The following is a 144,179-nucleotide window of genomic DNA, read 5'->3' as shown; positions in this document are numbered from 1 at the left end:
AAGGAGGACAAATCACAACAAATGGTCAAGGTGAGCAAATGAGAGAGTAGAGGGGTAGAAGGGTGGGGGAAAGATCAAGAATTAGATTAAGCTAAGTATGCAAATCTCACTACCAAATCTCCATCCTAGGGGTATGGAGGGGGAAGGCTTCTTGTTAATCCATGTGGTGAGACAGAAGTTGCTTTTGTTGCTGACTGTTGTATCTTATGGAAGAATAACCACCGGTTTGGGATGCATCTGCTCCATATCTCTGGTACTGCAGGTTAATGATCTTTCTTTCAAATTTCAAAAATTTAATAAGAATGTTCTCCAAATTATGAAGGTTAAGGGAAAAGGGATGATATTATTACTACAGTGTCATAAAAATTGTCCTCACATTTCTACTGGTTTCTGGAAAAAGGGTGAATGGAGGAGAGAGGAAAGTTGTTTTTTCAGGAAAATGATTTTCTTAGTTTTACCAGCTGCCCTTTCTGGTTTAACCATTGTATGTCTGTCTTTACCCATCTGCATCATGGATATACTTTTATTGTGAAGCTAAAGTGGATACGCTTGTGGCTTGCTTTGATCTCCTTGTGTGATACCAAGATGAAGTGAGGTGGCTGTCTCAGTCACATACCTGGTGGCTTGGTATCAAAGCAAAAGAGAAGATAGTTGGAGCTTCCTGATGGCAATGAAGTCACAGACTGAAATGAGCTTGAAAAAAGAGAACGTTGTACCTGTCCTGTGGATTAAATGAAGGCTACTGACGTCAGAGCTGCTCTTCTGGCCCCTTGCACTAGTACTAAATCCAGTTTTTATAAGGTAATAAATGCTGCTTCAAGTCAGTGGTCATTGAATCATGCCTCATATAATTTAGTCTCTCTGCCAACGCCAGTGGTCAGTGCATTAAGTTCATATGTGATTAGATTATTAATGCTGTACTCTGTGAAGTGGACAAAATGCTTCAGTCAGTTTTGGATGAAACAATTATGCGAGAAAAGATCCAATGCAATCTTTATTAACTCTAAGAAAAAATTAAACAAAAACAGTGTTTTTTTCACTTGTTGAAAGAACACTATTTAAATTACATGCCATAAATAAGTGTAAAATTTCAGTGTAAATATAACAAAACCTTCAACTCATTAACTGCTCAAATGGCTAAACTAGTCAACTAGAAAATGCTGAGTAATAGATCACGGGATGCCTCAAGGGAAAGGAGAGGACCTGTGGCACACTGTAAGTAGAGAAGGAGGTGGAGGGAGGAAAGAAGGGAGCTTGGCTTGCTCATGAGATTGGCAATAAAATATTGTTTGTCCTTACAAGCTGGCTGTTCAAATCTGACTCAGATTAATGTTGATATAAATTGTTACCATCTGGAGTCTTTGTTGGCTAGGTAATGGATTTAGTGCCCTCAGTGAAGTTCCTCATAGAGAAGTTGGTCATTTTTTTGGAGGGAGGTGAGAAAGACATCACTATAGTGGACAATATTGTTGATGTTTCAGCAGTGAAACTAATAACTGAACATGGAAACTTTCCATTTCACCCCTACAGCCCTTCTTTTCCAAATGAAGACTCGATTACAAAGACATTGATCATCTGAAATAGTTTGTTTGTATTGCTTTCCCTTGCAATGTAGTGCTAGGTTCAGCCTTATTTCATTAGCCTCTTAATGATCTGCAAGGTGGACTAATTCACTGAAACTGTCAAGGAGATTACTTATACAAGGAGAGAGATTAGAGATGTGGACAGATAGTTAAAGAAAAATGCATACTGGAAAATGCAAACAAACAACTGTGGTGGGTCCTTTTGAGATGATTATACTTAATGGAAGTGCAGAAGTGAGAAATAATAACTAGTTGTATTGATTTAACACAAAAGTGGCTCATACAAAAGCTCTGAGTGCCCTAACAACACATAACATTTCAGGTGATGGAGGGTTAGAGATGGAGACAAAATTATCCTTGAAATTGCAAAGTGAAAGAGGTACAAAAGAAAGGTTAAATAATTTTGGTCTGCATTGCTGAGAACAGGGTCATTAAAAGGCTTGAACCCAAGAACTCTGAAGTAACTGGAAGTTTTTCCATGGCTTCGGCCAGGGCTCACAGTTATTCTCTGTGTTTATGGAATTATGTTCAATTCTTAGCAGCACGTTCCCTAAAAGGCATTTACAGAATGCATGTGTTTGGAGAAGAGCAATAAAATGACCAATGGCTTGAAAACTGATTTCTGAGAAAAGATAGTAAATGATTATTCATGCATCAACACATAGGCATGATGACAGATGTGTAAGGGAGCAACCGACAGTGCTGGAAAGGAATTAATATCTGACTCTATTTTAAAACTATAAAATGTGTATAATAACACAGCTTTTGCTTGTCTTATTTATAGGTTGTAAGCTTTTTAGTTTTTTGAAGGCCAGCATCAGTCACAAAAGAGAATTCTCCATTGTCTTCATTGTCTGTTCACTCAATTGGCGGATTCATCAGAAAGAGGCTTCCCATCCTTTCCATTAGCAGTGTTCAAAGAAGAGTTTCCTGCTCTCCCTCCCCTCACAGAAGAAAACAGTTCTGGAGCCTCTTGATGTACATTTTACAATTTATCTATCTATCCAGCTTCTGCTTCTGTGCCCATTACCATGGTGTCTGAACACCTTACTTGATACCTTGTTTCGTGATTTCCCAGAACAACTGGGAATTCCAATAGCCAATGTAATTTGGGGTTTACAGGATATGCTCTGCATGTTTAAACCCAACTCTCTGAGAAGCTCCATATGAGAAAGTATACGCAGTCAGACCAAGCATAGAGGCTCTTCTCTACTGAGGAGGAAATGTAGTCAGCTGGCTCACAAACCCTTATAAGTGTTCCAATTCGGTCTGGTTCAAGGAATGGACAAGTTTGGGAAAGTTCTTAGTGGCTACGTCTACACGTGCACCCAACTTCGAAATAGCTTATTTCGATGTTGCGACATCGAAATAGGCTATTTCGATGAATAACGTCTACACGTCCTCCAGGGCTGGCAACGTCGATGTTCAACTTCGACGTTGCTCAGCCCAACATCGAAATAGGCACAGCGAGGGAACGTCTACACGCCAAAGTAGCACACATCGAAATAAGGGAGCCAGGCACAGCTGCAGACAGGGTCACGGGGCGGACTCAACAGCAAGTCGCTCCCTTAAAGGGCCCCTCCCAGACACACTTTCATTAAACAGTGCAAGATACACAGAGCCAACAACTAGTTGCAGACCCTGTATATGCAGCACGGACCCCCAGCTGCAGCAGCAGCAGCCAGAAGCCCTGGGCTAAGGGCTGCTGCCCACGGTGACCACAGAGCCCCGCAAGGGCTGGTGAGAGAGTATCTCTCAACCCCCCAGCTGATGGCCGCCATGGAGGACCCCGCTATTTCGATGTTGCGGGACGCGGATCGTCTACACGTCCCTACTTCGATGTTGAACGTCGAAGTAGGGCGCTATTCCCATCCGCTCATGGGGTTAGCGACTTCGACGTCTCGCCGCCTAACGTCGATTTCAACTTCGAAATAGCGCCCAACACGTGTAGACGTGACGGGCGCTATTTCGAAGTTACTGCCGCTACTTCGAAGTAGCGTGCACGTGTAGACGCAGCCAGTCTGACCAGGGTGACTCATGGATCCTAATTATCTGCCTCAAAGCAGCTAATATTTGAGAACTTTGTGGTAGAAAAATTTTAAATTTAACTCAACTTTATTTTGAAAAGTTAACTTTCAGCAAATGTGCTACAAACGATGTTTTATATAGGATAACAGACAGTCCAAAGAGCAGTTTGCATTTTGTCCATCAGACTGTATATCGATTTTGAAATGTCAACATTAATGGCAATTCTATTATGAAATAATTTGCAGGTGAAATGAAGGTCATTGAGACTGAAGGGGTAAAAGTAGAACAAACAGCAAGGGAGACCTAATTGTTCTATGAATCAAAGATGTGGAAGGAGAATAATTGAGGCAAACACAACATGATGGGTTCACCCAGGGTGCTTCCTCTTTTGTGCTAAAAAGACATGTTTAATCATCTGCTTACAGATATTGTGAGAGAGAGCATTTGACTCATCAAGGTAAACCTAGACAGCCAGCTAAATTATTATCACACCTGCTTTGCTGTCCAAGAGCCAAAGCTACATGTGGTGCTTATCTTCTTGGATTTTTTAAAGTGTCAGAAATCTGCATATTTTTTAGACCCGTGAGTTAAGTTCAAGCACAATGAAGACACCCACTTTTTACTTCTTTCAGCATAAACTCAAACTACCCAAATAATTATGCATCAATGTTTATAGGAATGGACTGGTGCTCAGTAGATCTGAGTTCAGTTCCTAGGTCTATCACAGACCTCTTGTGTTCCTTAGACAACTCACTCAATCTCTGTGCCTCAGATCAACGTTGGTAAAATGGGGGTAATGGTAGTTTTTTCTGACCCTTTGTCATGATTGAAACTGGGATTTCCAAAGGAGCTTTTGGGAGTTGGGCACAAAAATTCCTTTGATAGTCAATACATATAAGCCCATGGCAGTGGGCCAGCTTTCTACTTATCTGGTCTTCTAAGGCTCACCTGGAGCCACCTGCAGAATTTGGACTGGGATCCAGAATCATGTTTTGATCAGCCCCCCCAAATCTGCACATAGCAAAACTCTCTCTTATCTCAAACTGTGTGCTGTCTGAATAGAAGGAATACACATGTAAGTAAAATACACTAGACAGGAGCCTGGGAGAGCAAAGGGGATATATCGGATTACTGAGCTTCCTGAACATCAGAACCTAGGAGTATGGATGCATGGGGCAAGTGAGAAAACATCACGTTGTGTGCAGCCTATAGAAGAACATTGACACAGATAAGTTGCTTTGTACATAACATTTCCTCTGGTCTTATATGCATAAGGAAAGTGAAATAGTATGAATTGGGTAACACAAACAAAAGCATCTCCTATCACATAGTGGAAGTATTTATATTTTCAACCTAAGTGACAGTGACAAGGATCTGTTCCTATTTGAGGTAATATTGACAAACTGTATTCCCCAGCTTTCAGCTTGTGCTATGGCTCCTTCCTGAAAAATATTTAAAGCTACTGTGTTTGAGATCCGCATTCTTGGGAACAAGACACACTGGAGAAATAAATTATTGTCAGTATCATCTGCACTGTGAACAGATTTTTGTCACTGCCACCTTAGATGACAATACATAATTCTGCAGCATAAAAAGGGATAATTTTCACGGGAGTTGTCTTCACTTGCATCATCATTTCCAGTAGAACTGAAGATAACTAGACAACAGTTTTGAAACCGAGACTTGGCTAGGTCTGATACAAAAGCTAGTCTTACAGACTTAATTCATATGCCTAAAGGGCATGCTTTATTCAGGACCCCATTTTCAAACAGGGTTATTAAAGGTTCAGTTCAAACATCTATTCTGGACTGCCTGAATATACACTTAGGCACTAAATAAAGGTGCCCAAGTATTGAATTTAGGATTAGGGGATGAGACTTCAAGGAGTTTAAGGAATTAAGTGCCCACTTCTCAACGAATTTCAATGGGATTTAAGTGCCCAACTCTATTAGGCACAACGATTTTCAAATTCCAGCATAGGAACCAAGTGTTAAGCACTAACAGTTGAAAATTGGGCTCTCCAGGTTCAAACAAGAAAGTAGGGCTTCCTTTAGCTAAGTGCCATCAGGAGCTACTGGCAAATCAGCACAAATCTAAAATAGTTTTCTGCAGCCCAGAGTCAAAGCCATGAAAACAATCAATCATGTAGTTCATATTTCTATAGTTATGCACATAAGTATGTGTTAGGAGGACATTATTAAGGCTTCATACTCCAGCACTCAAAAGTTATAAAATGCCAGAATTAAGGTTGCTTAAGTGTTATTACAAGTCAATATCTAAGCTACTTTTGAAAATACGACTTAGCTGTCTTAATCACTTGGGCCTTGCAGTGATGAACAGAGCAAAATTTAAATGCCTTTACAATCTGGGGCTTTACCCCTCTGATTTGGCTGGAGAAGAGAAAGCACAGAGACTAATGATCTTGTCCAAGGGCATTTAAGATATCTATAGCAGAGTCTAAATAAATTCATTCTCAATCCTGTGCATTAATCAAAAGCTAACCTTCCTATAGATTCTGGTATGGTCATGATAAAGATCTGGATTATCGCTCCCAATATAATATCTTCAGTCTTCCAGTGGTAACTGCCTCCTATACTCAATTTGTGCTTCTATCTTCTCACTGAATCAGGAGAAAGTGAGGTCAGAGTCTTGAGTGCTTTCCGTTTGTGGAAATAACTTTCTAGTGTGTTGCTGAACTCTGTGAAAAGCAGGTGTTCTGAGACAGTCTATTATGATGGCACTGCGTTCATTTTGGCCTTGTAACAAGACAATTCACATTCTCTTTGGGCCATCTAAAATGGGAAAAGCATTGCTGCTTCTGCTTCATGCCAGTGGAAAAGATGACTTCAGGCTTTAAACAGAGCACAAAAGATGGGTGAATCAGATTTAATATAATTTACTCTGTGAGTCACTTCTCACTTGTAAACCATTTGGTATAAAGAACAACTAAGAAATGTATAAATTATGCCCTGGAGTGCTTTTAAAATCAAAATCTGCTGCTAATGAAATATTGTGGAAAGCAAAAGAATCATAAGACCCAAAGTTTGAGTAGTACATGTAAGGGAAGGTGGGAGTTCTTAGTCCTTTGTGAGGTTTGCATAGACGTAGTCTAACCCTAAGAGGGATAGCTGTAATAATTTGTAGCTTCACATATAACAAGCAGTCCTGTAGCACCTCAAAGACAAAAAAAAATTATTAAGTAATGAAAGCTCAAAATGTGTTCGTCTTTAAGGTGCTAGAGGACTGCTTGTTATTTGTGAAACTACAGACTAATACAGCTACCCCCTCACTTGTCTACACTTGCCTCCCCCCTTATGGATGGGGCATGGTAATGAGCGTTACAGAAAATGCAAGTAAGACATGGATTAAAATATCTCACACCTCATTTGTATATTCCCTTGAGATCTCACTTCCAGAAGATCCCCTTCTGGAAGCAAAAGCTGCCATGTAGACAGGGTTCCTATGGAAGGAAACCAGGGTCCTTCTGAAGGAAAACCCTCTTCCAGAACAGTCTTCTTCCGAAGAAGGGTCTTCTAGAAGGGGAGTTTCCTTTGGAAGGATCCCCCATTTCCTTCTAAAGGAGCCCCACCTACATGGAAGTTTTTGCTTCTGGAAGCAGATCTTCCAGAAGCAAGATCTCATGGGAATATTCAAATGAGGTGCAAGATATTTTTAAGTGCACCTCATCTTCCACTCCGTTCATTATCATGCCCCTTCCTGATAGTGCAGGTATAAGTGTAGACATGGCCCTAGACTAGTTCTGTGCAACCCTTACAAAGGAGTAAGAAGTTCCACCTTCCCTTTGGGTCCTAGCACTGCATTTTTGCGGGAAAAAAAGGAAAAAAAAAAGGAGGAGTTGGTATTCAACCAGCTCCCTGCCCCAACCCCCAGCCCAGCCAATCCTGAAACTAGGGCTGTTGAGGTGCTTGTACGCAGTACTGGCAAGTACCAGCACAAAAAAAAGCCCTGGGTAAATGGGGTTATGCAGATGCCAGCTCCTTCCACAGAACAGGTCTGTGAGGAGTGTCAGAGGTAGGGCAGACAATAAGTAGCTTTGGGTGGCCATTGTGGAATGGGGTAAGAATTTACTCTGTCTACAAATCTTGCATTTTTCTCATTCTGTTGTTAACCAGGGTTTTCAGAACCCAAAAGAGTGGTAACTTTATTTTTCTTCAGCTGGTGTCAGGAATAAATCAGTGGGGGGGCATGGCTCATCCCCTGATATATAATTGACAAAAACCAAAGTGCTTTCACCTAAAACTATTTTTTGTATTAGGTCTTAAGTATACATACATACATATGCTGTCACAATAAGTTTTGAGCATTTCAAAACAGTTATATTTACTGATGGTGGAGATAGGAGAAAGATGTCTTCAGGAATGGAGGCCAAAGAATATACAAATATTTAGCATAGTTGGCATATTAATACTTTGCAACACTGACTACTACATTGTCATGTAAATACCCGTTCTATCTGTTGACATAGTAAGTAACAAGTGGGTGGCCTTATAGCCTGTAAATATAAACACATTTTTTTGTCTTAACAATTGGCTTGTCAAAAAGTTGGACTGAGTGGACTTGTGCAAGCTAAAACTTTACATTACTTTGGTTTTGATTGCAGTTATGTTACTAAAAACATCTAAATTTGTAAGTTGCACTTTCACTAAAGAGATCGCACTGCAGTACTGGTATGAGATGAATTGAGAAATACTCTTTTGTTTTTTACAGTGCAAATATCTGTAATAAATATAATCTAAAGTAAGTACTGTATATTTTGTATTCAGTATTGTATTTGCTATCAATTAACAGGCTGAACCTCTCTAATCCAGCACCCTTGAGACCTGACCAGTGGCAAACGGGAGAATTTGCAAGACTACGGGAGGTCAATATTGTCTAGCAGCTTTACCCACACTAGCACTGTTTACTGAGCTCTCAGGAGACATATAGGGATAAATCAGAGATAAATAACAGCACAGAACACTGGTGGCATTAAACAAACTTTATGGGACCCTGGGAAACTTGGCCACACCCCTGATAAGTGGTTGTCCAGCTAACTAAAATCATGTCAGACTGTGGATGTTGTCAGACAAGAGAGTGCTGGTTTAGAGGGGTTCAGCCAGTATTTGAAAATGTAGAAAAAATCATCCAAAATATTTCTACCTTTCATATGTTATTTAATATTGTTTAACCATGATTAAAACTGCGATCAATCATGATTAGTTTTTAAAATTGAATTAATTTGAGTTAATCGCTTGACTTAACAGTGGTTAAGTGACAGTTGCTAAAGGGTATGTGAAACTAAACAGATTATAAGATGTTACTCTAAAGGGGACTCATTGTACTAATATAGATAGATAAGATTCTTCCTGAGATTTGGATCTGAATTGAATGTGAGCTGGAGGATATGCAGCTACAGGCTGTGATGGGGCAAGTTTCTCTCCGTGTCTTGTTTTAGACAGAAAAAGTCAGCTTATTTTTTTAAAAAATTCTACCCAGCTCTATCAAGGAGGAGAACCTGCTTTTCGCTCTTGTTGCCTTGCTTAATGTGATGATTTTAACATTCAGATATTTTCACCGAAAGAATGGATTTACTCAGCATGTTCCATCTGAAATATTGTGAATCATATTACCGTGACAGAATATCAGGTTTATAGTGTTTGTGTGTGTCTCTGTATATGTATGCTTATATAGTTTCTCATTGGCTCTCATGGCATGAGTTAATTTCCTGATCTAATTTTATTGCACTGGGTGAGAGAGAAAGAGAGCACCTCCAGTGCTCTGCGACACTGTTAGCAGATGGCTAATTACTGTTATTTACAAACTGTCCAAATTACCTTGCCACAAGGAGAGGAGGGATCTACATTTTATCAATGATTAAAACAGCATCCAATTAAAAAACGTAATTATATCGTCTTTTCAGAGGTGATTCAGAGGTTTGTTTGTTGTAATGCAGCTATTTTTACCTCTTCCTGCTGTAGAGGCCTAGAACCTGCGTTTACATTAGAATTATCATTTTATATCGTGTCAATAGTTAGACAGTTTTCTCATTTTTCTGTGGCAGAGGAGATCTCTGGGCATTGAAAGGTATGGGTCTACGTTCATTTTTGACTAGTAAGCATATCTTCCCCTCCCGAAGGCAGATACTGACATTTTGCTGTTGTTTCAATTTGGTAGGCATATTCTTAAGGCACAGAAGAGTTTGAACTGAACATAATTTGATCTGGAATCATATATCAAGAGTGACCTATGTCTCTGTAATGAGCTGAGCCAAACCAAACCACAGTCCCATTCTCCTCAGAAACTTGGGACCACTTCTGCCCATGTAGAATAACAGAATCACAGAACACTAGATTGGAAGGGACCTCAACAAGTCATCAAGTCTAGTCCTCTGCCCTCACAGCAGGAGTCAGCACCATCTAGACCATCCCTGATAGGTGTCTGTCTAACCTGCTCATAAATATCTCCAGTGACAGAGATTCCACAACCTCCCTAGGCAATTTATTCCAGACTGACAGTTAGGAAATTTTTCCTTATTTCCAACCTAAACCTCCTTTGCTGCAGTTTAAGCCCACTGCTCCTTGTCCTATCCTCAGGGGCCAAGGAGAACAATTGTTCTCCCTCCGCCTTATAACGCTCTTTTAGGTACTTGTAAACTGCTATCATGCCCCCTCTAAGTCTTCTCTTTTTGAAACTGACCAAGCTCAGCCCTTTCATTCTTCCCTTATAGCTCATGTTCTCTAGACCTTTAATCATTCTTGTTGCTCTTCTCTGGACTTTCTCAATTTCGCCATATCTTTGCTAAACCGTGGTGTCCATAACTGGACACAATACTCCAAATGACGCCTAATCAGTGCAGAATAGAGCAGAAGAATGACTTCTTGTGTCTTGCTCACAACACTTTATAGCTGGGACCCTCGTAATATCAACACTTCTGTCCAACCCTTTCCTTTGCAAAGCATGATGTCCCAAGAAAGTAAAACCAGGCACATTTGGTACAGGGTGAATGGACTATTGTTTTACCGCATAATCCCATCAGTCTGCTGTCCATTCTCAGAGCTCATCTCTTAACCTAAATTAGTGTGTTCTTTATATTGCAGCAACATTTAAATGCCAGTGGCAGGGCATTTGTTTAAACATATTGGCAGGCTCTGTTTCTGCCCCATGAGATCCAGAATTACAATTGCTGTCAAGGGACACCTCAGGGTAATGTCTGTTCTTTATACTTCTCCATCCTTCTTGTGACAGTGACCATGGTTGTTAAATGCTTGTTGTGGTGGTAGTTCTTTCTGAACAACTGCTTTTTGTTCCAGGTCTAGCAGCAGTTCAGACTGCCAAAACACAATGCACAACATGCCATTGGTTTGTTACTAGAAGCACCCTTTAGTAAGGAGAGTCTTCCATAGTTGCTCCCAAACCTACGTAATACTAGTGTCCTTGCCAGAGAGGAACAGATCCAGACCACCTTTGCAGAATACTAAGTTATGGTTTAGTTTGTCTTAATATTTATTGTTTGAGAAATTGCCACCCCAGCCTTTGAAACCCTTCCTCACACTGACTTGTCAATGTGTGTCATTGCTTAACTGGGAGCATCTCTAGGTGTGGTGGGGTAGTTACGTCTCCATAGATCTTCAGCCTCTCTGCTGCAAATGTCAGTACAATATTGTTTCATGTTAAGTACAGTTGCAGGACACATGATTAGGTCAGTCACGGGGGCCGGGAGGAGGATGAACAACATAAAATGCTACAGTGTAATCTATAAACTCATTTTTTTAAAAGGCCATTCCCAACCATGCTCATCCTGAGTAGTACTGAGCACTTGTAAGTCACACTAACATCAATAGCAATTGCAAATTCTGATCAATCAAGTCCATTCAATACCTTTTCCCGCTGTATGATTTGGGATGTCTCTTTTAACGGGGTACCTTGTGTAATCTGCACTTGAAAGACACAGCTTGTTTTTTTTTAAGGATGGAAAGACATGTGCATTTTGAAATCCCTGGAAAAAAAGGCAGTCTTAAACCAGGATGAACTAGATTTTTATCATGTATGCCTACCAATTTTGGAACTTGAAAAAAACAAACCCTCAGATAATGATAAAAGATTGACCAAACCCAAATGGACCTTTTGAAAAGGGTATGCTAATGAGCCACTTTGGCAGATGTTAATGGAATTTAGAAAGCAGCACTTTCAAAACACCCACAGCCACCATTATGCTAATGAGGCACTGCATATTTATGGCAGTCCCTCTTTAGCATCTGCCAAAGTGGCTTATTAGCATACCTCTTTCAAATGGCAGGAGCAAGTGTAGCCACGGCCAAAGTGTGGGAAATCCCTTCCATGGAAAAAAAGGCAGTATTCAACCAGGATGAACTCGATTTTTATAATGTATGCCTACCAATTTTGGAATCTGAAAAAAAACAAACCCTCAGATAATGATAAAAGATTGACCAAACCCAAAAGGACCTTAAAAAGCAACAAGCACAGATTACAAATAAAACTTCCATGGAAAGTTCATGTATGTTAATAAAATAAGCATTAATTTCTTTTTAACTTGGTAGTAGTTGTAAGTTGTCCCATTTAGAGAAAAATGCTTTCTTAGTAGCTCTGTCTTGTTTCACTGTACACATTCAAGAAAACAAAATACACTACTGAATCATCAAAACAAAAAAGCAGTCAAGTAGCACTTTAAAGACTAACAAATTAATTTATTAGGTGAGCTTTTGTGGGACAGACCCACTTCTTCAGACCATAGCCAGACCAGAACAGACTCAATATTTAAGGCACAGAGAACCAAAAATAGTAATCAAGGTGGACAAATCAGAAAAAAAATTAACAAGGTGAGCAAATCATAGAGTAGAGGGGCAGAAGGGAGTGGGGGGAGTCAAGAATTAGATTAAGCCAAGTATGCAGACGAGCCCCTATAATGACCCAGAAAATTCCCATCACTGTTCAAACCAAGTATTAATGTGTCAAATTTGAATATAAAAGAGAGTTTTGTGCCCATTAACTCTTTGTCTAAGAGAATTTGAAGTCTGTCCAATATACAAAGCATCTTTGCTAGTCTTTAAAGTGCTACTTGACTGCTTTTTTGTTTTCATAATATACAGACTAGCATGGCTTTCTCTCTGTTATTACTGAATCATTTTTGTCTACAACCTGAGAAGTTCAACAGTTATCATCCTGCTCTGTTTGCTCATTAAATATAATATAAAAAACATAGCATGCAGCTCCTTGCTCATTAAAAGAAATTATATACTGTAAATGTTTTCCAAGATACACTTAAGAGGACTATATTTTGAAAATGATATATTCGATGGGACTGCTTTTAGGCACAAAAGTCAATTTATTAGACTCCTGAAAGGTGAAAATGGTTTTGAAAACACTGTCCATTTATTGACACGGTATTTGAATAAATGTAATAAAACTGGATTCCAAACTGATATATCTACATAAAAACCACAGTTTAGCATGAAAAATTTTGCAGGTAATTTTGACTTTGTTAAAAACAAATAACCATAACTGCGGTGATTTCTTAGTAAACCAAAGATGTTAGCCAAGTGGCCATCATTGTGCTGATTATATGAACTGTTCTAACTCTATGAAAAGCCATATATGAACTATGTCACACCTACATTGCTTTCTAGATGTCCTGAAAAAAAATCAGCCTGTGAGATACTAAATTTCAAATATGTAAGTGTGGAACTTTTTGATGACTGACTCACTTTCGTCTTTTGAAACCCATATTAAACCCCTTAAAAAAAACCCAACAACCCTCCTTCCCGATAAGCCCCACAATAAAGTATTTTGCTTTCAGAGAATATAACAATGTGTAAAAGTGTAAATGACAAAAATGTAGATAATTGCAAATGTTCCTAGTAGTGACTAGAAATGAGACAAGTATTTGGATCCAGCTTAAAATTAGGTTTACACCCAATGCTTTTTCTATGCCGGTACTTGCCAGTACTGGGTTTTGTCACTTCTGCAAATGCAGGATTGGCTAGGGAGGGCAGGGGCAGGGAGCTGGCTGAATACCAGCTCCTCTTTTTTTTTTCAAACATAAAAAGCACTTTACGCCACAAGCAAGTTGGAAACCTCTTGGAACCTGAGCCAGAGCAGGGTTATGAGCTAAGTAAAAACTGCAGGACTCCATAACCATGTGATTGTTATATGTCAACACATGTTGCCAGGAATCTTGCACTATCCGGTGACAGGACAAGAAATTATGGGCATAAATTGCAGCCAGGGAGATTTAGATATTAGGAAGAACAAACAACCAGACAAACAAACAAACACACTGTTGAAGTAGTTACGCATAGGAACAAATGACCTAAGGAAATTTTGGAATCTCTTTCACTGTAGATTTTTCAGAGCAGGTTAAACAAATTGCTGTCCTGGGAGGGCTGGATTATTATTTAGGCCTGGTCTAAACTGCCCCTTATATTAGTGTAAGTGATGTTGCTTAAGGGTGTGAAAAAAGTCACACACTGCTCCTTTCCTCCCGCCCTGCAAATGACATAGCTTACATCGACCTCGTGCTGTGTCTGCACTGTGCTACGTCAAGGGCCGCGCATTTGCTGACTCACCGGCCACCTCTTAGGGACCTGATGAACTGCAATTGACAAGGCAGTCCTCTCCTGTCGACTTATCACATCTTCACCAGAAGTAGCACCTCGATGCTACTGCACTGCAGGGGCAATGATTTAGCAGACCAGTGTACACAAGCCCCTCGTCCTGCCTCAGTGCAGAGGAGTGGATTAGATGACCTACGAAGGTCCTGCATTTCTATAATTCTGTGCTGCTGGAATTGCTGCTAGTTCTTGCCTGAACATATTAGGCCCATCCTTCAGTGCTGTCTAGGGTCAGGAATCCTCTCTGCGTGTGCTATATGCCAAAAAGCAGCTTCAATCACCAGCACTACCGCGACACAACTTAGGAGGGTGAGAACAAACCCTTTTAAAACTACAATCAGTATTTGGAGAAGGCAACTCCTTCCTGTTGTGCACAGAGGATTACGCCCACAACTATCAAAGACAATTAAGAATTGACTTAAATACTCTTAGTGCTTGCGGAGTGGTTTACAGATTCAAAGCCCATTAACTAACATATTAATTAATTCTCACAAGACCCCTGGGAGGCAGGAAGGGAAGAATGATGATCTGTGTTACGGAGGGAGAAAACGTAGACAAGAGGGGTTAGAACGGTGGTGTACAAAGCAAAATTTAGCAATCACCACGGCACCCCCCAACCCCCCCAGACAAACACCCTCCCCTCCCCTGCCAGGTGCAGCCCCCCGATCCAGGCACCTTACCTCCACACCTCTCCCCCAGCCAGGCACCGCCCCCCACGTGCAAACTGCCAGTGACTCACTGGAGTCGCTGCATGAGCCGCCCCACCACCGTGAGCTGCAGGAAGAGCCACCTCAGCCACTGCTGCCATGTGCTTGTCCCACGAAGAGGTGGGGCGTGTGCATGGAGGGGTGGAGGGTGTGCCATGTGTGCGGCCCTAACGAGCTGCTTTGCCACACCGTGCTGTCCCATTCGCCACATACGGCAAACGGACAGTGTACTGGACACTGCAGGGTTAGACGTTGCATTTAAATGACAGGCCTGAGCAAAAGGCCACTGTCTCATACACACTCCCCCAGCACTGGGAACTGGGCTGGAGTTGCTCTTCCTCTGGCAGCACTCTGCTCACAGCAGGGAGAGAAGCAACTGACTGTGGCCTTGAACAGGTGCTGCTTTCTCACCTAATTGTACCTGGCCTGTTTTCCCAACTGTCTCAGGACTCCTATCTACTTCTCTGCCTTGGCCACACTTGTACTGGCTTTTGGGCACACGTGGCTATGCATGCAGGGAAAGGCAGGCTGCATGCATGCTCACTGTGGTGTGTAGTTGCATTTGGGCAGTGTTTTTTTTTTATGCAAGTACTTGCTAGTACTGAGTACCAGCACCTCAGTACCAGCCCTTGAGTACCAGCCCCAACCAGCGGATTGGCTGGCGTGAAGGGTGGGGAGCTGGCCAAGGACCGGCACCTCTTTTTTTAAAACAAAGGCACTGCATGTGCCAATAAAGGGCTCTGGCAGGCAGGAGACAGTGGGGAAAGGCTCAGCCACTGCAAAAAATACTTGTATAGAAATGGGAGAGGTGTCGCTATTCACCTTAGCAGCACTTCCCCATCTGCAGTGCTTATGCCTTTGCTAGCTGGGATTGCAGTTCCGATATATCACAAACTATTGAAACTGTAGACTTTCCATTGGGATCTGGCCGCACTAGGAGTATGGCTAGGTGTACCTATGCTAGCTTTACTCTAGCTAACAACAGTAATACAGATGTGGCAGCATGCACCAGCAGTCGGAACCAAGTTGCTAGCCCTGCGTCTCAAAGCCAAACTTCCTGGTGGAATACTTCATTCCAGAATTAGATGAAACCTATCTGCATATGGGGCTGAATGCAAAAGATTAACAGTCTATTGCTGTGCCCCAGAGCCTGGGAGGAATGATTAATTTGTGAGATGAATAATTCAAAGACAGTTGCAGGCAGAGGTGCGCTGACCCTGGCTGAGAGCAGTAACCTCGCCGACTGCAGTGCAAGAAGCAATGACAAACTTACAAGATTTTCACTTTGACTGTTGGACAAATCAAACCTGTTACTGTACACTGGACGCCACCCCAGGGTTATACTCAGAGGTGTTTTATTAAATGCCATTATTGGATTATTATAGGAAAAAGGGGGACTAACTTTCAAGCACTCACCCACACCCACTCATACCCACCTGCACTCATATCCTTACGCAGGCGAACTCATGCAGGTGAAGAGCTGCGCAGGGGCAGCAGAGGCAGCCAAGGAGTAGTGTGTCCAGTGTGTCTGGCTTCAATAGTGAATCCGAGGCAGCGAGCTGATTGCAGAACTCACTTGCCAGCTTGCTCTTTTGTCAGCTTAGTACTCAGGAGCAGTCAGTACCATCCATCCTGGGGAGAGAGGGAAGAATGCTGATGGCAAACAGCACTCCCCTATAGCTTTGCACCCATCTTTTTATATGTTTCAGGCTATAACTCTTGTCCTGTCCCACTGCCCCAGGACTTGGTATGACCGTGTGTCATCAGCTAACAGCAGATGGGACTTTGATCTTCTCTTGATGGAACCTCTTTCTCTTTCTTGAGTGGGTTCTTTTGCAGGGCTCAGCTCCTATTATTCTCTGGCCATTAGGGTGCCATTAGCAGCTGGTCATCCAGAGAGGCCGACTCCAGGGACTGATTCCATTGCGCACACATTCACTCTTTCCCCACTCATACAAAGGAAAACTCCCTTCAGAGAAAGCAATTTCTTTTACAAGGGAACAGCCAGGATTTCTTACAGACTTATGGTATCTATAAACAGTTTCTTACCAACTTATAATACTTAATATAGATCTTGCAGCTGCTGCAAAACAAACCTTACCGAACGTTACAGGACTTACATCTGCATCATACTGGACTGAGCAGAGGCTTTAAGCGACAAAACTGATTCAGTCAAACCAAATACAAAGCCAGCTGCAAGAGACCTCAGTCTCAGAAATGCCTCAAGAAGGGAGATTTAGCTGGACAATGCAAGAGTGACTAACAAATGGCATTTCAAGCCCTGGAGGTAGAGCCCAAAACACAAAAGGAAGAAAAAAGGAAGTTTTTTACCATACCAGTGAGGAAGATTAAAGGAGAGAAAATGGGGCCGTACAAAGTAGGGTAGAGTTAAAGAGTCAGTCCATACAAATGAAATGGATGCTGGCAGTTCAGCTATTGTGATCAGTGAATATACATGCCGACTGGGTGTCATCTCCCCTCAGCTGAGATTACTGCATCTATTACTTGAGTTGCCTGACATGTCTAAAATATAAAATGTTGGAGAAGTGCTAAGTATTGCTAGCTAAGTCATACAAGCAACTATGGTACACAGTGGTTTGCTCTCCTATAGTCTGTATTACTTTATTTAATTCTCATCCTTCTGGACATGGCTTGGGCGTGGGTGAGGAGTGATTAGAGGCCTATGATATGCAAGAGGTCATATAATCAAGATGGTCCCTTCCAGCCTTAAACTCAGCAGCTCTGTTTTGTTGTACATTCAGGAAACTGTAAGTACAAATTAACAATAAAGGTAATTGTTATTACAGTAGTACCTAACGTTGCCAACAAAATCAGAATCCCATCGTGCTAGGCATTGTATACACACACAGTAAGAAAGAGCCCTTTGAAATGTTTCTAACCCGAAAAGACAAGCCAGGCAAAGAGAAGGGAGGAGACCAGAAGCACAAAGTGAAGGGATTTGGTTTTCTCTCACAAACTGCTACATTTAGTTTTCAGCTTCAGTGCTTTTGAAGGTAGGGGCCACAGGCATACGTCTAAAATTGAAAGGAAGAAAATAGGTCTGCACATGAGTACACTGAAGGTATTGTTCCACTGCACACCTGAAGCTATGCCCTGGGAGCTGTTGTGGGCAATGGACAATACATTGTATTTACTTACTATGAGGTGCTGAAGGCAAGTGGGCCAGGATTACATAAAATCCAGTGAGTGCTGATGCTTCTATCCCTGCAAATGCAACCTGGCAACAGCTGCCCTGAGCATATTGCTCTTCCAGAGAGTAGCAGCCAAAAGCATTCTCTCGCACACTGAGCCAACCTATCGCCTGGCAACATGCCCTGAAATTTCAGGATTTCTTGTTTACTGGCTTTAACTCCTGACTCTGGTGCTTACACTTCACTGGCTTTTGGGTCAGCTGCCAGGGTTTGACCCATAATGATTAGTTCTCTGAAGCATTTTGATTTCTCAGATTAGTTGTAAACAATTCCAATCAGCTCTTTTTTACTTCCATTATCCATCACAGGAAACAAAGTGCTTACACATAGCTCCTTTTTAAAGAAAAGTGTTAGATTCCCTTCAGCAGTAGCTGAGATGTGTCAGCTAAGACAAATTTAGCATTTCTCTTAAGTGAGAGAAACTCCTCAGATCTGGAAAGCAGCTAAAATAATTCAAAATCTGGAGGAGAGAGGGAGAAACAGTGAAAAACATGTTCATAAACATTCAGCCAATCCTGTAGAGCAGTTTGATCAAGCACATTTGAACTCTCTCTTAGCTGCCATTCGAGCAAGCAGATGTTCTTTATATTATGGTTCATGGGATATGACTATCTGAACTGTACCTGAAACTCATTTCATGATTAAATAAAACTTGGTGGTCAGACTGTAAGTAGTTTATTGGCCATCTGAGCATTTCATGTTGGGGCTTTGCTAATCATGAAAATAAAAAAGGATCCTGCCACGGGGAAGAAAAGGGCATTAGGGTTAACCAAAATGTCTCCACTAAAACTTGCCTGATATGTCCAAGGAACATAAAACTAAGATGTAGACACTCCTAGATACTCAGTAAAAGGAAAAGGTGCAAACCACATGAAGGTGAACTAAAATTAGTTTAGAAGCTCTGTAATGGCTTTTATTAGAGCTGGCTAGGTGCTGTTAACAATAACATATACCTCAAACAGTCTGAAAAATCTCTGCCCCAGCAGGAGGCTGTTTTTTCTGAATTCATACATTCACCTAGTCCTGTATTTCTTCCTTCTGTAAACACTCTATTTAAGAAGCTGGCCATCCCCATGTTTATCAATTTTGTGTTGCATTTTCTTGTAATGAAATGAGGTTCATTCTATGGTTACTTGAAGTCTAACTAAAGCCTCTGTTTTCATAGCAGAAAAGAGCTGTAATTAAAGTACAGTAGCTTAATTATATATTTTCACATCACTAATTCTTTTCAGAGTAGTAGACCTTGCTGTTGGAAGCATTATAATTACTCATGTATATCAAAAGGATGAGGGAGACCCCCTGCAGTTCTTCCAGTCACAGACCTCTGTTCTCTCTGTCTCAAATTACGGAACTTGCTTTTCTGTTGAAAAATCAGGTTGCACTTGTCTTTGGAGAGATCATAATTGATATTCAGCGCTTCTATTATTATTGTTTCATCTTAGGGTCATTATTTCTGTTGAAAAGTTTGCCACTATTACTTTATAGGCGTACTGTTAAGCCTTGCAGGACAATCTTTGATACAGTATAGGAAATGCATGCTCACATTACATGATTTTTTTTCAACGGAGCATATAACTTCATTCATTACAGGAAGGTTGTGAACACTTATGCATAGTACATTTTCCATACTCCAGTGGTATGCTTTGTTCATGTCAACAAAGTACTGAAGCATACAAGAATCTCCCTGAAATTCTGCAAAGTGAAACCCAGATGTCTCTCCTCCAGTACTCCAGCTTTATTTTCTTTATAGACAGGAAAACCATTTCTTCCTAATTTCAACCACACTTAAATATTATGGATTCAGAAATTCAATCCTACCTTGATAGGAGTTAGGTTTGTGCATTATGTTTTAGGAGTGTGCAAACAGGTGGTGATGTAGAAATAATAAAAGAAAGGAAAGAGAAGTTGAATCAGTAGCATTAAAAACAATCCCACTCCCCACCCTGAAATATTGTGATAAAAAAGCAGAGTGGCAGAGATAACGTGTGGCCGTGGGGCAGATGTCTGGAATCAAGATATACAAGTTACACAACCCCCACCCCACCCCATCTGAACTTAACTTTGTGAGATGGTCTTTTATCCTTAGTACATATCCGAACCTTTAGCCTTAGCTGAAGCAAAGCAGTGTCACCTCGTTCACACCAGCCTTGAGTAACTGGAATTTATTGTTTGCATTGCAGCAGGAGACCAAATTCCCATTTTTCTGTGTACTGTACATATGCTTGGTAAGAGACAGGCCAGGCCCCAAAGAGCTGGAACGAGGCAAAAGACATTATTATTCCCATTTTACAAACAAACTTGAATAATTTAAGTAAAGAGTGAGTGACTTGCCGAAGGAAACACACAAAGTCTGTAGCAGAGCAGATATTTGATCCCAGTTTTCTTGGGTCATAGACTAGAACCTTGAGCACAAGACCCTTTTTCCTTTTTGAGTTTACTTTAATGGCTTATACCAACTGAGGGTCTAGCTTTAAAACATGCTCTCAGATCATCTGCCACACCACAACAGAATGTTAAGAGGTTACCTTTAGCACCCTTAAATGGGCTTTCTACTCTGTGTTGATATATAAACACATTGGAAGAAATTTAAGGGATAGAGATATGCTTTCTTACATTAAAAACCAAATATCTGCCATCTTTTCAATTGGGTACCTCAATTCCAACATTTTATTCCTTTTAGGCTGTGTCTACTCTACAAAAATAACTTCGAAGTTGATTACTCAGACGTACAACTTCAAAGTAACAGACTTCAAAGCTGAGCGTTTACGCACACCCTACTTCAAAGTTAAACGTTTAAGTACAGCAGTACTCCATTTCTGGGAACGGAGTAAGGACTTCAAAACTGGGCTCTCTTATTTTGAAGTTAACTTCGAAGTAAGGGAAAATGTACGTAGATGCTCTGCTGGCTACGTCGAAGTAGTGCCTAAGTTCAAAGTTAATTTCAAAGTTAGTTCGTAGTGTAGATGCACCCTTGGTTTAACAGAGGAGTAACTTTGAGAGAAAAGCATATAGGAGGCAACAACTGGCATTTATGATTTTGTGGTTGGTTATATGCCAAGATTCTGTCAAAACTAATCACATCACACTTTAAACCAGCTTACTATCAATCAAAGTGCTTTAGTCCAGGCATAAAGTATATTTTAAACAGCTTTTAAGAAGTTATAAATAATTTGGAGACAGTGGAAAAAATGCAGAGAATGAAAACAGGAAGCAGAACAGGTACATTGTCTTCCAAATATCACTATGCAAGAGTGAAACAGAAGTTCTGTTCATTCTCAGACTAAATTCAGATAAAACAAACCAGCAGTTATGTAGCACTTTAAAGACTAACAAAATGATTTATTAGCGGATGAGCTTTCGTGGGGCAGACCCACTTCTTCAGATCTGGAAATAGCTATTGACTGTTTCCAGATCTGAAGAAGTGGGTTTGCCCCACAAAAGCTCATCCCCTAATAAATTATTTTGTTAGTCTTTAAAGTGCTACGGGACTGTTGTTTTTGTGAAGATACACACTAACATGGTTACCTTGTTATAACTAAACTGAGATAAAACCTTCAATTGTCTATTGATCATTCTCATCATGCTAGAAGTTGTAAGTCATGTTAGTTCTTTTGATTAAACAAGGTGAAATAAATCAACAGATTTTATTCTTATCTTCTATATTTTATCATCAATTTAACACCACAAGCAAAGCTTGCAAATGCCATTTTTTTGTTCCTGCTAGTCAGAGCTTTGTCAAGCCTGACCATAAAATCTCTGAGATTCGAGAGTGCTAGAAACTCTAAGTTACACATTCCAGTGCTTTACCACTCTCCTTGTGAAACAGTTTTTCCTAATATCCAACCCAGACCTCTCACACTGCAACTTGGTACCATTGCTCCTTGTTCTGTCATCTCCTACTGAGAACAGCCTAGCTTCAGCCTCTTTTCAACCTCCCTTCAGGTAGTTTAAAGCTGCTATCAAATCTGTGCTCAACCTTCCTTCTCTTCTGTGGACTAAGTAATCCCAGTTTCCAGAGCCTCGCCTCATAAATTATTTTCTCTGCCCTCTGATGAACTCACTCCAAATTGTCCACATACGTTCTGTACTGTGGGCCCCAAAACTGGGTGCAATGCTCCAGATGTGCCATCAACAGTGCTGAATAGAGGAAAATAATCATTTCTGTCCATCTGCTGGCAATGCTCTTACTAATGCAGCCCAATAAGCCGATAACATTCTTGGCAACATATATTGACTCATAACCACCTTCTTATCTACTGTAATCCACAGGTCCTTTTTTGAAGAACTGCCACTTAGCTATTTGGTCCCTATCCTGTAGGAATGGATGGGATTATTCTGTGTCATGCTGGTTTACACCACAGTTAATTCATTGACCCATGAAGCTACATTGATTTTCACAGTTAAAAGAAGAACATTCTTTAACTCTAAAATAAGACTGTCCCTGCTACTTAAAACAGCAAACTGCAAGTTAGGACCCAATCCTGAAAATGTCTTTCATCCCAACCTTGAAAATCTTCTGGTGGGCTGCTCATGACTGGGTTTACTGCTTCCTGGGAAGCATCACTGAAACATCAAGTGGTCGCTCTTCAGTCTCTGCCTCCATCTTGCAGTTAACGGGCAGCAGTGGTTCCTGGTTCTTTGATGAGAAAGAGTTAAGAACTGCTACCTAAGACTGCCTGAGATAAAAAAAAATAAAAACTCATTACACTTAAATATGTTTCACAGAGAAGAAAAATTAAACAGCATTTCTTTCTGGTATAAGACTGAGAATCTCCAGAACACTTTTCAGTAGTTCAAAATGGCTTCCTCCCAACTTTAGAACATTATCTGCTTTTTGTAGTCATCATCTTATATTCATTTGCAAACACACACTTCATTGCATTTGTTATTTGACTCCAGCTAACTCAAAAAGACTCTGGACAGCATAGCGTTCAGCACAGTTGAGATCGTGTTTCATTTAGTGTTGTTTGTGGATAATGTCCCTTCACATGGATCATCACCTTGTTGTGGTTGGGGGACTTGTGTGTCTCAATGACCTGGAGAGCTATGCTGGCTGGAGCTTTACGCTCCTGGTAGGGTCATCCTTGTCAGACAGGTCAATCGGTAGAGACCAGACAAAGAGTGATCCAACCTCTCCTCAAGGATAAGGGGTTGGCGTAGGGCTAACAACCCTGCCCATAAAAAGAAAACTGTTACAGAAACATCCACAAGGAAAACCTTAACTTATCATGTCTGGGGAAGAGCAGGAAATCCAGCCGGAATGATTATGAAGCGGGGCAGCGAAAGCCGAGAGGAGGCTGCATCGCAGATGACCCTTCTCTCACCCAGAACTACAACTCAGATTGGAACATGGAATGTCAGAACAATGTATGAGGCTGGCAAGACAGCACAAATAGCAGCAGAAATGCAACAATACAAGCTGGCAGTTTTGGGGCTGTGCGAAACAAGATGGATACAATCAGGACAACTGCGTCTAGCAACTGGGGAAACCCTTATTTATTCAGGGCATGAGGAGGAGGATGTGCCACACATGGAAGGAGTAGGTATGCTGTTGTCCAAGGATGCAATTGGATCCCTAATTGAGTCAACAGCAGTGTCAGCATGGATCATTACAGCCAGGTTTTACACCAAGATAAACAAGATTCTGATTATACAGTGCTATGCCCCCACAAATGATGCTGATGAAAATATTAAAACAGGGTTCTATGAGACTCTCCAAATTATTATTAACAAGAAAGGTAAGAAAGATATATTGATTTTGATGGGTGACTTCAATGCCAAAATCAGAAGTGAAAACACAGGAAAGAAGCAGTACATGGGTACAGAAGGTTTAGGAAAAGCCAATAAGAATGGCAGCCTCTTCAGTGACTTCTGCGTATTTAATGGATTGGTGGGAGAATCTTCCCACACAAAAGAATCCATAAAGCAACATGGGTTTCACCAGACCACCGGATGGAAAATCAAATTGACCATATCTGTATCAGCAGCACCTTCAGATGTTCTGTGCAAGGTGGACATGCAAGAAGAGGGGCGGATGTGGGATCCGACCACCACCTTGTCTTAGCAAAGTTCAGGCTTAAACTGAAAAAGCACCACATGCAAGTAAACAGGCCAGGGCCGAGATATAACACAGAACTCCTGAGAGATCAGATAACAAAATCACAATTCCAGTTAGAACTGTTAAACAGATATACAGTCCTTAGAGATCTAAGATTAGAAGATGTAGCAGTAGAGCAAGTATGGGAAAGCTCTAAATCAGCACGGAAAGAAGCTTGTGAGAAAATCCTGGGCAAAAGAACAAGACAACACAAAGAGTGGATATCACCAGAGACTCTAAGGAAGATAAAGGATAGAAAAGACGAGAAGACAGTTGTCAACAGCAGCAAGACCAGAGCTATGAAGGCAGAAGCGCTGCGATTGTATGCAGAAGCTAACAAGGAAGTGAAGAAAAGTATAAAGAGGGATAAAAAGAACTTTGTGGAAGCACTAGCAGAACAAGCCAAGCAAGCTGTAGGCCAGAAGAATCTAAAAGAACTGTATAATATCACAAGGAAGTTAGCAGGTACAAGACAGACAGTAGATCGTCCTGTGAAAGACAAGGATGGGAGTCTTGTCAAATCTAGCTGAACAACTTACTCGATGGAAAGAACATTTCGAGGATCTCTTAAACCTCCCAGCACCAATAGATCCACCAGACTTACCCTCAGCTCCAATACCACTACCAATAAATACAGACAGACCAACTAAGGAGGAGATAAGGAAGGCCATTTCTCTACTGAAAAGTGGAAAAGCTCCAGGGCCAGACTGCATCCCCTCAGAAGCAGTGAAGGTGGACCTTGGAACCTCCACAGACATGCTGTACGAACTCTTTGGCAGAATATGGGACACCGAGGAAACTCCATGAGACTGGAAACATGGACATATAATTAAAATACCCAAGAAAGGAAGTTTGAATGAATGCAGAAACGGGAGAGGTATCACTCTGCTGTCTGTTCCTGGGAAAGTCTTTAACAGGACCCTGTTGGAGAGAATGAAAGCAGAGATTGACAAGCTGTTGAGGGATGAACAAGCTGGTTTTCGGAGCGAGATCATGTGTAGACCAGATAACGACCTTGAGGATCATCATAGAACAGTCATTGGAATGGAACTCCCCACTGTATATAACTTTCCTAGACCTTGAACAGGCCTTCGATAGTGTAGACAGAAATACATTGTGGAGACTGTTGCAGTATCATGGCATTTCCCAGAAGATCATTAATCTCATTCGAGCCAATTATGAACCCTCCACTTGCCAGGTTGTACATAATGGCACTCTGACGGAATCTTTCACTGTCCAAACAGGTGTGAGGCAGGGATGTCTACTCTCACCATTCCTTGACACCACCAAACACTTCGCCAAAGGATGAATGGACACAGAGCAGATATTAGGAATCTCTATACACATAAGCCTATCAGTGAGCTTTTCAGTGGAGTGGGCCATTCTGTTAAAGGCCTGAGAATATGCGTCCTACAACAAAGACACTTTAAAAGCAGATTGCATCAGGAGATCTGTGAACTGTGGTTCATACTCAAATTTGACAAATTAACACTTGGTATGAACAAAGAGCAATTATCTCATGCATTACAAGGACTGCTTCCTTTCCTTAGATGTTCTTCACGATCTCAGGCAAGACACTTAACACCCCCACTCCACCCGACCCTGCTTCATTCCTATGTATTTGATTTGTCAGATTTACCGCAATTTTTTTTTTGGACCTCTGTGCTATATAACTGGGTCTGGATTGGTATTTCTACAGATCTGAAGAAGTGGGTCTGTCCTATACAAGCTCATCCCCTAATGAACCGTTTTTTGAGTCTTTAAAGTGCTACATGACTGCTGGGGTTTTTTTCAAGAAAATAGGCAAATTGTCCTGTGTTTTGGGGACTTTTGTTCCCTGGAACCCTATGTCTTGGGGTGGCAGCTGCTCCTGCCAGGGAGCTCTTCCAGAGGGTGGCTGCCCTGTTCCCTGGAGCTCTGCACCTTGTGGCAGCAGCTCCTGCTTCAGGGGAGCTCCTTGGTGGGGCAGCTGCCCCGTTTCCCGGTACCCTACTGTGACAGCCTCTGCTGCTAGCAAGCTTCACAACAGGGTGGCTGCTTCGTTTCCTGAGCTGCGTCTACACGTGCACGCTACTTCGAAGTAGCGGCACCAACTTCGAAATAGCGCCCGTCGCGTCTACACGCGTCGGGTGCTATTTCGAAGTTAACTTCGACGTTAGGTGGCGAGACGTCGAAGTCGCTAACCTCATGAGGAGATAGGAATAGCGCCCTACTTCGACGTTCAATGTTGAAGTAGGGACCGTGTAGACGATCCGCGTCCCGCAACATCGAAATTGCTGGGTCCTCCATGGCAGCCATCAGCTGGGGGGTTGAGAGATGCTCTCTCTCCAGCCCCTGTGGGGCTCTATGGTCACCGTGGGCAGCAGCCCTTAGCCCAGGGCTTCTGGCTGCTTCTGCGGCAGCTGGGGATCTATGCTGCAGGCACAGGGTCTGCAACCAGTTGTCAGCTCTGTGTATCTTGTGTTGTTTAGTGCAACTGTGTCTGGGAGGGGGGCCTTTAAGGGAGCGGCTTGCTGTTGAGTCCGCCCTGTGACCCTGTCTGCAGCTGTGCCTGGCATCCCTATTTCGATGTGTGCTACTTTGACGTGTAGATGTTCCCTCGCTGCGCCTATTTCGATGTTGGGCTGAGCAACGTCGAAGTTGAACATCGACGTTGCCGGCCCTGGAGGACGTGTAGACGTTATTCATCGAAATTGACTATTTTGATGTCGCAACATCGAAATAAGCTATTTCAATGTTGGCTGCACGTGTAGACGTAGCCCTGGTGTCCTATACTTACAGGAGGCAGCTCCTGCAGCCAGGGAGCCCCTCCACGGGTTGGCTGCCTTGTTCCCCGGCCTCCCATGTCTCCGGGAAGCCGCTCCTCCTTCATTCCCTGGCATGCTCCTGCCATGAGGGTTTGGAATACCCTCCCCTATGAGGGGGTTCTGGAGGCCCAATCCTCCACTTTCCTTCATCCCTTGTGCCTCCCCATTGGAGGCTGCATAGCCCCTATCCTTGGTGTCTCACCCTGGAGCAGCAGCCCCCGTCACCAAGGAGCCCTGATATGGGACAGCAGCCCCGCCCCCATCCCCGGAGGCCAGTGTCAAGTATTTGCCATAGAGCAACGTGGTCACCCTACAATAAGCTCTAAACCTATTACTGGGATGACAGACTCATCTATCCTGTGACCCTGGGTGATTCTCTATTAGAAATCTGAACTAAAACCATGGCTCCTACCTCCAGGCTTTCAGCTTAGTCAAAAAGCTAATTTGCAGACACAACAGACCCTTTCTTTTTAACGAAATACGGAAGTTAGTTAATGAAGAAATGCAAGCTTACAGTTTCCTTAAATAAGCGCTACAGGGGGAAAGACTATAATCAGGGTGCTTTGCAGGTGGGGTTGGTGCCTGTGAAGTCTGAATCTCAGATGCAGCGTAGCAAAGTTGGGCTGAACTCTGAGCGGGCTGTCTGCTTCATTTAGGGTATGTTCATCAATTTTACCTTTCTGCTGTAAACCGTATCCCTGGAGGAAAAGATCTTGCTACTTTCCACTCCTCTCCCCTTGCTGACACTGCTAAATAATACATTGCCATTAGTTGTGGCGTGCCATCAAATGAAAAGAAATCTGAAACCAACCGTAAGAAGAAAATGTACAAACAGTAGCAAATATATATGCTCTAATTCAAACAGGAACTATTTTAGGGAAGTTATATGGTCCAGGTCAGACTACATGATCACAACAATCCCTGCCGCCCTTTGAATTTATTAATACACATCTGCTTCTTACGTAAATTCTACATACATCTGAAATACTCCTGGCTGGGAGGAAACAGTTTTATGTGCACATGCTGGGGACAGAACCATGATAAGAATTGTTAAAAAAACAAATCACACTCAGCTTGGACAATAACAGAGAGGAAGCCGTGCTCGTCTATACACTATCAAAACAAAAAGCTGTCAAGTAGCACTTTAAAGACTAGCAAAATAGTTTATTAGGTGAGCTTTCGTGGGACAGACCCACTTCTTCAGACCATAGCCAGACCAGATCAGCTCGAACAACTTAGTTTGCAACTTTCCTCCTAAGAACCCCTCAGGCTCATATCTAGCAGAAATACTCCTACTACTGGGTGCTCAAAATTCTGCTGTGCTTCTGCTGCTCCAACAGTCAAGCTGTTACTTTCTTTGTAAGGGAGCAGAAGTCAAATCAGATAACAATAAGAGAAAATGTTGAAAAGGCAGAGGTGCTTAAGGACTTCTTTGTTTTGGTTTTCACCAAGGAGGTTGGTGGTGATTGTATGCCCAATATAGTAAATGTCACTGAAAATGGGATAGGTTCAGAATCTGAAACAGGGAAACTGACAGAAAGGTAGCCATGTTAGTCTGTATTCCATCAAAAAAAAAAAGCAGTCATATAGCACTTTAAAGACTAAAAAAATAATTTATTAGGTGATGAGCTTTCATGGGACAGACCCACTTATTCAGATCATAGCCCTACCAGCACAGACTCAATATATAAAGCACAGAGCTCCAAAAATTGTTATCAAGGTTGGCAAATCAGAAGAGCAGGTGGATGGAAGGAGATTGTGGGGTGGGGAAGTTAAGAGTTAGATAAAACATCAAAGTATGTAAAAGAGTCCTTATAATGGGTCTGGTAATTGCTGTCCCTGTTCAAACCACGTGTTAATGTGTCAAATTTGAATGTGAATGTTAGTTCTGAGCATTCCCTCTGTAGAAGGTTGTTAAAGTCCCTTTCTAGCAGAACACAAACTTTCAGATCTTTAACAGAATGGCCCACTCCATTAAAGTGCTGGCTGACAGGTTTGCATTTGCTTGTTTCAGTAATCAGCTGATAGGCATAAGGGTATTTTGACGTTTGCAGGGTCCTTTCAAAAAGGACCCCCAGGTAGACGAGCCATACGTGAGCGAAACTTGGCACTTTTGAAGTGCCACAGCTGGCAGCATGCTAATGAGGCACTCAATATTCATTTCAGTGCCTCATTAGTATTCTCTGATTTGACCATTAGTGTGGCCATTTTAAAAATTTTCCCAGGTGTAGACGTAGCCAAAGAAAAGTTATCAATGGTTCATAATCATAACAGAACAGCATACTGAGTGGGTTTCACAGGGAAGTCTGAAAGAAGTGATTTTTTTTTTCTGGGAAAGATAAGACCGAGAAGGAACATGACAAACACTGCTAAGTACCTACAAAAATTTTACAAGGAGGAGGGAGAAAAATTATTCTCCTAAACCTTTAATAATATGATAGAAGAAGGAGCAACAGGCTTAAACTGAAGTGGGGGAGATTTACTTTAGACAGTAAGAAAAACTTCCCAGTCGTCAGGGTGGTTAAGCCCTGGAACAAATTGCTTAGGGAGGTTGTTGTATCCCCATCATGGGAGATTTTTAAGAGCAGATTAGAGAAATGCCTGTCAGGGATGACCTAGGTGGTGTTTGGTCCTGCCATGAGTGCAGGGGATTGGGCTTAATAACCTCTACAGAGTCCTGATTCTTTGATTTTATGATAAAATGAGAAAACTTGGCTTTTTTATTTTATTAGTTTTACACAGGGCTTTTTTTTGTGGCAGTACATGCCGTACTGTGTACTGGCACCTCCATGCACCAATCTTCCCCCCATGGCTGGGGATCCTGCAGCTGGGCCTGCTGGTGGGGCTTGGCACCCCAACTACCTCTCAGGTACAGGGCTGGAGCATCTGTCCACCCCCAGCTTGGGTTACCACGGCTGTGACTGCCAGTGGAGCTCCATGCCCCAGCCGGCACTCAGCTTACTGACTCCTGTTGTTTTAGGAAAAAAACCCAAAAGCTAATTTTACAAGTAATGATTCTGCAAACTAGGATGCAAAGAATCATCAGCATGTGATTCTGCTAGCAAAGGGCTGTGCTAACCAGAGTTTTCAGAATTCCAAGTAGTGATAACTTTTTCTCTTCAGGCTGTGTCAAGAATAAATCAACGGAGGCATGGCTCATTTGTTTGATAGATAATAGGCAAAACCATGTGCTCTCACTGAAAACTACATTTTTATTATATCTCAAGCACACACACACACACACACAGTTTTGCAATAGGCTTAGAACACACACATGGTTTTGCAATAGGGTTAGAGCATTCCAAACATTTATAGTTACCCTAAAAGACATAAATGGTTTTGAAGGTCTCAGCGGCCAGGCTTCAGGGTGGAGCACAGCCCATCTTCTTTCTAGCTGTTAGATCCTTGCCCAGAGGAAATCTTCTTTAGACTTCTCCCAAGCAAATTCCTTCACTTAAAAACTTAAAAAAAAAAACAAAAAACCAAAACCCACATAACCTATAATGATTCCTAGTGGGTCACCATAGTAACCCCTAAAAGGTCACCAATTCTCCTGCTTTCAGCAAAACTACTCATTATTTCTTATCATCAAAATCTTTGTAGTCAGAGCTATAATAAAACTGACATTTTAGAGGCACATAAACTTAAGGAACAAGAAGAAGTCCTGTGGACCTTATAGACTAACAGGTATTTTGGAGCATAAGCTTTTGTGGGGAAAAACCCACTTCATCAGATGCATGAGGTGAGGGGGGTGGTTTCAGAGGGTATTTAAAGAATGGGGTCCCAGTAAAAGGAAGGCCAGAGCTGACAAGGTCTATTCATTAGTATGTATCAAAAGAGATAAAAACCAGTCAGATCAGACAGGGGATGTGGCCCATTGTCAGAGTCTAATGGGGAGATGTTAACACCCAGGGCAGAGAAGCTGCTTTTGTAAGGGGCCAGTCACTCCCAGTCTCTGTTTAATCCTTGGTTGATGGAGTCAAATTTGCAAATAAATTGCAGCTCAGAGCTTTCCCTCTCCATTTGATTTTTTAAATTTCTTTGTTTTAGGACTGCTACTTTTAAATCTGTTACTGAGTGTCCAGGGAGCTTGAAGTGCTCTCCCACAGGTTTCTGTACGTTTCCTTAAACATGGCTGGCAGTGACCACAGAGGCCTGCCTGAGGTGGCTAGAGCTCCTCCATGCTCCTGCAGGCTGCTGCCATGGTGGACCCACTATTTCAAAAGTGTGGAACATGGAGCATCTACCCACATCCTATTTTGAAGTGTAACTTCGATACAGGGTGTTATTCCCAATGTAGGAATGGAAGAATGACTTCGAAAGGCAGCACCGTTATTCCAATGCCAGTTTCGAAGTAGCACATAATGTGTGTAGACACTCTGCAGGGCTTTTGGAGAGGAGACCTTATTTCAAAGTTATTTTTGAAATACCTGCTAGTGTAGACAAGGCCTCACTGAAAAATACTCCCACTTCAGAGCTTTGAAGGAGGACCTAGCATATATTTATTTGGCTGAGAACATCCCGTTAAAAATAATCCACCTAGTAGTTCAAGCAGTCAGTTCTGAGCACTTTTGACCTTGTCTGAAAGCCCAGAACTGGGAGATTTCTACTGCAAATCATCCAAACCATCAGCATTTCTCTTCCACCTCAAAACTGTCGCTCACCCAGCCAGTCAACCTTTCATACTCCCTTGCAGTTCCATGGTCATCCACAGCGTGCGCGCACGCACACACACACACACACATTCACACTATACATCAAACACAGCTGGACAGATTCTCAGCTTTTTTTTTTAAATCAAAAAGGCAAAACCTGACCCATTACAGGTTCAGCCTCTCTCGTCCGGCACTCTCTCATCTGGCAACATCTGTAATCTGGCATGACTGTAGTTAGACAGATGACCACTTATAATGGGTGTAGCCAAGTTTCCCGTGGTCCCATAAAGTTTGTTTCTAGACACCAGTCCTGGCTCTCAGAGTTCTGTGCTGTTATTCAGCTGTAATTTACCCCTAAATGTCGTCCAGGAACCCAAGAAATGTTGGTAATGCTGCTAGACAATATTGACCTCCCATGGTCCAGCAAGTGCACGCTTTCCTCACTGGCCAGGTCCTGAGGGTGCCACGACAGAGAGGTTCAACCTGTATTTATTCACAAAATGTCTAATGAAAAATGTTTTAGACATACTGTGAGTTTAAAATATGGGACTTGATGCTCAGCTGTTCTAAATCAGGGGGGATTCACTGAAGTCATTGTAGTCAATAAGCCAATGAATGCCAGATAAGAATGCTGTCAATATTCTGTGACCTAAATGAAAAGATCTGCCGAACTAGTTGCACTTGTTCTAGACAAGAGCATGATAAGTGCTGAGGCTGTTTGCTAGATGGAATGCAAGGGTCTGTTACAGCTATACCACAGACTAGAGTAACAATGCTATCCATTCCTATGCAACTTCCGCTTGGTAGTGTGAAGTGGAGACACTGGTTTAGACCAGTGTTCCCTGTATGCTGAGCACTTGGGCAGTCACCCAGGAGACATTCAAATGCTGCCCAGCTGAGTAGCAGAGTGCCCACAACCAGCAGCTTCTGTTTTCACTGGTGGTGCACATCGGCACAGGCTTCGGTGCACACAACAAAATTGATTCCACACGGTTGGGGGGGACAGAAAGAACATTGGTTTAAACCATTTTCTTTTAATTGATTGTTTTATCATTATTTACGTTAATGTCCAGGAGCCCAAGTCACAGACCAAGACCTAACTGCACTAGGTGCTGTAAAAACACAGAACAAAACCAGTCCTCCCCCTACAAACTTAGAGTGGGAGTCAACTTAGAGCATGGTTTCCCAAACCGGGGTGTGTGTGAAGAAATTCCAGGGTGGGTGGGTGCAAGGCAAACCAGCTCCCCTGCATCATTCTCCCCACCTGATGAAAGACCCGGCCTTTGCTTCTGCTCTCAGCTCCTGCCATTTTACATGGGTGACCCGATAAAGCCGCTACAAAAAAGCAGGCAGCTGGTGAACACCCTCATGCAAAGGTGAGTAAGTGTGGGTTGGGGGGGGGGTGTTGGTGGTGCCTGGCTTTGTGGGATGGTAGAGGCTCGTTTGGGCAGTTCAAAGGGTTTGCAGGGCTCAGGCATCTGGCCAGTTTGCAGGATTCACAGAGCTTGGGCAGCTGGCCCTGGCATCGCAGGGCTCAGGCAGCTCAGGCTGGAGGGTGGGAGGCTGGCCCAGGCAGCTCAGGCGGGTGGCCCCAGCTGGGGCAAGTGGCTGGTGGGTGAGCAGGTGGCTGGACCCGGTGGTGTGAGGCTCAGGCAGGTGGCCAGCTGGGGCTGCACCAGGCACCCACAAGGGGCCAAGGAAAACTATTTGTGCTTATTGTTAATTTTAAATAACATTTCATGTCAAGTTTTGTGTTTATTGCAAATTACTAATTAAATTTTTGTTAAAGAGGGGTTGGATGATGGTAGAGAAGATGTGGGGGGGCGTGAAGATTTCTCAAAAATCAAAAGGGGGTGTGATGTGAAAAGTTTGAGAACCACTGACTTAGAGTGTTTTGTGAAAACTCTCAAGTCAACCCCTGTATTCCAAAGGAACAAGAAGAGTCAGGTAACTTGCTGGGAGAGTGTCTCCTGTCAGTGTGGTGTGGTGTCAACATAAGCTGTGTCAACTCCAAGTACATTATTCACATAACAGCCGTGTCTACACGTGCACGCTACTTCGAAGTAGCGGCACTAACTTCGAAATAGCACCCGTCACGGCTACACACGCCGGGCGCTATTTCGAAGTTAACTTCGACGTTAGGTGGCGAGACGTCGAAGTCGCTAACCCCATGAGGGGATAGGAATAGCACCCTACTTCGACGTTCAATGTTGAAGTAGGGACCGTGTAGTCGTTGCGCGTCCCGCAACTTCGAAATAGCGGGGTCCGCCATGGCGGCCATCAGCTGAGGGGTTGAGAGATGCTCTCTCTCCAGCCCCTGCAGGGCTCTATGGTCACCGTGGGCAGCAGCCCTTAGCCCAGGGCTTCTGGCTGCTGCTGCGGCAGCTGGGGATCCATGCTGCAGGCACAGGGTCTGCAACCAGTTGTCGGCTCTGTGGATCTTGTGTTGTTTAGTGCAACTGTGTCTGGGAGGGGCCCTTTAAGGGAGCGGCTTGCTGTTGAGCCTGCCCTGTGACCCTGTCTGCAGCTGTGCCTGGCACCCTTATTTCGATGTGTGCTACTTTGGCGTGTAGACGTTCCCTCGCAGCGCCTATTTCGATGTGGTGCCGCGCAACGTCGAAGTTGAACATCGACGTTGCCAGCCCTGGAGGACGTGTAGACGTTATTCATCGAAATAGCCTATTTCGATGTTGCTACATCGAAATAAGCTATTTCGATGTTGGCTTCACGTGTAGACGTAGCCAGTGAGATCAATACTGAGATCATTTTAGTATCAATATCATATTTGAGTTTAGGTTGCATATGAAATAAAAAGCCACCAACCCCACTCCCCCCAAAAAAACCAAAACAAACCAATCAAACAAACAAACAAAAATAAACAGGGTCCATCTTATCGAGGAGGTAACAACCTTCACAGCTAACATGAATAGTTGCCCAACTACCTTTGGTGATTGAAGGCCTTGTATCATTATCTGGCTTATACTGCCTGATGATGGATCTGGCTTACTTTGGAATTTCCAACCTACTTTAAAGCAAGTGCATTTTGTTAGTTACTGACATTTAAAAAGCAGGTGTTCAGTGATGAGTGATTTCAACTTGGTTTATCAGGATAGTCACTCCCACTTGTGAACGGCCATTGCTTCAAAACACAGCTTTAAAGCTGGTTTTTGTTGCACTTTATTTACAGCTATTGGAAAAAGAATTTCAAGAGTACAGAGTGGCAGCAGTGATGATAAATCAGACCTAAAGATTAATTTCTTTTTTCTTTTAACTCTATATTTAAGAGAGTAGTAGTAGCAGTAAGCCTCTTCCACATTTATATCTTGGAGCATAGGCCATTGATGACCGTTAGCCAGCGTTCCCTGTCTTGGGCAACATTTTCTGGTTCTGACAGCTGTATTCCATCCTTTTAGTGCCTGCCAGGTGTTTCTTGGGCACCCTCTTTTCCTTTTCCCTTGTGGGTTCCAACTTAAGACTTGCCTTGTGATGTTGGTGGTTGATTTTCTGAGGGTATGGCCAACCCATCACCATCTTCTCTTCGGCTGTGTCTCCACAGGCACAAATCTTTGAAATAGCCATATTTCGAAGATTACTAATGAGGCGCTGAATTGAATATTCAGTGCGTCAGTAGTAGTCTTTGAAATGGCCATTAGCATGGCTATTTCGAAGATTTGTGCCCGTGTAGACACACCCTTCCTGATTTCTCTTCATCAGGAAGTTGGTGAGTCAGTTACCACAAGTCTTAGTTGTTGATGGTGTATGACCTGTGGATCTGTAAGATTTTACCAAGGCAGTTATTGATAAATGTCTGGATTGTGTACTATATATTTTGACAGCCCTTTATTGTTCCCCATTTTTCTGCTCCGTACACTAGGAGTGATTTGACATTGGACTTGAATAATGTGATCTTAGTCTGAGTTGTTATTTGCTTAGAATTCCGGATGTTTTTCATGAGGAGAAAAGCTGTTCTTACAGTTAAAGTGCCACTATGTAAAGCATTGTTCTTGAGGAAACTAGGGAAAACAACATCTGTATCATGCCAACTTGATTAGCTGGCACATTTGAAAGATTATGGCTGCTCCTGGACCAGTGTGGCTGCTGAGTCAGATGGAGGTGTGAGGATTCTTTGCAGACCTGCCAATGGAGGCAGGGGGAAGAGTAGAAGGGGTAGATGCCCACCAGGCTTGGAATTTCAAAGGGGTCTGGAACTCCAGATGCTTCCAATGCTACTTTGAATTTCCATGGCAGCACTGCTGCACAGCTGCACATAGCTGTTAGTGGGGGCTATTTGCAAAATCTGGGTGGTGCTAAGGGCCAAATGCCTGAGGTACCACCCCTTCCACCTTTGGCTTCACTCCTTCCGAGGCACAGAGCTAGGCTCCCCTCTCACCTTGCCCTGGGGCCCACAGCAGCTGGTGAGACTTTGCCTCTCGAGCTTGTGACCTGCCAAGGTTGATGGCTGTCATGGGCCTGGCCAGTCAGAAACACGCAAACCCCATGGAGCAGAGATGTGATGGAAATTGGTAACTGCAGTGTCAGTGTTGCTAGTTATAGTTATCTTACTGTGGTTTCGGCTATAATTGTTTTAAAGCCCTGATCTGGGAGTTAAGTGATTAAGTGATGACCTCAGATTTCATTTAAAAAAATAAGTTTATAATCTTTTGGGTTTAAAATAAAGCTTGAAAATGTGAATGCTAAACACTTAAAAACGAAGAGATAAAGAAAAGAGAGCTCTGGATGCATTACTTTTTAAAATCTCTTGACTTTTAAACTAATCTCATGTTTTTTTAGGGCCTGACTCATGCTGTTGACCACTGGGTGTTGGCAGTACCATATTCTTGTCATCTGGCTTCTGCTTTTTCATATAATTCAGCTTTGCCCTCACTGTTTGGGCTGCTTTTGTAAGCCAGTTATTTTGAATGAGCATTAAAACGTTACAGAGAGGTAGCGGTGTTAGTCTGTACTCCAACCAAACAAAGCAGCAGAAATGTAGCACTTTAAAGACTCACAAAATGATTTGTTCAGTGCTGAGTTTTGATCTGAAGAAGTGGGTCTGTCCCATGAAAGTTCATCGCAGAATAAATCATTTTGCTAATCTTTAAAGTGGTTCATTTCTGCTGTTTTTTTATCAAAATGTCAATTAGTTAAATTTTTTGCTACCTCAGTCACAACAGCAAGGCCTTGTGACCAGATAGCCTGGTAATTTTTCCCACCCCTGTGCAGAATGAACTAGGTTATATACACCAATATGGGGATATTGTATGACACATCACCTCTATATTAGGGCATATAACAACATTCACGTGGAAGGGGTGGAGCCAAGTGGCTCTGAATGTGAGAGTGGGCTCAGCACTTGGGCAGAGGATTGGGCTGCAAAGGTGTGAGGGCTCCAGCCCAGGGTGTAGGCTCTGGGGTGGGGCTTGGTTGAGGGTTTAGGGGTGAAGAAATGAGCTCCAGGGCTAGAACAAGGTAAACAGACTCCCCCCCTCAACAGTGCTGTCTCCTCGCAGCAACACCTGGGATGTGCTGGGGCCTCAGGATAGTCCCCCCCGACAGGTTGGAGTCAGGCCTGGGTGGAAGCTGAGGTAGGAGCACTCTGGCCATGGCAGATCCTGGCACCCCAGCTGTGGCAGAGTTTGGACTGGTAGGAGCATCCTGGTTGTGGCAGATCCTGGTGCTGAGTTGCAGTAGGTCCAGGCCATCTCCTGAGTTCAGGCCAAGGCAGGGCCACCCTAGCTGCAGCAGGTTCAGCTCATGACTGTTGCAACCAGGGGAAGGGTGCCCTGGTCACAGCTGGAGCTGGGTTCAAGCCACCCCTCCCAGGACATGGCAAACTGAACGCTGAGCTAAATTGGGGCTGGTGGAGGGGAAGGGGTGGCCTTCCCCAGTTGCACCAGATCCTTGGACAAGTTCTTTGAGCTCCCACATGGCACTAAATAGGCAGCTGTACAGCTGGGGAGCTTACAGGGAACTTAGATTGTGCTGACTATTTTCTGCAAGATGAGGGCTTGGTTGGCCACCCAGGAGAGAGTCGGGTGCCACCCATCTGATTAGAAGAGTGCCCACAGTCAGCTGTGTGTGTTTCTTCCAGTGGTGCACATCTGCACATGACAAAATTTATTCCACCCATGGTTGAAAATAATGGCGGAAACACTGATTGTGACCTCCAGGTTCTATGTCCTTGCAGAAAAGGGAAGACTGCACTGATCTTTGATTTGCTGAGTGTGACGCTAAGCACCCCTATGTGCATTCACACACTACCTACCACTGCAATACTCTTGGTGCAAATATGTCTTGGGTGGTGTCATCAGGAAAGTAATAACTTATGGATCATTCATATTCTTGAGTGGTACACATCCACTGTGGGCACTGAGTTATGGATATATGCTAAAATTGTGACTAACATGCATTTAAACCAGCCATGTCAGGTTCAGTTGGTAAACTGGTCTTCCTTATACGAAAGAATGTCTGTTTAGTTCTCTGAGCAATCTGATCTTCAGGCAAAGACAACAAAGGCCCATTTTTACATCTTAGGTAAACTAATTAGTGGAGAAAGAAAGACCATGGTGCTTCCTGCAAACTTAACTCCTCCTCCTCCTGGCTGTTTTAATACACTTTTTTACTTGATGGGGGCTTGGGTAACCTACAGAAGAATCCATGTCAAAGATATACTGATGTAGGAAGACTAGGGAGACTATCTGTTCCGTTTTTCCCAGGACAGCCCCATATTTCAGGCACCAGGAAGGAGTCCCAATTTATTTTCAAAATGGGTCTAACTGCCCCGTATTTGCAGGGGAAGCAGTTGCCATCCAGTTCCTGCCACATACCAGCATAGCTGCCACCTGGCTCCAGCTTGGGAGAGCTGGGAGCTGAACTGCACAGCTGCACCTAGCTCCTGGGAGCTGGACCCACATGTCTGTCGCCTGGTTCCTGGCTCCCTGCACCTCAGTGGAGCTGGGAGGAGCCACCCCTCTCTCCCATATCTCTCCCTATTTGGGATAGGGACATAAGGTCACCCTAAGGAAGATGTGCAGGGTTGAACTTCAAGTGATAAGCAAGTGCATCAACTGATTGATTGAAATATTACTGTATTATAAAAGTGTATAGAGTGAGGTCTAATGACATCTGGTAATGAATATCATTCTGAAGAATTTGTATTAACACTTTATGAGAAAATATGTATATATATTGATATTGGAAGACAGAATCTATCTTTGACATCCATTGCTGGAAGGAACTGGAGATACTGGAAGCTGAGAAAGAGAGGGCCTTCAGCTAAGGGTTGGTGGGGAGTTTAAGTCTCTGGGAATTGAATGTAGATGAGACAAAACATCTTAATGTAAACCTATGCCTTGCTGAATTACATTTTAGACTCTGAGAGGCATGTTTTCACTTTTATTTGCTTGTAACCCTTCCCAACTTTATTCCCTTTACTTGGCATCTCTTATCCTACACGTCCTATTAATAAATTTGTTTTATTTTGTACTGTAAGCCAGCTGAGTGCTATGCTTTATTGTTTGCCTTAAGTAATAACTAAGAAATCCGAGAAAACCATCGGTTTTAGGTGATATGGTGTTATGGCGCATCTTTAGAAGAACAAATGAACTGTCTAGTGGAGGGATGGAAATGAGAGAACACAATTTTGGGAAAATTCAGGACCGTGAGTGTACAGGGGTCACCCTGCAAGCAGTAACTACAGGTAGTGGAAGCCAAAGTCAGCCTGCAGCCAGGCTACTGGGGCAAACTGCTGAACCAAGGCTGTGTAGCACACAGACATTCAGGGTGGGACCAGCATGCAAGTGGGCTGGTTGTGAGCATCCCAAGCCAAAAACTAGAGCAGGAAAACATTATGAGGTCTCCCCTGGTTACAGGGCCAGGGGTGTAGGGGAACACAACCCTGCATTGGCCTGAGGTCCATCACAGTCACCCACTAAAGATGTGTGTTCTGATGTATTTTAGAGGTTAGTGCAAAGTGTATTACAGGAGCACTGTGCACCCTCTTGAACAGACTTCCCAAAGGCTTGGCCTCCAGCAGCAGTCGTTGTCCTATCACAAGCATGGATGTGAAGAAGTTAAAATCCTTAGTTTGATATTTCTTTTATATTTCTTCTTGTATCAGAGACATTCAGAGTTCTATAGCCCTGGACTTGGCACCCTTGTACTGAATCCATAACAGCTGTCTGCAATTTTATACAGAGCTAACTCATCAGCATAGGTCATCCCTCATACACCCCATGTTCAGCTGCCACCTGGATCACTTGCCCTTATGTCTGGTGGCAGATCCCTAACTAATGTATCATATCCCACTTTCATGCAGCTAGATCACTGCTTACTTTCAGCTCTATTGCCACCAATATTTTTTCTCCCAGAAGTTGATCCATTTTATTTTCTCCACTTAATTAGGTTGACAATTTTACTTTTCAATTTGTACAGTCACTTATCCACATGAATCTAGGAAGTACTTCACAAATTTTACTGATTGATTTTACATGGTTTACATATAGGAATTTCTTTGTTTGTTATTGCAGTATGCCCCGCTCTGGCCTGCAGCACCACCACTCTGTAACAGGACATAGTACACAATAATCCAAGACATGGCAAGAAGAATACTACACCCAACTGAAATTATAAAGAAATATAGTCAGGAAGAATTATCTAAAAAGGAATTTGCCCAGGGAGAACCCTGACTGACTCTATTACTGACTCCAGTAGTTTAACTTCACATTTACACAGAACCAGCAAATCTCAATGAAAAGCAGAAAATGGGAAGTTATCCACTCTTTTCAGGCAAAAAGCAAAACACCCAGCAACAGAAATAGCCTTTATTCTTTGCTCTAAGATTCATTTTTTTCCTGCATTCTACTGATTTTTTCCTCTAAGCTAGGGTCAAGCAAGGCACTTGCCAAATATGAAATAAAGGGAGCAAATACGTCAACAGACACAAGAGATGTGATGGAGAGAAGGAAATTGAGGAAGTGACATAGTCCCTGAAGGCTTTATTGCAAAACAAACACTGAAACTACTAGTCTTCATATTAGTTCCACAAAACCCTTTCTGTAAGTTCTGGCCCTCAAGTAGACATTATTTCATGGACAGATTTACAATGCAGTTGAACTGCCAGAGGGTGATGCATGATAATGCTCTTGCCATGACAGATCCTGACATTTTTCTGTTATGCTCAGCACTGTGTCAAACTCACCACCCCCCCACACACACTGTAGATAAAATAATGGGAAGTTTACTGAAGGCTGACAAAATCCTCCCAGGAAAGTTGAAATACATTGGTGTAATCAATAATAATCTGGGTGCTGTAAATTGGCAGAGCTCGACCGAAGTCAGTGGAGCTATGTTGTTTCACACCAGCTTAGGCATTGCTCCAGTATTTTAGCATTGCTCATGGTGAGGTGATTCATGCTAGTTTGTCCTAGGATCTTTGCAACTGCTGTGCTATTTACCCTCCTGGTGAGAGGTAGGACTCCTGGACTGAATTCTCAGCTTTGCCATGAAAATAGCATGTCTGCTTCCCTATGTACAAAATTAGGATAGTGATGCCTATTTCATAGAACTGCTGAGTGTTTTTACACCCATTTTAAACACACTTACACTTAAAAGTTTTCACAGATTCCAAGGCCAGAAAGGACCACTGCGATCACCTACTCTGAGCTATGCAACCTGGGCCATAGAACTTCCCCAAAGCAATTCCTAGAGCAGAGCTTCTGGAAAAACAACCCATCTTAATTTTAAAAAACTTGCTAAAATAAAGCTATAATTGAGCTTGCAAATAAAACAACAAACTCCAATTAAAAATACATGCTAACTTAGATATTTGTCTGTCCTGGCTCCTGCCTTCACATTCCATCCCCGATCAGGGTTTGGGCAAAGATGGTATGTTTGGATAAGGCAAATTAGTGCTGTGTCTTCTTCGTCTTTAAAGAAGGGGTGGGGAGGAAGATTGGAGGTACAAAATCTTACCACTATATTTGGATCTGCCAAAGTGTAGGGGGAGGCACACAACAAGGCAGGTGCCCAGGGATTCAGTGATGCAAAGGGGCCTGGAGTTTGTGGCCAGAGCCTCAGGCTCTTTAAATTGCCACAAGAGCACCATGTGGTACTCACCAGAAGGCATGTAAAGAAATAATGGTCCAGTCAGCACTGAGGGGTGGCTGGCCTCGCCCCACCACCTCAGCCTTGCCTCTTCTGCCTGAGACCTCACTTCTTCCAGGAGTACAGAGCCAGTTCCTCCCTCCACCTCTACTCCATGGCCCAGGTCTCTGGTGAAGCTTGCAGGTCAGCAGACTATATTCCCCTTTAATTCCTACACTTGTAGGGAAAATTGTGAACCTGATGGATTATTGTCCTATTCTGACTAGTTTTTAAGGGTGACTAATCTACTTACTGTTATTTAACATTAGCAAAAGTAGCTGGGATTTTAGATGGCAAATCATCCTATTTAGAAATGCTTTTTTAAAAGCGTGTTCAGCAGCTGGCTTTTTGTAGGAGGACTGAATTAATAGGGAAAATGTGTAGCACTGAACAGCACAGCAACAGAAATAGACAAAGAAATAGACAAAGTGATAGCACCATCAGCAACAGTATGCTTCTCTCAGGAGATATGCTGGTGCTGTTGCAGTTTTTAGCAACATCAAAGAGCTGATAAGGAGCCTAAAGGAAAGAATGGCAATTGTGTTTCTTCTGCATATTTTTAATGTGTTGAGTAGTAGCACAGCAGAATCCAAATTTGACAGAAAAAAACAATACACATTTCTCCTGCTTGGTAAGCATGCCTCCTTGGTTTTCTTCTTAGTTTGAGGTACCCGTGCAAAGGACTTCTGCTGCGTGGTCCAAGCTCAAAAGAGCCTCTCTGCGCCAAAGGAGGAAAGTTTTTATAATTTCACAGAACCATAGGGTTACAAGGGACTGCAAGGGCCACAGAGGCTAACTCTTGGCCAATAGGCAGGATTAGTTGTGCCTAAAGCATGCAAGACAGATGGCTGTCCAGCCTCCTTTTGTAAATCTGCAGTGAAGGAGCTTCCACAACCTCCCTGCATAGTTTCTTCCATTGTCCTTCTGTTCTTGCAATTAGGAAGTTTTTCCTAAGATTTTACTCTAAATCTGCTGTGCTGTCCTTTGAACCTCTTTTCATACTCTTGTTGTACTTCTGGAAACAAGAGGAGCACTTTTCTCCATTTTTGTATGGCAGCCTTTCAGGTACAGGTTGAATCTCTCTCGTCCAGCACCCTTGGAACCTGACCAATGCCAGACGAGAGAATTTGCCAAGTGACGGGAGGTCAGTATTGTCTATCAGCGATACCAACACTTCCACTGGGCTCTTAAAAGACATTTAGGGGTAAAACAGAACTAAATAACAGCACAGAACACTAAAAGCCTGAAATAATTCACAGGAAACTTGTCCACACCCATGCTAAGTGAACATCTAACTAAAACCATGCCAGACCAGAGCGTGCTGGACTACATTTGAAAAACTGTGGTTATATCCACCCCACCCCCTAATTAATGTCCACTTTTCCAAATTAAGTATGCCCAGTTCCAGCCTTTGCTCATATGGCTTTCATACCATCACTTTTTCATCTTTGTTACTCACCTCTGGATCCCTTCCAGATTCTCCACGTTTCCTTCTTACTCATTAAGAACACATTGTACTATGAGCTGATACTAATTCCTTGCCTTGAGTTGACTCCATTGTCCAATTTTATAAGTGCTCACCTTGGCACTGAAAATGCTTTGACACTGATACATTCAGCTTAAAATAATGGAACCATGGTACATGTGCTTATTTAATTATCTCACACAAAATTGGTCAGATAAACTTGTGTCTTTGACTTTGGTTTGACACATTTTCCAGAAAAGTTTTATTTCTTTAAAGGTCAGTCAAGGCTCTCTTGATTCTTTTCTACTATTTACTGGGTGGGTGTATGGACAACTACTGAATACCTGAACATCTGAAGTGTGCTTGTTATTCAGTTTATTTCTTCAGGCACATACTATGCCTGATTCCTTAAAAATTAACACCTCAAATTGCCCTAGTTCCAATCTCACTTGCATCAGTTTCACAATGGGGTGACTACATTAACTAAGACGAGTTGCCCCAGCTCATAGCAGAATAATAAAGGACTAGATCCTACCCATAAAAGCTGTAAGAACAGCCCCTCTGCTCATCCACTCTGTGTGGCACAGCAGGGTAGGGGCTAGGGTTATCAGCCCCCTCGTCCTCGAGGGGAGCTCTGGAGGGCCACCTGTGATTCAGAAACGGGATTGTGGGCAGCAGACATGCTGTCTTTTATGTGAATCCTACCTTGGAAAGGGGAGCCGATGCTCTTATTGTGTGAGGGTGAATGCTAACACCTTAGTAGATACAGGCAAGGAGAATTTAAGAGTCCACTTACTGAAAGGTGCATCAAGGGTATCCTTCAAAATCACTTCAAGGTTGTGGGGGAATAACACCGAAAGGAATGTCTCCCATAAAACATTCCTATTCTTGAAACAACCCAGCTGTTCATGAGAAACCCAGTACATAGGGGAGATACTATTGGCAAGCTGATGCCACGTTGACCTCCACTCAGCCGGAGGTGGTTGCCAGCTGGATCAGCCTTTTCAATAAAACTAATGTGTGCCAGTGAGGCAAATGCATTTCTACACAGCAAACACTTGGACAGCCATTTCCAAGTTTAATTATGGAACTTCAGCTGAATTCTTGTTTTCCTGCTGATAATTTCCAATGTGATCTATCAGAACTGAGAGAAGGATGAGCAACAGCGTGAACTGTAATTTGTGGGCCTGGAGGATAATGATATATTGATTTAGGACTCAAGCCAGGAACCATACATCTGAGTAACCTGACTCATGCAACTCATCCTACTGAGTTCCCAGGTTCATAGTTATCTAAGTTTAAGGACAGGTTCATAGTTATCTAAATTGCAACAGTTGCTGCAGGAGGATTAGTGTATGTATAGTCAGGCTGGCAGAAGAGAGCTATTGCAAGTGGAAATTATCATTTCTATAAAAAAAAACAACAAGAGAAGATACTTGCAGTGCTATGCGTGTGCATATGTAAATAAAAATGTGCTCAAAAATATGTAAAGATAATGTAAGCCGTACAGACAATTCCCATTCTTTATTAGACAATATCCTGTGTCTGTTTGCAAACTTCCCCAAAGTTTTCACTTCTCTCTTTCTCTAATCTCTCTCCTGACCTGCAAATGGTGTCACCTTACAAACTAGAGTTTTAGAATAGCTGCATTACAAGTACATTGCAACATGTTGTTAATTACGTATGCTATTACATTATCCTCTGCCACTAATTGATATAGCCTGGGAAAAGAAATATCCAGGGTGATTTCTTTCTTTATCGTTCTGTTGGGTGGTCTGTTCTCCTGCAGACCAGATCTGCCCCTGAACTTGGTGGTCTTTTCTCCTGCAGACCAGATCTGCCCCTGAACTTGGTGAACTTGCAAAAGACCAAACCATCCATAGAAGACCACAGCATCCAGAACTGGAGAGACTTAGTTGAGAAGAAAAACATAATATGTGTAACTTATATCAATTTTCCCTGAGTGTTTGAGGCAGAGCAGGGCCAATCATTTCCTTTCATCAACACATTTAATTGCTACTCCCTCTAGCTGCATTAATCACAAACCTGGGAAGGCCATGGAAATAGCCTCCAAACATTTTATAGTTGCATCCCCCACTTTCTTCTGTTTGCTTCCCCTTCAGGAGATGGGAGCAGAGCTATAGCTTCAGGAAAGAGGGCACCTAGCTCTGGGGGAGGGGGTGCTGAGGACAAGGGGGCTGAGGCTGGCGTGGAGCTGGGGACAGGTCTGGGGTCTGGAGTGGATCCTCAGCCAGGTTCAAAGGCTGGGGGACAGGGTTGGAGCTGGGAGCAGAGCTGCAGCCCAGTTATGCCCCCCATACTGTGGGGAGCACTGGCCCAAGGAGTGTGGGTCTAGCAGTCAGTGCTGCAGAGGCAACTGATCCCTCCCACTTTCTCTTGGGAGGAGGCAAATCCATGTATGAATCTAAAGGGGCTTTCTAACCCTCAGAATAGCATCTTCCCTCCAATGTGAAATAAACATAAAAATAATAGGAATGACAAAGCAAAGAGTCCTTATCTCACAACTGAAAACTGACCTCCAGCCTGTAGAAATCTCAGCTTTGCTTCAGCAGAGCTTCCAGCATCTGGCAGCAAAGCGGTATGGACTAATATAACAAATGAGGGGTTTAAGAGGGGAAGGGAAACTTCAACATTTCCCCCAAAGGAAACTTGAGAGCAGGTGAATTTTGAATAATCGTTTTAAAGCCCAAACTGTTTCCAAATAGTGACAGACAGGTAGCCGGTTAGTCTGTATTCTATCACAACAAAACAAAACAAAACAAAACAAAACAGTCATGTAGCACTCAAAAGACTAACAAAATAAAATATGAAGCAATGAGCTTTCATGGGACAGACCCACTTCTTCAGATCATAGCCTTACCAGAGCAGACTCAGTACATAAAACACAGAGGTCCAAAAATTGTTATCAAGGTTGACAAATCAGAAAAATTGTTATCAAGGTTCACAAATCAGAAGAGCAGAGGGATGGTAGGGGGGTTGCAGGGTAGGGAAGTTAAGAGTTAGATAAAACATCAAAGTATGTAAAAGAGTCTTTATAATGGGTCAGTTAATTGCTGTCCTTGTTCAAACCACATGTTAATGTTTCGAATTTGAATATGAATGTTAGTTCTGAGCATTCCCTCTGTAGAAGGTTGTTAAAGTCCCTTTCCAGCAGAACACAAACTTTCAGATCTTTAACAGAATGGCCCGCTCCATTAAAGTGCTGGCTGACATGTTTGCGTATTTGGAGTTTTTTGATGTCTGTTCTATGTCCATTCATTCTTTGTTGAAGAGTGTTTGCAGTCTGTTCTATATAAATGGTGTGTGGGCATTGTTGGCACATGATGGCATATATGATGTTAATTGAGGAACAGGAGAATGTGCCCCTGATTCTGTAATTAATGTGGTTAGGTCCAGTGATGGTATGTCCAGAATACACATGTGGACAAAGTTGGCAATGGGGCTAGTATTAGTATTAGTATTAGTATTAGTATTAGTATTAGTGTGGTATAGCCTGTGGTTGCTAGTGAGAATCCTCATAAGGTTGGGAGATTGTCTATAGGAAACAACAGGCCTGTCACCTAGGGCCTTCTGGAGTGTGGCCTCATAATTTAGGACAGGTTGTCGGTCTTTAATGATGCATTGCAGTGGTTTGAGTTGGGAGCTGTAGGTAACAACAAATGATGTTCTATTATTGGTATTTTTGGGCCTATCTGGGAGTAGTCGGCTTCTGGGTAGTCATCTGGCCCTTTTGATTTGTTTTTTTACTTCTCCCGATGGGTAATTTAGGTTTTTGAATGTTTGGTAGAGATCTTGTAGTTTCTGGTCTCTGTCAGTAGGATCAGAGCAGATGCAACTGTATCTCAGGTCTTGACTGTAAATGATAGATGGTGTGGTGTGTGCAGCATGGACGCTAGAAGCATGTAGGTAAGTGTAGCAGTCAGTGGGTTTCTGATAGACAGTGGTATTGATCAGGCTGTCAGTGATTTGTACTGTAGCGTCCAGGAAATGTATCTCTCGTGTGGAATGGCCAAGGCATAAGTTAATGGTGGGGTGCAGATTGTTAAAGTCTCTTCATGTGGAATATTAGCGTAGTGTAATGTAGAGGCTCTCTACACTAACAGTCCACGTGAAGACGGACTACAAGGAATCAGGATTACCATCCCTGATGTTACCACAGCTCATCTGGTGTCTGACCTCTGTAACTTCATTCTCACCCACAACTGTTTCCGATATGGGGACAATTTATACCTCCAGATTAGTGGTACTGCTGTGCTCCATGACTGCTTTTTTGTTTCCAAACAGTAGAGGATTTCAGACCAGATTCTGACCTGTTTGGTCAATAGAGTTCTGAAGTCAGTGAAATTATCCAGATTTACACTGGGTTTACTGAGAACAGAATCAGGCAGATTGTAGCTCCATGTCCTTTAAATCTCTATTATTTAACAGAATAATAAGCTTTAGAAATTACTATTCACAATCAGCCAGCTCTCAAGTTTTCCTGGGGGGAAATGCTGCAATTTGTTCATGCAGCAGCTCAACTATTTTATTAGCCCATGAAATATGTGGAAATAGGCACTGGAAGTTAGATTGCTCATGTAGTTGGAGGAACTTATATACATAAATAACTGCAAGATTGAGCCCTTAGCAATTATTTGTTCTACTTGTCTGCAGAAAAACAAGGCAAAGGAGACAGCTTCACAATTTTTTGAGCCTTGAAATCAAATCCAGGGATCAGAAATTAAATAAGGCTCATGCGTGTCTTTTACATTGGGACAGACTACGTTAAGCCAAAATGCTGTTTTCATGGCTAGTTTGCTAGATTTAGTAGCCCAGGGTGATTGATTTTGTAATATTGTTCATGCCATTGCTAGAAATTGAAAGCCGTAACAGTTAAAAAAGAGACATTAATCAAAATGCCATGTGGTACCAAGCCAAAGTACGTTATACCAATACTCTTTCCTCTATCATAGGGTTACACAAAGGTTACTTCAACAGAAATTGCAACAAGGTGACTTCAGTAGAAATTGAAACTGTTAAGCTCACTTTTGCCCTATACAATAGTGGTCTACAATGCGCGTGAGGATAGATCATATAGCTACATTGCTCAGGAGCTGGATTTTTCACAGCCCTGAGTGATATAGACATACCAATATAGGTCTTAAAAAGGGATTACATTATGTTTGTAGCCACTTCTAGGCCTTTTTACCATGTTAGAGAACTGCTAAAATAGTGACAAGGAGAATTAGGCCCCTTGTATTAGTCTTTGATGTCTCGGGAGCATTACAAAGAAGGAACTGTGCCTCTTTCTTTCCTAAACTTGCTTCATGGGACAATAACTTGCTGTAGGCCTACAAGAGCAGCAGATAACTCCCCTGCCCTGCCTCCATGGTTTAGCTGATTTCAGTAGGACAGCTCACCTGCTTCATATTAGGCAAATGCTTCAGTTCCTTGCTCAGTCTCTAAAAAATGTAGTGTGGGTGGGAAGACCTAGTGTGAGGGGAGGGATAGCTCAGTGGGTTGAGCATTGGCCCACTAAACCCAGGATTGTGAGCTCAGTCCTTGAAGAAGCCATTTAGGGGTCTGGGGCAAATATATTTACAATAACAATTGGTCAGGGATGGTTCTTGGTTCTGCCAAGAAGGCAGGGGATTGGACTCAGTGACCTCCTGAGTCACTTCCAGCTCTATGAGATGTATATCTCCATATACTAAACAAAAAAAGTGTGCAGCAGCAGTCAAAAAAGTTAACAAAATGTTGGGAATCATTAAGAAAGGAATAGATAATAAGACAGAAAATGTCATATTACCTTTATATAAATCCATGGTACGTCTACATCTGGAATACCGCATACAGATGTGATCGCCCCATCTCAAAAAACATATATTGGAATTAGAAAAGGTTCAGAAAAGGGCAACAAAAATTATTGGGGTATGGAGCATCTGCCATATGAGGGGAGATTAATAAGACTGGGACATTTTAGTTTGGAAAAAAGATGATTAAGGGGGGATATGATAGAGGTATATAAAACCATGACCGGTGTGGAGAAAATAGATAAGGAATTGCTATTTACTCCTTCTCACAACACAAGAACTAGGGGTCACCAAATGAAATTAATAGGCGGCAGGTTTAAAACAAACAATAGGAAATATTTTTTCACACAATGCACAGTTAACTGGTGGAACTCCTTGCTGGAGAATGTTGTGAAGGCCAAAACTATAGTAGAGTTTAAAAAAGATCTAGATAAATTCATAGGGGATAGGTCCATGAATGGCTATTAGACAGGATGGGCATGGACGGTGTCCCTAGCCTCAGTTTGTGAGAAGCTGGAAATGGGCAACAGGGAACTGATCACTTGATGATTAACTGTTCTGTTCATTCCCTCTGGGGCACCTGGCATTGGCCACTGTCGGAAGACAGGATACTGGGCTTGATGGACCTATGGTGTGGCCCAGTGTGGCTGTTCTTATGTTCTTGTGTTCTTATGCCTATTTCAGTACCTGACAGCTAAGCCACTGAACTATCACAGTCAGAGGACCTTCTGACAAACCCAGCCTTCAGTGTGATTATACACATGTTTCAGTGCCTGGACATGTCTGGATGTTACAGTGCACAGCTGAGGAAGGATTTGCTTTGCTTGCCTGATTAATTCAGCTGTAGGGTCAAAGGGTACCTCCCCAGCGGCAAAAAGGCAGGAGCTCCATAAACCTTGTTTTTTTCAAAGAGGTTGAAGAAAGGTTCCTGGATGCCTGTGCATTTTGTAATGCCAATTTTTCTTGAGAGATGATTATAATGATGTTTTACGTCCAAATCTTAACTTAAGAATTCAGATAACCACTCACACATATATATCTGCAGTCCCTTCCTGTGTGTTTGTGCATCTGTATGCATATGAATTAATTAGTCTAATGCTTGTATGTTTAAACTGGGTACCCAAAAAAGGTGCATATATACTTGGGAAGCTTGAGTTCTGGTGTTTTACATGACAAAACATCTGCTCAGTATAAAACAGACAGTATCCGTTTGAAAAAACAAAACAGCTTAGATCAAAAGAAAAGAATGAGTTTGGGGAGGAGAATTATCCGGTACCTGGAACTAGGAGAACAGCCATGGAGTCACTGTGTCACCTGCCACATTACTTACATTGTCACAACAAAATTACAGTAAACTCTTGTTTGATCGCTGCTTGATTAACCAGCACACTTGAAAAACCCACATGACTCACAACTGGGGAGCTCTGGTCAGCGGACACCAGGTGGGAGCATGGAGAAACTGTGTCAGGAGATCAATGCCCCGCTCCCCAGGAGGAGGGAGCCAGCCCGCTCAGTGCATCCCTGCATCCCTCTGTGCTGCATCTGAGTGTAGCTGGCTGGATTCTCTCCTGTCCCACCCCCGTGTAAGAACCCTCAATTATACAGAATATTTGATTACCTGGCAACCTCCCGGTCCTATGGATGCTGGATATCAAAGAGTTTACTGTACCAAGTGATGTCAACTGTTCAGCTCCATTGTCTTCAGCGGAGCTTCACCAATTTACAGCAACAGAGACTTTGCTTCTCAACACCTGTGATCGCTGCTGTAAAATGGATACTATAGTACCTTAAAATGATGTTGTTAGACTTAATATTTGTGCAGCATCTTGGGATTCCCAGATGATAGCTGCTATAAATGTACAAGTAAATATTTTAAAAGAATGGACAGACTTTGAATGTAAGATAGTAGAATCTGAAGTGAGAGAAATTCTGACAATGAATATTATTTCAAACCATGCACTTGGTTTGATTAGTCAGAAATGTTTGCCCAGAGTGGTTTATGCAGGCCCTTGATCACTGAACTTTAGAGAGTTTAGGACATCAAAAAATAAAATGAATGATAATTGCTAAAATTCTCCCTAAAAATATAGCATGGGGGGAAAGCCTACCACCTGGCTACATCAGGTGCAAAAAAAAAAAACAACCAACAAACCCAACTGCATAACTATTTTATGGTATGGACTTGCTAGCTCCTTTTAAGGTGAATTAACAGCAACAATGGGTCCTTTGGCACCTTATAGACTAACAGAAAAGTTTTGAGCATGAGCTTTCGTGAGCACAGACTCACTTCATCAGATTCTGGTCTTGGAAATCTGCAGGGCCAGGTATAAATAAGCCAGAGCAAGGGTGGGGATAACAAGGTTAGTTCAGTCAGCAAGGGTGAGGCTTACTACCAGCAGCTGATCTGGAGGTGTGAACACCAAGGGAGGGGAAGCTGCTTCTGTATTTAGCCAGCCATTCGCAGTCTTTGTTTAAGCCTGAGCTGAGGGCGTTGAATTTGCAGATGAATTGTAGCTCAGCAATTTCTCTTTGGAGTCTGGTCCTGAAATTTCTTTGCTGTAGGATAGCTACTTTTAAGTCTGCTGCTGTGTGGCCTGGGAGACTGAAGTGCTTTCCTATGGGTTTTTGTATATTGCCATTTCTGATATCTGATTTGTGTGTGTTTATTCTTTTACGTAGAGACTGTCCAGTTTGTCCGATGTATACAGCAGAGGGGCATTGCTGGCACATGATGGCATAAATTATATTGGTAGATGTGCAGCTGAATGAACCCATAATGGTGTGGCTGACCTGGTTATGTCCTGTAATGGTGTTGCTGGTGTAGATATGTGGGCAGAGCTGGCAACGAGGTTTGTTGCATGGATGGGTCCCGGAGTTAGAGAGACTGTGGTGCAGTGTATAGTTGCTGGTTAGGATTTGCTTCAGGTTGGCAGGTTGTCTGTGAGCAAGGACTGATCTGTCTCCCAAGGTCTGTGAAAGTGGAGGATCATTGTCCAGGATGGGTTGTAAATCCCTGATGATGCGCTGTAGAGGTTTTAGCTGAGGACTGTAGGTGATGGCTAGTGGTGTTCTGTTGGTTTCTCTCTTGGGCTTGTCCTGTAGTAAGAGGCTTCATGGCACACATCTGGCTCTGTTGATCTGTTTTTTTCACTTCCTCAGTTGGGTATTGCAGTTTCAAGAATGCTTGGTAGAGCTCCTGTAGGTGTTTGTCTCTGCCAGAGGGGTTGGAGCAAATGCGGTTATATCTTAGTGCTTGGCTGTAGACAATGGATTGTGTGGTGTGTCTGGGATGGAAGCTGGAGGCATGAAGGTAGGCGTGGCGGTCAGTGGGTTTACGGTACAGGGTGGTATTGATGTGGCCATCGTGTATTAGCACTGTGGTGTCCAGGAAGTGGATCTCCTGTGTGGACTGTTCCAGGCTGAGGTTGATGTTGGGGTGAAAGTTGTTGAAGTCCCGGTGGAATTCCTCCAGAGTCTCCTTCCCATGGGTCCAGATGATGAAGATGTCATCAATGTAGCGTAAGTAGAGATGGGGTGTTAGTGGACGAGAGCTAAGGAAGCGCTGTTCCAGGTCAGCCATGAAAATATTGGCATATTGAGGGGCCATGCGGGTACCCATAGCTGTGCCGCTGATTTGAAGGTATATATCCTCGCCAAATCTGAAATAGTTGTGTGTGAGGATAAAGTTACAGAGCTCTATTTAGTTTCACAAGATGCGGATTTGCAGGTGACTTGATCATAGTCTACTGGTGTGTACATGGGCAACAAATATTAAACAATGGGATCTTCAGTCTGAAAGTGAAAGCTATAACACAATCCGTTGGCTCGAAGTTGAATTCAGATTGGAAATCAGGTGTTACCATTTAATGGTGAGAGACCAAAAAAAATGATGAGGCTGTCAATGATTTTAGAATTCTTGAAACCTCTGGAGGCTGACAGAAAATATGGAGGCGGCAGCAGGAGAGGTTTCACATCACTTTTGGTAACATGTTGTGTCACTTTCAGTAAAGTTTTCCTTTTTTTTTTTTTAACTACAATCCTCTAACTATAGCAAAGAAATTGAACATCTTGTCTGTCTGTTAAGGTAGAGCAATTTAGAAAAGATGTTATGACATTTGCTGCACTCGGTCTGTCAATATGACAGTCTAGTTACCAGATCAGTGTCTTTTACCTCTCAGGTGTTTATCATCAGGACAGCATAGATTCAACACCCTCTGTACTAGGTACTTGTCTCCTCTCCAGGAATAATTTGTGTCAGTTCTAGTTGCTTTGGATTTCCTTTTCCATGTGCTGCAGACAATCGTTCATGAAACCTAGTGTGTATTTAATAAGGTATATTAAATACCTAAAATGCATTGTTGACTGTCTTCAGTGAAACCTTGTTCGGTTTAACATAGAATCATAGAATCATAGAAGAGTAGGACTGGAAGGGACCTTGAGAGGCCATCGAGTCCAGCCCCCTGCCCTCATGGCAGGACCAAGCACTTTCTAGACCATCCCTGAAAGCCATGTGACCCCCCAGCTACAGAAACAACCCTGAGACTCTCATTTTCTGAGTTGCTTAACTTAGAAGTGTCACAGAGGGAAATGAGTTGGATTTACTTGCTGCTGTTCTATACATATGACACCAGTGTAAATCCAGAATAACACCACTGGCTATGATGAAAGTCAGAGCAGAAATTTGGCCCTTACCTGATGACTCCCTGCTGCATAGGTCCCTCCTGATAGCAATCCACAGACTAGACCAGCATCAAAATGATAAGGTGGAAAGCCCTGTGGGAAAGAGGCTCTGAAGGCCAATTCCCGAAAAGTCCTGTGTGCCTGTTATCTTTATTGGTTCCAATGGTTGCTGAAAGTGCTTAGCACCTCAGGAGAGGCATGGTACAGGATCAGGCCTTTTGGCTGCATCTACAAGAGGTTTGATTTAAAGGTTCAAAAAGAAAATATTTATTCCCTAGAATAAAGCCAAGAATGGTCTGAATCAGACTAGCTTAATGTCATTGCCACCCATTAGAAAGGTAGCACATGGGCATTTAGCGATCATAAGCACTAGAAAAGCATGTCAAGTCAGGAGCATTGATATTGGATGATGTTGCTTGAGATGCTGTCCTGAATGGAACTTACCTCCCTTTTAACAGAATAAAATTAAGGCAAATGATTATATAAAATAGATTTTGTGTTAATGGAACATGGATTTTAGTACATTGCTTACCCGGTCTGCTAAAGCAAACCAAGACCGTGTCTACACATGCCCCTTCCTCTTGGAAGGGGCGTGTTAATGAGGCACTTCAGAACACGTTAATGAGGCGCTAACAAGCATATGCAGGGCATCATTAGCATAATGGTGGCCAGACGCGCCTCACAAGTGCTGCTTTTGAAACACAGACTGGCTGTATAGACGCAGGCGCTTTGAAATAAACCCCACTCTTCAAAATTCCCTTATTCCCAACTTGTTTTGGGAGTAAGAGTATTTCAAAGTGTGGCACTTAGTTTGAAGAGCCCACATTTATACAAGTATTGGAGGGGTAGCCGTGTTAGTCTGGATCTGTAACAGCAATGAAGGGTCCTGTGGCACCTTATAGACTAACAGAAAAGTTTTGAGCATGAGCTTTCGTGAGCACTGATGAAGTGAGTCTGTGCTCATGAAGGCTCATGCTCAAAACTTTTCTGTTAGTCTATAAGGTGCCACAGGACCCTTTGTTGCTGTTACACATTTATACAGCTAGTCTGCATTTCGAAAGAAGCACTTTCGAAGCATGACTGAATGCCATTATGCTAATGAGGTGCTGAATATGCATGCCAGTGCCTCATTAACCTATTCCAATGTGCCTCATTAACATGCCCCTTCCAAAAGGGAAGGGCATGTGTAGACACGGCCCAGGTGTCAGATGGCTCAGCAGAAGAAAAGACATTTATGAACAAAAGGGAAATGTGGCCCAAGAAAACCATGGCATGGAATGATGCATTTATTAACAACTAAAAGACTTACCTGGCACTGACTAGGGCCGGGACCAGCCTGGGGTGGGGTGAACATGTGTGGCCCACCTGGCAGCTTCTCCCTAGGGGCAGCCTGAGGCAATGAGGGAGGGCACATGGCCTGGTTGGCAGCTGCTCCCCAGTGGCAGACTAGCAGTTGCTCCTCTGGAATGAGGCGCTTGTTGCCCCCCTGTGGTAATTCATGAGTATAACCGTCCCAGCTCTCACACCCCTCCCTTTCCATTTGATGCAAAACAATAGCATTCCATGCACATCCCATTGTCCTGGCACAACTGAACCCTGACCTGGCTTTAAGCCATGATAAAAGGAAGCTGCACACCGAATTGGTGCTTTTGGTGCTTACTGTTTAGGAGGAGTTCCTGAATAAACACACTCAGAAACAGATGGACAGACAGACATACAGACAGAAGCATAAACTCTAAAATATATAATAGATTCTTATGTTTTTGTAACCTGGGCCACCAGCAGTGCTGTTTGTGTGGCATAAGAGTTTTGATGGAGATCTCTGAAGTTGCCAGTTTAAAAAAAAAAGCTAAATCCAGACACACAGTGAAATCAGAGGTTTGTGTTCTTCAAGACGATATCCCAGATCTCTTGAAACACGTAGCTAAAATAGGGCCAGAAGTCCCATTTGCCAGCGATCCTGTTTAGAGCGGCCTCCTCTAGTTCTAACTCTGCTCTGCAGAGGACTGTTTCTTCCCCCCTTTTAATGCAGATGTGATGGTCACATAGCTTACACATACATCTGCTAGCTTTAAGCTAGCTTGTGTGTGTAACAGCAGTGCAGCTGTGGAAGCCTGGGCTTCAGCACAGGCTAGAAACCGGAATATGTAACAAAGGGTTCCACCACACCCCTTCGGGTTGGGTTTCTCTGGTAGCTAGCCTGAGCCACCACCACTATTGTTAGCTGAGTTAGCTAAATTGAAAGTAGCCTGGGTATGCCCACCCATGCTAGAATCATGTCTTCATTCGCAGTGCAGACATGTGCGAGGAAGAGAAGGGTGGTTTGTAAATGGTAAAAGCTGTATGGCAATGCAGAGTTCCTGAGTGTGTGTTTAGGTCAACAATGCTCAGGAAGGTGACACCTGCTGGGAGGACTCTGGAATAGCTATCAACTCTCCTGCAACTGCTATCTAATTTGGTTAGTGTACCCAGACTAACACCCTATTTGACTTGCTAGAGGCCAATAAAATGAGAAAATAGCAAGTGCAGATATTACTAAATCTTCTGTCTTGAATGAATGTTAAAACCAATAAAAGCTTTAATTAAAATGGTTGGCACAACTAGTAAAGCAGATGGAAGCAAGGGCAGAGTGCTTTTGACATTTAAGAGATTCAGTTTTACATATAAATTTCACTAGCAAATCCACTGCTGTTCATGACAGATAAGCTAACATGGAGTTGCTCCTGCTTTCAGAAATTAACTTAATGTTGAAGGTGTGCAAGAACCAGCCAACAGGAACAGTGAATCAACTACAACTTTATTTCTTATGCACACAGAAGTTTTAAACAGAAGATGCGACCAAACCAAAATCCAGATCCAAACAATGAAATTTTTGTGAAGTCATACTGAGACCTGAACTTTATATGGGATACTTGTGGTTGCAGTAGGCTACGCCAAACCTCCATGGCTTCATGCACATGCAGTCAGAGGTAGTTTTCCTGATTAAGAATTGACTTAATGTGAAAAGAGCCTTACGATTCTGGTGATAAGGTTTACTAAGGAAAGATTTAGAGGCAGAACTCAATGGCTCCAAGTTGTAAGAGGCCTGTGATCCTAATAAAGGCAGATCGTTGCTAGACTACTGCTTGAGAGTCTTTGAGTGGCACTATCTTCTCAAGTATCAGAGAGGTAGCCAAGTTAGTCTGCATCTTCAAGAACAACTAGAAGTCCTGTGGCACCTTGTAGATGAACGGATATGTTGGAGCATCAGCTTTCGTGGGCAAAGACCTCCTTCGTCAGCAGCTCAGGACATCACTCCCTCGGGAATTTCACAGTTAGTTCTCAGGAACTTCACTTACAATTAAGAGAGAATACTTTCCCCAACATTTTCCTCTGTGAATATTTTCAGGACACAGAACAGCCAGCAACTGATTTTAACTCAGCATGTTATGTATTCATCATTGTTCAAGTTTACCTGTAGCCAGTCGTGTCCTTTAAATTGAATTTGTTTAGTTGAATTTATCCCAGATTGCCTTTTCTTCATTTATAAACAACATAAATTGTGTTTTGCATCATTCATTTCAATAATGTGTTCATACAGAGCTTTATAAGTCTATTTAATTCTATTTTGTGCAAGCTGTAAGTACAAGTTGCATTTACTGAGCTATGATGGTCTCTCAGTCAGTGTCCTTTTTTGGCTGCAGCATAGCCCAAGGGTTCACTCTGTGCCATCTGGTGTAACTGTCTGCTCACTAGACTACTAAATGAAGCTAGAAAGGGAAAAATACCCAACTCAAACTTGTTGTGGAAGAAATGCCCATTTGTTTTGTTTCTCCCTTTGTGAAAGGGAAGGTGAGTTTTTCCCCAGATATCTCCACCATTTTGTATTTATTCCAAGTGATACCAGTTTTTTTAAAGTAACTATTTTAAAGGGAAAAATAAGAATTCTTTCAAAAGTTATTTCAAAATTACTTACATGTGCAAGTGTATCATGTTGAAGTGCTGGGGACTGAGTCGCTAAGAAGCAGTACAGCGGAAAGGGACCTAGGGGTTATGGTGGATGACAGGCTGGAAATGAGTGAATAGCATGCCCTTATAGCCAAAAAAGGCTAACAGCATATTAGGGTGCATTAGGAGGAGTACTGCGAGCAGATCTAGAGAAATGGTTGTTCCCCTCTATTCAGCGCTGGTGAGGCCACATATGGAATATTGTGTCCAGTTTTGGGCCCCCCCCCCTCCCAGTATAAAAAGGATGTGGATGTGCTGGAGGACGTTCAGCGGAGGGCAACAAAAATGATTGAGGGGCTGGAACACATGACCTATGAGGAATGGCTGAGCGGTTTGGGCTTATTTAGTTTACAGAAGAGAAGACTGAGGGGTGATTCGATAGCAGCCTTTGAACTTCCTGAAGGGGAGCTCTAAAGAGGATGGAGAGAAATTATTCTCAGTGGTGACAGATGGCAGAACAAGGAGCAATGGTCTGAAGTTGAAGAGGGAGAGGTGTAAGTTGGATATTAAGAAAAACTACTTCACCAGGAGGGTGGTGAAGCACTGGAATGCATTATTACCAAGAGAGGTGGTGGATTCTCCATCCCAAGAGGTTGTTAAGTCCTGGCTTGACAAGGTCCTGGCTGGGATGACTTAGTTAGGGTTGATCCTGCTTGAAGCAGGGGGCTGGACTAGATGACCTCCTGAGGTCCCTTCCAGCCCTGTGATTCTATGAAAATATAAGAAATATAAGTGGAAGTATTAAATGTTAATGAATTCATAGACATTAAGGCCCAAATGGACCATTGTGAGCTTCTAGACTGGCCTCCTGCAAGTATAGGTCAGTGAATCTCAAACTTTAGCAACCTGATGACCCCCATTTTGATTTAAACTTTTTGGAAGACCCCCAGCCCAGCTTCTAATTGTCTCCAGGGGTCTTTAAGCATGTTCGGTCCCAGGCTCTGTCCCCAGTCCACCTCTTCCTCAAAGGCCCTATCTGGCCCCACCTCTTCCCCCACTCCTCCCCTGTCCCTCCCTCTCCAAGTGCACACTGTCCACACTCCTTCCCCTTCCTCCCAGCACCTTCCATATGCTACTGAACAGCTCTTTCACCATGGGCAGGTGGCATTGGGAGGGAGAGGGGAAGAGTTGAGTAGTCAGGCAAGCAGCCCTGCATATAACTTGCAGAACCACTCAGAGGCCCCCAGAGGTTCACAGACCCAGTATAAGAACATATTGGCACAGGCCATAGAATTTCACCCAATAGTTTCTCCACCAAACCTCATAACTTGTAGTTTAACTAAAACATGTCTTAGAATAATACTCCATTTTCCCTAACCCTAGAGCTGATGGAGAATTTACCATGTTCCCCTTTTTGCTGTAATGATTAGCTATCCTAAGCGTTAAACATTTGTTCATTATTTCTAATTTGAATTTTTAACTTTAATTTCAAAACAAACGTTTTTGTATTAAAGAGCTTTTATCTATCATATTTTTCCCTTGTGTAGTTTTTGAAGTGTGGTATGTTAAAAGTCATTAACCTTGCATATGACACTGTTAAGTGTGCATTATATTCCTGTATTTCAGCTATCACAGGCCTAAATCAATGTATTCAGTTTATTTCACTTCAGGGTGGAAAAAAATCAATTTAAATAAATTTTAAAAACTGTGTCATTTAAACTAAAAATAGGGTTATCTTTTGAAAACAGTCTAAATTAAATTTGAAATTTACTAATCTTTAAGGCATAAATTTAGTACAATCTATTAATCACTGAACACCAAAAAATAATATTGAGTAATATGTATTTGCTGCCAGTTTTAAAGAAAGTCAAACCACTAAATTGCTGTAAATCACTGATTAATGACCGAGAAGCAGAGTTTGCTCAAGTGTGAAACTACATTTAGACAACAGAAGGCTCTGCTGAAGATGGATAGAGAACATTGCCATTTCAGTCAGCTAGCTTAGTTCAGTGACTAGTTCATTCAAAGCTGAACAATCAGTTGGGAGCTGAAAAACCAGGACAGCTTGTTTTCCTCTTCCCACCTATGATTTGGTACTAGACAGGAGACTGTGGCTACATCTACATGGTGAGTAGTAACAGAGAGGAAGCCGTTCTAGTCTATACACTATCAAAACAAAAAGCAGTCAAGTAGCACTTTAAAGACTAGCAAAATAGTTTATTAGGTGAGCTTTCGTGGCACAGACCCACTTCTGTCCCACAAAAGCTCACCTAATAAACTATTTTGCTAATCTTTAAAGTGCTACTTGACTGCTTTTTGTTTTGATTCTACATGGTGAGATTTTTTTGGAATATTTTCTTTTTCCAAAATACATTATTCTGAACTTGGTGCCATCCCTATGGCATCAAATTTTGGAATAAATGGCTATTCTGAACATTCCGTTATTCCTTATATGGTGGGGGGTACCAAAACTGGAATAGCGCTCTCAAAATAAATGCTCATTACTTTTAGGAAGATCATATATCATCTATCCTCTTTCCTTTCCTCTCCCTACTCACAGCATACGTTGCCTCCATAGTAATGATCGCACAAGCATCACAACTCAGTATGCTTCCAAAAAAACACTTTGCATTAATTGAAACTGAGAAGTCCAAATTCAATAGAACACAAGCAAACTAAACATGAAGAAATAGTTTTCTAATCTCTGGCAGCAGCTGAGGATAAAAATAAATAAAGAGCAAATAATTAGTGAACCTAGTTTGTACCATGCAGGGATCAGCAGATAAAATTATTGTGTACCTCTCTTGCTGCTCTTCTAAGTACACTATACAAAAGCAATGATGTGGTGTGATTTGCACTATTTCATCTGCTCACTGGAAGAAGTAACAGAAAAGCAATTAAGAGCATTTCAAACTGAGTTCATTGTCTGCAACTGGAAAGATCAAGCTAAGCATGCTATGTTTCTAAACAGAGCATAAGACACTGGCCAAGAGACAATAAACAATTCACCAGCCCTGAGCCCAGGAAAGCCGGCCTCAGACTGCCTGAGCCCCAGACCTCCAGCAGGTGGCACTGCCCTAGACTGCCACAGCCCCAAATCTTGGGCACGTGGCACAGCCCCAGCCTGCCTAAGAGCCTCAGCAGGTGGCTGGACCCCTAATCAGGAAGCCTCACTGCCCATAGCCGAGATCCCAGCCACAAGGTTGGGCAGCCAGAGTGGAACCAGTTCCAGGGGAACAGGTGGCCCAGCCCCCAGTCTGCCTGCTTCAGCCTCTGGCACAGGAACAGCAGGCTGGGGGAGGAGTCCTGGAGGACTTCGGTGGAGCATGGGTGGGGCCAGGTGGGGCAGTTTGGAAAGGCAATGCCTTGTCCTGCCTTTGAAACCTGCCATCCAGGGTTTAGGGCACAGATTGTAGCCTGGGCTGCATGTTAATACAGAGTTGTAAGGGGCAGTTATAGCTTCTCATACACCTCAGCATTCTGGACATGCAAGGGGATGGGGTGCTGCACATTCCCTTAATCTTCCTTGGGGCAAGGAGCCAATGACTGAGCAGAGCTTTGGATCTGACTCTCCATCACATACCTCCTTAACAAAGGCAGCTTGTATAAGCCAGCAGCTTCATAGTCCCTGGAGTAAAGCAAAAGGGCAGCAGGGGATGCATTGGGCATGGTCTTAACCTGAAACTTGTCCTCAGGTATTTGTGGTTGGGGGTTGCACTCTTGAGGCACTTCTAGTTTTGACTTTGTTGATTTTTACTTGAATCATGGTTTTTGAAATGGTGCAGCTGAAAAATTTGCACCTATGATGCTGCCTTGCTTTTATTTTTTGGCAGCCAGACTCTTTGTGTTGGCAACCTCTAATAAATGGTTTTGACAAAATTCTTCTCTATTGGGATTCCCTCTGAGACCTCTTTCCACTTGGTTTCCCAATAGCTCAGTTTGACTCCAGCTCTGATCATGCTAGTGCTTGTTTGTTTTTTAATTTGGCATTACAGCAATGCTACACTGAGTTGATCAGACTCAAATGTGTGTGGGAGGGTATGGATGCAGGGTACAGTTATGCAGGAACCTTCTCCCCTCTCGTTGTATTTACTATACGTTGTATCGCACATTTTTGGATTGCTTGGTTGCTTAGAAGGACTTCATTGTGTATAATGGAATGCATTGTCCATGCTTGACCTACTCTTCAGCTCATCTCTACATTGCTAACTTATCATGCCCATTGTCATCATGTTCATAGCAAATGAGTCCGTGTGTGTTCTCCTTCTTATCTTATATGGCTCAGATGTTCTGTCTTTGTGGCCTACTGAACTATTCATACACATCCTTTTTTTTTAGCCTTTTTTACCTCCCTCATCCTATATCTCAAAGACTGAGGCCTCCCCTAACTCATGTCAGGCCAGGATTACCAACACTCTTCTAAGTGTGCATGCGTATTTGTATTACAAACAGCAGCAGGGAAAACAGCCCCTTACAAAGGGAAAATATGTATTGGCATCTCAGTTAAAAAGCAACAAACACCGAAACAGCTGAACACAATCTTAGCACAATCCTCCCATTTTTATATTAATTTTGAATAAACTAATACAAAGCAGTGACACTGTGCCCAGTTTCCAAAGTGTCACTGGCCGGTGTCCTGAAAAGCTGCATAATGCTGCTCAGAGCACTTTACCTATGCTGTGGCAGCATGCTCCTGGAACATGCATTCCATTATACACACTGAAGTCCAAGCAAGTTTGTAGGCAGCACTATCTGCCCTTCAGTTGGACAAAGGAACTTCCCACCAGCATCCTTTTCGCTGCTCATTGTGCAGTTACGCATTCTTCCAGGTGCTCACCAATCAGGGTAGACCTTCATAAGCCAGGAAAGTAGAGGATAGGCTGGGTCTGCTGGGTTTGGAAAATGGCAACAAAAATTTGTGGGTGTTTGGAAGTGGTAGTCTATGGAGAGAGATTAAAAAGATGGGACTTTTCATCGTAGCAAAAAGACTGCTAAGGGGGGGATATGATCGAGGTCTATAAAATCATGACTAGCTTGGAAAAAGTGAATAAGAAAAAGTTCTTTGTTCCAGTAACATAAGAACTAAGGGTCCTGAAATAAAATTAATGGCTAGAAGGTTTAAAACTATAACAATGGGAAGTTTTTATTCATGCAGCACACGGTTGGCCTGTGGAACTCCTTGCCAGAGGATTGTGAAGACCAGGACTTAAACAGGGTTCAAAAAAGAATTAGATAAAATCAGTGAGGTTATATCCATCAGCGGCTATTAGCGAGGATGGGTAGGAATGGTGTCCGTAGCCTTTGTTTGTCAGAGGCTGGAAATGGATGACAGGAGACAGATCACTTGATGATTACCTGTTTGGTTTACTCCCTCTGGGGGACCTGGCATTGGCCTCTTGAAAGACAGGATACTGGGCTTGATGGCGTTCTTGTCTGACCTAGTGTGCCAAAATTACAGAACAGACAGACACATTCTTGATGGCACATTATTGGGTGAAAACAACTTATACACTGGCCCAAATTTGAATAGGCCTGACCCTGGAGTAGGCTGGTATTGTGAAGATGCATCCAGCGTAGAGGTCCAAGAGCCTCCTTCTGTAATTCACCAAAGCCTGCCGATGGAGTGACTTTCATATTTCCATACTCATGTGTGCCTTGGAGTGTCTCATAATGGGCATGTGTGGCTCCAACACATGTTGAGAAGCCCAGTCTTGGAAAATCTTCTGTTGTTTTGAGGGCATTACTCGCTTTTACCACTCCAGGATGGACGAATCAATGCAACAACTGTCTGGCAAATCTCCATGACTGCAGAACTTGCATATTGGTTTGCCAACACTGAACTGATTAGCTAGCAATGGGCAGCCAGCTTCCCCTGAGCGACAGCCACAAGACTATTCACAGACTGAAAAAGATTCTTCCTCCTGATCTGACCTGCATAGAGTAAAAAGGGAAGGTTTGTTGTTTAAATGTTTTCTTTAAAAATAAACCCCACCAGTTCCTGTGTGGCTGAACTGCTTCTATAGAATGCTGATCTCATTGCAAACACTGTCGAAAGCTATTCCTCCATGGGTCGGTTGTTCAAAACAGGCTTGAATTATAGTAAGAAAAATTGGTCAACAATTCTTTAAGACAGTTCAGGAGTGAAGAAGCTGAATGAGGACAAATCAAAAGGCTTAATGTTCTGATGAGATTCCATGTACTCCATTCTGTTTTTATCTTGGAATCCTTGCAACAGTGGTCTTCCATATTTTATTTAATCTTTGATCCTTTGGCTGACCAAATTGATACTGTATTGTTTTTTAAACATAGTGGCTATGTCTACATATGCTCCCTTCAAGGGGGCATGGTAATCAGGTTGATGGGAGATTACTCATGAAGTGCTGCGTTGCATATGGGGAGTAAAGGCACTTCGAAGTACTGTGAGCACTTTGAAGTGCCTGCGGCTACATGCATGCCAGCCCTTTGAAGTTTGACACTTCGAAGTTGCTATGAGGGAGAATTTGCTTAACGATGTGCTGCATATGCATCACGGCACTTCATGAGTAATCTCCCATCACCCTGATTACCATGCCCCCTTTGAAGAAGGGGCAAGTGCAGACATAGCCTGAGGGAACTTTATGGGCAGATATTTAGCTTATTAAATAGAACAACAAATTATAGACCCAAAAGAAACACATGTGAATAAATATCACAGTTTAACCCATCAGTTCTGAAGACCATTTACCAATCACTAACGTCTCTGAAAATACAAGTAAATGAGCAGTGTTGTAAAAGAAACACAAATATCCCAAATGAAAGTCCCCAAAACAACTCCTGTGAGCAATGACTCTTAGGGATCTGGTAATATATTTTGCTCTTTAAACTGAATTTATCATCTCATTAGATGGGGACAATGAATAGTGCACAAAATATACAAGAGGAAAAAAAACTAAGAAAATGCAAGTAGGATCTTGATGCTCCAGTTAGCTCCTGTAGATAGACATTTGAGCTTGCCAATGGCAGAATGAGGAACAGAATCCAAGTCTTCAGGTCTAAATAAGATGCTTCTGTAAGTACTCTATTTACTCCTGTACTATTGGTATATCTCCCACATGTTAATCGCCTTACAGACAGATTTCAGAGAGAAGGTCTTACCCTAACGTATTTGCACTCTTCTAGACAGTATACAAAGATGATGGGAAGCTGGGGGTGGGAGGAGAATGACAAAGTAATGTGACTAATTCCTGTAAAGTATATGTAAGGGGGCTATTGTTTTGTTTTGTTTTTCTCATTAGCTCCTAGTGCCAAAAGGAAGGGGGGAGCAATGAAAAATCAGGACCCTGAAGTTGATGGAAAAACTGGATAGAGGCCAGCATTTCAGGTCAGCCTGATTGACAGTGCAGGCAGGCCGATGAGAAAGTCGGCAAACTAGTGCATGAGCTGGAATCACGTGTCTAGCAGTGTGGGGCCGAGTTAAGGAGAGTGCAGGGGTCCAAGCTGAGCTGGGGAGCAGAGCTGTGCCAGCCATAGAGCAGATACATGGCGGGGAACAGGGCTGCAGCAACAAAATCCAGGGAAACTAGTCAGTGCTGGGGGAAGAAAACATAATTATGATGCATATTAGAGAGATCATGGTAATGAATATGTACTGAAGATAATATACAGCATATATAAGGTATTACACACAGCCCTATATACATATCTTTCTTTATATTTTAGAGTGTGTCAGTTTGTCTATGAGTCCACCCGTCTGTGCATCTATGAATCTGTTTGTTCAAGAACTCCTCCTAAATGGTAAGAGCTAGGACCACCACATTTGGTGTGCTGCTGCCTCTTGTCCTAATGTAAAGCAAGTTCAGGGTGTTGTTGTGCCAGGAGAATGGGAAGTGCCTGGAATAGGAAGGTATTGCAGAACATGGAAAGGAAGGGAAGACAGAGAAGGGATGCTATATTGCAGCATGACCACAGGGGAAAACTGCATCACTAAGGCTACGTCTACACGTGAAGCCAACATCGAAATAGCAACATCGAAATAGCAAATAGGCTATTTCGATGAATAACGTCTACACGTCCTCCAGGGCTGGCAACGTCGATGTTCAACTTCGACGTTGCGCAGCACCACATCGAAATAGGCGCTGCGAGGGTACGTCTACACGCCAAAGTAGCACACATCGAAATAAGGGTGCCAGGCACAGCTGCAGACAGGGTCACAGGGCGGACTCAACAGCAAGCCGCTCCCTTAAAGGGCCCCTCCCAGACACAGTTGCACTAAACAACACAAGATCCACAGAGCCGACAACTGGTTGCAGACCCTGTGCCTGCAGCATGGATCCCCAGCTGCCGCAGCAGCAGCCAGAAGCCCTGGGCTAAGGGCTGCTGCCCACAGTGACCATAGAGCCCCGCAGGGGCTGGAGAGAGAGCATCTCTCAACCCCCCAGCTGATGGCCGCCATGGAGGACCCGGCAATTTTGATGTTGCGGGACGCGGATCGTCTACACGGTCCCTACTTCGACGTTGAACGTCGAAGTAGGGTGCTATTCCAATCCCCTCATGAGGTTAGCGACTTCGACGTCTCGCCGCCTAACGTCGAAGTTAACTTCGAAATAGCGCCCGATGCGTGTAGCCGTGACGGGCGCTATTTCGAAGTTAGTGCCGCTACTTCGAAGTAGCGTGCACGTGTAGACACGGCTTAAGAGTGTGGTCTGCTGGGACTTGGCATCTTGCTGGCCACCAGACCGAGTAAGTGGCCCCCTGCCTCAGCCCCCTCCCCACAGCTTTTGGCTACAGCACTGGAGTGGAGGGAAGAGAGGGAAAGTCCCACTGAACTGGGGGAGGTAAGGAAAGGCCCCTGTTGGATGGATGGGAAGAAAAGGCCCCTCAAAGAAGGGCAAGGAAAAGCTTCTGTCAGACAGAGGGACAGAAAATGCCCTTACCAGACAGAGTGTGGAAATAGGCCCCAGTCAGACAGGGAATGTGGGGGGAGCACTGACAGGATGCCCAGCACCCCCACCCCCCGCCAGCTTGCATGGTCCCTCTCCTGTCCTCAGGAGCAGGAAGCACAGGCAGAGCTGGCCTACATGCCCCCCTGCATCCTAGACCTCACCCATTCAGTTCACTAGGGACAAGTCAGTGGTCAGGGTGCACAGCTCCCTCACCGTGGGGAAAGTCCGTAGGCAGGGTCCCTGCCCTGGGGTGTCCCAGGGAGGAGCCAAAAGGCAGGACAAGCCAGTGCATGGGGCACAAAGAATCTACAGCCTCAGACTTCCCCTAGGAAGAAGCCGGCAACCACATTCACCCCCAGCCTGAGCCCCCTCCCAATCCCCTAACCTGATTCCTGAGCTTCCACCTCTACCCTGTGTCCCTCCTCACCTCCTGCCCTGACTTCTGCACCTTCACCCTGAGTGCCCTTACCCCAGTCGTCATTCTTGCACTCCCCCACATCCGCAGCCCCTTGCCCTGAGCCCCTTCTAAACCCCCCACTCTGACTGCTGCAAGCCCCCACACCTCCAGCCTGAATTCCCCACACCCACGAGGTGCTACCCTTACTTCTGCACCCCTTGCACCACCAGTCCCCTACCGTGAAGGACCCAGGCAATGCCAAGTAAGTCTTCTAATCTATATGTAACTGAGTTTCATATTACACAGAGAGACATAATGCAGATATCAGTAAAATATTCAAAAAATAAACGTTGTAAGACCGCAAACATTAGGATATCTAGCCATAAGAAATTCCTGTGAGAGCTGAGTCAAGTTCAAGCCTGTTGCAGAAGTGCTGAAGCCCCTTAAGCCAGGTAATTGCAGTTGTTCTTGCGCAACCTCACATAAATCAAAATTCACACAGCATAGGGGAGCGCAAGCTGGTCAGTTTCCTGTCTCCTGTGAATGGTGGGCAGCTGAGAGCTTGGCTCTGGGCTGCCCACCGCTCATGCAACAAGAGACACTGACCAGCATGGATGAGCTGGTTAGTTTCCCTGCTTCTTTTAGGGGCAGTAGCCTGACTCTTAGCTCTGCTGCCACGCTCCTCTCAGGGAGCCCAGATCAATTTCCTGGCTCCAGCGAATGGAGGGGAGCCAGGAGCCAGGTTGCCACATGGTTCCCTGCGCCCCGCCACTTCCTGGAGACAGAAAACTGACCATCACAGCAAGGTTGGTCAGTTTCCCTCCTCCTGTCAGTGGTGGCAGACAAGAGTCAGGCTGCCACCCCTGACAAGAGTGATTTCTCCACTACTGTCAGTGGCAGCATCTCAGCTGCTGCCCCTGATAGGAGCCAGGAAACTGCCCACTGCAGCAGCACTGGTCAGTTTCCCCACTCCCCGCCACTCAGAGTCACGGTGACCTGAGATATGCATGAGTGCACATAGCTCGGGGGTCTACTGTACACCAGAGGTCAATTTGTCCCACGGTGCCTTGGCATCACAGGACAAATAGGGCCAAATTGCACCTTCAGATGACCAAACAAAACTCCCATTAGCTTCAATAGAAACTGAACACATGAATCTGAGATGAGATGTTGCTTGTGTTGTATAAAGCTATTCATTTGCTAGAAGATCCTGTGTGTTAAAGTTGGAGGCCTAGAGCAAATGTAGTCATGCTGAATTACACCAACGGAAGACCTGTTGCTGCAGACACCAAGAAGGACAGTTACCTAAAGTTCCAGTGGTTGCCTGAACTCTGCTTCTCCTAAAGGGCTAAAGAAATTAAGCTCCCTTTCCTAGAAGGGAAGGAAAAGGATTTTATAGCGAGAATTATGATTGAACTACTAGAGCGAGAACTAAAATCTAAATGGAAAAGAAATTGTCTGACTCAAATTTCTGGCCTAGCATGATCTTTAGAAATTGAACAGTTTGTTGTCTATTATGTGCATTTTCACTGCACAACCCTGTGGGATATTTAAATGGCAGAAAGCCACAATGCCAAAATCCTTACTAGGAAAGTGGCTATTGTTAAGAAAAGTAGACAATAAAAATCTGGTAGATTAATGAACCTCATAAGTATGTTTTATGACAGAAGTAATGAAACTCATAAGCTGAGCTCCGTTATTTGCATCCACATCCTAAATCAAACAATCAGCCTGACATATCAAAATCCTTAAAACAATTGTTTTACCCAGCAGCAAAAGCATACATCTGAACTCTGACAAATGTGTGACTATAGTCACGCTAGGATCTTAGGTCACAAATAAGCAAATAAAACTGATATTCTTCCGTCAGAGAAGGTCATTCTGTCAATGACACAATGGACATTAGTTTGTCTTCAATGCCATTCAGTTCTACAACATTAGAATTTTCAGAGCAAAGAAATTTTCAGCACAAAGGAACAATGGCTATCGTTCACCACCTCCCCTTCTCTCCCTCTCCCCAGTAAAAACATCCATTGGACCTGCTCTTGCTGTCAGGTCTACATGGGCATAATTTTATGAGCACACAAAAAACTCTACATAGGTCTACAGAAGTAGATCAGATTGCGGAACCAGGACTTAATAGTAAAATGTACCCTGGAAAGATAAGGGATAATGGAATCTTGTGTCCTAAATCCCCAGCAAAGCGAGTACACTTTAGGACTGGGTTGACACTAACAGCTGCAGTTGTATACCTGTTGCCAGATGTGGAATGGTTCCACTATCTTTCTGGTTGTGTCTACACCACGAGATAAATTCAAATTTAAGGCAGTTAGCTTGATATTACCATGTGACTGTCTTCACTGTAAATACCATTAGCCCTATTTATGGAGCACTAATATCAATGCCACAGTATCATCAGTACCTGCTGGGTATAGTGTCAAGCTCAAATTCAAAATTTGATTAAAGGCTGGTGTGGAAAGGTCACATCTTAAAATTGAATTTGTTAGCCTGCGGAGGTGTCCTGTACGTAACCCATAATGCCCCTCAGTGCTCCATGGTGGTCGCTGCTCTCCAGGTACACAGGAATTACGTAACAGGAAGACCGTGAATCTCAAAATGGGACCAGGAAGCCTGTGGCTGGGGGCTCATGTTTGCAAATGAGGTGCCAAATATGTAAATCTGTGCCTCATGTACATTTTGAATTCCCTTCATTTACATGCCTCTTTTGAAAGAGGAATGCTAGTGTAGATGTAGCCAATAACTTTCTTAGTGTCTATATAATGCAACCACTATTGCAAAATAGATAAACATAATTGCACAGCACCTATTTTGAAATAGCTGTTTCAGAGTAGGGGCTGTGTAGACAAGGAATAAAGCCTCTTTTGAAATAAGCCATAGCGGCTGCGTCTACACTGGCCCCTCCGTTTTGAAAGGGGCAAGCAAAGGTGGTGGTTTGAAAATGCAAATGAGGTGCAGATTTGCACATTCAGCACCTCATTTGCATAACGGTGGCCACTCGCATTCTGAAAGTGCTGCTTTTGAAATGCAACATAGTTGTGTAGAAAGGAACCCCCATGTTCGAAAGCACCCTTCATGAAAAAAATTAGGAAGAAGGGTGCTTTCGAAAGTGGGCCTTCCTTTTGAAGGAACCCCATCTGCATGGTTAAATTGCATTTCAAAAACAGCACTTTTGGAACACAAGTGGATGTCATTATGAAAACAAAGTGCTGAATATGCAAATCAGCACCTCATTTGCATTTTCAAACCGCCATGTTTGCTTGCCCCTTTCAAAAGGGAGGGGCCAGTGTAGACACAGCCAGGGTGTCCGTTGGCTCTATTTTGAAATAGCTATTTCAAAATAGAGCATCTACACACATGGAGTCTAAGTGCTATTTCGAAATGCATTCTGTGTGTAGCAGCATTGTTTTGAAACAAGCTACTCCAGAATATCTCTTCTGGAATAGTTTATTTTGGAATAATACTGCTATGTAGGCTCCATCAACCAGCAGCCTTCAATAATCAAATGCGGATAACAATTCACCTCAAGCAGTAGATAATTAAAATATGAGAAAAAATCCAGAAAAGCCTCTGTCTCCTCAAGCACCCTTAGGGTTTGTCTGCACTAAGTGGAAGATCGAGCTGGTCAGGGTTGATCTTCAGGAGTTTGATTTTGCACATCTTGTGAAGAAACGGCAAAATTGATCTCTCTGGGCTTCACAGTCGACCCCTGTACGCCCCTGTATTGCTATTGTGGATTGATGGAGGTTGACGTGAGAGTATAGAGGCTAGGTCTTTACTAGGGAAATAAGTCGATTCTGATATGTCTATACTAGCTACGCAAATTCCATAGCTAGAGATTACATATCTGAAGTCAACTTATTTCCCTAGTATAGACATACCCTTTGTAACATGCCCTCATCCTCCTTCCACAAACCTTATCTAACGAGGTTTTCCTTGCAAACTCTTCACACATTTTTAAGGCCAGCAGGGACCATTATGATAATTCAGTCTGAACTCATCACCAAATCTATCATTTTGTTAGTCTTTAAAGTGCTACATTACTGCTGGGTTTTTTTGCATCACACAGGTCAAAGAATCTCACCCAGTAATTTCTGTTCCTAGTTCATAACTTCTGCCTGAGCTACAGCATGTCTTTACCAAAAAGACATCCAGTCTTGATTTTAATGACTTGACAGATATTTTATGTTCTTCCATAGAAGAGTTATATTCTAAATTTAGAAAAAGGCGAACAGTGCAGCCCTGACACTCAGCTAGGATGAAGGGGTACAACATCCTTGTTTTCAGTGGAAGTCTGCTCATTGACACCAGCTGAGAAAACTTTCTACCACAGTGATTTTATATTGGGTGATCAATGAGCCACTTTCAGGACGGTATGAAAGAATTCCATAGAGGTTTGCAGCATGGTGTAACTGTGTTATTAGGCCAGGTAGCCATTTGAGACCTCAATTATAAATCAATATTTGCAATTTAAAATTTCCCATCCAAGATGTAGATCATGCAGTCTGGAGGTAGGCAGTTCTTACTCACACGTACACAAGTCACCAACTTTGCAGTTATGCAGGCCCAATGACACAGGGGAGAGAAAGGAGGAAGTTGTCCTGGGGCCCAGTGTTTCAAAAGGCCAGAATGACAGGGCCCTGTGAATTGCTGTGACAGTGCTGCTGTACTGCTCCATATGGCTCTGACCGAGTGGAGGGAAGTGAGGCAACACTGTGACCTGAGTCGCACTAAGAGCTCACTCGGGCCCTGCCCCATCCATCCTTGGCTCCACCCCTTTCAGGGTATGGAGATAGGCCTCCCTCCCACCTTGTCCCGGGGCCTATGGTGGCTGTCAGTCCCACTGCAAGTGTGAAGGCATTTCTCCTGGTGCCTATTGACCTTGCTGGGTTTTAGTCTTTTTCTGGAGATAGTGGGTCAGATTTAAATCTGAGTCGCATTGGTGTAGGTGAGTAAGCTAACTCCAGTTACTTATACTGGTGTGAATAATATCAGAGTCCAGCTCCTTGAGTAGGCATTTGACTGTGGCATTCAGTTGACTGTATACTACATGATCAACTTCCTGAGATTTCAGGGAGACCACTATAGACCTCTGTCCTTTTTTATGCTTCTAGCACAAGAGCCCATGAATATTGCTATGTTGATTGTATATGCATCAAGAAATTAATTACACCAAGTTGCATTGTAACACTACTTGATTTCCTAGAATTCAGAATGATAGCACACAAGAACAGAGTTTGTGATATATATAAGAACATAAGAATAGCCATACTGGGTCAGACCACAAATCTCAATAGCCTATTTTCTGACTGCCTCTGAGCAAATGATCAGAACAAGTGATCATCAATTATCCATTCCCTGGTGCATGCTCCCAACTTTTGGGAAACTCTCTTAGATGACAAAAAAAATTGAGACAAATATTTTCCTCTTAATAGATAGTCATTGTGGGTTCTGTAGTAGGAAGCTACAAATCTTAAAATCCCAGCCCTTCCATTAGGCAAATAACTAAGGATTCCGTGTTTGTTCAGACGGGAGACTTGCAGGCATATCTGAGAAGCGTGCATAGCACCATCCTTCTGCACTTACTGCCTGCTTCATTCTTGCCATCAGGTAAAAGATAAACTCTTCAAGAATTTCCATGCAGAGTAGGCTTGGAAAGACTGTTTGATGTGTGCTTGTTAGCCTACAGCTGCATTTGAATGTCAGTTAACATCTTTGACCTCCAGTTATCTCCAGGAAACTGGACTCATAATACACACATTGGTAATGCCTAGACCAATCCTGACAGTTTGGCTAATAGAAATGTTCAGTGAGGGAGATTCCACCACCTCCTTTGGTAACTTAGTCCAATACTTAACTATTCTTATAGTTGAGAGGTTTTCCCTATTAAGCTAAATATCCCGAGGCGCAAATGATGTCAATTATTGCTTGTCCTGCCTTCTTTGGACTTGGATCACCATCTTCTTTATAAGCAATCTTCAAATATGTGAAGGGTTGTATAAAATCCTCTCGGTTTTCTTTTCTCAAGATTAAACATGCTCACTGGTTTATGTTTAGTTTCCTCATTGGTTAGGTTTCCTAAACCTTTATCATTTGTGTTGTTTTCCTCTGGATTTGTTCCAACTTATGCACAGTGTACCTAAAACGTGTCATGCAGAACTGCACACACTACGCCAGCTGAGGGTTCACCAAAGCTGTGAATGAGATTATTACTTCACATATCTTACATACAAAACAGTTAATATAACCCAGAATAATGTTAGCCTCTTCCATAACTGTAACACATTTTTGGCTTATATTCAGTCTGTGATCCACTATGTACTCCAGCTCCTTTTTGCCAGTACTACTGCCTAGTCAGTTACTTATCCCCATTTTGTATTTGTGTATTTGATTTTTCTTTCTGGGTGTGGTACTTCACTCTTGTGCTTGTTGAATTTTATTTTGTTGACTTGAGACAAAATCTCCAATTTATCCAGGTACCTTTGAATGCTAATGCTGATCTCCAAAGAGATTTTACTTCTTCTCATCTTGGTGTCAGCTGTAAATTTGATAAGCACCATTATCCAACTCATTCATGAAAATTATGATTGTTACTAGGCCTAGGACAAACTCCTGTTGAATCCCACTAGATATGTCCTCCCAGCTTGACAGGGAACAGTGTATTAGGAGAAATGCAATATTTCATTTACTTGTTATAGCAATGTGTATCACCTCAATCTCATTTTGGTGACAAACAACCAAAAAATAGAAAAAAAAAACCAATTTTCAGACATGAAGAATTATTTCTACTTCTGTTTGTGAAGCAAGTAAAACAAACCTCTCCAGTGTGTCCCTCCCTACCCTGCTTTCCTTTAATTGCTTCTACAAAAGCACAAAAGCACTTTGAAATTTTCTTATTCACTGCAGGGAATGCTCAAACAATACCTAATATTTTAATATGACTTTATAAAAACAGCTCTGCTATAATAACTCACATCTCACTTGTACCACACACCAGACAACTTCTTTTTGGAGGAGCATCCTAGTTCTTGCAGCTTTGGTCTCCGCAACCTGTAAAACAAATCTCTGATGCATAACACTTTGTAAGGCTTATCAATATTCCATACGTGCTGTACAATAGTTAAGTGTTCTGGGCAACATGCCAAATATGGCAGGAATGTGTCTTGACCTGTCCCAATTTCCATTCTGATTGCTCTTTCTTTGAGGGATACAGCTTGACTCATGTCTTGTCTACTCTCGTAATTACCCAACTGCAGCCATTATGCCTTATGCAAGCCCCAAATGCAGATGAGGAAAATTCCAGTGGTGGAAGTTAGCCCTGCGTGAAACAGAAGTAAATTCCCCTCTCTACCCGGAGAGTTTGAATTGGGACAGATATAATGATGGCTGAAATCAGGGCTAGTTCCCATTGTAGGTAATGTTTAGGACATATTAAAATGGAGATATTGGAATCCATTGGTGTTCTCATTTCTGTTGTACTGTAGATTGCAGAGGTGGCACCTTTAGATCCCTCCCTTCAGAGGGAAACCACTGAAACTACGTATGGCTGAGTCATACAGTACCCACTGTAACTACAGCTATAACATGTTAAGTAGTTTTATCTGCTGCTTCCAATAATTCTAAATTATTTCTTTACTAGATACAATCACAACACTTCCACAGGGGTTTCATGGAGATATTCGGGTACTATAGTGATGGGGTGCATCTACCCGAGGAACTAATAAAGAAGTTAACTTCAAAGTTAGGCACTACATCAAAGTAGCCAGCAGAGAGTCAACACACATCTTCCCCCAACTTCGAAGTTCATTCCCAGGAGTGCAAAGCTGCGTCTACACGTGCACGCTACTTCGAAGTAGCGGCACCAACTTCGAAATAGCGCCCGTCGCGTCTACACGCGTCAGGCGCTATTTCGAAGTTAACTTCGACGTTAGGCGGCGAGACGTCGAAGTCGCTAACCTCATGAGGGGATAGGAATAGCGCCCTACTTCGACGTTCAACGTCGAAGTAGGGACCGTGTAGACGATCCGCGTCCCGCAACGTCGAAATTGCTGGGTCCTCCATGGCGGCCATCAGCTGGGGGGTTCAGAGATGCTCTCTCTCCAGCCCCTGCGGGGCTCTATGGTCACCGTGGGCAGCAGCCCTTAGCCCAGGGCTTCTGGCTGCTTCTGCGGCAGCTGGGGATCTATGCTGCAGGCACAGGGTCTGCAACCAGTTGTCAGCTCTGTGTATCTTATGTTGTTTAGTGCAACTGTGTCTGGGAGGGGCCCTTTAAGGGAGCGGCTTGCTGTTGAGTCCGCCCTGTCACCCTGTCTGCAGCTGTGCCTGGCATCCCTATTTCGATGTGTGCTACTTTGACGTGTAGACGTTCCCTCGCTGCGCCTATTTCGATGTTGGGCTGAGCAACGTCGAAGTTGAACATCGACGTTGCTGGCCCTGGAGGACGTGTAGACGTTATTCATCGAAATAGTCTATTTCGATGTTGGCTGCACGTGTAGACGTAGCCCAATAGTGCCCTACTTCGAAGTTTAACTTCAGTTCTGTTCTGGTCTGGCTATGGTCTGAAGAAGTGGGTTTGTCCCACGAAAGCTCACCTAATAAATTGTGTTGTTAGTCTTTAAAGTGCTACTTGACTGCTTTTTTGTTTTCAAAATAGTGTGTGGGCAGACACTCTACTTTGAAGTTACTTTTGTCGTCTAGACACAGCCCTTGTGTATTTTTCTTCAAAGGAAGATGATAATTGTACCCAGCCCTTATGTAGTGCTATTCATCAGTAGAATCCGAAGCACTTCTTAAAGGAGTTCAGTATCACTGGCCTTATATTATGGATGGGCAAACAGAAGCACCTATGCTTTATTGTGTCTCATAACAATTTAATTTTAGTGATCTAAGAGTCTTTCCTTTTGTTCCTCAAAAAAAATAAAATAAAATAAAGAGAGCAGAAGTCACTCATCATTCCCCATAAAGCAGCAGTTTTAAGAGCTTCAGATATTTTATTGGTGAATATTTTGCAATGAAAAGTGGTACCAGCTAAGCATATTGTTTGATTCCCCAAAGGTGACAGAATATGTTTAGTACAGACCAGAGAGGTGTTTCAAAATGTTTTCTACAAAAACATCCTCCTGATCACGCTTGCTGTCACTTACTGCTTGCTTTGGCTGCAGGTAATTGGTGACAGTCAGATGGAGACTTTTTTTTATATGAGTAGGGATCACTTTTTATTAAAAAGTATTCACTGATTGAGCTGGACAGAATTCTTTCTTAAGGCTAGAAAGCATTGGCAATTAGAAATTAAAATATAATGTGTACATCCGCTGGTCTTCAGCTCCTCCAGGTATGGTTTTTTTTGTACTTTATGATTTCCAATTAAATTACCATTTATGACATTGCTGAGGGTCTGGCAAATCTGAATAATAGTGAGTCAGTGGTGATAGCATTTCAGTAGAAATACGCTGATCTCAGTGGCCAACTTCAGGACTGTAAGTAGGTGACTTCATGCCAGGAGATTTTTACCATGGCATGGGAGGTGATATTAATATATTTCTGTTGTTGTGTTTGCACATGTGTTTAGGTGCATATGCATAATATGTATATAAAAATAACAATTCCTGCTGTGTGTATCCATATACACATATGTATGTTCCTGTATATATGTTCACACACACTGTCACGTATATGTATGCTCATGTTTATTATTGATGTATTTATTAGATTTGTATGTGCCCGTGGGCACATGCACATTTGGTTTCTCTGCTCTCCAAGCCTTCTTCATTGCTTCTCTACATTCAGATTTCCATTCTCCTTCTACCCATTTCTCCCTCACCTTTAAATTCTTCTACTCACCTGTGCCACTTCCTACTACTCTAATTCCACCTCTTCCATACCAATATGTTTTATTCTCTGTCCAGCCTGACTGGGTGGCTGTTACTCTCCCTCAGCCATGTTCCCTCCCCTGCTAGCCATAAAGGAGGAGTACAAAGTAATGCTGAATCCTCCAGCATGTTTGTTTTGTATTGGAATTTCAATGGAAGGCAGGTGAAATAGTTTCAGAGTCTCCCCAAATTTACTTCTGCACTTAGCAGAATTACTGTTTATTCCTCATGACCAACGAGCAATAACATCCCCTCTGCAACAGTATAATCTGAGGCAATGATCTAGAAGCCTGCTCATGGAATTGGGAGCCAGGAGCTCCTCACCTTTAATCCCAGCTCTGCTGTTTGGCCTTGGGGAAACAGATTCCTCTATCCGTAAAATGTGGGTGAAAGTATGGAACCTATTATACCTGTTTTGTTGGGCTGCTCTGAGGACTAGAGAATCTCTTAATGGTATTATTACTAAGCTCTTGTACAGCCGCAAAGTGTGAAATCACAGCACTAACGTAATTCTGAATGGGTGAAGTAATGGTGCAAATAATGAATATGCATTTCTGGAATAAGTGTTTGCCAGTGTTTTGTCAATGTTTACAAGTTCAGAATATGTTTTAATTGCTGCAGGAGTACATTTTGGTTTATTAGATGTAGGGTGCGTCTACACTAGCCAGCTACTTCGAAGTAGCTGGCGCAATGTCGAAATAGCACGTGTCGCATCTACATGCACCATGTGCTATTTCGACGTTGAAATTGACGTTAGGCGGTGAGACGTCAAAATCACTATTCCCATCCAAAGATGGGAATAGCACCCTACTTCGACGTTCAACATCTATGTAGAGTGTGTGTAGGTGATCCACGTCCCACTACTTCAAAATAGCAGGGTCCTCCATGGTGGCCATCAGCTGAGGGGTTGAGAGACTCTCTGTCCAGCTCCTGTGGAGCTCTATGGTCACCGCATGCAGCAGTCCTTCACTCAGGGCTTTTGGCTGCTGCTGCTGCTGCAGCTGGGGGTCCATGCTGTGTGCATGGGGTCTGCAACTGGTTGTCGGCTCTGTGGACCTCATGCTGTGCAGGCCGAGTGTGTCTGGGAGGGGCCTTTTAAGGGAGTGGCTTGCTCTTGCCCCAGAAGTGCTAGTCCAGCCTGTGACCCTGTCCGCAGGCTTTGTTGGACCCTTATTTCAATGGAGAGTGCTTGTGTGTGTGTGGACGCTCCACATTTCCTTCCAGGGAGGCTCCTTTCAATGTTCACCATCACTACTTCGATGTTGAACGTCAACAGCACCAGCCCCAGAGGACGTGTAGACAATACACGTCGAAGTAGCCTATTTCGATGTTCTTACTTCTAAATAGGCTAATTTGGTGTAGTGTGCTAGTGTAGACGTAGCCGTATTGTTTCTTCCTCCATAGCTCAACCTACTGTGGGGGGTTTGGTATATTTATTTGGATGATTACTTAAAATCACATCTTTAGTGTTTTCCAGCTATGTCCAGATCAGTTATACTGGACTGGATCACCTGAGGTTGCAAGTGCTCTCCATTCCCACTGAAATCAGAGCACCATGTTAATGGTGCCACAACATCTGAATCATTACCAGGAGCTTAGCTGTTCTGTTTTGAATATGCATGAAAAGCTGCCCCCCAAAAATTCCAAATGTAGCAAAAAACAACATATTTGAGTTGAACACACACTTTTTGCAATGTATGAATTTGCGAATAATGTAGAACTTTATGTGCATTAATTGATGAAGATATCATTCATCCATTGTCATTCAGGAATCAATATGCAAAGTTAAAAGCAAAATTGCTTTGTGGAAAAGTAGATGAAAGAAACACATTGATAATTTTTGAAAGGCTTTGTCCAGTCATATGAGCTGGCATGCATGCTGTCCCCACTCATTGAGAATAGAGCCTCAAATTTAGCTTCCTGAAATCAAAGGTGACAGTACAATTTATAATTCTGCCTTGCTTCTGAAAAAGGATTGAGAATCTGAAACCACAGACTGTTCCAGGGTAGTACAAGTGAAACTAAGCAGCAATGAGAAGTGATTGCCCTGTGATGGATATGAACTGCAGGGAACCTCAGAAGCTCACAACTGGAGATTTGACATGGATTTCAAGGATTGCCAGTAATGAAGTGCTACATAATGAACATGATGAACAGTCTCCGAAATGCAAGAGACAAACTTTCATTCACACGCTCTTCTATCAGCCATCTCACTGCTGTCTGACATATTCCAGCTGAACCCTTTTTTGTCCTATGAGATGAGAAGTTTTGTGTCCTTTGGTGTATCAGTTGCTTAGCATGACCATCATACAGAATTCTTTGTAGCAGTGGCCAAAGACTTTTGTGGGCAGAGCTTTACCAGTCTGAGGCCTTGGCCATAACAGTGAATATCTCATTGTCCTCCATCTACTTGTAAATGTAAAGTTTAGGGCATGCAAAAATACCAGGGCACTCACCTGATACCTCCTTCAGGATGTTGGCCTCACTTGAAGTATCTTCAACATTTTGTTCTTCAAGCCAAGCCACGCCATCAAAATGCATTTCTTTTGGGCCCTCTGGTCCCTTCACTCAAAATTCCAAATGAGCCGTGTCCCCATCTGAGGGTTTACACCACCTCACTGGTGCTTGATTGGGGAACCCAGGCCCATCTTCTACTGCAGGTTCCAAATCAGTGACCCTAGAAACAGCAGCAATGTGTCTTTCTTTTCAATTTGTTGCCATTATTACCCTGGTCCTCTTCCTAACAGGCCCCTTTATTTTCACCCCTTATCTTGGAGTAAAAGTTCTCAGGTCCTCTCTTTCTCAGCTAAAGTAGGATTGCTAACTTTCCCATCTGAATGGACCAGACACCATTACTACAGTGTCTGGCACATGCACTTAGGAAAGCTGGCAACCTAAGCTTAAGGAGATACAGCCAGAACCAAGCTCTGGCTATCCCATGAGTTCTTGTGGCCAGAGTGGAGCACCCTTATTTGCCCATCTGGTAGCAGTTCAGTTTGTGGCTGGTAAGGCTCTGAAGCTCCTTTTATCTTAGCCTACTGGGCTCTTATTGGCAGAATCCAGGAGGCCTCTGCAGGCAGGCCACCTTTGCTGCTCCTTTCCTGAGGGCTACATGTAGGACTGCACAAACCTTATCTGGAATTCTTGTCTGATCTGTGTGCAATTCCGGTCTCCTGTGTTTGACAAAGAAGACTTCAGACTGAAACAGTTGAAATCTCGACAAGCCCCCACATACACAACAGTGTCCCCCAGTATTCCCTTCTCAGCCACGCAAGAGAAATTCAAATGCCATCCAGCTGATTAGCAGATCCCTCACAACTGGACTTAACTTAAACCCTTGTGCTCCGGTGGAGCATAGGTCATCTACAAGTCTCTTCCACTTCACTCTGTCTCAGGACAAACTTGTGGCAGACTCCAGGAGCATCCCAGCTGTTGCCCTGCAGTCTCAGTAGACCTCTTTTACATTGTCTGAGGTCTTCCTCTGATAGTGTTTTTGTGTTTCTTTTGGTGGTTCACATTCACACATGCCTTGGTGCACATAAAATGTATTCTGCGCATGGATGGAAAAAATCTGCACACGGATGGAAAAGATTAGAGGGAATGTTGCTAGGTGAGCTCAAGATCTCTTTTAAGGTCTATCAGTCCGAGAAATTTGTGTTTCATCCTGGATATCAGATATGCAATCCAAAATAATGGAGTCATACTTCATGAGTTCATAGTGTTAATAAAAGCACCTGTTGCTCTTTAAGAAAAGCCCTACATGCAAAACAATATTTTCAGGTTAAATTATGGTGCCTGTCTTCTTTAGAGAAGAATTATCTTACATGTCCCTTCTTCACAGTCTCAAATTTATTCATTAACCTGATGTGGCCTACAAACTTTCCATTTCTACCCCATTGCATTTTTCCTGGATCCACAAAATGCTAGTCTCCATTCAGCTAATGGAAGAACAACAGACACAATTATTTCAAATGCAACTGATGAGTGCTGTCTCTCAGTTTCCAGCAGTGGTTAAGAAGTTTGGTCAATTGCAGGTTCAGTTTTCAGTGCTAGTTCCAATTTTCTCCACTTTACCATATTTCCAGTGTGAGCTTGGCTTTTATCATGAGTTTTGAGGGGTAGGTTCCAAGAGAGAAGCACCAACAATAAGACTACTTACCTCTACTCTTACCTGATGTTACAGGGCTGGCTCTCTTCTCCTGTTTTCTTTCAGCTCTGGCCTGTATGCCGGCTGACCTTAAATCATCAGAAGCAGTTATCTTCAGTGGACAGAACTGCTCCATCTGTTCTTCAGTAGCATGGCCTAGAAATGCTGAGAAATGTCCAGCAGTGATGGTGCAGTAACCTAATCGAAAATCCCAGATAGCAATCTAGCTGGTTATTATAAATTTTACTGACAAAATTATATACTTCATAAGGGCTTGTCTGCACTGGAAAGTTAATTTGTATTAAGGCAGAATGTGAATCGAAAGCAAAATAGTTATTTAGACTGGCTACATGTGTGGACATTTGTATTCTGGAACATTTCCCTGTGGAGACAAATCCTTAGTAACTTGGAAGCATGTCTCAGCCTTTTAGTATAGCAACATCCCACCTGTAGGACAGCAGTTCATTTTAATGAGTTCTGGAAGTGTTCACTTACAACGGTAATGGGCCTGATATAAGAACCTAGTTATTTGCCACTCAAATAAGCAAGGTCAAAGGCCAACTGGCAACGGATTATTACTTGTACTGCCAAGGATGTACAAATGCACAGTATGTGAGACACAGCAGAGATATTGTTGTGCAAAAGCAATTAATTTGCTCCTAGGGCAATCAGTCCAAATAGTACAGGCCTTTGCAAAATGACATTTCCTGTTCCAGTGAAAATAACTTACTGGCAAACTGTGACCCACTCAAGACTGAAAGACCAGCTGGCAACTGGTTGACATTTGTGCCTGAAAGGGTTTACAGATTCCCTGCAGGCTGTATAGAAATTGTTTTGCAGGAACAATTAATTTATTACTGTGAAAACCAGTGGAAATAGAAGGATCTGTGGACAAGAAATATTTTGGTCTGTTCCTGTTCAAATAACCAACTGTTGTCCAGCTGGAAAATGGCACTTCTAGTTCCAAAGCCCAATTGAGATCAAAAGCTTATTCCTTCCTTGTTTATATTTTTCCTGCTGAATGTTGAATAAATTTATTTTAATGATAGTTTTTTTAATAAAGTCTGAGGCAATTGACTTAACCATGAAAACAACAAGAAGCCTGTGACACCTTGTAGACTAATAGCTATATTGGAGCATAAACTTTCATGGGCAAAAAACCACTTCCTCTTTGCCCATAAACACTTATGCTCCAATATATCTGTTAGTCTATAAGGTGCCACAGGAATTCTCATTATTTTTGCAGATACAGACTAGCACAGCTACTCTCTGATACTTGACTTAGCCATGGATGTTCAAAAGTCCAGTAGTCAACTGCCTGCCAGGAAATCTTGTAGACAACTTAACTTACTTTGAGCAGTATCTGACTTCTGTAGCTAGAACTTATGTATATTAACACAACTGCCAGACGTTCACATCAGGGCTCTGTTGTCTTATAGTAAGACATGTGGGCAGTATCTACACTTGGCCAAAATTTTAAAAGGGCCATGCTAATGGCCAAATCGGAGAATACTAAAGAGGAGCTGAAATGAATATTCCTATCTGCTGACAGAAATAAGGGGATTTCGACGTTTGCGGGGTCCTTTCAAAAAGGGCCCCATGTAGACCAGCCAAGCGTGACCGAACTGCAGCACTTTTGAAGTGCTGGCCAGCAGCATTCTAATGAGGTACCGAATATTCATTTCAGTGCCTCATTAATATTCTCCAATTTGGCCATTAGCATGGCCCGTTCAAAATTTTGGCCAAGTGTCGACACAGCCCTGGTGTTATATAGTAGAGAGCATCTCTTCTCTAAAGAATGTAGTGTTGCAATTGCCATTTTTCCCATCAATTGGTGCACAGCAGTTCAGCCAAGCAATCAAAGCTGATCAGACAGGGGCATCAGAATGGGGGAACCAAGGGGCAATGACTACTGCATCACTTTTTATTGACTGCAAGGGTGAACAGTGGTGGAGCAGGGGCAGACAGGAGTAAGTAAGACGCAGAGTCTTGAGGGAAAGAGGCAGTGTGGAAGTGGGGCCTTGGAAGAAGGCCTGGCACGAGTGTGGGGGATCAGGGAGAAAGGGAGACAGTGCCATCATACACTTTTAGGAAGCTTCCTTTGCTTTTGCCACCATGAAGCCAGATCCAAGAGTTAGAGCGAGAGTCAGGAACCAAGAAGAGCTAGGACAGGACAGGAGTAAGGCTGGGAACAAAGCTGCAGACATAAGATTTGACCAGCTGTTGGCCTACTTGAGAAAACCAACAATAACAACTTCAAAACTAGACTGCAGCATGAAACTGCTGAACTAGAATTTATATGCAAACTTGACATTATCAGACTGGGTCTGAACAGAGACTAGAAATGGCTAGCTCAGTACAAAAAGTAATTTTTCCCCATGGGTAGTCTCACCTTCTCACCAGGTGTTGGGAGTGGGCCCTATCCACACTGACTGAATTGGCCTCTTCAGCCCTGGTCCTCCACATAGTAATGTAGCTCTCCCATCTTTGTATACATATATATATGTATCTGCCAAACTGAAGCTTCCATTTCATACAGCTGATGAAGTGAGCTCCAGCCCATGAAAGCTTATGCCCAAATAAATGTGTTAGTCTTTCAGGTGCCATAGGACTCCTCACTGTTTTTGGTGGCCTAATACTGCTTCCAAGTTTAAGAGAATGACTCTTGGTCCATCCAGCCACTCAGCTGGTCTGGACAATCAGGTGATTCAGCTGTGAATCTTCTGTAGCTCACTAGAAAGGTGGAACTAACTGGCCCCAGGCTAAACTACAAGCCCTAATTCCTGACCTTTTTTTTTTTTTTGCATTGTAAAGTAACTGTAAAGAAGCCTCAAATCAGCAAAGCATCTAAGCATGTACATAAGTCAATTGCTATCCAACAAAGCATTTAAGCCCTTACTTAAGCCCTGCTTGAAAGCACAACATAATATCGAATAGGATAGGATAACCATCCATAGTGGTGTGAAAGATACAAGCAGCCAGGAGGAAGAGGATATTATTGAAGGATATTGTTAGGTAGTCCAAAGAAATGAAGCCTGGTCAACCCCTAAAACTTAGATCGACATAACTATGCTGCTCATGGTGGGAAATATTCATTTGATGAGAGATGTAATAAAGCTGACCTAAGCCCAGGTGCAAGTACTGACTGGTCAAGGGAAGAATCAGTCCGTCAATTTACAGCGATGCAAAAGTCCCCTCCATCACTGTAGCAAGTGTCTACACTACAGCACACCACTGTACCACAGCAGCACAAACACAGGTCTACAAACTGAGCCACTATAGCATCGGGCATGTACCCATAACCTATGTGAGGAGTAGTTATGCTGAATAGCAAAGAAAGTGTCCCAAGATCAAACCCTATATAACTATGGTATAGTCTTTACAAAAAACTAAACAATACTAAATATTGCATGGTATTCAATGAAAATTACCCAGGGGAATAGTCTGAATAAACCTGTATTGGCAGTGATAGACATCCTGGGACCTGATAAATATTTCCCATCTGTGATATTTATGATTTTGTTAAAATTATTGTATTGATCATGAACTAGAGGAAATGTGTGTTAATGACTTGTTATGTTTGCTCGTAAAATTCAATATTGGCAAAAAGGTGCCCCAATAAAATGGAGGCAATGCAATTATTTCCCATGTAAGCACAAAGGAAAACTCTGGGGTCTCTGACATTGTTGGATTGGAACAGTAGGAAAGTGCTGACTTTGTAATGCTGAGTAACTGTAATGCAGTAGAAATGTTGTTCAGGATCAGTGGCTTGCATCTTAGATAAAGGATTGTCCCACCATACCGTAAGGGAATTGAAGTTCTAGATTATCTACAGTAGCCAGCAAGCTGAAGCTGCTTCAGACCGGTGTGAATGTTTTCTAAGTTTTGTCTTTACAATATTAATCACATTGGTACTGTGATTTGGAACCCGCTGCTTCTGAACTCTGCTGGAATGAACACACATCTTTATTTGCACAGCTGTAAAAATGGTGCAATATAGAGTTTAGTTTGTTACGGAATACAGCCTATAAATATTTGCCTTCATGCAGAAACAAAAATCTAAGGGCCAGATCGAGCCCTTGGCTGTGCATCCATGGTGCTTATTAAAATCAACGTGGGAAGCAATAAGGCGTGATTGAGAGGGGCTGTGGTTGCATTCCAGGACAAAATGAATTCTTCCTTTTCATTTTTACATGTCATACAGTTGAACCTCTCTTGTCCGGCAGCCTCAAGAACTGACTGGTGCCAAACAAGAGAATTTGTTGAACTAAGGGAGATCAATATTGTCTAGCAGCATTACCAACACTTTGCCTGCTTACTGGGCTCTTAGAAGACATTTGAGGGTAAATTAGAGCTAAATAACAGCACGTGACGCTGAGAGCCAGGACTTGTGGCTGGAAACAAGCTTTATGGGACAATGGGAAACAGCCACACCCATGATAAGTGGTCAATCCAGCTAACTAAACTCATGCCAGATTATGGATGTTGCTGGATGAGAGAGTTCTGGACTAGCAAGGTTCAATTGTCTGGCCCCTGGGCAAAGTATGTGTGGGGCGGCTTTAGGTATCTGGAAGAAGTGGGGCCTCAGGCAGAAGGGGTGAAGCAGGGGGTGGGGGTGGAGCTTGCCCAGATAGAGCCACACGGGGCTCCAGTACTGATTTAAAGGGCCTGGGGCTCTGACTGCTATCCCTGCAGCAGCAGTCACAGCTGGGAGCCCTGGACCTTTTTAAATCATCAAGTCGCAGGGACAAGTGTTCCTTCTCCACCAGCTTCTTGTTGGCAGCCCTGTGTTTATAGGTAGTCTCACTTACGGGTGACATTTTAAATTTTTTACTCCTCTCTTTGAATGTTATTTTATTTTAAAATAAATGTGCTGGTTTGGTTAGTATGTTAAAGGGTGGGTGGAGAAAAAGCAGCTGTGAAAGCATCACCAGCGTTCTCTGCTGCATTTGAAAGGGAAACCAGCCAAATGCTGCTGCTGTAGCTTTCAACTCATTCCATTGCCTTCATTTTCCACATACTGATTAATATGAACATATTCCTGTGCCCCAGGCTGTCTTGGTTGTCCACACGATCAGCCTAATTGCTCAGTCATAATGCAGGGAAAATGCCAAATGAATTGAACCCTAATACAGCTAATTGTATGAAGAGTAAACTGTTTCCACTTGAATTTCCCTCATAAGGGAATAAATAATAGTATATAGAACCTGATGCTACTCTCAAACCAGATTTACAGCAGTATAACTTCTTTAACTTCAGTGGAGTTCCTTCTGATTTCTACCAGTGCAACGAAGAGGAAAATCAAGTCCATTTACCTAAAATGTAGATCTCTTCAGGGAGCCTGGTCGGTCTTTCAAACTGGAGGGGAGGGAAAATGGGGATAAAAACATGACCGATAAGTTTAACATCAGTACCAGGCAAATTAGTAGAAACACTAGTAAAGAATAAAATTGCAAGGCACGTAGAAGAGCACGACTTGTTGGGCAAAAGTCAGCATGGTTTCTGCAGAGGGAAGTCGTGTCTAACTAATCTATTAGAATTCTTTGAAGGGGTTAATAAACATGCGGACAAGGGGCACCCAGTGGACATAATATACCTAGATTTCCAGAAAGCCTTTGACACGGTCCCACACCAAAGGCTTTTATGTAAATTAGGTGGTCATGGGATAGGAGGAAAGATCCTTTCATGGATCGGGAATTGGTTAAAAGACAGAAAACAAAGGGTGGGAATAAATGGTAAATTTTCACAATGGAGGAGGGTAACTAGTGGTGTTCCCCAGGGGTCAGTCCTGGGACCGATCCTGTTCAACTTGTTCATCAATGATCTAGAAAATGAGGTAAGCAGTGAGGTGGCCAAGTTTGCAGATGACACCAAGTTGTTCAGGACAGTCAAAAGCAAAAGGGATTGTGAAGAACTACAAAAAGATCTCAGCAAACTGAGTGATTGGGCAGCAAAATGGCAAATGAAATTTAATGTGGGTAAGTGTAAGGTAATGCATGTTGGAAAAAATAACCCAAATTACACGTACTACATGATGGGGTCAAATTTAGCTATGACAGATCAGGAAAGGGATCTTGGAGTTATAGTGGATAGTTCTCTGAAGACATCCACGCAGTGTGCAGCGGCAGTTAGTAAGGCAAATAGGATGTTAGGAATTATTAAAAAAGGGATCGATAATAAGACAAAAGATATCATACTTCCCCTATATAAAACTATGGTACGCCCACATCTTGAGTACTGCGTGCAGATGTGGTCTCCTCACCTCAAAAAAGATATATTGGCATTAGAAAAGGTTCAGAAAAGGGCAACTAAGATGATTAGGGGCTTGGAACGGGTCCCATATGGGGAAAGGCTAGAGAGACTGGGACTTTTCAGTTTGGAAAAGAGGCGATTAAGGGGCGATATGATAGAGGTATATAAAATCATGAATGGTGTGGAGAAAGTGAATATAGAAAAATTATTTACCTTTTCCCATAATACAAGAACTAGGGGACACCAAATGAAATTGATGGGTAGTAGGTTCAAAACTAATAAAAGGAAATTTTTCTTCACACAGCACACAGTCAACCTGTGGAACTCCTTGCCCGAGGAGGCTGTGAAGGCCAGGACTCTATTAGGGTTTAAAAAAGAGCTTGATAAATTTTTGCAGGTTAGGTCCATAAATGGCTATTAGCCAGGGATAAAGTATGGTGCCCTAGCCTTCAGAACAAGGGCAAGAGATGGATGGCAGGAGATAAATCACTTGATCATTGTCTTCTGTTCTCCTTCTCTGGGGCACCTGGCATTGGCCACCGTCGGCAGATGGGATGCTGGGCTGGATGGACCTTTGGTCTGACCCAGTATGGCCATTCTTATGTTCTTATGTTCTTATGAAGAGGGTGACCAGACTTCCCTTTTTAAAGGGACAGTCCCACATTTAAGCCCTCCTGCAGGGGTCCTGACTTTTTCCTTAAAATGGACCAATTGTCTTACATTTTTCTCCCCTCCCCCCATCAGTACTGGCGGTCCTGCCACTGGCTGGCTTCCTGTTCGCCTGCTGTCCACTCACCAGCATTGAATGGGGAGGCCAGTGGCTGATGATGCAGATAGGTGTGCAAGGAGTGGGGCTCCAACTTTGCTGGCCTGTCAGGGCAGCTCCCGTTGCATGTTGGCTCATAGCCAGCAGGGCCCTGCGCCCTGTCCTCCCATTACCTGCTGGCACTGGCTGTTCATTGCATATTGTTGGTGTACTGCATTGTATTGTATTGCTGTTGCAAGTTTGTGTGTGCAGATAGGTGCCAGGTGGTGGCTGTTTACATGTTGCCTGTGCTGCCCACCCACCATCCCTTTGGATGCTCCCATTCTAGTTGTCCTCTACCTACTTTGTCCTTTCACGCCCTCCAGCCCTGCTGCTCTTCCGTATCCCCGCCTCGCAGCAGGGCACATCCTGTTCCAGCGCCGTGCAGAGAATCAGCCCCTGCTCAGAACACGCCAACGTCCTGGATGGCAGGCTCCTTCTTTACCCTGCTGCCTCTGGCTGAGCTGGTGCCACAAGAAAGCCCAAGCTCCTCTGGCCCAGGGAGCTCCCAGTAGGAGCTGAGCTGTGCATGTGCCAACATCCTGCACAAGGCTGGCATGGGGAAGCGTCTCCACCCCGCAGCTAAATTCTGGAGTGGCGGGGAGGGTGGAAGCAATTTCCAGCCTATTTGTGCCCCACTCCTGCAGGTTCCACAGGAGCCCCCTGGGCTGGACCTTAGCACAGTCTTCACCTGTGTGGCATCCCCTGGACACCCTTCCCTGCTGAGACACCTTTCTGGCCAGGTTCACTGAAGGCCCTGCAGCCTTGGTCCCTGGGCCCTGCTGTACAATGCATTCTGAAGGCAGAACTCCTTCCTGCCTGCACTGTAGTCACAGGACAGGGGGCAGATGAGTTACGTCAGTGCAGCTGTCTAGAGGTGTTCGCTGCCTTTCAATGCTGTACAGGCAAGAAGGCACAAGCTGCTTCCAGCTACAGGCTGGGGGAAAGGGAAAGTGACCCACCTCTCCTGGTACCTGGCTCTACATCTGCCTGAGGCAACATGTGGGGGCACATGGAGTCACATGGTCCCTCTCCCCAGATTTCTGCCTGGGTTCAACCCAGGATGTGGTCAGCAGCAGCCTTTCGGCACTGTGTGGGAGGAAAGGGATGGGAGCTGCTTCCAGCTGCAGGGGAGGAGGAGGGGGAAGGGGATGATCTGAGAATTTTTCTGAGGTCCCCGTCCCTCCATAGCCCACCTGTGCTGTGGCACAGAATAACTATATTTCTGCAGATAAAAGCCAGTTGTACAGAGTAATAAGCAATACAATTGCCTGGGTCCTAATGCCACAGGGTCCATCAAAAGCTACCTTGCTCAGGCTGTGGCTTCAGTCCTGTGCGGTGGCTGGGCTCAGAGTCCCAGGCTTCAACCATATGTGGCAGGGCTTCAGCTTCCTGCCCTGAACCCCATAGTGCTAGCCTTGCTTGGTGACAGAACTGGCCCCTGCCAGCTGCTTGCAAACCTTCAGGGGACCTTGGACCCCAAGTTGAGAACCACTAATTAAATGCATTGCTCAGACGGAGCTGATTGAGTCACTTCTGGAGGGGATAAGGTGTCACTACTCAGCAGATCACCTGGGCACAGGAAAAGCTGAAAGTGAGCTTGTCTCAGTCCAAGACTCTCTCTCCATTGCTACAGTTCTACCCCACCGATTCACATGGTCAGATTAACAGCACCTGCTACTGAACATAGCTCAGAAAAACGACTGAAATTAGCATCGTACAACACATACAATGTTCTCAGCTGACACTGCAGGTTTGAGACAGTTTGGGACAATGTCCCCAGACAGTTGGGTGTGCACCTAAGGGGCACAGAGGAATGTTCTTGGGGGTGCGTGGCAGGGCCCAGGCCAAACCCCTTGGGAGGCAGAGAGAGAGAGAGAGAGAGAGTGTGCCTCCCAGCCTCTCTCTGCCCCCAGTCCAAATCCACCCTCAGCTGCAGCTCCACTCTGCCCCCAGCCCAGTTCCATCACCTCCCACAGCTCCATTCTGTCTTCTGCTGAATCCCCAGCCCAGCTCTGCCCTCATTCTCTCTCTGCCCCCAGTCCAGCTCCACCTCTGGCCCAGATCTTCCCCATCCCTGCTTTCGCTCTTGCCCTTCTATCTCGGTTTCTTGTGATGAGAAACTGCCTAGGTGGTGGCTATAGACCAGCAATTCATACTGGACCATGGATTGAATGGATTAAAACCTGACTAGCTGATGGGTCTCAACATATAATGGCAAATGGGATTGGATATTGGCCCTAGCTTATGCAATATTTTTATCAGGTGAATACCAGCACCGTGGCCCCTTGCCCCCTGCTTTGCTTCCCAGACTGAAGCTCTGGAGGGCTGCACTTCCCCGCTTCCTCCTGCCAGCCTCCCTGCCATGTTCCTATTCTATGCTGCCCCTAGAGCTCACCCCGCCCCCTGCAGATCATGTGTCTCCACCGCCCACCCCTGGAGGTGCTTGGGCTGCACGGGGTACCAAAATTCATACGGCCAGTGCTGGCGGACGGCCACTCCAAGACCCGCCATGGGCCCTGAGGCAAAGTGGGATGGGGCCCAGCTCCGCACCCCGGAAGGTGTGGCCAAGAGGAGAAGGGGTGGGGCCAAGGGCAGTCAATCCTCAGGGCCACCTGCACTGTGGTGCTGAGCCTCTTCTCTCCCCACACACTCCGTCACAGCCATATACAGCTAGAGTGGGGCTGCTGCAGCTTTCCAAAGGGATCCAGAGCTCCAGTCAAAGCTGCTGCCAAAGTAACAGCACTTATCCCCCCCTACACCGCCATTGGTGGCAGTGCTGGTGGGAGACCTGGCTGTCACTTCAGGGAGACTAACGCCACATATTGCAAAAATACTACCGTCATTGCCCACACTTCAGAAAGCCATTTCCACTCCATCACATTCTCCCACCACGTCTTGAGAGTTAAAAATAGGCTTCACTTTGCCTAACAAGTGATCATCTTGCCCTGAATTTCACTGGTTAGATTAAGAATGCTGGGCGAGATCCTGCTCGCAGTTATACCGAGCTAAATCTGGAGTAACTGCACTGAAGAAAATGGAGGCCGGTTTTACATGAGTGACTGGGGTCAGTTACTAATTTGTGGAAGCTTCTTTTACTTGAAATCTGTGTAATTTGGATGGTTTCCAGACGTGCCGTGTTTCTTGAAGGTCCACACGGCCTGGATGGCTGCACGTAGCAGCTGCCCAGTGAATAACCTAGCCAGGAAGCAGTTTGGCTTATTGCCCAAAGACCAAAAGGAATACACCTTGTTCCACAACAGTGAGCGGTGGAAGTGGTCAGGAAGAGGGGGGCTGAAGTAAATTAACTCCCAGCCTCCCACCTGCTGTGGCTGGTGCTCTGGCTTGTCCTCGCCTCACCCTGCTGTGAACACCCTGCTCCAGGGGTTTTCTGCAGACCTCGGTAAGGAGTAACTCCATTATGAAGTCTCCCCAACAGTCCCCACAAGGGGATTTAGCCGCCAGAGGCCCCAACTCCATTGGTGCTCCAGGGATGGAATCGGGGTTGGGGTGGGGCAGGGGCAGGAAGAGTTGGGGGCTTGGGTAGGGGCAGGGCTTGGGGCAGAGGGGGATTCAAGCACCTTCAGTTACAGGGGAAGTTGGCACCTATGGCAGCCGCCCCACAGTTTGCCTTAACTATCCCCATAGCCACCCTTCCCAGCACAGCCGGCAGCCAGCAAGGGAGGTAGTGTGGCACAGCATGCCTCACAGCTCCCGATGCAGCTCCCCACCGTGCTCCCCTCCAGCTCTGCTGAGCATGAGCTCCAGCTGCTGGCCCTCTGCTTGTCAGGACCCAGGCCGATGGTCAGGGGAGCCGACAGCCTTGCCAAGCCCCTGGGCAAGCTGAGGGGCCAGCTCTGAGCTCCCAGAAGGGGAGGGGCCTGAGGTGGAAGGGGAGGGGCCAGGGCAGCCAGTCCTCAGTGCCACCTGGACCTCCCCTCCTCCCAGCAGCACTACTCAGAGTATGTCTCCTGGGGCTCTGCAGTACGGGGCTCCGGGGCTGGTTGAAAGGGCCTGGAGCTCTGGCTGCTGCTGCTGTAGTGGCAGCAGTGGCAGGTGGGAGCTTCAGGCTCTTTGAACCACTGGGCCCCAGGGCAGCTGCCTCCTCTACTCCTGCTGGCAGCGTATGAGGTTGTTTTGAGCGCTGTGACTAGGAGTGGCGGCAGTGGTGGCCTTTGTCTTGTGGGAGAGTTGAGGTACCTGCAGCGCCAACCCTCTGAGGCCCTAGGACAGGGTTAAAATGGTGCCAGGTTGCTCTCTGCTGCTGATTGGCATGGCAGGAAGCTGCAGAGCAGCCAGAGGAGAGAGAGAAAGTAGGACGTCCTCAGCTTCCCCCACCACACCTCTGGGAGCAGACGTCCGCTGGGCAACGCAGTTACCAGCACAGTGAGCTTGGGGTGGCACCCTGCAAGCAATCGGGGTGGCTGGGTGTTGGGGTGCTGGGTATAGCAGCTGCCCCTGGGAGTGGGATGGGGTGAGGTGAGTGTGCCTCTGGAAGAGCCTTGGAGCAATCCCTAAAGCAAAGATTCCAGAGGCCTGCACCAACTGGGAGCTGCTAAAACCCACCCTGAAGTCCCCGCTCACTCCCAAGCCTTGTCCAGCTCAGGTGAGAAGTCCCCACCCCTGCTGCTACCCCAGTTCCCTCAAGTCCCTTCTTGTACCATTAGCTGATTCCCCCTCATTTCACTTAATCCTGTGTCCAGACATTTGAAACTCCGTCCTCCCTCCCCACCCTCACGGGTTAACCATAACTTCTGCCAATTCTGTCTGTGAAAGCCAAGCTTTGCCAGGAACAGCTTCTACTTTATCAGTGGGTGCAGGGATGGCAAGTATTTGTTCCCATATACTTCACTAGGGGATGCTGGAAAATGGACTGCTCTGCTACAGCCAAGTGTGCTTGTGTCTAGCAAGAGGGGCTGCCTTTTCTTATCCACCTCAGTGGCTTCAGATACTGGAATCACACTTGGGCTTTGGTGAAATTAATCTAGCAGAGCGTACCTTTGTCATTTGTGTCATATGATGCAATCCATCCAGAAGCACCAAATTTAGTTCACCCACAAGATTTTAGTTCTGTGTGTAAGGTCCCCATGCAGCTGGGTTGTCTGTAGGAGGGAATGAACCTGTGACCATAGGGGCTAAAACCCTGTGCTCTGCCACATGGGTAAAAGCCACCTGGCTCTCAGCCAACGCTGTAGAGCAGAGACTTCACTCTCCCTTGTCAGTGGTCTCAGTGCCTCTTGGGTTACATGTGCATTGTGTTAAAATGGTGACTGTGAACTGTAGCCTAATGTGTCTTTTACTTATTAGGGCATTATTAAAGAATTTAAGTTAGATAGACATTAGCCTTCTTTCATCTCAGCAGCATGGAAGGTTATTGCAAGAAAGCTGATCAAAATTATTGAGGAAGAAACTGTTAAATAGATGTTCAGGCAACAATAGTGACTAATTGGCCCACTAGCAATTATTCGTTCAAACACACTGGCTGTGTCTACACTACAGCATTGTGTTGACTGAAGTCGCCCTTGACAGATATTTCTCAACAAAACCTCTGTTGACAGAAGGCATCCACACCTAACCGATGCTCCCCCGTTGACACCCTCTGTCAACAGAGAGCAGCCAGACTGCCCAGCCCTCTGTCAACACAACAGCCAACAGGGAGCTCTGCAAACAGGGCTGCCTGGTGAATCGGAAGCCCCCTTTGTCGATGGAGGCCCCCGCCCCCCGGAGTGTCTACACTATTTTTTTGTCCACAGACTCTGTCGACAGAGGCAGTATGCCTGGTACGGTCATGACAGAACTCTGCTGGGAAAAGAGCTGTGTTCTGCTGGTGGATCCTGGATAGAACACATTTGTAACGTGGATGCTCCTTGGTTTTGTCGATAGAAGGCCACTTCTGTCAACAAAACTCTGTAGTGTAGACTCAGCCATACACTTACTTCAAGGGCCTGATTCAGTCCCAACTGACTTCAATATAAAGCTTCCCATTAATTTCAGTGAATGTTGAACCAGACCTTCGTAAAAATACATTTACTTGTCTCCAGCAGGAGCCGTGCATTTCAAATCATGAAGACTCCAATCAGGAATGTTTTCCCCATTACCCTCCATCCTTTCTTGTTTGTTTCCAGTTAAAATTATATTTGTTTTCAAGTCCAACAATTACATATAATTAACTTTATTAGAAAAAGGAACTTGAATGAACTAGAGAAGTGTTATGTTCTTGTTCACTATTTCATTGTTATTACTGTCAACATCTGGAAAGAAAATGCACCATTTAAAACCCACATTCACCATTCCTAACTTCTCCCCCCTCTTTTCTTAAACTTGCCTTGCTAGCCTTAGCTATTGCAACACATATGGTATGTGAGGTCACATTCTGGCCTCAGACCTCTGTAAAAATAGTAGTTAAACATGGTGGTGAGTTTTAAGATGTCTTCAACATTTTTGTCTTTATGGTTTTAAGGGAAAAATCCACATAAAGAATTAGTAGAATTGTACGTCATATGCTAATTATTATATGCTTTATGTACACAGTACATACCTATCTATTTCCTGATAGAAGATGTGCTTCGGATTAATTGTCAATGCCTCAGGAACTTGATTGTTGGTCTGCCACAGGGGCAGGTGCCTCAGGCTGCCTGCTTACCCCACCTTTGCATGTCCCTCAGGGAAGCCAGCTTTGGGGAGGGGCAGGAAGGGGTGGTGTTATAGGCTTCTCTGAATGTTGTGAACCTGGCCAATGGGAGCTGACTGTACGCAGGACAGTCAGCACATGAAGTGTCCCTGTCCCCCTCCCCTCAGGCTTGCAGGCCAGATCCGGTGGCTTGGCGAGCCAGATTCAGCCTGTGGGCTGTATTTTGCCTGCCACTGCAGTATGGGCGGTGAGGTTCCAAATGGACCAAATCACGAGTAGCTCCTCCCGAATCCCTCAGCAGCTGTCTCTAGGAATTTATATGTACACCACCTTTGTCTTTGGGTCAGCTCATCGTCGGCTGTCCTTTTCAACAACTTTTTACTGGGTTTATTTTTATTCTCACATCAGAGTTTGTGCCAGTTTTATTAGTTTGTGGCTTAATGACAGAAGTTACAGGTCTCAGTCCTGAAAGATGCTGAGCACTCTGGTCCTAATCCATAATAGCACTTAGATATGTGCTTATCTTTAAACTCTAAGCATTTCTTTAAACCCACGTATAGTCAATGGGACAACTTGTTCGTAAGGTTAAGCAGTTTCAAGTACTTTCCTGAATCAGTGCCAGAGTCCTCAGCACCTTAAAAATACTTTGCATTTGCAGATTGCATGTGTTTGATTGAGTTTTGCCTTGAATGGAAATACAAGCTTAATACAAGCTAGCGGGAAAAAAGATGTATTTAGTTCTGGTTGGTTGTTTTTTATTTTGCTTTACACAGTAGTGTGTGTGTTATTGTTTCATATTCTTTGTCTGAGCACCTGGCTCATTTTAAAATCTAATACAGTACCTTCTCAGATTTAAAGTAATTAGCTATTGATATTATTGAACCATATTTTTGCACAAGTTTGCATTTGTTTATTGTAGTTATTAATTTGTTTGCTTGTTTATTTTAGATAGTAGACATTAGATATTTTTCCTAATGATTTTCTGTAAATAAGTATTGTACCAGCGAACTGCCATAGATGATGTTGCTATATACAGATCTGTATGTATATATTTTATTTTCCTGTTGAGGGTAACATAGATAAAACACATTTAAGTGCATATTGTTAAAAATATAAAAAAGTATGTGTATCCACAAGATATATAGCGCAGCCCATCTCAGGTCCCCCAACCAGGAAGAATCTGGCTCCACCCCAGCCCCCGCTTACCTTTGCGGGGGATGCCCAGTTCCCTTCACTTACCTGTGAATCTGGAGACAGGGGCGGGAGAAGGAGGATGAAATGGCTGGAAACTGCAGGAGAGCTTTTATCAGATCTGTGGTTTTAGGGGGACTGACAATACCTGTGTGGGCGGTTCTTTATAAGTGATTTGCTGGGGATGCTCCTTTCCCTAAACTCTGATTTGATTCAGGTGAGAGGACTGAATTTCCAGGGCCACAAACATCCAGTTTTGCTCCCTGATGGAGATGACATTGCTGAGACATCTGGGGATGTGCAGTACATCTGCTGGTGTTATCCCTGTAAGCCTAGATTCTACGGCAATGGCCCAGGTGAATTCACTGGCCAGGAGCAGCCATGCCCATTTGCTAATAGCTGAGTGCTCATTGAAGTCAGTAGCCAAATTCCCATTGACCTTTAAGGGAGCGACAGAGTGGGCATTAAACCTGAATTATGTGACTCCTACTATTACAGTTACTTCCAGCTTGGAATAGAGAACAGCCACCCTGGCTGGACAGGTCATGGACCTTCCATAGACCTGTAGCCTCAGAACTTGGGCTGGATTGAGCTGTTCAGGTGACCCTCTGCCCAGGTTTTGTTTGGCCAAGCAGAGGAGGAAGGGACTGTGCCCTGCTCAGCTGTGGAAAACCAATGGGCTTAAATTGCCTCAAGGAAGGTTTAAGTTGGAAATTAGGAAAAATTTCCTGTTTGGGTTTTTAAGTGCTGGAATGAATTGCCTATGGAGGTTGTGGAAGCTCCATCATTGGAGATATGTAAGAACAGGTTGTATTAATATATCTGACATGGATAATATAGATGTCCCAGCCGTGCATGGAGGGAACTAGACTTGATGGCCTCCTGAGGTCCCTTGCATTTCTAGTATTCTATATTTCTGAGAGTTATTATACCCTTTATCAGTTGTACCTGATACTGAGTGCTGCTCCCACTCTCTGAATATTCCCTCCAGCAGCCTGGTTGGAAGAGGTAGGAGAGAAGTGGGAAGTCAGCAGAGCTGGCTTCACCCTCTCCCTTCAATCACTGGCCAAAGTCTCTAGTCAGGTCTGAGGGGGGTACCTTTGAAAAGCCACAGTAAGTAACTTATGCACTGGAGCATGAATGAAGCAGGGGAGAAAGCACCACCTCAGAACTATGTGTCTGGGCCACAATGCTGCCTGCGACACTTTCTCCTAGGGTGTAGTATATACACTACCCTGTGCTAAGCAACATGCCTAAATGAAAAAATACGTTAGTAAGGTTACTCTTAATAAAATAATACACTACTCCTTTATCTAATGCCTTATTAAGTCAATTGTGTGCTGTAGCAGCAAGTGGTTATGCTAATGAATAATACTAATGATATTATTTAGCATTTTTATGTTTCTCATCTTCATAATGCTTTGCAAACACTAATTCATCCTAATAACTCCCTGTGAGGTAATGAAAAAAATATTCATATCCCTCTTTAGAGGCAAGGAACTAATGAAAATAGCAATGGGCATTGCTCCCTGTTCATTCTGTTGTGATTACTGAACAAAACAATGTTGCAGCTTAGGCTGAAATTGCTGGCCATAATAAGGAGGAGTTTAGGGCACCAGATGGGAAAAAACAAGGGCCTTGTCAGACCCTCCACTTTCAGAGGTGGATATTCCATAGACCCAGCCCCCAAGAGTCAGTGGAATGTGGAAGTATCACCCAGGTGGCATTGTTTTTCCTATCCCTCATCCTCCCCCTGGGGGATTTGTAAATAGGGGTGGGTGGGGTGCAGTTGGGCTGAACTAGGGTTCAGGCCGGGGAGTGTTATACAGTCTCCCTCACCAGCCCTGTGCAGAGCATGTATAAAGATGGCCATATACCTCCGTGCAGCCTCCAACATCAGCACAGCACAGGAAATGTGTTTGTGAGGTGGAAGAATTCCAAGGAACTTGAGACTGGATTTCTCAAAAGGAGTTAGGCTCCTAATTTATACTTAATTTCAATGGAAATTAAGAGCCCTACTTCTTTTATGCATTCAGCCCTTATTGAGTTTCCCTGGCCCCAGGTAGGAGTAACATAACCTGAAAGTAGGAGTTATCTCATGTCTTGTTTTATTTCAGATGGGGCAGGGATGCTTGCTTGAAATGTAATGTAAATAAACAATATAAGCAACAGGGAGGCACTGAAGTGTTTTATTTCTTTGTTTTAATTATTTTGACTCACATGCTTAATATTAATAAAACATATGGAGGCAAATTTTCTAATTGACCCCATTATGCCAGTGTTATGATTATGTAAATGTATAATTGAATTGCTCCAAAAAAATCAGTGTAACTGAGTGGAAAATCAGACTCCTGGATGTCAGACTTTCCTCCACCAAAATTCACTCGCATTTCAGTGAAAGTGTTGCTTGCACAAGGATTGCAGGATTGAGTCGATAATTTAGTCTCTTTATTGATGTAATAAATTAACCTGTTACAGTTATTAAAAGCATGAAACAGGTTTAATTTGTAAAGATTTTAATTTTTATTGAGGGTTTGTCTGTATGCATTTTCTAGCTATTTGAAATTCTTTGTTTCTCTGCTAACTTAATTCCCAGTGTCAGCCTGGCTCAGTTTTATACTAAACTATAAGAAATTATATTTATAACTTTAAAAGTGATTGATTTAAAAAAAACCTGAGGGTCATTATAATTGTAAAAGCAAATGTTTCTTTTGTATGTAAGGAAAGACTAATGTTTGTTTTACTCGCTTTAAAAACATTATCACGCTGCACTGATTTCGCTCCAGACCTCAAAAGAGAAGTCAAAAGAGAAGTTTGCGGAATGTTAAAATAGACTTCTTTCACAGAGAGAAAGACTGATGCTATTATCCAAAAAGTCACCTGTAATTGAATGTTATAGACTGCAAAAGCCATCTTCTGAGTGGCTCACACAGCCACCGTCTGTGATCATATTTTTAATTAAAGAAGCTATGCTTGGATAATAATATTGCTTGTAACATTTTGCAGGGCACACATACTCTAGAAATGACAGCAAGGATGCCTGAAATGTTTTGTATTGTGGAGTGCTGAGAGCCATTGAATCAAACTGTAAACCCCATATATGATGGAAATCACTTTGAATGAGGGGATGCTGCTGCATCTCCAGACCCCTAGTTCCAGCATCTATGAGTGACAGTTTGATTTAATGTTTTAAAGAATGATTTCCTCCTGACAAAACCACCAAACAAAGCCTGAAGCACAAATTATCTATGGCATTGTTATTCTTTATTATTACAGATACAGGATTTTGATTTTTGTAAAGTTAACACCCAAGTAATTATACATATGACCGATCAAGAAGCTGTTTTGAATCTCTGAAATGGTTACAAATGGATTCTGTCAGGATGTATTAATTATAATCAGTCACATCTCATCTGCGTCTTAATATCATATGCTAGGTAATAAAAACAGAGTCTTACCAACTTCTGAGGAAGCTGTGATGGGGTTGGGGAATATTTGTACTGATGTTTGGAAAAGAAAATCAGTGTTCATTCACAGCACTGACAGGTCCCTTTAATCTTGTCAGTAGAAGACTGTCAGCTTATTCCAGTCTGTAACTGAACAGCGACAGCCAGTTAGTTTATTTGCAGCTTTGAAGCCTGGTCCTGTAGTGTTTCTCATCTGACAGCAGATGAATGAAGGTGTCACTGTGGGAGACTTTTAGCTGCCTGTTCCACGAAGAACACTCCTGGCTTTCCGCCATAATATCCTCTACTTCATTCTTGGAGCCTCCAATTTTCCCCTCACCTGAATATAGCTCCATTAGCTCCAGTTCATGCTTTGCAGCAGTTTCTAAAACTCTTTGCTTATTATAGTATCTGACAAAGTTGTTTATGATGGGATGGATGGGAAGTGCGATAGCTATCACCCCACAAAGGAAACTGATGGCAGCATTCAATTTTCCCAGTGTTGTCTTAGGATATATGTCCCCATATCCAACTGTGGTCATGGTTATAATTGCCCACCAAAATGACTGGGGGATGCTTTTAAATAAAGTTTCAGGGTGACTTTGCTCCATGGTATAACCTAGTGCAGAAAAGACAAAGATCCCAACAGCCAAGTACATAAGGAGCAGCCCTAGCTCCTTAAAGCTTCTTTTAAGAGCATAGGTTAAAGTCTGTAGCCCTGAAGAGTGGCGTGCGAGTTTGAAAATTCTAGCAATCCTCATGATCCGAAGTGCTTGAACAGCCTGTTGAACGTTGGTTAACTCCATCATCCTGGCACCCAAGTGGGTCAGGACCAAGCTGACATAGAAGGGAAGAATTGCAAAGACGTCAATGATGTTCATAAAAGAAATCACAAAGTGCAATTTATTAGGGGATGAAATAAGTCTAAGCACATACTCCAGGGTAAACCAGCCTATGCACACTGTCTCAATGTTGTCCAGTGTGGGATGTTCCACATGATTTCCCTCAGAGTCTGCTACCTGGAGTTCTGGGATGGTCCCCAGGCACATTACTACAGATGAGATTAAAATAAATAGAAACGAAAATACCGCAATTACTCTAGCTGAACAGGATGATTCTGGTTTCTCCATTAACTTCCAGATATATTTCTGGCATTTCTTCCAGCGATTTTCAGAGGCATCCACTCCCAAATCATCCAGAATCAATTGTACCCTTCGGGCTATTTCTTCCAGTTCCTCCTTTTTCTCACTCAGATGAGTTTTGCAGCAGTCATCCAAGAATTTAAGGTCTACTTTCCAAAATTCCATTTCATTCTTGAAACATATAGGGCATATTCCTTTCTTCATGTGAATTTCTCCAAAATAATATATATCAATAATGCATTTGAAAGCATCTGGATCTCTGTCAAAATAAAATTCTCTCTTCCCAGGATCATAGTCATCACAAAGAGAGAAAATAGTGTCATATCCCCCTGATAAACAGTTGAGCAACTCTGCTAATCTTGTTTCCGGATATCGATTCAGATTTTCTCCGTATAGTACTTGCCTCACCCCACCAACATTGACTATGATTTCTACATCTTCATTCTTTTCTGATCCATTACTGTCCACATATGGAAATCTAGATTCACCTGCCATTGTACTTGTGTTGATATTTTATATATTATCAGTTCTTAGTTTGCTTCCAAATCTTTGCTGTTTGTAGCTGCTTTGTGAAGGCAAATCAGAACCAGGTAATGTATATTACCAATCTTACTGAAATGACTTTGAGTAACGCTAGGACAGGTTACAGAAATAAACCTGCAGTCAGTAAAACCTTACAAGGTATGCAACAAGCTGCAGTGAAAAAACAAGTCATCAGGCTGTTGTGCGTAGAAGCAGGGATGTTAAAAAAAATCAACTCGTCCAGCAGATATGAAAAAGAAGAAACCACTTAACAAAACTCACCCTCTACTTCAGTGCTTGAGATTCTTTTCATGGTCCATTATTGCTGTTCCTCTGAAACGATATTTATTCACAGACTAGCAGTCACATCAGTTCAACAAATCCCATGTTCTGATCAATGAAAAGTGAAATAATTGATAATTCTTTCTGAAAAACAGACAATCAGCAGGGCGATCCCACTGAAAGCTGTTACAGTTTTTGCCTTCAGCTCCCAGGACTCAAGGAAAGCTTCTGTGTTTATTTTTATTTTAAGGTCTGAGGTTTATGTGTTGACTCCTTCACACGGTGACAGGAAGTATGCAGAGGAGAAACTTGTGCTTGTTTTTCTTTTGCTGTTTCTAAACACAATAGGAATTCCAAGCTGATGTCAGGTTCTTTCCAAACTATACCCTCTTCTGGTGAAACTCAGCAAGCACAATCTGTACAGAAAAGCAGTTTAACTATTTTGGTGTACATCTAGTTATACATCTATAACATCTATAACATCTAGTTATAATGCAATTTTTTTGATAACCCTATCTCCTCTGAATTATTTAAAAATCAATGTTTAAAATGAATTGCAAAACATAATAATAGAAAATGTAGTTAAAAGCAATGATACAGTCCTAGAGAAGAGAAACTCCAGCTCATTTTCCTCAACGTCTAAAGAGTAACAAAAATATCTATTGCATTTTTAAAGAAATGTAACCTTTCCTCCTGGTGCCGCCAGAAGCAGCTAGGGCTCCTTTCCATTAATACAACATTGAAACAGCTCGAGCCCCCATCCAGCAAACTGAGAAGTGACTGGGGGTGATGCTGGCACAATGGCTGCAATCGTTTAGGTGGCTGAGTCTCAGTTTTCGATGTGACTCTGGCATTTAGGAGCTGAAGTCCCCATGGTTGGTCTCCAAAAGGCCAGAGCTTCATTGGGATTTAGGCATTCCCAGCAGATCTAGGGAGGTGATTATTCTCCTTTATTTGGCGCTGGTGAGCCTACATCTGGAGTATTGCATCCAGCTCTGGGACCCCATTACAGAAAGGATTTGGACACATTGGAGAGAGTCCAGTGGAGGGAAACAAAAATGATTAGGGGGCTGGAGCACATGAATTGTGGGAAGAGGCTGAGGGATTTGGGCTTTTCTAGTCTTCAAAAGAGTGAGGGGGATTTGTTAGTAGCCTGCATCTACCTGAAGGGGGGACTCCAAAGAGGATGGAGAGCTGTTCTCAGTGGTGGCAGATGACAGAAAGAGGAACAGTGGTTTTAAGCTGCAGTGCAAAAAGTCCAAATTGGGTGTTAGAAAAAATCTATTTCACTAGGTAGATGGTGATGCACTGGAATGTGAGGCAGTGGAATCTCCATCCCTAGGGTTTTTTAAGTTCAGACTTGACAAAGCCCTGGCTAGGATGATTTAGTTGGAGTTGGTCCTACTTTCAGCAGGGGGTTGGACTCGATGATCTCCTGAGCTCTCTTCCAATCCTCTGTCCAATGTCAATGTGTCTTTTTTCAGATGAGGTGACCACATCTGTATACAATATTCAAGATGTGGATTTATACATGGAATTATGTAGAGGCAATAAGATATTCTCTGGTTATTCTCTATCCTTTTTTAAATGATTCCTAGCATTCTGTTTGCTTTTTTGACTGCTGCAGCACATTGAGTGGATGCTTGCAGATAACTATCTACAATGACCCCAAGATCTCTCTCTTGAGTGGTTATAGCTAAAGTAGACCCCAGTGTTTTATACGTATAGTTGGGATTATTTTTTCCAATGTGCATTACTTTACATTTATCAACATTAAAATTCATTTGACATTTTGTTGCCCAATCACTTAGTTTTTGAGATCTTTTTAAAGTTCTTCGCAGTCTGCTTTGTTCTTAACTATCTGGAGCAGTTTAGTATTGTCAGCAAATTTTGCCAACTCACTGTTTACTCCTTTGTCCAGATCACTTATAGATAGGTTAAATAGGATTGGTCCCAGTAGAGACCCTTGGGGGACACCACTAGTTACCTCCCTCCATTCTGAAAACTTACCATTTATTCTTACCCTTTGTCTCCTGTCTTTTAACTAGTTTTCAATCAGAGGACCTTCCTTCTAATTCCCATGACAACTTATTTAAGAGCCTTTGGTGCGGGACCTTATAGAAGACTTTCTGGAAATCTAAGTCAAGTATGTCCACTGGATCCCCCTTGTCCACATGTTTATTGATTGCCTCAAAGAATTCTAGTAGAAAGACTAGATGCCTTCCTGGTGAGTGCTTGGATCAAAACTTAGCTACTGATACACAGGAGAGCTGGGATAGGCAGAGGTCAGATTTGATGCTCTAATGGTTCTGTCCAGCCTTATCACCTACTAAGTACTAACAGAGAGTGGCCTAGGGAGCAGCCTTGGGGTTCACAGTGCAGCCAGCTTGCTCCCCAGACTCAGCTGTCATGAAGTGGGATGACCCAGGGGAAGCCGTTCAAACATCCCAAAAGGCACACCAGGGTCAGAACGCTAGCCTTGGAGGGGGGGAGTGGCTGTGGCAGTGACATCACAAAGGCCTGTTGCAGGACCTCAGCCTATTGGATGACTGGGGTGGGCAGTTGGTGACATCATAGAACGACCGTGACAACAGCCAGGCAGGACAGAGGCGCAAGACAGACACAACCTCAGAGACTCCTGTGGCTCTGCAGCAGCAAGGCTCTTTCTAGTGGTCTCCCCTGGGAGATGGAGAGCGAATTCGGATCAGTCTACATGAGCCTGAAGAGGACGCTTATCGGTGTTTTCTCCTTCCCTACTGCCAATTCTTCATAGCCTGTTCAGAAGTTAAGAACCTCCAACGGGGCTGGCACCTGTTGTATCTGATCCCCCTTGTACCGTCTGAATCTAGGCATAGGAATCACCAGGTTAAAGACTTTGCCCTGTCCAATCACTTTCCTTTTCCTGCTTCCCTCCCTCTTTCTCTTCATCTCTTGATTCTTTTGCTCCTTTTCCTTTCATCCCTCTCTCCGCTGATGATGATGATGGCGGTGGTGGTGGTGGTGGTGATGGTGGGGTGTGTATCTTTTTTCATAAATACAAAGGGGGTTGCTCTCTTTGTGGGAGACCATCCCAAAGAGCTAGGGATGGAATTGTTCTGAGGCTGATCCCCGCTGGTGGTGACCTGGGCCGTCCTTTGGAACAGCTGCTGAGCTCTGCCCACCCCACCCCACCCCGCCCTTGAACAGGGAGGTATTGACAGGGAAGACGTGGATCCTTTTGTTCCCTTTTAAGACCAGACAAATAAGTCCCAAGCAATCATGGGCATGGTGACCACGTGTTTCTTCTATTGCATCAGTCCTTATCAAGTCCTTGCTGAGTAATGACTATGAGCAATTGTTGGTCTGTAGCTTGTTTGATAGGCCTGTGTTGTGATCTGTTATTGTGTAACAAGGGGCTGGCTGGGTGCAGGACACCAGCCTTGGAGGGGAGGGGTGGGTATGCCAATGACATCGCAAAGGCCTAGTGCAGAACCTCAGCCTATTGGGGAAATGTGTTCAGAAGCGGACGACCTCACAGAGAGTCCCTGATATCAGCCAGCATAACAGAGGTGCAAGGCAGGAGCAACCTCAGAGATGCTTCCCCAATCTTTCTGGCTTTGTGGGAAGCCACCCTAAAGAGATGGGGCCAGAACTGTTCTGAGACTGATCCACTCTGGGGGTGACCTGGCATCCTTTGGGACCTCTCTGTCTCCCGCCTCTCAGAGTCTCGATTCTGGTTGGCTGAGCAAGCGGCTTGTGACAGCAGAAGATTTCCCATTTTCCCAGCTGTGACCCATGGCCGTCCCTTCCTTTGCAAGAGCCACACAAGAGTTTGTCTGACCTCAGACAGCCCATGCTGGGGAACCTGCTGGCACAGTCCCCAGACACAGACAGACTCCAATACCTCTTGGTCAGCAGGAGATGGGGCAGTTTTACCTTAGAATTGCGGGGAACCACAAAGGAGAGATTGGAAATCATTTTCCGGTCAGTTTCCCTAGCCTGCATCCCAGTGGGCCATCCATGGTCAGGGCCATCAGTGCAGTATTCTGTGGGTCCCTTCCTCCTTCAGGGACAGAGAAGGAGATGGAAATTTAAATCAGTGCCCTAGCTGGCTTTGGAAGTGGGAGCCTCAAACACCCCACCCACTGCCCAACCTCCCCACCCCCGCCAGACCCCTTCCTTATGACTCAGCAGGGCCTGAAGGGAATCAAATCTTCTCTTCTATCAGCACTGACATGGGGGGTTGGAATTTTCCTCACAGTCACTCCCTATTTTTCAGTAAGTGCTTTTGAGCCAGTGAGGGGTGGGGCGGGGCGGGGGAGGCGCTTTCTCCATTCTGATGGGCTGGTTATGACTCAGGAGTCCAGAAAGTATAGGACCAGCCCAGACACTGAACATTGTCCCCATCTAGAGAGACAAAGACACCTGGGGACAACCCCCTTCTCAAGCTCCAGGTATTCCCCGCACCATCTGAGCACAATGTCTCAGCCTTAGGAATGGCAGAGGGTAGTGGTCAATTGCTATTCTGTTGGACCAGGGCCAATAGGTGCTGAGAGACTAGCTCTAGCTCCCCTCACCTGTGTCTCCAGCAGAGAGATCTGGGGAAGAAAGACTCCTGGCCCCGGGAGATTGGGAGCTGACAGGAGAATGCTGATGGGGCTCCCTCTTCTTTTCTCCCATTAGAACTCAGCACTAGGGAACTTGGTGGCTTAGCTGTGACCGTCTATCAGTGACCAACCAAGCACATTGGCTAGCTGGCCAGGGAGGGGATTTATCGGCTCTGCAACTTGCGCCATGCCACAGGTTACGAAACCCAGCTGAGAAATGGGACCTTACAGAACTGTGAACTGGTTTCAAGGGTTGTCAGAGCCGGGGGTGGTAGTGGGGATAAGCTCCCACTATCTATAAAATGCTCCCATGGTGTGCGTCTCCAATAGCCTCTGACAACCGAAGTCCAGCTCCTGGCCTTCACGTGTGGCTTAGTTTCTAAGCCTGGTGAAACTGTTTGCACTGACAGGAGAAAGGGGCAAGGGGAGGTGACTGGTGCCTTAAAACCAGCTGCTTCGGGCAGATGGGGCTCGTCAGCCTGGGAAGGCCGCCCACCTAGGAGAAGGAAACGCTGATTTAAAACCTCCGCTGCCTTGCGGCGATACCTAGTCATGGGAAAGGCTTCGGGAGTAAACCCTAAGGAAAAATCCGGAGATGGAGCCCCTAAGGCAGTTTGAGGTGGTGCTCAATCTTACTCTGGCAGCTGCTGCGACGACATTGGTGCCACGCTGTACTTGCTTTCGCCTTTCCCTTGGATTACATCAGTGGCGTGGAGAGGGGGAGCCTGCTGCTGGGCATCAGCTGATTCTTCAAACTTACTTGCCCAGGCCTGCGCCCTGGAGAGGACACTCCGGCATCACTTTCTGAGCGGTGACACAACATGGAAGCAGCAGTTACTGGTATGAAGCCACTGCACTCAACTGGCATAGAGTGAGGTGCCAGGGGTTGCTTCCGATGGTGGGAGAAGTCTTCGGATCTCATTGGGCAGCTACCACCCGCCTCAAGCTGGGCAGTCCCCAGCCAAGTAGGTGCTGCCTCGCCACGGTCTACTTGCTCCACTGGGTGTGTGGGGCTTAGGGAATCACTGACAGGTGGATCGTTAACCTTACACCAGCCAAAACAAACAAGGAACAAAATAATCCAGCCTTCAGGCTGGGCACATGGAATGTAAGGACCATGACTTCGGGCCTTATAGAAGACCTACAGAGCAGTAGTAACCCCTGGAAGACAGCAATCATTAACAACGAGCTGAGAAGACAGCGGATGGACATCGTGGCCCTTCAGGAAACAAGGCTATCGTCCTCTGGATGTCTCAGGGAGAAGGACTTTTCCTTTTTCTGGCGTGGGAAGCCTCCAGAAGAGACCAGGGAACACAATGTTGACTTCACAATCAGAAACAGCCTAGTTCGCTCAGTCATACCACCAAATGTGGGAACTGAGAGAATGCTGAAAATCCAGCTTCAAACACCAGTGGGCATGGTCAACATCTTCAGCGTCTATGCGCCTACTTTAACTTCTGCCCAGGAAGTTAAAGACAAGTTCTATGATGAACTTAGCATTGCCATCAGTGAGGTACCTTCCCATAAGCCGCTATTCATCCTTGGCAACTTCAATGCCAGAGTTGGCAGCGACCATCACAGCTGGCCATCCTGTCTGTGACAGTTTGGAACAGGGAAGGTGAATGAAAACGGACAGCGCCTCCTTGAACTCTGCTCCCAACATGACCTCTGCGTAACCAATACCTTCTTCAACGTCAAACCCCAGCACAAAGTTTCGTGGCAACACCCAAGATCAAAACATTGGCACCAGCTTGACCTCATCCTCACCAAAAGCAGCCATTTAGGTAATGTCAGGGTGACACGTAGCTACCACAGCACAGACTGTGACAGTGACCATTTGCTCGTGTGTAGTAAGGTGCACACCCAGCCGCGAAGACTCTTTCGCTCCAAAAGGGAAGGGAGGCTGCGCATTGACACTGGCAAGACTCGTGACCCTTCAAAAGTATGCGAGTTTATCCAAGCACTTGAAGAGGCCTTGCCCCGCCTGGACGACACTGATATCAGCAAGAGATGGGAACAGCTATGGGACACTATCTATAATACTGCAATATCTACCTTTGGGAAGAAGACAGTCAAGTCTGCTGATTGGTTTGAAGCCCACACTGAAGTGCTGACACCCCTGATTGAGAAGAGGAGACAGGCACTGGCTGCATGCAGGTCCTCTCCCAGTGAGGTGAACCTGCAGGTGCTCCGGTCTGCTCGGCATCAAGTGCAGCAGGTTGCTCGGCGGAGTGCCAATGATTACTGGCTCCAACTCTGCTCCAAGATTCAGCAAGCCGAGGACACTGGTGACATGCGAGGAATGTACGATGGGCTCAAGCAGGCCATTGGTCCATCACAAAGAAAGACTGCCCCACTTAAGTCAGCCACAGGCAAGGTCTTGAAGGACAGAACCAAGCAGATGGAACGCTGGGTGGAACACTACTCACAGTTGTACGCCAGAGAGACCGTAGTTACAGAGAGAGCCCTGAATGCCATCGAGCCTCTGCCCACCATGACTGAACTCGATGCTGAGCCCACCTTGGAGGAACACAGCGATGCGCTAAAAGCACTCTCTTCTGGAAGAGCCCCAGGGAAAGACGGTATTCCCTCAGAAATCCTCAAATGCGCCAGTGGTACCCTAGTTTCAGACCTGCATGGAATACTTTGCCAACGCTGGAGAGAAGGCAGTGCACTGCAAGATATGAGGGATCATTACTGTCTACAAGAACAAGGGTGACAAAAGCGATTGTAACAACTATCGTGGCATCTCCCTTCTCAGTACCGTGGGGAAGCTATTTGCACGTGTTGTTCTGAAGAGGCTCAATGTTCTTGCGGAGAGAGTCTACCCTGAGTCTCAGTGTGGGTTCAGAGCTGAACAGTCCACCATAGACATGGTTTTCTCTGTTAGGCAGCTACAAGAAAAGTGCAGGGAGCAGAACAAACCTCTGTATATTGCCTTCATCGACCTGACCAAGGCATTTGATCTCGTCAGCAGAAAAGGTCTGTTCGCGATTCTGGTTAAGATCGGCTGTCCCCCAGCTCTGCTCAGCATTATTAGGGCCTTCCATGAAGGCATGAAGGGGACCGTCGTATATGACGGATCCACATCTGAACCCTTTGAGATTCTCAGCGGAGTGAAGCAGAGGTGTGTGCTGGCTCCAACGCTGTTCAGCATCTTCTTTGCAATTTTGCTCAAATATGCCTTCGGAACTGCTACAGAGGGCATCTCTCTGCGCACAAGAACAGACGGCAACCTCTTCAAACTGTCGAGGCTTAGAGCGAAGACCAGGGTGCTTTCGAAGCATCTAAGGGAGTTCCTTTTAGCTGACAATACAGCTATTGCTGCTCACACTCAGCAGGAACTGCAGTCACTCATAACTCGCTTTGTGGATGCATGTATGGAATTTGGCCTCACATTCAGCTTAAAGAAGACCCAGGTGATGGGCCAAAACCTGGGTAACGAGCCATCTATCAACGTGCTAGACTACGAACTGGAAGTCGTCCATGAGTTCGTGTACCTAGGCTCGACGATCTCAGATAACTTGTCACTTGATAGCGAGATCAACAAGCGCATTGGAAAAGCCGCCACAACGTTCTCCAGGCTGATGAAGAGAGTCTGGGCTAACAATAAGCTCACTGTACACACCAAGGTACAGGTCTACACAGCCTGTGTTTTGAGCACACTGCTGTATGGCAGAGAAACATGGACTTTGAGCTCAAAACAAGAGCAGCGGCTCAACATATTCCACATGTGCTGCCTTAGGCGCATTCTCGGTATCTCATGGTGGGACAAGGTCCCCAATAGCACAGTGCTTGAGAGGGCAGACACCGCCTCCATGTTCACCCTTCTCAAACAGAGGCGTATGCGCTGGCTGGGCCAAGTCTCACACATGATGGATGGCCGAATACCGAAGGACCTTCTCTTCGGTGAACTGGAGTCTGGAAAGAGGCCGAAAGGGTGACCTAAATTGCGGTACAAGGACACGTGCAAGCGTGACCTCAGCGCTCTCTCTATCAGTGTGAACACCTGGCATTCGCTCACCTCAGACAGGCATGCCTGGAAACAGGGAGTGAAGGAAGCTCTTGTTATGTATGAAACTACCTTGGTGAAGGAAGCAGAAGACAGGAGAGCCCTCAGGAAGATCCGTGCCCGTGATACCAGAGCGACATCTGCCTACTGCTGCTCACAGTGCGGAAAGGACTGCCACTCTCAGGTTGGACTGCACAGCCACAGAAGACGCTGCTTGAATCAGTCCAACTGGGGCGCAAACCCATGATCCTTCGGGATCGAAGGATGCCTACTATGGAGGGTGGGGAGAACTGTGACAGTGGCAGAAGCCAGGCATCTGGACACCAGAAGAAATGATCCCTCTTGCTTTCAGACCGTTATCCGTTGGGTAATGGGAACCCTGTCGAAACTCACCAAATCCTCTGAGACTGACCCCAACTGGAAGATAAGTCTGTCTCTGTCCTTTTCCCCTACTCTATTTAGAACCAACCCCCTCCCAGACTCCAAGGATATACCATCCTCTCTAGGGAGCCCAGCTATTCCTTGGGGTCGGGGATGCATCCCATGGGAATGGCAGAACACAGCCACCAACACCAGGCAGAGAAAACTGCCAAAGAGCAGCTGCTAAGGAATAGCTGTTGTATGGAGACAAAGGGAATGTAGGCAGGAGCTCCTCCTGCAAGTAGGAGGTGGGGAAGTATCTGACACTGCATGTCACTAGAGAAGAAGATGAGTCCATCCCAGGCTGCTAGTTGCCAATAAGGCTCCCTAACTCCTGGGGGCCGCCAAGTCGCTGACAGGCCCTTGTTCTCTTGAGACAGGAGGACATCACAGCCAAGGTGGTGCACCAGCTCCGTTCCATCTGATCCAGCCACCAGGTGCCCAAGACTCAGCAGGAACTGTGCCTCTGATGGAGTGTAGAACCAAACACTGAGCCGAGAATGCAGCCTGGGCTGCTGGGACCTCGCCTCCCCACCCTTGCAGAACCTGCTCCAGCTGGAGGAGGAGTTTCAAAGGGAATCTGTCATGGGGTGTGTTCTCACATGCTAGCCCAGAAATCAAAGGGTTAATCCAAGCACTGCCAGCCACTGCTGATTGTCCAGTTAACAGCAGCTGGAGGATCACAGGCTTGGGAAGTAGACTGGCTGCTAAGGAGAAGTGAGCAGTTAGGACAAAGGAGCTCCAGACAGCAGAGTGCTACAAACCCCTCAAGGTACAGACCACAGCAAGGGGCACACAGGCCAACAGATGAAACCCTGACAGCCATGAGCAGAAAGGGGATTTCCAGATTCCCGGGCATGAGGAGCAGACTGGTAGCCCCACTGAGCTGACAGAGCTGGAGCCATATCCTCCCCGCTTTAGCTGGGGGATGGCCCTTCACACTAAGGCACTGCCTCCTGAAGCCAGACAGCTCTGAGCAGGGAGAGACACCAGAGAACAGAGACTGAGCTGGGGAGATGCTGAAGAAGGTACAGCAGAAGTCCCAGCTGCCAGAGAGATTCTGCCACCAGCAGCTGCTCCAGGTCTAAGAGCAGGGGCCAGCCTGGGCCTAACCCTACAGACCCCTTTCCTCAAACATCTGAAGGGTCCTGCGGGAGGCATGTGGCCATATACTCAGTGAAGAGGGAGGACTCCAGCTCCTCCACTAACTCCCCATTTCAAGGTGGGGACCCACACCCCTTTTCCCCTTCACTGGGGAGGAGGAGAGAGGAGAGACATGGTACACCCTGAGCCATTCATGGGAACCAGAGGGGGCTGCAGATCCTTCCTTTTGTGCAGACATTGGATTGCACATTATGTTACACTCTGTGAATCTGGAACTCAATTGGTGAACCAGCCAGAGGCCCGAGCCTCAGATCGCCATCACTCAGCCTGGTTTATCCCATGCCTCCCCTTATCCCCATTGGACCTGCTACGTGACAGGCAGCTCCACAGGCTCCTGGATCTTCTCCACCAGATAGGGGAGGAGCCAGGCCAAGGAACAACCAATGTGGGGCAACACATGTTCTGTCAGAAGGAAACATGGAACCCCTGCAGGCCTTGCAGCAGGAGAACCTGCTGAAACCTCACAACCAGGAATGACTGGGAACAATGGGCCAGAATGTGGAAATTTAAAGCCAGTGAGAGGATTTGAAGTCAAATCTGTTGGCCAAGTGGCCAGGGTCATTGAAGGTTATAAACAGGGCAGGGTCAACTGATGATGAAATCCACCATCCAGGAAACGGGCAGGAAGTGAGACAGAGGTTGTACCACATGGATCAACTGAAGCCTTGAAAAGACACCGAGGTCCTCCTTCTCCTTACATCTTTCTCACCAGAACTTGAGCTCGGGCTGCCAGCCCATTTCTCCAGTTTATCCAGATCCTTTTGAATTATGACCCTATCCTCCACAGAAGTTGCAACCCCTCCCAGCTTGGTATCATCTGCAAACTTAATAAGTGTACTTTCTATGTCAATATCTAAATCATTAATGAAGATATTGAACAGAACCGGTCCTAAAACAGACCCCTGCAGAACCCCACTAGTTATACTTTTCCAGCAGGATGGAAAACCATTAATAACTACTCTCTGGGTACAGTTATCCAGACAGTTGTTCACCCACCTTATAGTAGCCCCATGTAAGTTGTATTTGCATAGTTTATTGATAAGTATATTATGTGAGACCATGTCAAATGCCTTACTGAAGTCTAGGTATACCACATCCACCACTTCTCCCTTATCCACAAGGCTCGTTATTCTATCAAAGAAAGCTATGAGATTGGTTTGACATGATCTGTTTTTAACAAAGCCATGCTGGCTGTTCCCTATCACCTTACCACCTTCCCAATGCTTGCAGATGATTTCTTTAATTACCTGCTCCATTATCTTTCCTGGCACAGAAGTTAAGCTGACTGGCCTGTAGTTTCCTGGGTTATTCTTGTTCCCCTTTTTATAAATGGGTACTATATTTGCCCATTTCCAGTCTTCTGGAATCTCTCCCGTCTCCCATGATTTTCCAAAAATGATTGCTAAAGGCTCAGATACCTCCTCTATCAGCTCCTTGAGGATTCTAGGATGCATTTCATCAGTCTCTGGTGATTTGCAGACATCTAATTCCAGACCTTAAAACTGCCCTCTGCAGTGACCCCATCCTCATCACCCCTGATTTTAAGAAGGAATTTATCCTACAGAACGATGCTTCAGAAGTTGGGCTAGGGGTGGTATTGTCGCAGATGGTAGGGGAGGAGGAACATCCCATCCTATACCTCAGCAAAAATCTCCTGCCACGTGTGCAAAGTTATGCCATCGTGAAGAGAGAATGCCTCGTGGTGAAATGGGCCATGAAGGCCGTACGCTGTTGTCTCCTGGGGCAGAAGTTCACCCTGGTCACTGATCGTGCACCCCTACAATGGATGCACTGCAACAAAGACAAAAACTTGAGGGTCACCAGATGGTTCCTGTCCCTGCAGCCCTTCAATTTCAAGGTGCAATATAGATCCGGAAGCCAAAATGGAAACGCAGATGGCTTGTCGAGAGTGCACTGTTGACTGACCCAAGTAGCCCAACCCCAGGGTCTTGAGCGGGGGTGGGGGTGGGGTTTGTGGCAGGGCCAGGTTGGAGGGCCCCTCAGAAGGAGCCCAAATAGACAGAGAGGCCTGCAGGACAACCACAGGCAGCTGGGTAAAAGATAGCTCAGCCTAACTGAGGCCAACTGGCCTCAATGACTGGACTAATAAGAGGCCTGTAAAGACCCTTCATAGTGAGAAGGATGGGGAGAGAGAGTGAGAGGCGAGTGGAGGGAGGCAAGAAGACCAGAAGCAGTGAGAGAAAGCAGGTTGGAGAGGAGCAGAAGAAAGGAACAGGAATACCAGGAACCGCAGAGGGAGAGTGGGGAGCTGCAGCAGATTGAGAGAGGGACTTGTTACAGCTGCAGCCTGGAGAAGGTACCAGCGGGATTTGTCTGGGGAAGTGGCCCAGGGAGAAGAGCTGCTGCACCAAGGGCTAAGGCAGTCAGCCCTTCCCACCAGCAGTCGCATAGGGTCCCTGGGCTGGAACCCAGCAAAGTGGGTGGGGGCTGGGTTCCCCCAAAACCACCTCTCACCCCAGCAAGGGCAAGTGGGCCCTTGCATGGGCCCAATGGACTGAGCAGAGAGGCCAGAGGCCCGGGAATAGGACTGACTTTGCCACACACATTACCAACACTTCCACTACTTACTGGGCTCTTAGAGTAGTAACAGAAAGGTGGCCATGTTTGTCTGTACTCAAACAAAACAAAACAGCAGTAAAGTAGCACTTTAAAGACTAACAAAATGGTTATTTGGTGATGAGATTTTGTGGGATTGATCTGATAAAGTAGGTCTGTCTCACAAAAGCTCGTTACCTCATAAATCATTGGGCTCTTAGAAAACAGTTAGAGGGAGTGTTGGATTAGAGAGGTTCAACCTGTATATCCTTGTTAGGATGGGTCAGGAATCCCTCCAAGCTCAGTGCATAGCAGAGATGCTCCTGCAGTGATGAGCTGGATTGAAGACAAAGATGGAGGAGCTCTCGGGGTCCTCACCTACGCTTTCCCATGTGGAGGGAATTCCATTGTTCCTCCCTGTGTGGAAGCACATCTGAGATGGAGCCTGTCACAGGAGCAGGTCACCTGTCCATGTCCTTTTTAGACAGTCTGCCATTGCCTCTCTGCTGGATTACACCTTGCAGCCAGATTCCGCTGAAGTTGATTGGAGTCTGATAAGGCCCTTTCTCTGCCCAGTACTGCTTCACTTGACTAGGAACACTTCTACAATCACAGAATCACAGAATCTTAGGGCTGGAAATGACCTCAGGAGGCCATCAAGTCCAGCCTCCTTTCCAAAGCAGGACCAACCCTATTTAAATCATCCCAGCCTGGACTTTGTCAAGCCAGGACTTAAAAACCTCTAGGGATGGAGATTCCACCACTTCTTTAGGTAACACATTCCAGGGTTTCACCGCTCTCCTGGTGAGATAAATTTGCCTAGTATCCAGCCTAGACTGCCACCCGTGTAACTTGACACCAGTGTTCCTTCTTCTGCCATCAGTTGCTACTGACAACAGCTTCTCTCCATCATCTTTAGATACCCCTCCCCCCTTAGGAAGTTGAAGGCTGTTATCAAATCGCCCATCGCTCGTCTCTTCTGCAAGCTAAATAAGCCCAAATCTCTCAGCCTCTCCTCATAGGTCATGTATTCCAGTCCCCTAATCATTTTGGTTGCCCTCCACCTTTTTAAAAGTGGGGGGCGGGGGGCAGAACTGGACACAATACTCCTGATGTGGCCTCACCAGTGCCAAATAAAGGGGAATAATCACTTATCTAGATCTTCTGGAAATGCTCCTCCTAATGCACCCCAATATGCCGTTAGCCTTCTTGGCTACAAGGGTACACTCTTGACTCATCCTGCTTCTCATCCACTGTAATCCCCGGGTCTTTTGCTGCTGCACTGCTACTTAGCCAGTCAGTCCCCAGCCTGTAACAATGCTTGGGATTCTCCCATCACAAATGCCTCTGCCCTTTGTTGAACCTCATCAGATTTGTTTTGGCCCAATCCTCCAACTTGTCTAAATCACTCTGGACCCTATCCCTATCCTCACAGCATATCTGTCCTAGCTCAGTGTCATCTGCAAATTTGCTGAGGGTGTAATCAATTTCCTCATTCAGGTCATTAATAAAGATGTTGAACAGTACTGGCCCTAGTACCGATCATTGGGGCACTCCACTTGAAACTGACTGCCAATCAGACATCATGCCATTGTTCACTACCTGCTGAGCCTGACCATGTAGCCAGCTTTCTATCCACCTTACAGTCCATTTATCCAAACCATACTTCCTTAACTTGTAGGAAAGAATATTGTGTGAGACTATAAAAAGCTTTGCTAAAGTCAAGATTTCCCATGTCCACGGAGCCAGTTAACTCAACTCATCATAGAAGCTAATCAAATTGTTCAGGCTTGGCTTGCCCTTGGTAAATCCATGTTGACTACTCCTGGCCACTTTCCCCTCTTCCAAGTGCTTCAAAAAGGATTCCTGGAGTATCCCTCCATTATTTTTCCAACGACTGAGGTAAGGCCGTCCAGTCTGTAGTTCCCTGGACTGTCCTTCTTTCATCTTTTAAAGATGGGCACTGCATTTGCCTTTTTCCAATCATCTGGGACCTCTCCCAGTCTCCAGGAATTTTCAAAGACAAAGGCCAAAGGCTCTGCAATGACATTTGCCAACTCCCTTGGTACCGTTGGATGCAGGAGACACTGGCCAAGTGCCTAACTCAAAAGGCAGAGCCAACACCAGCAGCAGGGCAAAAGGAAGGGTGACACTGTATGGTATGGCCACTTCCGTGAGCACCACTGCTGGCAGTGGCTCTGCCTTTTAAGCTGGGCAGCTGGAAAGCCAGTGCTGCTGCCAGAAGCAGCATGGAGGGAAGGTTGGCATGGTGTGGTATTGCCTCCCTTCCTTGTGTGCCACTGTTGCTGGAAGTGCTGAATTCCAAACTGGGAGACTGCACAGCAGCAGCCTCTGGCCAGGCACCCAGCTCGAAAGGCAGAACTGCTGCCAGCAGCGATGCAAAACAAAGGGTGGCAGGTGATGGGATTGCTGTCCTTCCTTCTGCACCACTATTGGAGGCAGTTCTATCTTCCATGCTGGGCAGCTGGAAAGGCAGCTCCACATGAAGAGAGGTGGAGAAGGAAGGGTGGCATTGTATGGTATTACCTCCCTGCCTTCTGTGCCACTGCTGATTGTGGCACTGCCTTCTAAGAAGGGTGACTGGGAAGTGGTGCCACTGCTGAGGACAGCACTGCTTTCCACTGTGAGCAGCCAGAGAGTGGTGCCTGCTGGCAGGACACCCAGCTCAGAAGTCAATGTCATGGCCAGACATGGCACAGAAGGGAGGGTGGCATAGTGTTTTATCACCATCTTTCCTTCTGCGCTGCTGCTTATGGCTACACTGCCTTCTCCACTGGCTGCCCGCAGAGCATCTGGCCTCTGGTGAGATGCTCAGATCAGATAGCAGATGGCAGTAGCAGTGCAGTGCAGAAGGAAGAGTGGTGTGACACTGTATTGACACTCTTCCTTCTGTGCCAATGCTGTTGGCATGTCTACCTTCCAAGCTGGGTGGCTAGAGAGAGCAGGAGCCAAACTGAGAAGTCAGTACCACCACCAACAGCAGAGCAGAGAAAGTGGAGCAAGCTATGGCATTGCCGCCCTTCCTTCCGTGCTGCTGATGCTGGCAGGGGCAATGCTTCCCATGCTGGGTGGTTGAGAGCAGCTGCCACTCCAGCCACCCATCTCTTAAGGCAAAGAAAAGTCATGGACATGTTTTCATATTTCCAAAGTCCACTTGGATGGTGATCAGAGGACTGAAGAAGATGTCATGGCTTGGAAAATCCAAATGGATGGTGACCCTACGAGTGACCCTCCTGCACTCAGCTTACCACACTCTTTTGGGGTGGGACCCTCAGTGTGAGAAACGCTGCACTAGGGGATTGCTCCACAACCCTAAAGTCCAGTATGGTCAGCTGTTCTTGGCAGACCCTTTTCCACAACTTCCTTGGAAATGGCTGTAGATTCCCAGGGAAGTTTTCCATATTTCAAATATCTGCCTGGATTGGAGATTGAAGAACCAAAAGGAGGTCAAGGCTTGGAAATCCCAGATGCAAGGTGTGCCTCTCAGACTTCCACATACCTGGCATTGAGCGGCCGGATACTTCTTTGTACATACTTGTGTATAAAGAAACCTCTTACTTGGCAACAAAAAAATTGTGAGTACATGCCACGTGTATCAGCCAAAATGTTTACAGCCATCTATTAACTCTGGAATCTCCTGTACTTTGCATCTTAATTTCCTGAACAGCAGAAATTAAATGTACACTCAAATGGATGCTAAATCAATTCAAAATTCTTCATCACAGGAGCACAGCCAACCTCCGATGGACCAATATCAGGAGCCAAATAAAAAAGTCACAAGACTGGCTTAAAATAATGAGATTAAAGAGAAATAAATTATTAAATAAATGAATAAGCTATTCATTTTGGGTCTTATGTGCTTTTGTTTTCCAAATCATAAGGACACATGGCTTAGGTTTTCAGCTTTTTCTCTGCAAACCTGAGGACTTGAAATACTTTTTCCATGAAAGCTGTGGAGGCATCTATACTCCAGAGCCTATGTTGACAGAGCTCTGCCAGTATAAAGGCCTAGCTTACCTGCAGCCAACATGCACAGAAGTTTTTTATTGGCATGACCCCACCACCTCCCCATACAACGCCCTCTCAGACACCTACATTCCTGGCCCTCCAAGCTGCATGGCTGGAGATGTGGCCTGATATTGCCATGACTTTGTATTCCAGACAGGGGATGAAGCAGCTGGAGAGAGGCTCTTTGGGGTGTGAGTGAGCTAGCTGGGGATTTGATGGGGGAAGGCAACTTGTGAAAGAACAATTCATCATTCTAAGCATAATCAGACTGGAGAACTTCCTGAGGTCTCATCCAGCCCTATGATTCTACGAATGACCTCTCCCCTAACATCTAGTGGTGAGCTTTGGGAGAGACCTTCAGGAGCTGATCTCATTTGCATGGGCACACCCATCCTGCGTAGGTTCTCAGCATGATGTGATTGCTTGCCCCAGATGATACTTTTGGCTGACTGTCAGCAAAACAGCCTTTGCAAAGCCTACTGAGTTGAGAGAGAAGGAGGAGGAGGAGGGTGGTGGTGATGGTGGTGGGGGTTGGGGTCAGGGTCAGCATCAGCATGATGGTGTGGGTCCTATGTAAGAGCACCATATACCATTAAACTGTCCCATTCTGCATCATATAGTGACAGTGCTAAGTTAAACTCAATTGAGAGCTTTGTTATGTGCAGTAGAACTGATATTACTGTTGCATGTTTCAATGTAAGTACTTCTTTTGGACTGTGGTTTAAATTTACATCAGCAGTGAGGCTCCCCTAGTAACCAGTGGAATCCCTAAGTGATATGTGAACATGTGTGTGCACATGCATGTTTGGGGGTAGGGTTAAGACATCTGGCGATGGGAGTGATGGCCAGCAGGGTGGCTGGCAAGAAAAGGTGTGATTAGCAGCGTGGCTGGCGGGGAGGCTGGTGAGCTACTCAAGCCATGGAGCATATAAGGTGCCTCCCTCACTCCTTGTCACCCAGGATGAGAGGTGAACTCTGCAGATGAACTTCTGAATTCTGCGGATGCATTAGTTGAGAACAGCAACTCTGAGTGGGGTGCAGAGAAGGGCCAGGCACATGAAAGGGACCTTTGGGCTCATGATTTATGCCTACCCTCACTGCAGCATTTTCCCAAACTAATGCTGAGTTATTTCCCTCCTTTTATTAAAGTGTTTATGCTACACTCCGACTGTGCTTCTGAGTGGATTAGTATTGCCTTCTAGCTGCATGCAGAGGGTGGTATGTAATTGTCCCAGGTCCCTGGATGAGGGCTCAAGCTGGGTTTGGTATTGTATTGGTGAAAAGGAACCTGTCGGTACTGAACCCGGCCCTTATTGCTGCCTTCTCTGTCTGGCAGAAGGGTTTCACTGCTGTTATTATTATTGCCATCATATCCTTTGGCTAGTTTGCTTGGCAGCTAGACACTTGAAAAAGCCAATACAATATTGTAAAGGGTGGGATTTATAACCAGCTGGTTGCACAGATCCGTCATCCATGCATGCCAGCTGGTCACCATTTAGAACAAAGCTTCCAGCTGCAAGGGGCAGCTAGGCAGTGATCTGCCTGATACTGTATTGGGTCATGTTAGAGATGCAATGGCCTGTTATCTTCCACTGAGGCTGCTGCTGTAAATTCCCTTGCATAGGCTGAAGATGGGAGCAGTTGCAGACACTTTAAATTTACTGTTGCAGAGACAGACCTGAGCTATGCCTCAGCCATGAAGCCATAGTTCATGTTCCAATTATTACTGGCCTTAGAATCTGTGTCTCCCTGTCCTTACTGAGTTATGTGTGCCCTGCTCTGAAGGTCTCTTAGCAGGAACATCGCAGTGGAAAATATCAGATTGCTGGAGTGTGGATTTGAGCGACATACTTTCCACTTGAGTGAAGGCTTTTGGGTATTTGCTAAGTAATGGCCTGGACATTGTAGAAAATCAAGACAACCTGAATGAGCACTGTTTAATGCTGGACCGTGGAAGAGTTTATAATCAAGGCCTTGAAGATCAATCTCCATCCTACAGCACATAAACACCTCTCATGGCTCTGGAACATAGTGTCTCTTGTGCAAGGCTGGTGACCTGTAAGAGTTAGACAGGTGGACCTCACTGGCTATGTCTACACTAGCCTCGGAACTTTGAAAGAGGCATGATAATGAACCTAATTTAAATATGCTAATGAGGTGCTGCCATGAGTATGCAGCAACTCATTAACATAATGGTGGCTGCAGCACTTCGAAAATGCCGCTTTTGACTGCCCACGTCTCATCCACACAGGGTCCTTTTTGAGAGGACCCTGGACACTTTGAAATCCCTTTATTCCTATTTGGACCCCGTGTAGAAGAGCCATGCGCGATTAAAAGTGCTGCAGCTGCCATTATGCTAATGAGACACTGCATATTCATGGCAGTGCGTCATTAGCATCTTTCAATTAGGTTCCTTATCATTACCCTTTCAAAGTTTTGGGGCTAAGGTAGACATAACCATTGTGTCAAAAGGAAGAGTGTGGAAAAACAAAACTGGTGCTCTCCAAAATTCTTCAATTCCCATAACGAAATTAGCTCCAGTTATTCTTAGTGATAAAAACAGGGATACAAGTAGGAGATGGGTGTTGGCATGTGGCAATCAGGTTTCAACACATCTGTTGTATGTTGCCATGTATCACGTTAAGTCTGGGATGAGTGATGTTTTTTAGATTAAGGAAAAACAAGAGACGAAAGTGGATATGGGTAGGCCACACTCTCAGGGAGCCATAATCCAGCATAGTCCATCAAGCTCTCATACAAAACCTGCAAGGAAAAGACAAAAGAGGTAGACCTTGGACACGTGGAGACGATCTACTGAGAATGAAGGACAACAACTGGAGTACTCCTGGGGTCAGCTGGAAGTTTCGCCTCAAGGCAGAGTGAAGTGGAGGAGATTTGTAGCTGGCCTATGCTCCACCCAGAGTACAAGGGCTTAAGTCAAGTAAGTAATTAAACAGAAACAGAGCCTTGATGAGCGCACAGTGTGAGTCTCTCTTCTGTAACATGCTGCCAATTTGCACTTGGTTGTATATGGGGGGGGGTCCCACCGTGAACAGTAGGAGAATTGCTTAGAAAGTTAGTGGTTCAGTACCCAGAAGCCTTAGGAGTAACACATGCAGTGCAGTGACAGTGTCATTCCTGCATAAAGCTGGTAAGGCCTAACGCTGGGTGCCTCAGAGTGAACTCTATCACAGACGGATTTTCCTCACCGGCTGTCTGAGCAGAGCACCCCAGGTGCAGCTGAGAGTGGAAGGAAAGTTCTCCATGGCCACGGGAGTTCTTTTCCTCTCACAATAGCCAGCTAGACTGGGAAAAGGAGACGGTGTGCACATGCAGATGCACACTGAGCCCCCCTGCCCTGATCCATACACACACTCCCTACACACACACACACACACACACACATGCAAACAGACACTCATGTTGGTTTACCACATATAAGCCACGTCTACATGTGCCGGCTACTTCGAAGTAGCTGCGCAAACTTTGAAATAGCACCCGCCACGTCTACACGTGGCGAGTGCTATTTCAAAGTTGAAATCGACGTAAGGTGACGAGACGTCAAAGTCGCTATCCCCATCAGGAGATGGGAATAGTGCCCTACTTCGACATTGAACGTCGAAGTAGGGCACGTGTAGCCGATCCGCATCCCGCAACATCGAAATAGCAGGGTCCGCCATGGCAGCCATCAGCTGAGGGGTTGAGAGACGCTCTCTTCAGCCCCTGAGCTCTATGGTTGCCGCCTGCAGAGGCCCCTTAAAGCTCCCCGCCCCCTGTGTTCCTGTGCAGGAAGCTGAGAGTGTGTGCAGGCGGCAGCACTGACACACGGCCTGCCTGCATGCCTCCCTGCAGCCCCAAGCCACCACCCCCGCTGCGATGGTCGCCCACCACCCCCCCAAGCGCCCCCAGGGCACCCCCCACAAGGGGAGTTAGGGCTCCCAGACAGCCAACCAGTCTGGGAAGAGGCAGCAGGGCCCCTCCTGGATGGAGGCCGAGATCCGGGACCTGCTGGGGTTCTGGAGCGAGGAGGAGGTGCTCCAGGTAATGGGGAGCAAGAGGCGGAACACAGATGTGTTCGCTCGGCTGGCCGAGGGCCTGGCTGCCCGGGGTCACCCTGCCCACACTCCTGACCACGTCAGGAGTAAGGTGAAGGAGCTGCGGCAGGGTTACACCTAGGCCCGGGATGCGGCTAGCCAATCTGGGGCTGCCCCCTCCACTTGCCCCTTTTACAGGGAGCTCAGGTCCATCCTGGGCCCCCGGTACACCTCCTCCCCACCGGCCACTCTTGACACCTCAGCTGACAAGCCCCAGCAGGCCCCAGAGGCGGAGTCCGCCCCAGAGGCAAGCCCCGCACCCCAGGGCCCCCCCCCAGGAGCCCACCCCTGGGATGCCAGAGGAGGAGGAGAGGGAATCCTCCTCCAGCGATGGGGGACTGCACATCGTCCTGCCATCCCGGAGCTCCAGCAGGGCATCTGCCCAGAGGGTGTCCCCCGACCGTGGGAGTGGACCATCAGGTATGTTCTCCCCCGATGCACACCCCCAGGGTTAAGGGGCAGGGACAGCAGACATGACCAGGGCCCTCCACATGACCAGATGACTATGGCCCCAAGGACAGCAGTGGCATGTCCCTCAGAAGAGTGCATCAGCCCCTGCCCCCCGAGCACGACAGTGCCATGCCCCATCCCTGGGGATGGGGGGAGCAGAACCTAGGGTCCCCTGAGGGGGAGGGGGTGTGACACCCATCAGCAGCAGCAGCATCTCCCGGGGACGGGGATGGGGAACCAGCAGCAGAGGGGTGGGAGGACAAGGGCCACAGCTCAGGGGCCACAATAACGGCTGTCTCTACTCTTCTTCTCCCCCGTGTTCTGCAGCTTCACCATCGGAAGGACCGGAGAGCGCCGGCGAGGTCTCAGTGGTCCCGGAGAGCCCACCAGCCCATCCCAGCAGGCCAGCCCCTCGGCGGAGCACCAACCAGCCCCAGGACGGGGCCGACGGCGGAGCCACCACCACCCGAGCACAGCCACGGACCCCCAGCTGCTCGCGACCCTCCGGCGTCAGATGGAGGTGTCGGAGCAGTGCCTGCGGGTGGAGGAGTGGTGGCTGGAGCTCCAGGACCGAGCGCTGGCCTGGCGCCAGGAGGCATGGGGGGCCTTTATGCGCACGTTCGAGCACATAGCGGAATACCTGGCCCCCCATGCTGCGCCACCCGCTGCTCTGCCCACCCTGCCCGCTGCTCCACCCACCACTCCACCCGCTACTCCGACTGCCATCCCACCACTGTCCGCCACCCTGGGGCCTTCTGCCAAGGGGGACCTGGGGCTTGCTGACACCCGCCGGCCATACCTGCTGGTTTGCCCGGCCCCCAGCTGCCTTGGTCAGGGCTCAGACCGAGGCGAGGGTCAAGCCCGCCAACCCCAGGCGCCAGACAGTAGAGGGGTGCGGGGCCCAGCATGTGCCCCCCCCCCTTTGTACATATCCCCCCATATAATATATTTGTATATAGTTTGTGTTACACCCCTGTTCTGTTATATGGTACCTGCCCCCCTATGTAAATAGTTCCACCTTTTGTTCTGCTCTCTCTCTCTATATTTTTGTTGTATGAATAATAAGAGAAATCACCAGTTTTTACTTTCAAAAACAACAGCTCCATTTTTATTTGCAAGAAAAGGCGGGGCGTTGTGTGCTCTTGGGTGCTCTGTGGTGTGGGCGTGGGGGCAGGGAGTATTGTGGAGGATGGGGGGGTGCAGTGGGGGGCCTGCCAGCATTCACCCCGCAGCCTGGTCAAAATGGGCCTACAGGGCGTCCTAGACCTGGATCCCCTCTGGGTCCACCTGGCGATTGGGGGCAGTGGGTGGCTGCACATTGGCCCTGCCAGCCTCCACAGCCCAGCCCTGGAAGAGTGCCTCCCCCTTGCTCTTGACCAGGTTGCGGAGTGCGCTGCATGCACCCACAACGTGGGGCATGTTGGTGGGGCCTGCATCAAGGCGGGTGAGGAGACACCTCCAGCGCCCTTTGAGGTGGCCAAAAGTGCACTCAACCACCTGGCGCGCATGGTTCAAGCGTGTGTTGAAGTGCTCCTGGCTGGCTGAGAGATGGCCCGTGTAAGGGTGCATGAGCTAGGGCCGGAGGGGGTACGCTGCATCTGCGACGACACAGAGGGGCATGGTGGTGTCCCCCACAGGGATCTCCCGCTGGGGGATGTAGGTTCCTGCCTCCATCCGGTGGCCCAGGCCCGAATTCCTGAACACCCGGGTGTCGTGGGTGCTGCCAGGCCAGCCAACATAAATGTCCAGGAAGAGGCCCCAGCTGTCCACCAAGGCCTGGAGGACCACAGAATGGTAGCCTTTCCTGTTCAGGAAGAATCCTCCGCTGTGCTCCGGAGCACGGATGGGGATATGGGTCCCATCCAGAGCCCCAAAGCAATTTGGGAAGCCCAGGCTGGCAAACCCCGCGATGGCAGCATCCGGGTCCCCAAGCCGCATGAGCCTGTGGAGGAGCAGGGCATTGATTGCACGGACGATCTGCAGGGGAAGGACATGGGAGAGCACCAGTGAGGGGTGTGCAGGGTGTGTCTGGCCCTTCCCCCCAGGGCTGCCCTCCCCCGGGTCCTCTTACTTCCATGAGGACAGCCCTGACGGTGGCCTTGCCCACGCCAAACTGCTGCCTCACGGATCGGTAGCTGTCTGGAGTGGCCAGCTTCCAGACAGCAGTGCCGACCCGTTTCTCAACCGCGAGGGCAAGCCGCACGGCAGTGTCCTGGTGCCTCAGTGTGGGGGTGAGCCACTGGCAGAGCTCCAGGAACATCTGCTGTCTCATGCAAAAGTTCTGGAGCCAGTGCTCATTGTCCCACTCGCTGAGCACCAGCCGCTCCCACCAGTCAGTGCTCGTGGGGTAGCTTCACAGCCGGCGGCATGTGCGGCGGGGGGGTGGGGCAGGGGGCTGCAGGCTCTGGGGTTGCTTCCTCCTCCCCTGGGGGCAGCTCCTCTTCTGTGAATAAAAGGTGGTCAGCTGCCTCTTGCATAGCATCGAGTAGGGCAAGCACTGCTCCTGCAGGGGCGGCTGTGTGGATCTCTGGCTGCTGCTGGTGCTGCTGCTGGGGGTCCATACTGTTTCAACGGGTGTGCGTGCCTGTGGCTCTGCAGACCGCGTGCTGTGCAGGCTGAGTGTGTCTGGGAGGGGCCCTTTAAGGGAGCGGCTAGCTGTTGCCCCGGCATTGCTAGTCCGCCCTGTGACCCTGTCTGCAGCTGTTCCTGGCACCCTTATTTCGATGCGTGCCGCTTTGGCTTGTAGACGCTCCCCTGCAGCGCCTACTTCGATGTGGTGCTGCCCAACGTCAACGTTGAACGTGGACGGCACCAGCCCTGGAGGGTGTGTAGACACTATTCATTGAAATAGCTTATTTCGATGTTGCTACATCGAAATAAGCTATTTCGATGTAGCATACACATGTAGATGTAGCTATGGTGAGTTTGGAAGGGAAAAATCAATTCATATGAAAGGATAAATCCGAAACCTTAGCACACTTCTGGGATAGAAGGGGGTTGAAACAAACAAAAAAAGAAATGGAGAATGATCCTTCTCCACTTCTGTGCTATCAGTTCAATGAACAATGTATACATTTCAGCACACACTTGTATTAAATAGTTTTCCCATGTAGTATTTGTGAATTATGTCCAAACTGGCTGTAGCTTGCACTTCTACCATGGCTGTAAAATGAGTCTTGTGTACAAGAAAAGAAATCATCTACTGAATACACAGTAGAGTGGGAAAAGATATTGTACAGTATTTTTAATACGCAACACTGTTTTCAAAATTGTGTAAGAGAAAATATTAATGATAAGTGAGTGAAATATGATAGATATCTGAAAAATATCAAATAAATTTCGAATCCATCTGCAAATTTCTGCTTTTTTCCTGCATCTCCATTACACTGTGGATTTCTCCTGAATAATTCCTCACTTCAGACAAGACTTTTCTAAACTTCTGTTCTGTTTTCAGTGCCCCTGTGCAATGACTCTTTTGCTGGACCTGCAATGACATGTATAAGCAATGTATTCTCATTTTTCCCACTAATATTCTCTGTCAGTCATTTTAGCCTAATGTCAGTTTCAGCAGTTACATTATTGATTCACTTAATCTAATATAGATACTCCTCTCTTCAAATCTTTTCATTTATTGCTTATTAAAACTTTTGTAATATCTTACTGGAGTTTTTAATTGGCCTGTGTCACATTTGGGATTAATGGTCCTATTTTCCTATATAATAAACCTGTCTTAAATAACCCTTCAAATAACAAAAATCAGTGAATTAACATACCTGCTTGTAACCATGGTCTCCACCCCAAAAACCTAACAATCCAGTGCAAACATGTATCACAGATTAGATGCAGATCAGCATGTGGCACTGCAAGTTGGAGACAATATAAGAATCTAGAAATGGAAGATCTTTTTTTTTCCAAAAAGCTCTGTAGACACAGTGGAGGTTGAGGGAGGAATTGAAGGAGTCTGCTTAATGTTCTCCATTACCTACATCAGAATGTTTTTATATCCCCCTTTGAATTACACTATTTAGATGCGGCTTTCTCTCAAACAGCTATGTTAAAAGAACGTTGTTAAGTTTGCAGTTAAGCATTTCTGATCTTAAAAAACATTAAATTTAATGGTGCCTTTGACCTGAATGTAGCAGAGGTTGTGGAGAAAATAACATGTGATGGTATAATTAAAGACTGTATCACAGCTCATGTCTCCCACTAACGAGGTAGGGCTGGTTGATAGTGATGTAATCTGTAATTATTTGGTGGTATGATTTCCTAAAATGTTTGTGTGGTTTTATTTGAACTGCTGTGATTTGTACTCTGAATGGAACTGTGATATAACATGAAGGGTGCTTTACGAAATAAAATTCATCCTTTTGAAACTCATTCTCTTCTTATAGCTACATTGATCAAAAAACTCTTCTGTTTTATTACTTGTATCCTTGCAAAGTATAGGATTTTAGTTCTTTGTGTTGCCTTAGTAAACTACGGGGAGGCACAATTTTGAGAATGTGTGATAAAGGATGACAACCTACTGTTGCTATATGGATGAAAACTAGAGGGGCTTGAGACACACACTTTCATAGTGGGTTTCACAGACTTATACTGATAGCTGAGGGAAGAGTCTCAGGAAAGCTGAGATCCATTCAGGCTTCAGAGGATAATGTCCTGTAGTGAGCTCAGAGTCTTCTGCCCTATCCTCTCCAAACTGTCCCAGCCCTGTCTTGCCCAGCCAATCCATCTCTCCTCCTCTGGACTCATTGTCCAAATTCTGGTCTTCCATATACCCTCCCAGTTTCTCCCTCTCCCCACATCCAGTGTCCTTGGTCAATCATCCCCAATTTCCTCCATCCTGTTCTAATTCCTTGTCCCCAGTCTCCTTGCCATTCCCAGTTCCTCCCTTCTGCCTGTTCTGCCCATCTGTCTCTCTCCCTTCACCCCACACCCAATTAGCTCCCCGTCTTAATCTTCATTCCTAGGCTCCTCATCCAAATTCAGTCTCCCCATACACACTGTCTCAGGCCTTTTGTCCCTGTTTCTTTACCCAGCCAGTTCCTGTTCTGCCCCCATAACCTAGTTCCTTGTCAACTCTCTCTCTCCTCTGGGGATGGTGCATGTGCAGTTTCACACATACAAAACAGGAAGCGATTGTCTAGCAAGGAGTACTGCAGAAAGGGATCTAGGGGTCATAATGGACCACAAGCTAAATATGAGTCAACAGTGTGATGCTGTTGCACAAAACGTAAACATGATTCTGGGATGTATTAACAGGATTGTTGTGAGCAAGACATCACAAGTCATTGTTGTGGTCTGCTCTGTGCTGATTGGGAGTCAGTTGCAGTATTGTGCCCAGTTCTGGGCACCGCATTTCAAGAAAGATGTGGAGAAATTGAAAAAGGTCCAGAGAAGAGCAACAAGAATGATTAAAGGTCTAGACGATATGAGCTATGAGGGAACACTGAAGGAACTGGGCTTGTTTGTTTTAGAAAAGAGAAGACTGAGAGGGGACATGATAGCAGTTTACAAGTACCTAAAAGAGTGTTACAAGGAGATGGGAGAAAAATTTGTTCTTCTTGGCCTCTGAGGATACAACAAGGAACAATTGGCTAAAACTGCAATGTGGGAGGTTGAGATTGGACATTAAGAAAAACTTCCTAAATGTTAGGGCGGCTACACATTGGAATAAGTTGCTTAGGGAGGTTGTGGAAGCTCCATCACTGGAAATATTTAAGAACAGGTTAGACATCTCTCAGGGATGATTTACATGGTACTTGGTTCTACCACGAGGCCAGAGGACTTGGCTCGATGACGTTTCAAGGACCCTTCCAGTTCTAGTGTTCTATGGTTCTATGATAGTTTTAAGCAAATGAAAACAGAATCTTATTGGGAATTGTCACGCCTTAGTAATATGCAGGACTGCCTTCTATAATATCACACATGCACACACACACATTCACATGTAGATATGAATGCACACTCTAAGTTGCTTTATAAGCTTATACTGTAATAAGAAGGCATGGCCTTCCTCAGAAATTGACAAGGTTGGAATTCATTATGCCCCCTGGTGAACAGAACCAGGAGAACCATATCTACCACACTGGAAGAGGAAGGGCAGGACACGAAGCAGAACTACAAAAAGTGGGCTCTGCAGCTCAGTTGGGCTGGAGCCACCCAAGGAACACAGATACATCTCACCCATTGCTGGAAACTAAAGAGGAGCTCTGCTGCACTGAGGATTGGCTAGGTCACCCTGGAACACTGGCTGACCAAGATGTGGAGGACTGTCAGGGTTGCTGCCTGAAGATTGGCCAGAGCTCTCCCGGAGACACAGAATCCCTACCTTATAAAGGTACCCAATGGTTGATATGTAAGAAATAGCCCCCAGGAGCTAGATGACTACTTGGTTAAGTGCAAGCCTGATTCTAGGTCAGCTTGTTGCAGGTGGATTCACACTGACCCTGTGGTGGATTGCTCCACCACTGTTAGAGCTCCATGCTGGAACGTGATGGAGTTAGGAGAGATCGCATTCCCCTAGACCTGGCCACCCTACTCCCGGGTAGAAGCTTCCTGATATTAGGCCAGAAATCCAGCTCAGGTCTACTGTATGCTGAGTGAGGATGCTAGACCCTGCTGGTGCTTAACCTCACCTGAGGCCCTAGATTGTGTTGGTGTTCACCCTTACCTGGGGCTCATAGACTGGTTAGCTGTGTCCCCCTGATTGCAGGTTAGAGTCTACTTACTGTTTGCTGCCCCATCCTGACCAAGAGCCCGGAGCTCATAGACATATTGCTCTACCTGGCTTGGCACAATACAACAGAGCTGGAGCAATAAGTGCAGCTAACTCCCCTCTTTGGAGCTCACCTGTACAGGTACATGACCGCACAGAGACATAGCCCTCCTCTGTTAGTGACAGAGAGAGATGGCTTCTCAGTCTATGTGCCATTTTGAGAGACTGCTGGTTCCAATGGTATTTCTCATTTTTGAGTAGGGAAAATATACTAATACAGTCTCACAAAATGGAAGAAACTTCTGAAGCATGACTAGTGTGTCTATTTCACTATACGCATCAAAGTATCATTTACAATAGAAAAAATGCTAGTACTAGATATTCTGCTGTTATAAATTAGCATAATTTATTGACCTTATTGGAGCTGTTCTCAGGCTCTAGCCATAGTATTGTGGTTAAATACGAACATACAGGCTGGAAGTATGCTGTAGTCACTTGAGGAGTGGACTAGATGACAAGACTCTTGGGTTTTCCCCTTGACTTGCTGTCTGACTTCGTGTAAGTCACTTATTTACTTTCTTGCCCTAGGCTTAAAATTTACTTTACATGAACATTCATATGCACACAATATCATGTTGTCTAATAGCAACCAATAAAGAGGTACAAACACTTAAAATCAAAACCCAGTCTTTAATTTGGCAGTGTTCTGGCATATGGGTTTTTATGCCGTTTAAGTAACTCTAAAACCAACCTATGCGTATTGAGTAATTTGTCTAGATATTGGGGGAAGCAAATTTTTAATCTGTTTTATACTATAATCAGTTCTTCTCAGTTAAGATGTCATTTTATTTTACTAAATTTAATTACTTTCATTCCAATATGCTGTTCAATTTAATATTATATTGACATTTTGCATACTAATTTGTTGGCTCGCAGAAGTCATAAATCTGTATCAGTAATACCAAATGTATAGGTACATATAGAATACCATATGTACAGTGAAGCCCACTGCATGTGTTATGATGGGCTATGTCTAGACTAGAGGGTTTTGTTGGCAAAATGCCTCTTTTGACAACACAACCTGTGGAGCATCCAGCTTCCCAAGCACGCTCTGTTGACAGCTTTTGTCGACCACCATATCCTGCTTGGCATGAGGCAGAACACCTCTGTTGGCTGAGATCTGTCAACAAAATGCAGGTCTGCACATTCTGGGGGAACCGTCTGTGGACAGAAAAGTTCTCCAGGGTCTTTTGCAGGTGCTTCAGGGGACACCCTGTCCACAACAATCAGCACTCTATGGTTCCTGCCTCCAGCCCATCTTAAAGCTATCGGAAGCCTGGGAAACCCTGCAGCAGGAAGCTGACAGCATGCAAACAGCAGAGCAACACACAGCTGTGTCCCATACACTCATTGTCACTCCTTACCAGCCAGCAGTCCCTATGGCAGACCAGCAGGGATCCCGTGAACCCTCTGGGCCTGCAAGGGACCAGGCTGAGGGGTCCCAGAAGCCACCACAGGTCAGCAAAATTTGGGCTCACTCTTGGACCAGGGCTGAGGTCCAGGCCTTCTTGGACCTGTGGGGGGGAGGAGGAGACCCTCCAAGACCCCAAGACTCCCCAAAACAAAGTGCTGCAATGCCCTCATATATAGCCAGATGGCCACTGCCGTGGCCAAAGAGGGCCACACTTCTCCACCCTGAACCATGGGGCAGGTCTGGGCAAAGGTAAAAGAGTGGCACCAGGGCTAAGTCTGGGCCAGGGACATTGCCTGACCCTTTGGGGCAGGACCAATGACCTGACCCTATTAATGGAAGCTGCACAGCATCCTGGGTGGGGGACACATCCCCACCACACTGCAGCATGGACATCAAGCTCAAGGCCTCCCCACTACAGAGGGAGCCCCCAGAGGGTGAGGAAGAGGCCTCCAAGCCTCAATCCTCGCTGAAGCCAGAGCCAGAACTGGAGTCAGAGGCCAGTGGCATCTGGACTGGTCTCTGGCAGCCAGGCCATGCCCAGGGCATCGTCAGAGCTGGGTGAGGGTCCCTCCAGTGAGTACCCCACGTGTCATGCACCCCTGGGTGTGGGAGGTGGGCACAGACAGTGTATGCTGCAAGTGTCACTCATCTGGCTCAGGTGGGACCTCATGTTGTGGTCCTGGCATGTGGAACCATGTAGCAGCATCAAAGTGGAACATGACTAGGTCCCAGGCCCATGACTGTGACTCTATGTCAGCCTGCAGCCTCCATTCCATGATGCATGTTGTGGTCCAGAGACCAACGTTTTGGTCCTGGTGTAGGTCCTTATAAACATGCCAATGCCCCCGCAGCTGCAGGCTCACCCTGGTGGTGTGCTGTGGGTGGCTTGTCCCTCAGTCAGTGTGGGTGCAGTAGTTAGGAAGACAAGGATGAAAGACAGTGAGTCCTTCATACAACACACGCCCTGAGGCCATGCCCTGTATGCTGAGCACAGAACACCCTCCCTGGTCCAAGGGGATGTCCCTGGGGCACAGCCATGTGTGGCCTGCACAGCAGGCCCAGATGCCCATGGCAGCCACTCCCCACCCCCAGCCCACTGCTCTTCCCCCACTGGCCATCCCACAGGGCATCCTGGATCTGCTCTAGTGGTTAAGGACCATGCCCACTCACCCTGCCCCTCAGACTGGACTGTGCAAGAGTGGGATGGTACAGTCCCCCAGGGACAGGGCTTCCTCCCACTTCCAACCCCACCACTCACACCCCCAACCCCACTTCCTGAGGGTCCCCCTTGGACAGGACACTCTCCCCCTTCCCATGCAGGGACTGCAGCCTAAGAGTGCCTTACCTCCATGAGGAAGGCCCCAACAGTGGACTTCTCCACGCCAAACTTGTTTCCTACTGAGCAATAGCTGTCAGGAGGGTCGGGGGGGGTGAGCTTACAGAGAGTGACTGCAACCCACTTCTCCAGGGGGATGGTAGGCTGCAGCTCGATGTCCTGTCTCCAGAGGCCAGGGGCAAGCCAAGGCATGGAGTTCCAGGAAGGTGGCCTTCTGCATGTGGAAGTTCTGGAGCCATTGCTGGTCATCCCACTGCCCCATGACCAGCTGGTCCCACTAGTCAGAACTGGTGCAGTGCCTCCGGATCCACCTGTGCATCTAAGAGTATGGGTGTAGGTATGACCGTCCTGCAGCCATGGTGAGGGTCTTGCAGGTGGTCTTGGAATCACCCTCCATGAGGAAGAGGAGGACGGCCATTAGAAGGTTCAGGGGCTGCTGAAGCACCTCTGTGTGGGGCCAGCACAAGCCTAGGGACTACTCTGGCACCATGGATCCCTGGAATGAGCTGTGTCTCCCAGAGAGACATGAAGTCCTGTTCTAGCTGCACTGTCCCTCGAGGAGATGGGCACACCTGCACAAAGGTAAGGAATGGGTATCTCGGGGGGTTCCTTTAAGGGTGCGTGTCAAGGATCCTTCCCCACTCTGGCACTCCCAGTGCAGAAACAGGGTCCTGCAAAAATCTTTAAAACACCTTGCCTATACACAGGCTTTACTTTAAAACTTCCCAGGGTCACAGATCCCCTGAACCCTGGAGGGTATTGCTGCCACCACCCCAGTCCTTGGAGACCCCCTTAACCCTCCAGTCCCATTCTCCCCTCCACTGAGGGCTTGAGAAAAAAAAACACAATCTGTAACCTGATAGCTTGTTTGGTTGATGGATGCAGACAGACCTTTCTTAGGACATGGGATCAGATCCATTGCTTAAAAACAGTGATTTATTCACAAAACAAGAGAAAAGTAAATTATGGGTTGCATGCAGAGAAAAATATTTCCCCGGGATTCAGCTTTAAAGTTACAGGGGGTAAAAATCTCAAGTCAAACAACAATACAAAAGAGAAACAGAGCAGCCTGTCCAACCAGTTTCAAAATAACCATAACCTGATCATGTCTAACTATACATTTCCCTTTTACTTATACCTCTATGGCTGATTTTGCAACAGTCAATATATTTCTGATGTTCATTTCAATTGCAAGAGAGGCATGTTCTCTTCCTGGTTGTCCTCTCTTCTGGTCCACAGACAAAAAGCCCCAAAAGCTGCAATTCCTCTCAATTTAAAAAAATTACTTCCCTCCAATTGGCTTACCTGTATTCAAGTTAATCAGGAGAAATTAACCCTTTCTCTGAACTCATTCATGACAGTGTGTCTTGCCGCGGCTCCCAGAGGGAAATGGTGACCTGCAACCCTGTCTGTTGTAGTTTCCAGGTCACTGTTTTGCCAGACAGAGTGGCCAAGCAATCTCGTCCCTCTTTGTGAAGAGAGCAGATCAAAAGAGCAATCCACTTTGCAGTCCAAACACGATGTGTCAGCAGAAGTTTTATTGCAAGATAGCTGGTGATGCAAACCTGCTGACAAATCCCTGTAATCTAAACATAGCCATGGGGTGCGTTTACTCTAGCCGGCCACTTCGAAGTAGCCGGCACAACATCAAAATAGCACACATTGCATCTACTTGCACCGTGCGCTATTTCGACGTTGAAATCAATGTTAGGTGACGAGACTTTGAAATTGCTATTCCTATCCAAAGATGGGAATAGCATCCCACTTCAACGTTCAATGTCGAAGTAGGGCACGTGTAGACGATCCGTGTCCTGCTACTTCAAAATAGCAGGGTCCTCCATAGTGGCAATCAGCTGAGGGGTTGAGACACTCTGTCCAGACCCTGCGGGGCTCTATGGTCCCCATGTGCAGCAGCCCTTAAAGCACCATGGACCCGAATTTCCTGTGGCAGGAAGCTGAGAGTGTGCAGGCAGCAGCACACACACGTGCTAGGCCTGCACGCCCTCTATAGACACCGAACATCCCACCCAGTGCCATGGCATCCAGCCAGCCCCCAGAGCACCCCAGGACTCCCCCCCGAGGGGACCCAGGCACCCCTGGCAGCCAAAAGGGGGGCCAAAAAGAGGCAGGGCCCCTTCTGGTTGGAGGCCAAGCTCTGAGACCTGCTGGAGCTCTGGGGTGAGGAGGAGGTGCTCCACGTCATGGGGAGCAAGTGGCAGAATGCAGAAGCATTCACCTGACAGGCTGAGGGCCTGTCCACCCAGGGTCACCCTGCCCGCACTCTGGATCACATATGGAGCAAGGTGAAGGAGTTGCAGCAGGGTTATGCCCTGGCCCAGGACTTGGCCAGCCGGTCTAAGGCCACTCCCACCACTTGCCCCTATTACAGGGAGCTCAGGGCCATCCTGGGCCCCCAGAACACCTCCTCCCCCCTGGACACCCTTGACACGACGGCCAACAAGCCCCAGAAGGCCTTGGAGCCGGAGTCCGGCCCAGAGGCCAGCCCTGCACCCCAGGGCGCCCCCTAGGAGGCCCCCCTCGGGATGGCAGAGGAGGGGTCCAGCAGTGAGGAGGGGGGCTCCTCGTAGACCTCCCCTCCTGGAGCACCAGCTCAGCGTCCGCCCATCGGGGTTCCCCCAACCGCAGCAATGGATGGTCAGGTATGTACCCCACAGGGCACACACCCCCAGGCCACGGGGCTGGAGCACCAGACATGACTGGGAGCCGCACACACCCCCAGCAGACCCCTACCCACAACTGCCCAGCCACAGCACGGGCCAAGGATGGCGGCATAGCCATCAGCACCCATCAGCACCCACACCCATGGACAGCACCGTGCCCTAACCCCGGGGGCGGGGGGACCACGAACTGGGGACACCAAACAGGGACATCACACCCACCAACAGGGACGGAGACCCAGCACCCAGAGGGGTGTGGGGGGAGCGGGCCACAGTCCAGGGCACAGTGCTAACAGCCTTCCCCTCCCTCTCTCCCTCTCTGCAGCTGCACCATCCGAGGCCCCAAGCAGCCAGGCACCCGCTGTGGTCCCTGAGAGCCCTCCAGAGGTCAGCCACCGCAGCACCTGGGGACACCCCCAAGGCCAGCGGAATGGGCACGCCACCACCAGACCCAGGGGATGGCCCCCGTGGACCCCTAGCTCCTGGCGGCTCTCTGGCAACAGAGGGAGGTGGCCGAGGAGAGACTGAGGTTTGACCATGAGAAGTCCACCTGGCGCAGGGCAGTGTGGCAGGAATTCATGGGGGTATTCTGGGACATAGCTGGGTTGATCTGAGAAGCTGTCGCCCGGCTGCCGTCCCCCACTGCCCCTCATGCTGCCCTCTCTGCTGCTCCACCCAATGCCCCCCTGCTGCCCCACCTGCCTCTCCCGCTGCCACGCTACCTGCTGTGTGGACAGACGCCCCACCTGCTGCACCACCTGCCTCGCTGCCTGGCGCCCCACTTGCTGCGCCACCTGCTGTGCTGCCTGCCAGCCCCCCAGGACTGGAACCCACTGGGGCTGAAGACCGGCCAGTGGAGGCATCCCGGCCATATCTGCTGGTCCTTGTGGCCCCCAGCCGGCTGTGCCAGGGATTATGGACAAAGGGGGGGGTTACAACCCGTACCCACTGGTGGTCGCGTCCCTCTACACCCACCCCAGACTGATGGGCCGACGGCCAAGCTATCCGCTGGGCCCCCATTTGTATATAGTTTTTCCCCTTGTGTATAGTTGTCCTCCTTTGTATATTCGTTGCAGTTTTGGTTGTGCACATAACACAGTTACCAGTTTTCAGTAATGCACAGTTTTATTTGCCAAAGAACCTGAGATGTGTACTTGTTGGGGGAAAGGTGTGCAGAAGGTGCGGGCAGTGTGTGGGAGGTACTCTGGGGAAGGCCAAGGAGGTGCTCAGGGGTCTCCCTGATCAAAATGGCCCCACAAGGCCTCGTGGACCTGTACCTCCTCGTGGTGGGCAGGACAACTGGATGCGGCAGCCAGCTGGGGGAAGCCTGTATTGGCATCGACTGCCCACCCCTGGATGAAAGCCCCCCACCTTGCTCTCCACAATGTTGTGGAGCGTGCAGCAAGCACCCACAACCTGGAGGATGTTCTGAAGGCCGATGTCCAGGCAGGCAAGGAGGCACCGCCAGTGGCCCTTCAGGTGGCCGAAGGTCCTCTCCACCACCTGGTGGGTGTGGTTCAGGTGGGCGTTGAACCACTTCTGGCTGGCGTTGAGGTGGCCGGTGTACAGACGCATGAGCCAGGGCTGGAGGGGGTAGGCCACGTCCGTCACAAGGCAGAGGGGCATGGTGGTGTCCCCCAGAGGAGATCCCTCTGGGGGAATGTAGGTCCCTGCCTCCAGCCAGCAGCACAGGGCCAAGTTCCAGAAGACGCAGGCATCATGTGTGCAGCAGGCTCAGCCCACATAGACATCCTGGAAGCGGCCCCGACTGTCCACCATGGCCTCCAGGACAATGGAGTGGTAGCCCCTATGGTTGATGTATCTTCCCCCACTGTGGTCCGGGGCATGGATGGCGGTGTGGGTCCCATCCAGAGCCCCGAAGCAGTTCAGGAACCCCATGGCAGCAAATCTGGCAACGGCTGCATCCAGGTCCCTGAGTCGGACGACCCTCTGCAGCAGCATGGCATTGAGCGCAGAGACCACCTGTGGGGAGGGAACACAAGCACCCATGAGGGTGTGCAGTATGCCCCAGGCTCCTCCCCCCAGACCCCCTCCAGGGCACCGCCCTGGTTACCCCCCCACCCAGCCCCTCCCTCCCTGGCACCCCTCCCTCTCCAGCCCCACACCTGGGCCCCCAGCCCCAGCCCCAGCCCCAGCCCCCACCACCCCACAGTGGCTGTGTGACCAGGCCTCCTTACCTCCATGACGACAGCCCCGACCGTGGCCTTTCCCACTCCAAACTGGTGTCCCATGGAGTGATAGCTGTCTGGAGTGGCCAGTTTCCAGACGGCTATTGCGACCCTCCTCTCGACGGGGAGGGTGCGGCGCATCCGGGTGTTGTGGTGCCTCAGTGCTGGGGTGAGCCACTGGCAGAGCTCCAGGAAGGCCTGCCAGCGCATGAGGAAGTTCTGCAGCCACGTGTTGTTGTCCCATTCCTGCATGACGAGCTGCTCCCACCAGTTGGAGCTGGTGGGGTAGCTCCAGAGGTGGAGGAGCACCCAGCAGGGGAGGAAGAGGGGAGCCCAGTGGTCAGGGGTGTCCCCATCTGCCCCATGGGGGGTCTCCTCTGCCAGGAGCTGCTGGGCGGCCTCCCGTGCAGCACCTAGCAGGGCGCTTGCTCCCTGGGTGACTACATGGATGGCTTCCAGCTGCTGCTGCTGCTGCTACTACTGGGAGTCCATAGCTGCTGCACATCGGTCTGCGAGAGTGTGGCCAGTGCCCTGCAGACCTTGTGCTGTGCAGGCCAGGTGTGTCTGAGAGGGGCCTTTAAAGGAGCGGCTCGCTGTTGCCCCAGAAGGGCTAGTCCAGCCTGTGACCCGGTTCATGGGCTTTCCTGGCCCCTTATTTCAATGGGGAGCACTTGTGTGTGTGGACGCTCCTCATTTCCTTCTGGGGCGGCTCCTTTCAATATTCCCCGTCACTACTACGACGTTGAACTTCGACGGCACCAGCCCTGGAAGACGTGTAGATGATACGCGTCGAAGTAGCCTATTTCGATGTTCTTACTTCAAAATAGGCTACTTCGACGTAGTGTGCTAGTGTAGGCATAGCCATGGTGTCTTTAAAGAATAGATTATAGACTCTATGGTATCCTATTCATTCAAACAGGGCTAAGAAGATAAAAGGAAGCTCTATGAAGACTGGAATACATTGTTGCTAAGACTCTTTAGTACTATGCTGCGCCATTTTCAATTATTCTATCAGAATGAGAAACAGGAACTTCATCAATGTTTTCAAGCTTCATCGCAAATGCTGGTGGTGACAAAGGTTAATATAAGATCAGTTACAAATGCACAAATGATTTGCAGCATTGGGTGACTTCAAAAGTGGGATTCTGCCTGTTATCTAGAAGGGATATGAGAGATCGTGTGACCTTTCTTTGCAGGAGGAGGTGTCCTCAGTGTTCTGGCCCTATTTTTCCTTTCTTCTATCTGTCGTGTGCTTGTCAGCTGTCCAACATGCCAACACAAAAAACATCGCCTCCAGAGAATCAGCTGTCTTGAAACTGGATTCTGATGTCCACACATATATGCTCTCATTTAACTACAAGCTATTGGGGTTGCTAATGTTCATTTACATAGTACAGAAGAATAATTAAGTCCAAAGGACTAACTACAGGGAAAATTCTATGGGTCTATGGGTCACAGTGCTGCCTTCTGACCTCGAAATCTGTGAAGTATCAAACCTAGCCATGCTCAGTGCTGTTACAGCTGTTAAAAAGAGCTCAAAACGCCATATGTTCTCAAACATTTCCAGACATAATTTAACTTACAGTAAATTAAGCCATCAGATGGTAACTTTATGTGGTTGTAGTCAATTGTTAGTCCTGGGGTGACCATATTTCCCTATGTGAAATACAGGACACCTGGTAAAATTACTTGGAGTTAAGCAAGTTCAATGGCAATCCATCAGAACTATTCATTACATTAGTAAGTTGACTGAGCACCCATTTAAACCATGCACTGCATTATTGTAACAAAAATAGGTAAACATTTATAACATATATACCGACATTTAAGTGGTTCTTGCTCTGTAGAAGTGCCTGCCTTGCCCTCATCTTGCTGTCCTCCTGAGTGTGGAAGCTGGTAGTGAGAGAGAGAAGTGCAGGAGCCAGAGCAGAGGTCCCAGGGTATGTGGGGAAGAGCTGGGGTATGTGAGTGAGCTGCTGGAAAACAGGGCTGGGTGTGTGGGCAGAAGTGCACAGCAGCCTGATCCCCTTACTCCTCCTCCACCACCACCCTGCATTGCCACAGGGGCTGCTGGCAACAGCACGTTTAAACAATTTGTTTAAAGAGCCCATCCCCCTCCTCCTGCATAGCTAGCTAGCTCTTTAAACAGACAGCCACTGCTGCTAAAGGAACTTTCTCTTTAAAATTCAGGTCCCAGCTTTTCAACATAAGGGAGAATTGGCCTGTTATTTTTTTTTTTTTTAAGAAAAGTCAGGACCCTCTTCAGGGAGCTAAAAAAGAGACACCTCAGTTAGTCCCCAAAAATGCCCCTAAATATTAGAATGCATTGTCCACTCTTGCACAGCTAGGTAGTATTGAGATTAAGCAGTTTTTGTAAAGTGCTTTGTAGGTGAAGGGTTGTGTGTTCCAGAGCAGTCAGTAATGGCCCAACAGGAGAGTTTTATCACCGAATACAGTGACAATAGAGTTAAATATGAGCATCATAAATATTCCAAGTAGTTTATTAAACATTATGGCTCTGGATTCCCTCTCATACTAGTTGTAGATCAGTTTAGCAAAAAAACAGAGTTATGCCCTATAGTTTATATAGTCTTAAAAATAAATTACCATGGCACATAGCAGGCAAAGTAGTACAATGCTGAACACTTTCATGGCCCATCTGGGATTTCTGTTGCTGAGCCACCCAGAATTTGTGACAATATCATATCAAACATTTGTTGGTTCCACCATTAACCTCTCCAATTCACTTTATTGCTTGATAGAAAAAAATGTTATAATTACTTCTAACTACGGCTGGTTCGAAAATATAATTTGTGTTCTATCAACTTTTTTTGGAAATTTCTTTTCATTCTGAACCAGAATGAAAAGTCAGCATTTTCCACAAAAAGAACCTACTGAAAAAAAACCAGCTCAGAACCATCAGTGTTTCATTTTGATAAGATAAAAATTTTTTGTTAAATATATGTCAAATCTTTATAGTAATGATAAAAATATTAAGTCATACTGAATACAATATAGTTCAAAATATATATAACATGAAAACAAATTTAAATGACAAAGTCAAAACATTTTCTTATTGAAATTAAACCTTTTAACAGTCTTGTGATTAAGTTTTACTTTTTTACCATTAAAATGTTACTGAAATCAACCCATTTCCACAAGACATTTTGACAAACCTGATTTTCCAACCGAAATCTATTCAGTTGAAAGTTGTTCAATCAGCTTTAGTTCTTATACTTACAAGACTCATAACAGCTCCCTGCCAGGCTGCTCTGCGGAGATTTGAAATGACGGATTACCTTTGAGAGAGTTAATGATACCTTCTCTACATTCAGCCCATGGCCAAGGGAAAAAATCTACAGCAAACCAAACACCAACCAAAATCTCACACAATTTGTTGTGATCCAGTCTACTAATTTTCTTAGTAGAAACTGACTTCTGTATTATTCCTGAGTCCTTGTCATTGGTTCTCTATATTGGCATATTTCTAAAAAAAGAATATCTCAGTAAAACCTTGGTATCCTCAGGGATATAATGAAAGTGCACTGTGCTTTGATCAAAATACAGTAAAAACAATCTAGTTCCGATGCATAGACTCAGAACATAACAGTAGCTGGAAATCTGTAAAGCAGTGTTGAAAATGAAAATGAAAACAAATTCTGCCAGTCTGTTTTCTGGATGTAATCCAAAGAAAACTGGTTATTTGTCTGAGCAAATCAAACTTCTAACAAGAAAGTTGTAATATTAATGTTTAATACTCAACACATGCAAATAGTCAAATGTTTTGTCTGGCATGTGGAGATTCACTGATACACCTCATTCACAACAAGTCTATTTTAGGGTAATTGGGGCATGAATGTACAATTTGTGAGAGCTTCTGGATTTGAAATTAATTTGAATTTAACATTTTATAGTTTGCATAGGTAGATCCTAACCGTGTGCGAGTGAAATGGGCAATACAAAGATAATTCATTGTTACTGTAAGAACGTCTCAAGTAACTAAGTAGCATTTTTATTCCTGTTTGCTGTAAATTCATAAAACCTGTTTCTCAACCATATTATACACTAGAAGAATTGCCTGAAGACTTTCTTTTTCTGATCCCAAATAGTTTGCAAACTGATCTTGGTGCTATTCAAATGTATTCATATCTTTATTATTATTTTTATTTGTCTTTGTACTATAGTAGAGTCTAGAGGTCCCAACTTTTCTGAGGCCCCATTTCCCTGACTGGGTAATTGGAATTTTGAAAACAGGAAAATAATATACACCAAAAGGCAAACCATGAATAACAATCAACAAGTAGAGGCAGGTTGTACACCAACATCCTTATTCACACGTTCTTGTATGGACATTGTCTGAAGAACAGCCTTTCTCCATGCATGTGAACAAATCCTGTTCGATTGTATAGCTCTCTGTGGTTAATAAATGGCAGGATGACCTTGACTGAACATGTTTCTTTTTGGGAATTCAAATGATTGTGTAGGTTCACCTGTTTCAAGGTAGTGGCCTAGTGCACTTGTCCCGTCTTCTTCCTGTTTCTCTCTTCACTTCCTGCCCCTTCCACCTCTCATTTTCTTATGCTTGCTATTTTAACTCTTGGTGTCTTGGTTTCTCCCGGACTCCAAAACAGCATTTAGAGGCGCAGCCCCTGGGGGATCTCCCAGAAGGAAGTCCTCCTTCCAGAAGCTCCTTCTTCCTTAAAAGGGCTTCTTTCGGACTCCAAATCATGACCGTATGCTAATGAGGCACTGGAAATTTACACGCATGCCTCATTAGCATTTTTCAGGCCATTTATAAGCATGCCACTTTCGGAAAAAGGGGCATGTGTAGAAACAGCCTATGCGAGCATTGAAGATGAGGACTCGAAGGTTCCTATCACATTCCTTTGTTATCATTTTATTGTAGTCTTTTTCAAACAGAACTGTGTTAATATGACCTGGGAGCCTTTTAATTCACTCCCAGTGTCCAAGTGAGGGAGTTACAGTGCATCGCTTTGGTGATTATTACTATTTATACCCCCACTGTTCAAACCATGGGACACTGTGGACAAGCCCTGAGTGGCTTTAACACAAATGCTAAGGAGATGACAGAAGATGAAAATTAAAGTAGCAATGGTTTCTAGCTATAGGCTGCTTTGTTGTAAGCCTTCTTACACCATCCTGCTGATTGCTTTTCTTACAGTATTCCTCTGTCACCCTGGTTCCAGGCTCCCCCACCTGTCTTATGCAAAATTTGAGTTATGCAAGGGTGGACAGGAAGCCAACCCTCACATAATTCAGGGGACTACTGGTTTATGATGCTGAGAGTAAGATACTTATTACTCTGTATTTATGAGAATACGCATAGGCCTTGTGCAGACCCTCCATGGAGTGAGGTGTGTGTGGAATTTTACAGTAATTGTGCAGTTGCTATCACTGAATTATATAGGTACTTACTGGCCATTTAGGGTAAAAGATCCCCTGCAGATGGCCAGCACGTCCTGGAGCGATGGAGAAGCAAAGGAGGCACTGTAATTCAGGAAAGGGAGCAAACCAGAAACATGTTGTTTACTAGAATAAGTTCTTCTTCTAAGATCACTTCTACCCTGGTGCCCAAAAAGGCAGGACAAGTCTTCCCAGTTCTCTGCAACAGAACTCATAGAGCTGCTTAGCTTACAATAGCAGCAAGCATTGGGAACAGGTCCTCTGCTGTCTCAGCACCTCATGTGAGCGAACACAGTACCAGTGCACATGCAGGGCATCACAGCTATTCAGGGGCCGTCACTTGTGCTGGGTTCAACTGAGAGCAGTAGTGCGACTAAATTCTGCAGTGAAGACACCCCCAAAGGGGATTCTTTTAGTTATATGTTCCATGGCTAATGATGAGTAGAGCATCACCTCTTGCTTAGTAATGTCTCAAAAGGCAAAATTTAGCCCTTACTGTTTCATTCCTTGAATCAATGTCTTCAGTCATAACGTCTAAATGGATTATGGGCATGATTTATATAATCAATTTTGGGTCTGATAACAGTTCTTACCCAGGCAAAACTTTGAACTCAGTGATTATGTTTTTATCTCGCACTCTGGATACACCATCCTGTCCCACAAAGTATCACATCACTTTGGTTATCCTCAGTTGCTGTTTGTACAGATCTGAAGGGTTTTGTAATTTCATAGCGTTCAATGTGCAACTGGCCATGCTTGGTGGAGGGAATAATTATAACCTAGAACAGCGGAACATGCAGCATTTCATGAGACAGAGCATTTTAAATATGTCACTGGAATTATTGTTCGGTGTCTGATGTCAGAATAAGGATTGATATAAAATCTTACACTGTCAATGTCATCCTTGAAGAGAGAAGCAATACACAAATGGACGGACAGTTCCATAGAGCTGCATAGAAGAACAGGTGCATAACATTATCTCTTCCATGTGTTCTGAAAGTCACCCTAGGAGGGAGTTTCAAGAAAAAGAGATCACTTATATCCATAATACCAGCCTGCCGTCCCACAAAGAGCCTACAGCTTTTTGTTACAGCACACTAGTAAATAAAAATATTACGCAGTTTCTCAATTTGTGACAGATAACTGTTTAATGCAGCTGTTTTCTGCGAGATTTCACCTTGTGCACTGACAGGGACACATGGTATGAATCAGCAGAAGCAGCCTAGCAAATACACTAACAGCTCTGAGAACAAATGATAATGTTGGTTCTGGTGGAGGACCAAATCTCATTCCCTTTACAGTCACTGGCAAAACAAAAGTTAATGACTGAGGAGGATTTCTGAGCTGCTTCTATGCAAACAAGTAAACTACATGCCCAGCTTTTTATCATTGAATGTTTAATAGGACATGTAGTCCTATACCAAAGCTCTTTCTACTTACAAACATATCACATGCACCAGATCTTGCTTTTTTTCCCCCCGCTATGGAATGTTAGGAATGTTATCATTAACAGATTATTTCAGCAAATAAGACAACACTCTGGGTGCGTCTACACTAGCCGGCTGCTTCGAAGTAGCTGGCACAACGTCAAAATAGCACGCATCACGTCTACATGTGCCGTGTGCTATTTCGACATTGAAATCGACATTAGGCGGCTAGACATCAAAATCGCTATTCCCAT

The 144,179-nt window shown here is 45.2% G+C and overlaps 1 protein-coding gene across 1 annotated transcript; it reads right to left on the bottom strand.

Annotated features, from left to right (window-relative positions):
• Window positions 1-99,235: 99,235 nt before the first annotated feature.
• KCNF1 (potassium voltage-gated channel modifier subfamily F member 1) lies at window positions 99,236-101,624 on the bottom strand. The gene has a single exon (XM_074988956.1). The coding sequence runs from the start codon at window positions 101,057-101,059 to the stop codon at window positions 99,596-99,598; it is 1,464 nt and encodes a 487-aa protein (XP_074845057.1). The 5' UTR covers window positions 101,060-101,624; the 3' UTR covers window positions 99,236-99,595.
• Between the last annotated feature and the right edge of the window lie 42,555 nt (window positions 101,625-144,179).

The sequence above is a fragment of the Carettochelys insculpta genome, chromosome 3 (genome assembly GCF_033958435.1).
Source record: "Carettochelys insculpta isolate YL-2023 chromosome 3, ASM3395843v1, whole genome shotgun sequence".
NCBI lineage: Eukaryota > Metazoa > Chordata > Testudines > Carettochelyidae > Carettochelys > Carettochelys insculpta.
The sequence above is the reverse complement of the archived record's forward strand: the minus strand, read 5'-3'. Positions and strand labels throughout refer to the sequence as shown.

Coding starts and splice junctions, on each gene's coding strand:
- KCNF1 (XM_074988956.1), bottom strand. CDS start 101,059: ATGGCAGGTGAATCTAGATTTCCATATGTGGACAGTAATGGATCAGAA.